Source organism: Castor canadensis, chromosome 10 (assembly GCF_047511655.1).
Source record: "Castor canadensis chromosome 10, mCasCan1.hap1v2, whole genome shotgun sequence".
In the NCBI taxonomy this organism is placed as follows: Eukaryota; Metazoa; Chordata; class Mammalia; order Rodentia; family Castoridae; genus Castor; species Castor canadensis.
The window spans coordinates 79,259,325-79,403,503 of NC_133395.1; the positions used below are offsets into that span (position 1 = coordinate 79,259,325).

At 36.7% G+C, this 144,179-nt stretch overlaps 1 non-coding gene and 1 pseudogene across 1 annotated transcript; one reads left to right on the plus strand and one right to left on the minus strand.

Annotated features, from left to right (window-relative positions):
- The first annotated feature begins 37,652 nt into the window (after nt 1-37,652).
- LOC109680706 (sprouty-related, EVH1 domain-containing protein 2 pseudogene) lies at nt 37,653-88,679 on the plus strand (annotated as a pseudogene).
- Nucleotides 88,680-103,485: 14,806 nt separating this feature from the next.
- On the minus strand, nt 103,486-103,588 carry LOC141413143 (U6 spliceosomal RNA). The gene has a single exon (XR_012437964.1). It is a non-coding gene; the product is annotated as a U6 spliceosomal RNA (small nuclear RNA).
- Nucleotides 103,589-144,179: the final 40,591 nt, after the last annotated feature.

Consider the following 144,179-nt stretch of genomic DNA (forward strand, 5'->3'; position numbering starts at 1 on the left):
AATCAGGAATGAAGCAAAGGTGCCCACTATCTCCATTCCTATTCAACATAGTCCTGGAATTCCTAGCCAGAGCAATTAGGCAAGAAGAAGAAATAAAAGGAATACAGATAGGTCAAAAAACCCTATTTGCAGGTGACATGATCCTATATCTTAAAGACCCAAAACATTCTACCCAAAAACTCAATTGAGATTTTTGATGGCTCACTTTTCAGCTGACTACCAGTTTCTCTGAGATGGTCAAAGATATTACTGATCTTACCAGGTGACAGCTATATTGCTCCACCACACTTAGGCTCTGGCAGCTCAGCATTATGACCTGCCCACACAGCCTAAGACAGCACAGGGTTCTACCCTGCCCTTACTCCAGGAGATTAGCTAAGCATTTTGCCCCAACCCTGCCCAGCAGAGGTGACTTGTACTTTCCATTTACTGCTACCAGTTTTGTCCAGGTGAGTGCAGTCTACCCACCAGCTGCACTGGTTTACGTGGGTCCCTTGAGGGAAGGTGATGTGTCATGCTCACCTGGCATTGCTGCAGATTCATGGCAGTGGAATTGTGTCAGCTCCATCTGAGCCAACTGTGCCAGTCCCAGCCTGCACCAGGACTTCCCTGCTGTTATGTGCAATTAAAAACTGTTTTGAGCGTCATTCATTGAACTTTATGTGCACCCCATGTGTTGAGAGTAGTTTCGTTGGCTAATAAAAAATCAGAATCAGCCAAGTGTAGATACCACAACTCTGGAGTATTTTTCTGATATCCTGGAGCTCAGGGTTTCTGCACCCCTCAGCTATCCACAATCTTAGACTCTCCCCAAAATCAGGTTTTTATGTAAAAGGAGATACTAAGTGATGGAAAAATGTATTTGTGTATGAGCCCAGGCATTAAAGAATAATAGAGTCCAAATGAAATAGAGAAGTGGGATAATAAAAAGCCACAACAATCAGCCAAAAATTATATTTTTGTGTATTTTAGAGAAGCCTTAATCTTTAAAGCGAAATGGCTAGTGGCAAAGTAAAAAAATGAAATTCCTAAGAGAATGCTTATAGATCTCAAAAATGTAATGGAATCAGGTGGAAGTTTACCAAAAATTGTGTTAGAAAAATAATGATTTCAATTAACCCAAAATCTATTGAGCTATTGTCAAAGTGCTTCTAGTGAAGCATTAAAAATTAAGATGTAAATGCAATGTCTCTTTAAATTTTTTCATAACAGTATCTCTAAAATACACTTTCAGAAGTCAAATTATGGACATTTAAATTACAGACATAATAATAAAGAAATATAAATGAATTTCAGTATTTTAAGAAAATTATTTTTGTAATCTGTCATGGGTGACAGTTTTTACAATGTAAATGCATTAATCATGAGCTCATGGAAAATATTATTTTAAAAAGAGTGTGAGTCTCTAGACTTTTAAAAGTAATTCTCTTTTAATTTTTTAAAGTTTGAAGATAAGAAACAATGTAATGATGATGATGAGCTAGAAGAACTACTGAAATATGTTTTGAAGCAAAAAATACAAATCCTAAAATTTGTTTTGAAGGAAGAAAAAAAGGAATGTGGTGTGTAGAAGGAAAAAGATATAGGTGGGTAGTATTTTATACTTCAAATAATTTCAACCATTTGCTGATTGATTATATAGTTAGTAAAACCAAACCAAGTTTGCTGTTTATCCTCATTTTCATAACTAAATCATTTTAATTTTAAAATTTGTTTCACAAATGCACAACTGATTTTGAAACTTTCTTAAATCACAACTATTACATTTACTATGTAAAAATTTCAAGTATAATTACAAGAATGCATTTAGTTTAAAATGTCAACTGGGCTCTTCTTGATCTATCTTGAATGTTTATTTCTGAACATATTTTACTGTTTTCTTCTTCTGTCCTTCCCTGAGCATTCCAACATTTTGATATCTAAAGGCTTATCTGTGTCATTTACCAATGTCACAATGATCCTGAATTAGCTCATGTTGTCTTCTTACCTCTCCATATTTTCACTTATGCATTATATCGTGGTCATGGAATAATTTTCCATGGGTATCTCCTACATTTGAAAAAGTATACACATTTTTAAATTTAGGTTTCTTTTATGAATGACTACCATTCCTCTCTTTCCTTCTTTAATTTACTTCTTAGTTTGTAATACCCTGAAAATATATATGGGTATGTGTGTATATATGCATAAACTTCTTTAGAACAATATTACAGTTTTGTCAGTACTGGGTTTGGATTTTCTTTAAACAATTTTCAAACTATAATTGTATACAGTAGCTAGGCTTTGCCACATTTTCAATGTGTAATGGGAAATTTTATTTACTGTTATGGCATTTTTTACTTTTAAAAAGACAAGACATGTAGAGGTCTTGAGTGAAAGATGAAATACTCAGCATTTACAGACATGATACATGGGAAGATTTGGGGAAACAATTTTCTCTTACAGGTTTAGAGAGAAATAGATTTTAATTTTTTATTGATTCTACAAAAATCAGACATCGCACTTTTTAATGGTATTGAGGTTTGAACTCAGGGCATCATGCTTACAAGGCAGGTACTCTACTATTTGAGCCACTTCACCAGCCCTTTTTTGTGTTGCGTATTTTTGAAATAGGGTCTCAGGAGCTATTTGCCCAGGCAGACTTTGAACCACAATCTTTCTGATCTCTGCTTCCTGGAGGCTTGAAATACCAGCACCTGGCCAACAACTCTTTATTTTATACTTAATCTAGTAAATTCCATGTATGTAGCTGGTATAGTTTCTTTTTGGAACATTTAAGATTGGAATTGATTTGAATTTTGTATTGATTGGGTTATTCTGTGAATTATCAGATTACATGAGTATGAGCATATGTATGATAAACTCAGTGGCAGATGATGTGTTTTGCATGATACAGGACCTGGTTTCAATCCCCAGCACGCCCCCATATACACACAAGAAAGGAATCAAATGCTTTTGCAATTCATATTTAGCAGTTGATATCAGCGTTAAACATTTTGAACTGTAGAATACTGTTCAGATAGCTACCATATTGAAAAATATTAGAATATTGTTTATTTACTGACCAGTAGGTCAAAACTAATGAAATACAAAATAATCATTTGATTTATGACTATTTTGACACATATCCTTCTACTTTAGAAGAAGACGCTCAAGAAAAAATTGAAATTATAAGAAAAAGTCATAGTGCTTCAGTAATGTCATAAGCAATGTAAAGTTAAATTGTGGAATGATCACTTAAAAAGATTCAAAAATAACAGAACCAAGTAAATATGGGCATTTCAGTCTAGAAGAATTAAGAAATAAAATCACATTGCAACATAAGTCAGCAAAACAAAGAATTATTGAAAATAAGGGCAATAATTTGTAAAGCATTTCTTTTGATGAAACAGACTCATGAGAATAGTAGGATGTGAAAGCAAACCAAGTTATAATATATGTTTGGAAGATGATGTTAGTAAGTGAATTTACTTTGAAACTATTAGCCCAACATGGTTTATTTTATTTTTTCCATTGTTTGGTTTGTAACACATTTTCTTACTTTATATAATCATACAATTTACCTGATCTCTTAGTATTTCTGCTAAGCATTTTGAATTTTTCTAATTAACACAGCTTCTGTTATAAAATTTCCTTTCAGCATCCCCATACATAAAAATCCTAAACTATCACTATTTTTGGAAGATTACATCCTAACCCAAGGTGTCTAGTATTACTAATATGAATTTGAGGGGCTTTGTGGCTCTTGGCAAAGTTACTTGATTGTGATCGTTATTGTTACCTCTAGTGGTGGCTGGAGACAGCATGTCTAGAGTTGTTCTGTTCTAATATAAAGGCATACTCACAAGGAAAGATTAACATGAGGATGTAATAAATAGTTTGTGTGTGTGAAAATGCATGCACCCATGAGTGTGTGCATGAGAGAGAGGCTGAGAAAGAGAAAGAGAGAGAGGGAGAGACAGAGAGAGATGGAGAGGGAGAGGGAGAGAAAGAGAGATTCCTTAGCGTAATTATTTGGGGCATTACTGGAATTTGAACTCATGGACTTTGTGTTTGCTGGGCATGTGCCATACCACTTGAACCACACCTCCAGCCCGTTTTGCTCTGGTTGTCTTGGAGTTAATAGGGTCTCACTTTTTGCCCAGAGTGGTCGGAACCATGATCTTCTTATTTAATGTTTCCCACGGTTGCTGAGACAACAAGGTCCATGCCACCCATGCCCCACTTTTTTACTGTAAACATGGGGTCTAATGAATATTTTTGCCTGGACTGGCCTATATATACTTACAAGGTTTTGATATTTTGGACTATTCCTGGTGTGATGTTTCATCTTTGTAGCACTTCTATTCTCCCTCTAGGGAAGATGATGGTAATTAATCATTACTCTGTTATTTCAGTTGCTCTGATTGTTGAAGTAACATTTATCATTTATTGCATATCTTAACAGTATATGAAATTTAGCATTGAGACTTAAATAATAGATCCCTATTTATATATTTTGCATAATTTTTACTTCCAGTTTTCACGTTCTAGTTTAATTTCAGGATGCTTTTTCCTATAAATCACAATTATACACTTTTATTGGTTCCTTATTATTATGACTATTTTAAAATCCAAAAAGATAAAATTGACCTCATCAGATACATAAAGTTAGAATTGTTGCAAACAATTCTGATCCCTGAACAGAAAAGGTAATTAAACCTAGGTCCTTGTGCATTCTAAGTATATGTTATACCACTGAACTACACCCCTGAACTGATAAATGCATTGTTAAAAATTATTCCAGTTTAACAAATGAAAACTCTTTCTTGTTTTTAAAAAGGAGGCTTTGGTTTTCTAGACCTTTAAGTAAGCTTCTAGGGACCTCTTTCCAGAGCATTGCCTTCCTTTCCAGTGCTCTGAGGTTGCCGGTTTTAACTATGAGCTTTTACCTCTTTCTCTTATTACTGTATGTTAATTATATTGTGGTGGGAATCTTAATCTGAGAAATGGGACACTGAGGCACTTTAGCAGGAAGCAACATTTTATTGTGCTGACAGAGACTCAGTGGACTGGTGTCCAAAGGCTGATGCCCCAAAATAAAGAGGTCTCACCTTACATACCCTTGCAAGCAGGTTACAAAAGCAAAAAGCCAAGCTCAACCCACATATGGCTGCATGTGACTTCATTGGCTATTTCATTTCCTCAGTGCTATGTGACCATCTTCATGTTTCAGTTCTTTAAGTTTTATCTCTCTGCTTTGCCATCCTTTCCCCCTGCCTCATTATCAGAACACAGCCTGTCTGTTTCTTCTCTGGTCCTCCTCCCAGCTACAATATAAGGGGGTTTCTCCATGGTGTTGCTACTGCTCTTACTTTCCTCTGTCCTTCCTCCCACACTTTCTAGTGGTTTTCATTATACCACCTTCAAACAAGATACAATGTAATTTGATATATTCACCCCTGATTATTTTCTTTCCCTGCCCCCTCCCTCTCATCCTGCCAAAATGTTCCACATTTACATTAATGTTACACAAACACATGCACACACATATAATATCTAGATTTTGCACGTGAAAGAAAACAAGTGATACTTACCATTCTGACCCTAGCCTATTTCACTTATCTCCAGTTTCATTCACTTTTATACAAATGATATATCATTTTCTTTATGGCTCAGTAATACTGCATTTTGTATATATATACCATTTTTTCCTTATCCATTCATCTGTTCAGGTTAACTTAAGATGATTCCATTGCTCGGCTAATGTAAATATCCTGCAATAAACATGTTGTGCTGGTGTCTCTGTTGTATCTGAACTTACGTGTAATGTATATACGATCAAGAATGGGTATTACATAGTTCTGTTGTGATTTTTTTTGAGGAAACTCCATCACTATCGCCTTAGTGGCCACACTAATTGGCATGCTTTCCAACAATATGTAAGAGTTTCTTTTTACCACATCCTTACCAACATTTGTTGTTGTTTGTGCTCTTTATGATATCCATTCTCACTAGAGAATTTTCTCACTCAGTCACTTTTTATTTGATTTTCCTTTATAGCCAAGGATGTTGAACATCCTGCTACTTTGCTGAAAGTTTTTATGAGAGCTAAGCTTTTTGTGAATTTCTTAGGGTCTTTCATATATAGGATCATATCATTTGCAAGCAGGGATAATTTGATTTTTTCCTTTTCTTGGAAAAGTTTGAGGAGTGTTGGTGTTAGGTGTTCTTTAAATGTCTGATAAAATTTCCAGTGAATCTATCAAAAGTCTTAGTCTCTTCTTTATTGGTAGATACTTTCATTTGGGTTTAATCTCAGCATTCATTATAGATAGGTTTAAGTTGTTTATAACCTCTTAATTCAATGTGGTAGGTTATACATGACTAAAAATTTATCCATTTCTCTAGATTGTCCAGTTTGTTGGAGTAAAAGTTTTCAAAATATTCCATAATAATTTTATGGATGTCATTGGTACCTGTTGTGATAGCCCTTTTTCATCTCTTGTTATTAATTTGGGTCTTCTCCATTCTTTTGGTTAATTTTGCTAAACAATTGTCAATCTTGTTTATCTTCTCAAAGAATCAACTCTGTTTAATTGATTTATTGTAAATTCTTTTTGTTTCCATTTCATTAATTTCTGGTCTAATTTATATTACTACTTTTCATATACTGATATTGGAATCATCTTGTTCTTGTTTTTGTAAGAGCTTGAGATGCATTATTAGGTTGTTTAGTTGAAACCACTCTGATATTCTAATGCACGCACTCATTGCTATGTATGTAACATATAGATCACTATACTGGTTCCCCTTAGCACTTCTTTTGCTCTGTACCAAATGTTCTTGTAGATTGTTTTTTTATTTTCATTTGAATGTAAGATATTTACTATTTCATTCTGAATTCTTCAATGACCAACTGATCTTTCAAAAGTGTGCTTTAAAATCTCCATGTTTTGAATAGTTTTTGTTGTTTTCTTGCTTTTGATTTGAAATTATATTGAATTATTGTCTGGTAGGATACAGGAAATTATTTCAATTGTTTGTAAACATTAAGACTTGTTTGTAAACATTAAGACTTGTTGATGACTTAATAAGTGATCTATTTGGGAGAAAATTCAATGGCTTGCTGAGGAGAATTTACAATTTGCTACTGTTGGTTGAAATTCTCTCTCTCTCTCTCTCTCTCTCTCTCTCTCTCTCTGCCTCCCATCCATTTCATCAGTGGTGTTGCTTAGTTTGAGATAGTTGTATTGATTTTTGCCTGAATGCTGTATTTATTGGTGGGAGTGGAATATTGAGGTCTCCAACTATTATTATATCTGTACCTATCTGTCATTTTATGTACTGTAATGTATGCTTTATAAAATTGATGGCACTGATGTTCAGTTCATATATATCTATAACAAACTTAGTTTTGTTGGTACCTTGTATAGTAGTGGTTTTGTTCTCTGTTTTATTGATTTTGGTTTTATTGATTTTCATTAGCCCTCTCCTGCTGGTTTTGGCCTTAGCTAGCCCTTGTTTTTATGAGTTTGAGATGCAGCATTAGGACATTTATTTAACATCCCTCTGTGTTTTTAATCTAGGGAACCATAGCTATAAACATTCCCTGTAGCACTGCCTTTGCTGTAGTGCACAGGTTCTGGTAGGTTGTTTTTTCAATTTTGTAGATTCTAGGAACTTTTGATTTCTTCTCTTATTGCTCTGAGGACCCATTGGTCATTCAGTAATCTGTTGTTCAGTCTCCATGTGTGTCAATTTTTTTTTGCAGTTGTGTTGTTGAGTTCTAGTTCTATTGTTTTGTGGTCATACAGTACACATGGAGTTATTTCAGTTTTCTTGTATTTGGTAAGACTTTCTTTGTGCCCTAAAATATTGTTTATTTTGGAGAAAGTTCCAAGGGCTGCTGAGAAAATTTGTATCGTGTTGTTGTTAGATGAAATACTGTATAGATATCTGTTAAGTCAATTTGGTCCCAGGAATCATTTAATTCTCAGGGTTCTTTATTGATTTTTTTTGTCTTTTTGTTTGTACTGTGACAGTGGGATATTAAAGTCTCCCACTATCATTTTCCTGGCATGTACCTGTGCTTGTAAGATCAGCAGTGTTTGTTTAGTGAAGTGGTGTGTGCCAATGTTGGGCACATATAAATTAATAATTATTATTTACACTTGATGTATTATTCCTTTTATTAGTATGCAGTGACCTTTTTTGTCTCCTCTGACTAATTTAGGTTCATGTTGCCTATGTGTTTAGCTTTCATGCCCATGATTGGTTAGTTGGGCTGCTCAATGGAGTTGTAGAATTCTTGTATATTCCTTTCCTATTTCTTCATTCTTCTTTCATATTTATTATCTGTTTTTCGTATTATATCTACATTATCTTTAAGTTCTGAAATTCTGTGTTCCTCTTGTTCCAATCTGCTGCCACAGCTTTCAACTGTATTTCTTATTTGACCTAAGGAACTTTTTATTTTCAGAGATTCCATTTTTTTAGACTTTTTATATCTTTATTAAATTTTTCCTTTTACATCTTGTATTGTCTTCCTTATTGCATTCATGTTATCCTCTTGCTTAACTATTGACTGATCAGATGCATCTAGAAATTTATCCATTGCTTCTAGGGTTTTTCAGTTTACTTGAATATAGGATTTCAATGTATTCCATAATGATGACTGGATTTTTTTATTATTTGTTGTGATATTGCCATTTGGTTTGTTTCCTTCTCCTAGTCAGATTGGCTAAAGGTTAATCAATCTTATTTATTTTTTTTGAAGAACCAACTTTTTCTTTCATTGATTCTTTGTATAATTTCTCAGGGTCTCAATTTCATTGACTTCACCCCAAATTTTACTATTTCTCCTCATATCCTACTTTTGGGTTTTCTTCTTGTTGTTTTTCTAAAAGTTTGCTTGAATTATTAGGCTATTTATTTGTAATCTCTCTGTTTTTGGTATAGGTATCAAAGCTGTAAACTTTCATTACAAACTTTATTGTATCTAAAATGTCTAGTTGGTTTTGTTTTCATTTTCATTCACTTCTAGGACATTTTTTGTCCTCTTATTTCTTCGATGATCCCCAGGTCATTCAACAATATCTTGTTCTGTCCCCATTTGTGTGAACAATTTCTTTTGTGATTAAGTTCTACTTTTATTCCATTATGGTCTGATAGAATACAAGGAATTATTCCAACTTTGTTACATTTGTTACAACTGGCTTTGTGTCCTAAGATATGATCTACAGGTTCTTGGGCTTCTGAAAAATAGAGTGCATTTTGCACTAACTGTAAGAAATACTCTTTAGATGTCTGTTAAGTACATTTGTTCTGTAGAGTCAATTAATTTTCATGTTTTTGTTGAGTTTATGAGCTGGATCCAATTTGGTAAGAATGGAATATTACCACACATTAATAGAAGCAAAGACAAAAATCACTTGATCATCTCAGTAGATGCAGAAAAAGCCTTCGATAAGATCCAACACCACTTCATAACTCTAAGATAACTAGGAATAGAAGGGAAGTACCTCAACATTATAAAAGCTATATATGACAACCTACAGCCAGCATTATACTTAATGGAGGAAAACTGAAACCATTTCCCCTAAAATCAGGAATGAGACAAGGGTGCCCACTATCCCCACTCTTATTCAACATGGTACTGGAATTCTTAGCCAGAGCAATTAGACAAGAAGAAGAAATACAAATAGGTAAGGAAACTTTCAAAATATCCCTGTTTGCAGACGATATGATCCTATACCTTAAAGGCCCAAAAAACTCTACCCAAAAACTCCTAGACACCATAAACAGCTATAGCAAGGTGGCAGGATACAAAATCAACTTACAAAAATCATTAGCTTTTCTGTACACCATCAATGAACAAACTGAGAAAGAATATATGGAAACAATTCCATTTATAATAGCCTCAAAAAAATCAAATACCTAGGAGTAAACTTAACAAAAGATGTGAATGACCTCTACAAGGATCACTACAAACCCCTGACGAAAGAGATCTAGGAAGACTACAGAAAGTGGAGAGTTCTCCCATGCTCATGGATTGGTAGAATCAACATAGTAAAAAATGGCTATACTACCAAAAGCAAACTACATGTTTAATGCAATTCCCATTAAAATCCCAATGATATTCATCACAGAGATAGAAAAATCTACCCTAAAGTTCCTCTGGAAACACAAGAGACTGCGAATAGCCAAGGCAATATTCAGCAAAAAGAGCAATACCCGACTTCAAACTATACTACAAAGCAGTAGCAATTAAAACAGCATGCTACTGGCACAAAAACAGACATGAAGACCAGTGGAACAGAATAGAGGGCTCGGATATGGATCCACACAACTGCCCACCTTATTTTGGACAAAGTTGCTAAAAATATACGAAGAGAAAAGACAGCCTCTTCGACAAATGTTGTTGGAAAAGTGGTTATCCACCTGCAAAAAGCTGAAACTAGATCCATGTTTATCACCCTGTACTAGTATCAACTCAAAATAGATCAAGGACCTTAATATCAAATCCAAAACTCTAAAGTTGGTACAGGAAAGAGCAGGAAACACTCTGGAAGTAATAGTTATAGGCAAGTACCTCCCAGTAGAACCCCAGCAGCTCAGCTCAGAAATGGCCCAAACAATGTATACACATATGAATAAATAATAAAAAATGAAATACAGAATAATACATAAAAATATAATATCTGCTAGTTATATGTGTTTCAAATATTTACTTTCAATTATTCTTTGCTTTTAATTCTGTCACTGCTAATTTTAATGTATAAATTTAAATTGTCATTGAGTATAAAAATAAAGAGTATTGGATTTTCCTACTATTACTGTGTTGGAGTCTGTGCTTTTGAATGCAATTGACTGTACCAATACTTAGTATGTCAATATGGTAATTGTTATTTCCTCTTGATGGATTATTTCCTTTGTAATTTGTACAAGCCATCATTTTCTTCTCTAATTTTTGTCTGAATCTTCCTTATCAGATATGAGTTTAGCTACCCCTGCCTGCTTTCAGGTTCATTTTCTTGAAAGACCTTTTGCAACACTTTCACTCTAAGCCTGTATTTGTCTTTGTTAGTGAGGTTCATTTCTTATAAGCAACATATGGTTGTGTCTTGATTTTAATCCAATTCACCATCCTGTGTCTATTGGTTGGGGAAATGAGGCCATTCACATTTAGCCTTAATATTGAAAGACATGTAATAGTTCCAGTCACTGTTTTGCTGATGTTTACTTTTTCCTTCTTTGCTAATCTGTTTATTTAGTGGGGTTTATTCTTCTTTGGATTTTCCTGGTTGCATCTTTCTTCTTCTTCTTCTTCTTCTTCTTCTTCTTCTTCTTCTTCTTCTTCTTCTTCTTCTTCTTCTTCTTCTTCTTCTTCTTTCTTCCTCCTCTTCTTCTTCTTCCTCTTCTTCTTCTTCTTCTTCTTCTTCGTCTTCTTCTTCTTCCTTCTTCTTCTTCTTCTTCTTCTTCTTCTTCTTCTTCTTCTTCTTCTTCTTCTTCTTCTTCTTCTTCTTCTTCTTCTTCTTCCTTCTTCTTCTTCTTCTTCTTCTTCTTCTTCTTCTTCTTCTTCTTCTTCTTCTTCTTCTTCTTCTTCTTTCTTCCTCCTCTTCTTCTTCTTCTTCCTCTTCTTCTTCTTCTTCTTCCTCTTCTTCTTCGTCTTCTTCTTCTTCCTTCTTCTTCTTCTTCTTCTTCTTCTTCTTCTTCTTCTTCTTCTTCTTCTTCTTCTTCTTCCTTCTTCTTCTTCTTCTTCTTCTTCTTCTTCTTCTTCTTCTTCTTCTTCTTCTTCTTCTTCTTCTCTTTCTCCTCCTTCTCCTTCTTCTTTCTTCTCCTTCTCCTTCTCCTTCTCTTCTCCTTCTCCTTCTTCTCCTCCTTCTCCTCCTTCTCCTTCTCCTTCTTCCTCTTCTTCTCTTTTTCTTCTTCTTTCTTCTCCTTCTCCTTCTCCTCCTCCTTCTTCTCCTCCTCTTTCTTTCTTCCTTTCTTTCTTTCTTCCTTCTTTCTTCTTCTATGAGATTCCTTTATATATTTTCTATAGTGATGTTTTGGTTGTAATGAATTGCTTTAATTTTTGCTTACTGTGGAAAGATTTTTCTTCAATCATGAAGGACAGTTTGGGTATATAGACTAGTCTAGGTTGACAGTTGTTTTCTCTCAGGGCTTTAAAGATATCATTCCATCTCTCACATTTAGATTTGGTCTTGAGAAATATGCTGTTATTCTGATGTGTTTGCCTTTTATGTGACCTGTTGGTTCACCTTTGTAGATTTCACAATTTTTTTCTTCATTCTGTATATTTAGTGCTTTAAATACAATATGCCTTGTGGTGTATTAAATGCAATATGCCTGTTTGGTGTTCTGAAAGCCTCCTATACCTGGATGTTGCTTCCTTTCCAAGATTGGGGAAGTTTTCTCCTATTGCATTATTGACCAAATTATTTATGCCTTTAGTATGTGTCTCTTCTTCGTGTATATCCATCATTCACACATTTGGTCATTTGATGGTGTCTCTGAGGTCTTGAATATTTCATTCACATTTTCTTAGTATTTTTTCATTGTCTTTGACTAATTGATGTAATTCTTCTACTTTATCTTCCACTCCTGATATTCTGTTTTCAACGTGCTCCACTCTGTTTTCCAGACTTTCAATTGAGGTTTTTATTTGTAATATTGAGCTTTTCAATTTCAAGAATTCATTTTGAATTTTTCAGGATTTCTATATCGAATCCCTCCTTCATATCCTTCAGTGTCTTCCTGATTCATTCATCTGTTTGTTTAAATTACCTTTGAGTTCAGTTAGTTATTCACTTGTTTTCTCTTTGAATTTATTTAGTTACTCACACATATGCCCTTGGAAATCACTGACCAGTATGGTCACTGTTCTTTTTTAATTTGTTGGATGATTTTTGCTCCTTTTCATTATGGTTTAAGGCTTTTATTTTAGTGTGATTGAGGGAGTGTTGATGCCTTGTTTCTTTATGTTTCTGCATTGGGATTTATGCATGTGTGTCAGTTTTTATTGGAGTTTCCAATTCCGGCTCCCTTTAATTAGGGATACCTCAAATATTATTTATGACTGGGTAGTGGCTAAGTTGTTCTACATTTTATTATCTCTAGACTGCAAATGTGTGGCTGAGTATTCAAACACTCAACTACAATTCTCAAGATGCTTGGTGTCACCCTCTACTCCACACAGGGAGAGGAAGCTTAGATGCTAAAGCTATCACAGATGGTAAACCATAGCCTTGTGATTATGGCAATTCCTACATAAGATTAATAACTGCTGTTGCCTCAGTATCTTCAGAGGTGTACTGGAGCAAAAGTGAATATGCATGATCTATGATGACCCAAGATGATAAAGGTGGTAATGGGGAAGAAATAGGAAAATTCTAATGGATAATACAAGATATGAATATTTTTAAGTCAGAAAGGGATGGCAGCTAAGCTTAAATAGAAGGGTTAATGAGAAAATGAAGTGAGACAGTCAGAAGAAATCTTGTCAATATGGTGTTGTGGGAGAGAGGAGGAAGGGGAAATGAAGTAGACAGACAAACATAAACATAATAAAAAAGAACAAATAATATAATAATCTATTTACCAGCTGAAAATGGAGGTAACAATGAAGTATATGGAATAGGAAGCAAAGATAAAAGAAAATATGACCTAGAAAACACTTCAAGTTGTAGATTGTTAGAAAGTATAAGTGGAACAAGGCAATAGAACAGGGAAGGGGTTTGTGATTGGATATGGAAAGGCATGGTTTATGGTTCTCCCATGAGGTCTGCAGAGGATAGGAGGGAAAGCAGAGATAGAGAGAAAATGGGAGACAGAGAGGGCAAAATTCCCCAACTCAGACATACAGGGGAAAAAAACAATAACAAAAAAACACATGACAAATCCAAACATACAAAATTGAACAACAAAAAGCCCAAATTAGCATATAAGAAATTTTCAGAATTATCTATGCTCTTCTGAATGGCGTTCCCCACATCCCTCATTGTTCAAGCCTTTCAATACATTAATGTCTGTTTATTCAGACACCCTGCTGTGGAATATTATAAGTTTGCCACCTTTTTTTCCTTTTCCAGTGTGGGGGTGGGTGAGGAGACTTTGGATATCTTAATATTATCTCTAGTGAATAGTTCTGGATTTGGGGCACTCAGTTTGCCAGTCTCATACCATCCCCCTTTCATTTTTGCTTTCCCCTCTTCCCAGCCCCCAACTTCTGATTAGTTTCAGACTATTACTGCAATCTGGGTGAATTCTTTCGTTAGTGGAGGCGTTCCTGGGCATTGGGGAATTTTGAGCTGGTTGCATAAGGCCTTGGCATGTATTTTGGCAGGGCACAACAGATAGGGGTTTTCTTATGGTGTTCATGGTCTTTTGGGTGCTAGGGGAGCTTACTGACCCAGCAGGGGATGTGTGCTGGGTGGGTAGGGCCTTGGTATTTCCATGAGTAGGTCACTGTAGGAGTGGTATCTCTGGATCATGTGGTAGATCTATTTTTAGTTTTCTTGAAGACTCTCCATATTTCTTTCCATAGAAGTTGCGCTCATTTACATCCTACCAAGAGTTTGGAAGTGTTCCTTTCTTCCCCCACATTCTGGCCAACATTTGTTGTTGTTTGTGTTATCCATGACAGCCACTGTGACTCGACTGAGGTAGAAACACAATGTGGTTTGATTTGCTTTTCCTTCACGGCCAAGGGTATTGAGCATTTCTTCATAGATTCATTGGCCATGTGTACTTCTTCTTTTGAGAATTGTCTGTTCAGTTCATTTGCCCATTTATTTGGTGGGTTGTTGATTTTTTGGGAATTTAGATTTTTGAGTTCCCTACATCTTCTGATTATTAATCCCTTGTTAAATGTATAGCGGGTTAAGATTTTCTCCCATTCTGTTGGCTGTCTTTTCAGTCTAGTGATTGTTTGCTGTGCAGAAGCATTTTAGTTTCATGCAGTCCCATTTATCAATCCTGTCTCTTAATTGCTGAGCTATTAGAGTTCTATGGCTATATGTTCCATTGTGCTCCCTAATTTCTCCTGGAGTAATTTTGCCACTTCAGATCTTATACTAAGATCTTCAATCTACTTTGAATTTGAATCTAACAAGGTTAGAGACTGGGATCTACTTGTAGTCTTCTGTAGGTGGGTATCCAGTTTTCCCAGCACCATCTGTAAAATAGCATATCTTTTCTCCAATGCATATTTTGAACTCCTTTGTCAAAAATAAAATATCTGTAGCCATGTGGATTTGTGTCAGGGTCTTTCCTATTCTATTCCATCACTATCTCTGGTCTTGCACCAGTACCATGCTGGTTTCATTACTGTGGCTCCTTAGTATGGTTTGAAGTCATGTATTGCCATATCTCTAGTGTTTCTGTTTCTGCTCAGGATTGCTTTGGCTTTCTGAGGTCGTTTTTGCTTCCTTATGAACATTATCACTGAATTTTCTATCTCAGTGAAAAATGTTATTAAAATTTTGATAGGAGTTGCATTAAATATATTGCTTGCTTTCAGTAGTATACCATTTTCACAATATTGATTCTGCCAATCCATAACCATGGAATGACATTCCATTTTCTTTTCTTTTTTACTATATTATTGTTGTACTGGGGTACATTGTGACCTTTACAAAAGTTCTTACAATATATCATAGTTGATTTCATCCCCTTCATCATTCTCCTTTCCCACCTCCCCCCTTTTTTGGGATACTATCAACAGGTCTCATTTTTCCATTTTCCTACATGAGTACATAATATTTCTACCACATTCATACTCCTACAGTTTCCTTATATGCTCCCTGCCCACTGATACCAACATCACAGAGAAGACCTATTTTGCCTTCCTATTCTGACAAAAAAGAAATTTTTATTTGTTTATGATGGGTATACAGGTGTTTCATTTTGATGTTTCCAACTTTATATGTATTATAACCTCAATTAGTTCATTCCCTCTATTTTCCTCCTTTCTTCCTAGGTCCCCTTCTTTTGGGGATTTCAATAGGTTCAAAAATTCTATATTCATTCTTGTATACAAAGTACATCAACCATGTTACCTTCTTATGCCTTCATTGATTTCTTTCTTTAGTGATTTAAAATTTTCATTATGTAGCTCTTTCATCTCCTTCATTAAATTTATTCCTAGGTATTTCAGTTTTTTGAAGCTATTGTGATTGATACTGTTTTCATGATTTCTTTCTCAAACTATACATTGCTTGTATGTAGAAATGTTACTGTTTTTTGTGTGTTGGTTTTGTATTATTTCATGTGCTTATGAGGTCTAAGTTTTTTTGGCAGACTTTTTAGGGACTTTCAGATATAAGATCATAATATCTGCAAATAGGGATAATTTGACTTCTTCCTTTCCTATTTGAATCCCATTTATTTGTTTCTCCTGTCTTTTTGCTCTGGCAAGGCATTCTAGTAGTATGTTGAATAACAGTGGGGAGATTGAACACAGTGGCCTCATTGCTGATTTTAGAGGAAATGGGTTTCAATTTTCTCCATTTATTATGATGTTGGCTATTGTTGTCTCATACATAGCCTTTCTAACATTGACAATTGTTCCTTCTATTTCCAGTTTCTTCAGAACATGTATCACCAAAGGGTGTTGAATTTTGTCAGACTTTCTCTGAATCTTTTAAGATAATGATGGGTTTTTTGTCCTTGATTCTGTTTATGTATTGTATTAAGTTTCATTCATCCCTGGAATGAAACTTATTTAGTCATGGTGCATGAACTTTTTAATGTGTTGTTAGATTCTGCTAGCAAGTACGTTACTGAAGATTTTCACATCTATGTTTGATATGGATAGTGACCTATAACTTTCTCTCTTTTTTTTTTTTTTTGATGTGTCTTTACCTGGTTTGGATAGTAAGGTAAGACTGGCTTCATAGAACGAACTTGACAGTATGCATTCACTTTGTGTGTTATGGAATAGTTTGAGGGGCTTTGGCATTAGTTTTTTTCTGAAAGGTTTGGTAGGACTCAGCATGAATCCATAAGTACATAGACTTTCCTTTTAGTGAGGTTCTTTTTAACTTTCTATTTCATTGTTCTGCTTAAGTTGTTAATGTCCCCTTGGCTAGATATAGTGGACCACATTTGTCAAGAAATTTTCATTTTCCAGTTTGTTGAAGTGTAGGTTTTCAAAATATTCCCACATGATCTCCTGAATTTCATTGGTGTCTGTTTTAATAGCCACTTTTTTCACCACTGATTTTATTAATTTAGGTATTCTCCTTTCTTATTTTAGTTAGTTTGACTAGAGGTTTGTCGATTTTGTTTCTTTTTCCAAAGAGTCAATGTCTTGTTTCATTGATTCACTGTCTCTTTCTTTTGGTTCCAATTCATTGATTTCTACACTGTTTTTATAATCCCTTTCCATCTATTGCTTTTTGGGTTGGCTTGCTCTCATTTTCCTAAGAGTTTTTTGTGTATCACAATATTATTTGTTTGAAATCGCTCTAACTTTCTGATGTGGGCACTCATGGTTATAAACTTCCTTCTTAAGTCTGCCTGTGCTGTATCCTGTAGGTGCTGATAAGTGGTGTGCTCATTTTCATTTGAATCTAGGAATTTGTTAATTTCTTTCCTGTTCCTACCTTCAAAAGTGTGTAATTCCTTCCCCCTTGAGTTTGAATGAATTTGTGGTTTTCCTCGCTATTGATATTTAATTTTATTCCATTATGGTCTGTTAGGATACAGGAGATTATTTCATTTTTGTACTTGCTGTGGTTTGCTTTATGACATAGGATGCGATCTACTTTGAATAAAATTCCATAGGCTGCCAAGAAAAAATGTTAAATCTGCTTCTATAGGATAAAGCACTCTATATACGTCTGGTAAGTTCATTTTGTATATGGTATTGTTTATTTCTAGGGTATCTTTGTTCACTTTTGTCTGGATGTTCTGTCTGTTGAAGGGAATGGAGTGAGATCTCCCACTATTACTGTATCTGGACCTATCTGTTACTTTAAGCTCAGGAGTTCTTCTTTTATGAATTTGTGGTCACCAATATTTGGTGTGTATATATTTAGAATTATTATATCATCTTGCTGGATTATTCCCTTTATTACTACCTAGTGGCTTTATCTCCTCTGACTGATTTTTTGATAACATCTGCTGTTCCTGATATGAGAACAGACACTCCTGTTTGCTTTTGGTTTCCAAATGCCTTTTAAATCTTTTTCTAAGCTTTCTTGTTAGTGAGTGTGTCTTTGGTTGTGAGGTTTTTTTTTTCTTGCACACAAAATATTGTTCAATCCTGCTTTTTGATCCAGTCAGACAATCTCTGCAATTTGTTTGGAGAGGTAAGTCCATTTTACATTTAGTGTTATGACTGTTTCCTGTCTTTCCATTGATTTTTTTCCAGATTGAGTCTCATGTTGATTGTTCTTTTGGCTTTGTTCATCTTTGGATTTTGCTGGTGTACTGAGTTCATCATGCTTGCTACTTTCCTAGGTCTCATGGATTTGTCACTTTCCCATTTTGAGTTTTATTCTTTCCTGGTCTCTTGTATTCATGATTATTTTTCATCCTGTTCCATTTGAATTATTTCCTTGAGTATACTGTGCAATGCAGGCTTGTGGACATGAACCACTTACAGCTTATCCTTGTCTTAGAAAGTCTATTTTACTCCATTGAGGTTAAAGGACAGCTTTACTAAATATATACTATTCTTTGTTGACACTTATTCTCTCTCAGAGCTTGACTTATATTGCTCCATGCTTTCCTGGCTTTTACTGTTTGTGCTAAGAAGTCAGAGGTGATTTTTATGTGTTTACCATTGTTTGAAAGTGGGCATTTTTTTCTGGCAGAATTTGGTATTCTTTCTTGGTTCTCTTAAAACATTTGCTCTCTGAGTTGTTTGGGGTCTATGAGGCCACTTTATTTTATTTTTATTTTTTACTATTACTGTACGGAAGGTACATTGTGACATTTGCAAAAGTTCTTATAATATGTCATAGTTGAACTCATCCCCTTATTAATCCTCCTTTAACCCCTCCCACTATTCCTGGAATTGTTTCAACAGGTCTCATTTTTTTCATTTACATACACGTGCATAATATTTCATCCATATTCATCCTCCTACACCATTTCTTTATATCCCCCCCCCACTGGTACCAACCCCCACTCAGGACATGTTTTACCCTCCTATTCTCTGTTTTTATTTTAAAATGTCATTTTTGGCTTAATATGGCTATACAGGTGTTTCATTATTTCCATGTATGTAGGTATTATAACCCAAACTGGTTCATCTCTGTTTTTCTTCTTTCTATATTAGTCCCCTTTTTATGGTGATTTCAATAGGTTTAAAATTTCTATATTCATTCTTAAAAAGGAATTGCAACAATCATATTCACCTTCTTATTCCCTTCACCCTCCCTCTCTCCTATGTGACCTCCCTAACATGTCCTGTCCTTCATAATACTGCTGTATTTGTATGAGGATATGTAATTCCACACATGAGAGAAAAAATGCCCTTTGAAGTGAACCTGGCAAACTTCACTTAAGATGATATTTTTGAGTTCCATCTATCTACTTGCAAAGGACAATTTTACTCTTCTTTCTGGCTGAATAAAATTTCATTGTATATAAATACTACATTTTCTTAATCCATTCATCAGTACCAGGAAATCTTGGCTATTTCCATAGCTGTTGTGAATAATGCTGCAATAAACATGGATGTTTAGGTGCTTTTACTACAACCCAACTTAATTCTTTGTGGTATATCCCTAGAAATGGTATTGCTGGAGGAGCCTCCATACTGTTGGTCATTTGGACTTCTTCCCTTGAAAAAGCTCTGTTCAGTATTTGTCCATTTCTTCATTGGGTCATTGGTTTTGGCGGAATTCAGTTTTTGAACTCCCTATGTGTTCTGATTATTAATCCCTTGTCAGATGTATAACTGACAAAGATTTTCTCCCATTCTGTGGGCAACCTCTTCAATTTAGAAACCATTTCTTTTGCTGAGCAGAAGCCTTTTAATTTCATGTAGTTTCATTTGTCAATCCTTTCTCTTAGCTGCTGAGTCATTTGATTTCTATTTAGGAAGACATTGCCTATGCCTATTGATTCCAGTGTATTCTCTGCTCTTCCTTAAAATAGCTTCAAAATTTCAGGTCTTATATTCAAGTTCTAAATCCACTTTGAGTTGATACTTGTAAGGGTGAAAGACATGGATGTAGTTTCAGTTTTCTGCATGGAGGTATCCAGTATTCCCAGCAACATTTGTTGAAGAGGTTGTCTTTTCTCCATCATATATTTTTGGGACCTTTGTCAAAAAGTCAGGTGGACAAAGCTTTGTGGATTCATATCTGGGGCTTCTATTCCACTGGTCCTCGTGTCTAATTTTGTATCAGTACCATGCTGTTTTTATTGCTGGTGCTCTATCATATAGGTTGAAGTCAGGTAATGTGATACTTCCAGCATTTCTCTTTTTTGCTGAGTATTGCCTTGACTATTCATGGTCTTTTGTGATTCCAAATGAACTTTAGGGTTGAATTTTCAATCTCTGTGATGAATATCATTGGAATTTTGATGGTGATTTCATTGAACATGTAGTTTGCTTTTGATTGTATAGCCATTTTCACAATATTGATTCTACCACTCCATGAGCATGAGAGATCTTTCCATCTTCTGTAGTCTTCTTCAATTTCTGTCTTCAGTGGCACATAGTTTTCATTGTAGAGGTCTTTCTGTTCCTTTGTTAAGTTTATTCCTAAGTATTTTATTTTTTTGAGGCTATTAGAAATAGAATTGTTTTCCTAAATTCTTTCTCAGTCCATTCTTGGTTGTTATGTGGAAAGGCTACTGTTTTTGTAAACTGCTTTTGTATCCTGCTAATTTGCTAAAATCATTTATGATGTCTAGGAGTTTTTTGGTAGAGTTTTTTAGGTCTTTAAGGTATACGACCATGTCATCTGCAATAGGGATAGTTTGCTTCTTCCTTGGCTATTTGTATTCCATTTATCTCTTCTTGGATGAGATTGCTCTGGCCAGGAATTCCAAAACTATGTTGAATATGAGTGGAGAGAGTGGTCACCCTTGTCTATGAGGACACTTTATATAGGAGTATGAGACTTCTTGCTGAAATGGGAGAGATCTGAGTGAGAGGAGTCACTCATTCCCTAAGTAGGAAGCATGTATCTTGAAACTATGTAGCCACTAGTCTCTGGGCCTTTACCTGTTTTTTCCAGATTGTCCTAGTCAAAGCCGCACTTACCACCACCATGGACGTACTATGCCTTGTTAGCACTCTCCCAAGCCAACTTGGGACTTCTCAGGTTGTCCCCCTTTAGTTCCTCCAGATTTGCTGAGTTTGAAACTTGCTGCTTATCGTTGTTTGCAGTCATGCAGCTGCTCTAAGTTAGTTCTTAGTCAATGGGGGATGGGTGTTTTCTTTTTAAATTCACTTAATTTAATGGAAGTTTTCTGGCAGGATTGGGCAGGGCTACAGACCTCTGATTGGTTTTCTTGTGTTCCTGCCAGGATTGATGGATTGTCCTGTCCAATACTGTCCCTCACTAAGTTGAACTCTGGTGGCATATTTTCACGTGGACACTGTGGGTGGGAGTCCCAGAACTCTAGGATTTTTTTTAAATCTCCTGGATCACTCAGTCTCCAAGCTTGCCTGCTTGAAAGGAGCTTTCATGTATCTGAGGTCTCTGCCAGGGAAGGGTAGGTACTTTGTTTGGGACATTATCCTCAGGCAGTTAGGAAGGTTCACATATTTCTTTCTCCAACTCCCTTTAACTTTTCAGTTTGCTGAAAGTCAAAGCCTCTCTGAGGTCAAGTGTCTCTAGACACCAGACTCAATGATGAGACTGCTTATGATCTTGGCATGCCACAGTTCACTGAGGTATGAGGGGGTGTCTTGTTTGCTGCTGGCCTGTCATGCAGGGGAAATTACTGTCCTATGAAGTCCCCACAATGGGGATAGGATTTGCATGTGATATAGTTATTATCCCAGAGCTAGGTCTGCCAAACTGTTGTGGCAGGTGCCTGACTTAATTTGAAATGGATGTTTCACTCTTGGGGATATACCCAAAAGACTGTTACTCCAGAGGCACCTGCACACCCATGTTTATTGCGGCACTATTCACAATAGCCAAGTTATGTAAACAGCCAAGATGCCCCAGCACTGACGAATGGATTAAGAAAATGTGGTATCTATACACAATGGAATTTTATGCAGCCATGAAGAAGAACGAAATGTTATCATTCGCTGGTAAATGGATGGAATTGGAGAACATCATTCTGAGTGAGGTTAGCCTGGCCCAAAAGACCAAAAATCGTATGTTCTCCCTCATATGTGGACATTAGATCAAGGGCAAACACAACAATGGGATTGGACTATGAGCACATGATAAAAGCGAGAGCACACAAGGGAGGTGTGAGGATAGGGAAGACACCTAAAAAACTAGCTAGCATTTGTTGCCCTTAACGCAGAGAAACTAAAGCAGATACCTTAAAGCAACTGAGGCCAATAGGAAAAGGGGACCAGGTACTAGAGAAAAGGTTAGATGAAAAAGAATTAACCTAGAAGGTAACACCCACGCACAGGAAATCAATGTAAGTCAATGCCCTGTATAGCTATCCTTATCTCAACCAGCAAAAACCCTTGTTCCTTCCTATTATTGCTTATACTCTCTCTACAACAAAATTAGAAATAAGGGCAAAATAGTTTCTGCTGGGTATTGGGGGGGGAGAGGGAGGGGGCGGAGTGGGTGGTAAGGGAGGGGGTGGCGGCAGGGGGTAGAAATGAACCAAGCCTTGTATGCACATATGAATAATAAAAGAAAAATGAAAAAAAAAAAAAAGAAATGGAGGTTTCTTCTATACTCTCCCCAGGGGAAGCTGGAGCTGGCATGCAAAATGTTTCTTTGTTGTCTTTTTGAATTGCTATATTTTTCAGATATCCTGTCACTCTTTTGTGTTTCTCTGTGCTCTTTCTCTCTTTGGCATTTCCACATTAAGTCTCTTCTTTATTTCCAAACTCTTATTCCCGAGGCCTGATTGAAAAAGCTTCTACTCCTCTGCTATCTGACCACCTCACTTCCAGTCTTTTGATTGTACGGTAATGACCTTTTACATTTAAGTTATAATTGAGATTTGTTTACTGTCTCCTGTGGTTTTATTGATATGAGTGTTGCTTGTTTTTTTTTTAACTCTTCCAACACTCATGTTTGTGTTTTTCTGGTTTGCTAACCTGAACATGTGTACATCTCATGTGTACATCTTTTGAATTTTATTCTTCTCTGGGTTCTCATGTTTGTGGCTCTTTTTCTTTTTCTACTGGGTGTGGTATTCCCTTATTGTATTCCGCCATTGTATCTTCTACAATGCAGGCTTAGTGGACATGAAGTGTTTAGCTTATTCTTATCCTGAAAGATCCTCATTTGTCCATCAAATCTGAAAAATACCTATACTTGATATTGTAGTCTTGGTTGGCAGTTATTTTTCAGAGCTTGTAATATATAATTCCATGACTTTTTGGCTTTTAGGATTTGTGCTGAGAAAACTAAGATGATTCTTAAGTTTTTACCACTGTAGGTAGTTGGAGATTTTTCTCTTTTATCCTTTTCTTATTCTTTACCCTTGGCATTTTAAATGTCATATGATATGGTGAGGTTCTTTTCTGTACAGGTCTACTTGGTTTAAAAAATACCTGTATGTGGGTGTCTATATCTTTCTTTCTGGGTTACAAAGACATAATATAGTCAAGTACCTATAGGAGGTTAGTATTTGGTAGAAGAGCTTTTTGGCGGGGGGAAGATAAGATCATTATATTGCTACTTCCTAAATGCAAGACTTCAAAAATGGGATTTACATTTTACAAACTTTTTTTATCGCCCACACTCCAGAAATATTTCTACAATACAGGACTGGGGGGGTATCACAATAGTAGAAGATTCTTTCAAAAATGGCTATAAATTCACCTGCTATTGAGTTGTTAACTTTTACAAGACTTGTCTATAACGCTGTCTTCAGGGAAAACAGTTCTCACAACATTGTCAATTTTGTCAAAATATTGACAAATGTGTAAGCAAAATAAATTTGTCTCACAGTTAAAATTTTCAAAGAAATTGGATAGCAGATTGTTATTAACACAATTTGTTAGTTTCATTATAGAGTGTTGCACCTATTGGTATCATTGGAAAGAGAATGGCTTTTATGCAAAAGACTTAATTAAAAACACTCTAAGTTGGAACATTTGCAATGTTTAAGTAATGTGCAATATTAATTTTATTTGACTCAATATGTTTCTAGAATTTTAATTCTGTAATTCTAACATACTACTTCTTAATAGAGAAGAATATAATGGTCCAAATAATGCATAAAATGTTGTACAATTGAAAAATTCAAAACCACAGACCTAGTGATTACATTGAAAAAGGAAAGTAATAGTCTAGCGTAAAAGAGGAAGGTAAGAAAGAGGTTAGCTAGGTACATTTTGAGTTTGTGATGAAGAAACTAGAGCATATTTACTTCAGATGGCTTCAATATATTTGCATTCAAATCAAAGTATAGATAATTGCAGCTCCGTAGATTATTGGAGGAAGTGGAAGAATTTGACTTAAATACAGACACTCATCTGTATCATTCCATACTCTCAGCCATCTAAGATTCGTGTTGCATGGATGTTAGTTTTTCAGATGAGATTAATTGTAATCTAGAAGCATGAGTTGCTTTGTTTTAAGATAGCTAATTATTTTGAAAGTAGTGGGGTTTGAACTCAGTATTTAATGCTTGCTAAGAGATACTCTCCTACTTGAGCCACACCTCCAGTCCATTTTGCTGTAGTCACTTTGGCAATAGGGTGTTGCTTGTTACCCAGGATGGCCTGGATTGCAAGTCTCCAATTTTATGTTTAGTGCGGTAGCTGTTATGATAGATGCAGACCACCACAGCCAGCATGGAAACACATTCTCAACTTCCCCAGTAGCTAGGATTGTGGGTGTGCATCATCCTCACCCAGTGTGTAATAGCTAATTTCTGGTATGATAACTTCTTCATAGAAATCCTTTGAGTACTAACATGATATCCCAAAGCCATGCACTCTTCAAAATGAAAGACATTATAAAGTTCATTCTCTAAATACCAAAATTGTGGGGTTTAGTAAATGTTGCCCTGATTTAAAGATGGCAAGTAATTAATATAAAATAATTCTGTGAAAATTCAGGTTAATTTTATTTTTGATAAGCATATTTCAATACTGAAAACTTCCTATTGATAATTTCCTAGATGGGGGTTCATAGACATTTGTTCACAAGTCCTGAAGAATAAATGTTCAGTTAAAGAATAAACTTAATTGATACTCTTATTTAGAAAAATAAAAACATTATTTTTGCTAATTTTAAATTTTTTTATCATTTTATCAAGCTCTTAGCAGTTCATTTTTACTACATATATAGTTGTGTCAGAAGAACAAGATTTAGACATAACATCAGAAGCAGCCCAAGATAGGCTGTGAAAATGACTATGACTAACCATGGCTAGTCATCGTCATTACTAACCAATGACTAGTCATTGAAATGGTTGGTAAATATTGGAATGTAAATGTCTCATTAAACAATGTTTTCATTCATTTAATAATGTAGCATAAGACAAATGTATTTACATTTCAGACTACCCTAGAGTCAATAGATCAGTATTTAATATTTAATTTGAAAATTTGTTCACTGGCTGTAAAGCAGAATATGCTTAGAATCTTTAATAATTTATAGCTAAACTTGCTCAGTTTTAAGTCTGGATATTATTTGTGTTTCATTATAAGGTTTATATAACTTCCTTACATAATGAAAAGGTAAGCTCAAATTTCAGGTCTACGAGTAAGCACTTGAAAGTACGAACTGTGTAATACTGATGGCCCTTCAGTGAGATTCGTGTTAAAGGGAGGTCATTAAGGATGGCTCCAAGTTTGAGGTTCCATATTATGGGCTGGTAATGCTAAGGCTCAAGTTTTGATTCTCCCTTGTGGTCTCTTTGATTTCAGTGTCTCCAGAGAGGGTGAAAACAAGATCCTATAATCATCAGCACTGTTATTGAGAGAATTACATCTTCTAGAATGGGGCTTTTGATGTTAACATACAAATAATATCTTTCTTTTTTCCCCTTTATTGTTGTGAAGAGTGGAGGTACATTGTGGCATTTACACAAGTTCTTACAATGTGTCATATATATTATACATGAATTCACCCCTTTCCCTGATTCATAGAATAGTTACAACTGGAATCATTTTTGCATTTACATCCATGTGTACACATTTTTTTCACTGTATTCACCCTCCTACTCCTTTTCCCTGCCACCTCCCCCCCTTGCACTGTCTCCACCCTTCCCCCTGGGCAGGACTTGTTCCACCCTCTTGTTCTCCAATTTGTAGAAGAAAAATGAGAAAAGATAAAGTGAATAATAAGACAGTTTAATTTGTTTGAGATAAAGGTAGAAAAAAATGCCTTTCTAACATATTTTCATTTCCCAGATGGAAATCAGCCACTATTACCAAAAATAGTATTTAATGTCCTTAGTGTACATTAGAGTATATTAGGACTAGACTTAATGCAGATTATTTATATAAATGCATGGCATTATATTGATTTTTGATATGGAAAAAATGTCAATATCCTGTAGGAATATAGGATCTGGTACTTGAGGCTACCTGAGATCTTTTAAATGATTGACCTTGAACAAATTTCTACCTTTGAGTATCTCCTATGTGATAGTCAGTTCAACAGTGAAAATACCAGATGAGAGATTATGGTATTGTGACAGGACAGAAAAACAGGAAAGCAGCAAACTCTTACAGATCCCTGTAAGTACTTCATTTGAAGAAAGCAATGGAATGTTAGGACAGATAATACTGAGTTAAAATTCATGTAGGATGGGGATTGAATTGAAAGCTGAATTCTGTAGCCAGTGTGGGTCTTTTGACACAGGCAATTAAGCTGCCATCTAATGAATATGAAGGCGACAGCTTAGTGAAAGTGTAGGAAGAGGACATCCTACACAGAGAAAACAGTATGCCCTATCTCTTTATCGTTTTACTCTTAGTCCCTGGAATGACTAGGAAGCACAAAGTAAGATAACTATCATAATCATATATGTTTTTGCAATGCATGAAAATAAAATTTTATTTGTACAAGAAAATGTAGGAATAATGCCTGGCACATTGCAGGCACAATATATCAATGTTCTTATGTATCCCATATTATTAAGTCTTGTTTACTGTTTTGAATTTCTCTCTTACTTGGGAAAAAATTTGTGTACTATATCTAATATCTGTTTGCTTTATTTAAGCATAACATCAAGAAAAATTTCCTTACTACTTTGTTCTTTTACTCAGCCATTTTCTCCTTATTAGTTAAATTTTCATTCAAAATATTAAGTGTGTATGCCTCTATGTACCTAATTGAGTTAGCTTCTAAAATGTTCTGTTAACACTCAACATCACATATTATGAATTTTCTTATCATGCTACATACATTCTTTTGACACTAAAGTACTTTTGTGTTATTGGAAGCATTTTCAAATTTTGATTATGAACATGTAAGAATTTGTTTACCTAAGTATTTTAATGTCTTATTTTCAGTAGAGAATGCAAAGTAGAGTTATATATTTTGAAGTTAATTTTTTCTTGACATATGCTCATGAGCTATGATTCTATGAATATATTTTCTCTGGCCTTTTCTGATGAGTTTACATAGTCAGTAGCCACACAATGTTAAAACACAGACTTAATCCCAAGAGCGTATATGCAATTTATTCTATATTTGGAGTTTCAATACATGCTTCACTTGATTTCAAGTCAGATTGGTTTTAAAAGAGGTAATACAAATATCTTCTTGGAAGGTGATTAGAACTTCTTTGTGCAACTCATTGTTTACACTAATATTGACAGAGTATCACTGAGCATCTTCAAGAGGTGTGTTCCACATTTATCTGGGACCATAGATCAAAGATGAGAAAATATGGTATATGAGCAAGTAAAAGGTGAAAACTGTGTTTTATTACAAATCCATTTGAGATAATGCATGTTTTTTTAAAAGGAGGATTTTTATAGTCTACTAAAAAGAAGTTAAATCATAATTGGTTGTATGAGATCAAGTTTCATAAACAAGTTAATTTGCCTGTTAATAAAGGATTGAAATGAGTTCCATTTCAAGATATTGTAAAAAGATGAGAAATTTTAGGAAGTAAGGAAGAGGAGTGAAGAAGATGTAGTGAAGAATAGAGTAAGAAAGGTAGAGAAGCCAGGGAGAAAAAGAAGGAAAAAATACATAGTTGTATATAATATAGGATGAGAAAATTTGTAAATTCTTTGGAATAGAAAGCATAGGTTATTAGATTTGTGGGAAGAATGAAAGGTGAGCTTCTAGTTCAAATGCTCATTCAAGAAATAGAGCAAAATGTTCCTAGTCTTCTTGTCTTCCTGACTGTTCCAATGCATGAAAGAATTGTTTATGGAGCTATGTTTTATTTACCATAGAGAATTATAAACATAGGTGGACAACTGTTGGTATATATAAATTAATGTCATGCAAAGGGTTGGTACTCACAGGATCATGTCATCTAGGATATAAGTAGAGAATTCAATAGAAGACAAACATAGGATTAGTAATGGAGAGATCATGAAAACCATTGCTACATCAAAAGTCTACTAGAAACTCAATGACATCATATGCAGTTTTGATTTGGGGGCTAAAACAGGGATGAATTGCAGGCTAAAATACATATAGCTTCTCGAACATTGATGAATTATCTATTGGAGGCCATGCTAAGGTGCATATTCTGATGCAATAGCTCTAAAATTTTGCATATCTAAGAAGTTCTAAGATGATGTTCCTCTGACACAGGGACATAGACTTCCCTTTAAAGATACCTTTACTAAGAACCATTGGACAGTAGTTGAAGACATAATAGGACCAAAGTAAAGCATAAATTTGCTTTTATTTGTGAGCACATTTCTACCCAGGTTTGGGGGGATATGAGCAAAGAGATGCAGAAAGAAAAATTATGATTCTATGTGGTTCTTAGAAGACCATATGCCATATGGTTCCTGAATTGTAATTCTATAGTTCTAAGACACTACAGCTAAATGGTGAAAGAAGTATTCAGGTTAATCAATCATTAAATTTAAATTGAAATAATCATATCTACAGATTTAGAGATAATTTTAGAAAGAATAGGATTGTTAAGGGGAAAGGAAGTAAAGAAGTTAGGTTATTAAACATTGAGTTCATGATGAAGAAACCTGAATTTACTTAAGATGACATCAGTATATTTGCATTCCAAACAATGAATAGATTATTGCTGCTTCATAGATAAGTGGAAACAAGAGGGAGTGTTAGGATTGGGGTCAAGTATAGACACTAATTTCTCCCTCCATAACTCTTGGGTATCAAAGATGTATGTCTTATTAATATTGATTATTTAGAAGTGATTAATTAGAAGCATGAGCTGTTTTAAAATATAGATGTTTCGATGGGACATTTTTTCATAATTATTATTTAAGGACTATCATGGTATATCAAAACCAATGTAATGTAGAAAATAAAAGCCATTATAGAATCCATTCTGAAATTTGTGAGTTGTAGGTAGTATTATATTGGTGGAATGCAGCCAGTTACTAATATCAAATTATTCTGTGAAAATGTTTTGATAAATAGGTGTCAATACTAAAAACTTATTTTACATTATTTCCTAGATGTATTTCATATACCTTCTCACACATGTGGATCAAGAAACTTTAAGATGTCTAAATTAGAAGAAGAAAGAAATGTAGTCATGCCAATAGCACATCTGTGTATGGGAAAAAAGAATATTTTTATGAACTGGTATTCTAAAATACATGTCCAACTTGACTATTTCAGAAAACTCTCTTTCAAAAGAAATGACTTGTATATTTCTCTGAACTGTTAGCTCCATTTTGTAGTCCCTAAACTACTGGACAATTTAAAGAATATGATAAAGTGTTGTATTGATTCTGTAGTACTTCATTAAAGATGTATGTTGTTACATGCTACCATCAAAACTGACAGTTGAAATGTCCTCTAAGGGTTATGGTTTTGAAATGCTGTTTCTATCAGTCTAGCAATGATCACATGCTTCTATGTGCCTCATATATTTCAGTATATTCATTGTAAACATTATATTCCTTTGAGAAAGCTTCGAGTTTAATCAAAGCTATATCATTTTATTTTGTCATATTGCTATCCTAAGCAGAGAAAAAAACATGAAATCTAAAAACCTACAAAACCTCATACCTAAAGTAATTGTTTCCTAATATATCCAAGAGGATCAATAATAGTATTAATTCTGCATTAATGTATGGTTGATTCTGTTATATAATTGAATGTATCCATGGCTTTTGATAATATTGTAACAAATATCCTCACTTAAAGTTAATAAGTATATTTATTCTAGGTTATTAACTTCCTAATTTATGAAATATGCTATATTTATAAAGTATCTTTTCAAAAGCCATCAGCTGAACATTTAAATAAAAGGTTAAGTCCATATAAACAACATGTATGGTTAAAATTTGCAATACAAATTACTCTGGAAAGAATTACTTTAAAATGTGTGAAATGCTAGCAGTCATCTCATTCCTACTTATTTTACCCCCAAATTTTCTGGAATGTTTTGAGAAAAATGATGAAAATGTTTTATACAGAGTACAATCTCAAGAAATAATTTTGAAATAATATAATCAAATGTTTCTACTTCTTGTATTCATACCTTAATGGTACAAGTTTAGATTCCCTGTGTTTGTTAAGGATTTCCAGAGATTTATTTTGAACATTTATGTTTTACCCAGACCTTCAAAATACTTATGGGAGAGCTGAGCACAGTGTTACATGTCTGTAGTCTTATCAGTTGGGTGACTTGATGTCAAGGGAAGCAAGAGTTTCCCTTCTTTCCAGGAATTTGTGTCTATCTCCAGTAAGCTTCATCCTAAAAACCAAATCATTTTAATTGTATGTGGACAACCAATCTATTGATTATCTGTACCTGTTCTAATTTGTATACCAGTTAATTTAGTGACCTTACTGGGTCATGTAATTGGGTATTTAACAAGATAATACAGCATATAATAAAATATAGTGTATAATATGATGTTATGTAATAAAACATAATGTAACATAAAATGCCATTGCCTCTAGAATTAACATTATAGTTAATAAATTATGAATTATCTCCTAGAATGTTACCTCTAAGCTACAAATACAAAGTTAGTTACCAATAAAAATTGCTACTTATCTCTTATTTCTTTCTCCTTTTCATACTTGTTTTTGTTTGTTTGTTTATTTATGGGTTCTACCAAGGCATTGCACATGCTAACCATATGGTATTCTACCAGTGAGTTATACACCCAGGCCTGCTCTCATTAAAGAAAACACTTAAATGATTTCCCCCAACATTGGAAGATGTGAAGCAGAAAATTCACAATTATATGTGAATACAAAGGGGAGGAAGCAGTGGACACAAGGGAGCAAGGACATAAAATATATCTAGGTTTGGAAGCTGCAACAAACATTCCTACCTGAAATCATCAGTTTGTTGTGCCCATCGTGGGACATGCACGCAGGGAAACGGGACACCAAGGCCTTTCAGGAAGTAATGTTTATCAGCATGTCGGCAGCAGCCCAGCAGATTCGCATCCAGTGGCCAAGCCCCAAGATGCCATTGTAAGCAGGTTACAGAAGCGAAAAGCAAAGTTTAACCCATACATGGTGACTTGTAATTTCATTGGGTACTCTATTCTCAGTGTTACGTGACCGTTTTCAGATTCAGTTTCTGTAAGTTTCTGTTTCTGCCATGTCTTCCCCTCTTCTCCACTACTTAATTCCCCTCTGATGCTCAGACCCATCTAGGGTCGAAGAGCATCATTACATGGGCAGCTGTTTTGTTTTGTTTCATCTTGGTTTTTATAGTGGCCTCTGTAATGGTCCTGATGGACCACAATACTAAGGGAACCAGGCAGGATAGAATTAAACGTGTTTCCAAAACAAGAGCAACCACCCCTATCAGGGTCTTGAATCCGCCCAAGGCAGAGAACCAGCCTCCTAACAGGGCATTGGGATTTCATCCTCTCCAGGTCTGCACAGAAACATGGGCAATCTTTTTTATTTCGTCTGTGATTTTTTTATGATCTTCTTTTAATTATCAGTTGTATCTGCTTTAGTTTCTCTGCGCTAAGGGCAACAAATGCTAGCTAGTTTTTTAGGTGTCTAAAAACACCCCTCCCTTGTGTGCTCTCGCTTTTATCATGTGCTCATAGTCCAATCTCAGGGAGATTTTTTAAGCTTCTCAGAGAGCAGAGAAGTTGGCCAAAGGGTGGGGCTGTGGTCTTGTGTGGTTTGGGGTTTCCCACCATTGGGTCTCTTGGGTGGTGTCATTGTAAAACTGCTGTCCTAAACAAGTTAAATCTCTTACCAGGGTGGAGAACTGGCATACTGGGCCAGAGATAGTTTTTAAGAGCTAGATGCTTTTTCTGTGGTTGGGGAAAGCGGTCTCATTAAAGTGGTTCTATGGGTCTAGCTCCTTAGCTTTCCATGGCCAATGGACTTGTAGATTGGTCCCCCCACAAACATAACATACTGTGACATTTAGCATCTTGGCTATGGACTCGGCTAGTGAGAGGAACAGGTTTTTGGTTTTGATAGAGATAAGAAATTCACTTTGCATCTCCTTATAGAAAGAATAAAAGACTTGGTATGAGGAACTCTCATGGGTGATTGTGATGAGCTTGAAGTGCAGCAGGGTACTCGGGTCTGCATCCTTTTTATTTATCATTATGCTGATCGTATGTTCCTGTTTTTAATCTGAGGGCTTCAGTTTAGTAAAACTTACAGGTGCCAAGGGTACAGTTAGGGATAGTTGTCTACTTCAGCAGGAGGGCTGAGTGTTCTGTCATCTGCCAGGTAGCCCATGAAACACAACTCCACTAAGGGCAATAATGTTAGCTGCATCATCATAGGAACAGCCAACATGGCACATCTAGCTCTTTCCCAGGCTAGGCCTCCCTGCTGTCTTGTCCTATGGCTGTATGTACATCAAAAAACACTGACACGGGCTTATCAGGGTTGAACACCTGAGTATGGTTAATGAGGTCCCTGATTTCCTCCCACAGAGCACCATCAAATCTCTGGAACCCCAACCATTGCTCTTGAGAGTGGTAGGTGGAGTTGATGCAGATACGTTGATTCCCATGGGAGCACAACAAACAGTTGGTATGTCTGTGGGTGCATGATCCAATGATAGCGCCTGCACGAGAGTAGTAAGAATGAAAAAGCAATCTCCTGGTGACAACATTTCCTGCCTGGCTAGTAAGTATGTATAAGTCACAGTTTGGGATTTGGTGATCCCCAAGGAGAAAACTAAGTTTAATAAGAGGAAAGCATGGAAAGGACCCATCCTTCAGGAGAGGCAGGCGATTTTTAGTCTTCTGCCCTGTGTAGCAGCTTCTGGACTGACTAAAGCAAGGCTACCATCTTGCTGCCTGGAGGCAGTCAAAGATTCTGAAAGGTCCTGTTGAGAAAGGGCATCAGTGTTTTGTAGGGTGATCTTGCATGATGAGTTTGGGACAGGGAAGTTCTCCCATTCAAGAGAGGATAGCTTTACCTGGCTGTGATGGATCCAGGGAGCAATTTCTGCTACCTAAACTGCAGTGGGGATGGACAAGATAACAACAAAAGGGCCCTTCCAATTGGATTTTAACAGTTGGACGTTTTATTTTTTTACCTAGCTGGCATCCACTGGTTTGTAAGGGTGTGTAGGTATTGTCAGGCTAAAGGGAAATCCCTCCTGGACCCAGTGATTGATTTTGGAGAAAGTCAACCCAAGAGCCTGTATTTGTTATCTCATGGTGAGGTCACCTATTTCTTTGAGATCCCCTCGTATACCCTTGATTAAGGGGAGTGGATGTCCATAAATGATTTTAAAGGGCAAAAGCCCTGTTCAGTATAGGTAGTAACTGATCCCACAGTAGATGGGCTCTTGACATAGTTTTTCCAGCTGCAATTTTAGGGTCTTATTTATACATTCTTTCATTTTCAGTCTTGAACCAGGCCTGTTCTTGTGGTGTACTGTGGGTTGCATGCAGCTGATGGACATGGGAGCAAGGCAGCCGTCAGGGCAGTTGGGGCCTGTCCCCTCATGAGGGCTGCCTCTTTGGATGCTCTGTTGGCTCTCCAGTTTCCTTGAGCAAATATTGGATCTCCCTTTGGGTGTCCTTGGCAGAGTGTAATTGCCACCTGTTTAAGGGCCCATATAGCATCTAGAAGTCCAAGGACCTCTTGTCCATGCTTGATACTTTTTCCTCCTGACTAATGAGTCCCCTTTCTTTATATAAGGGCCCATGGACATGAATGGGAGTGAAGGCATATTTAGAGTCAGTGTGGAGGTTTATCCATACTCCTGCAGCAAGCTGGAGCACCTGCATGAAGGTGATATGTTTAGCATTTTGTGCAGAAATCCAACCTCAAAGCTTTCAGCCTGCCTGCAGCAGGCGGGCTTTAAAGGCTGAGTCCAGAGTTACCATCCCATTCCTGGTGAAGCTCATGCCATCCTGAACAAAGTTGTTGTTATCTGTGAAATATTTAATGTCCACATGGCTGATGGGCTGATTGGATAGATCTGGCTGGCTTGAGAAAACTTTATCCATAACCTCTAATAATTGTGTTTCGGGGGCCCAAGTCAACTGGCAATAGGGTGGCTGCATTTAGAGTCATATTAACCTACAGCGAAACGTGGATTTTTACACACATACTCTTGTGTTTGACCATCCAAGAGTTGGTTAGCCAATAATTTCCCTTATACTCCATGAGACTCATGAAGTGGTCCTTGAGGTTTTTGCCCTAAGGTAAGCTAGTTTGCTTCTGCCAATAGGACAGTGGTGGCTGCCAGTGCACACAAGAAGGCATCTAGCCTTGGGAAACGACATTGAGTTGTTTTGACAAGTAAGCTACCAGACGATGGCAGGAGCCTAGTAGCTGGGTCAGGACACCAACAGCTGTCCCCTTTTGCTCATGGGCATACAAGAAAAAGGGTTCCATCACATCTAGCAGGCCTAGAGCAGGGGCATTTGTGAGTACCCTCTTGATTTTTTAAGAGCTTTTCTTTTGTTCTTCTCCCCATACCAAGGATTCCTGTTCTTGCCCCTATGTGTCTTTGTAGAGGGGCTTAGCCGAGAGAGTAGCTAGGGATCCAGATTCGGTGGAAATACACAGCTCCCCAAAACTCTCCCACTTGCAGGTGGGCCTCGGGGGCCAGAATAGAACAGACAACTTTCTTCCTCTTGGGTCTGAGCCTTCATTGCCCCTGTGACAGGTGAAAGCCAAGGTATTTGGCAGTGTTTTGGCAACTCTGAGCCTTTTTTTTTTTTTTAGAAACTTTGTACCCTGCCTACCACAAAAGAGAGTAAATGAGATGAGTCCCTTTTATATAGTCCTCCCGACTAGGTCCAGCCAGCAGGAGATAATCCACATACTCAAGGAATGTGTTGCCATGTTGATCAGCTGAGAAAGCTTTGAGGTTGGATTTCAAGGCAGTTCTGAAGATAGTGGGGGAGTTTTGAAACCTTGCAGCCACTGAGTCCAGGTTAGTTGCCCCTTTCCCCCAGTATTGGGATTTTCCCATTGGAAGGCAAAAATACGCTGGCTCTGTGGGGCTAGGAGGATGCAGAAAAATGTGTCCTTAAGATCTAGGCAGGAAAAAAACTTTTTCTCAGCTGGGATTAGGCATAAGAGTGTGTAGGGATTCTGGACCATGGGGTGCAGAAAAACGATTGTTGAATTCACTGCCCTGAAGTCCTGAACCAGCTTAAAATCCTTGGTCCCTGGTTTTTGGATGGGTAATAAGGGGGTGTTCCAGGATGACTGGCACCATTGAACAATCCATACTTTAGGAGTGTGTCAAGGTGTTTTTGAATTCCAACATGAGTCTTGAGGGAAATGAAGTAGGGCTCTTGGCTGACAGGAGTGGCCCCTGGCCTTAATTTCACCACTATTGGAGAGACGTTTTTGTCTTCAGTGCATACACCTGGGATCTTGAGTAGACGCTCAGGAATCTCAGGAAGCCTTAACTTAGGGCCATAGAGCTGCCACTGTGTGACCATAAGAGTTAGATTCTGCCTCAGGTCCTCTCAGTTTTGCTGCTGCCGTGCCATCAGAGTCAATGTTTATTTGTGCCCTCAGTTTGCATAATAGGTCCCTGCCCATCAAGGCCACAGGGCAATTGGGGAGATAGAGAAATCTGTGTCTTACTTATGGCTCCCAAGATTGCATTGTCTAGACACTAAGAAGGGGTGACAGGCCTGGTTCTCTGCAGCCCCGATAATAGTTGTGTGCTTTTGTGAAAGGGGGATCACTGGTTGGCTCACAACTGAGTGTTTTGTGCCCGTGTCCACTATGAGGTCAGTGGGATGGCCCCCTATCCTAATTTGGACCATAAATTCTCAGGGGCCTAGTACAATGGAATGCAGTCTGTCCTGTTTCTCTTCAGAGACTTTCAGGGCTGTCAGTCTGACAGTGTTTTCTCCAAGGCTGGCTTTCCCACAGGTGGGCTGATACTGTCCCTTGACACCTTGGCCTCTGGTCTGAGTGGCCTTCTGAGTCTGTGGCCCTTTGGGGACATTTATTTTTCCCATGCCCAACCTGGCATCTATAGGCACATTGATCTCACCCTAGTTGCTCCCTAGGGTGGGGGCATCTTGGCGACACTGGTCACAGTCCATGGCGATTTCCCCTTCCTCTGCTCAGACCAGCCCATTGTGGCCCACTTGACCATGTAACAAGGCCTGCAGCAAGGATGTCCACTTGTTTTTTAATCTTCCTGTTCACCTCCTGTTTTATCTCCTGATCTTGAGCAACAAAAACCTTTGTGGCCACCTCCAAGAGCTGGCTGGTGTTTATTCCAGTGAATCCCTCAAGTTTTTTCAATTTTTGCTTTATGAGTCCTTGGACATGGTCAAAAAAAAGTGGCATTAATCATCAATTGGTTTTTAGTGGCCTTCAGGTCAAATGGGATGTACAAGGAGGAGAGGCCTCACACAAATGCTCATAAAATTGTCTGGGACTCTCACCTGTTCCTTGGAGGACTTTTGATATTTTACTCATGTTTTTGGTCTTTTTCTCTCCTTCTTTCATGTCCCCCAATAGTGGCTCCTGACATCATTTAAGCTGCTTAATCTTGATCATTATTAGGTTTCCAGTGGGTGTCCTCCTCAAGGAGACTGAACCTGAGCAATGGCTTGGGTGTTGAAGGCGCCTGCACGGGCATGATCTTGCAACCACTTTATACAGCGCTGCTCTTTACTATTAAATAAAGTCAGAAGAAGCTGTCTGCAGTCTATCTAGGTGGGTTTATGAGTTTGGATTATGGACTTTATTAAATTAATCAGAGCTTGAGGTATTTCCGTGAAGGAGGGAGTATGGTATTTTCAGTTTAGGAGGTCTGTGGTAGTAAAGGGCTGGTAGACAAATGTCCATCCTCCTTTTATTTCACTGTGCTGGTCGTAATACACTTAGACATGGACCTCCCTCAGGGGCATCTGCAGGGTGGTGGAAGTCTGAGGAGGCGAGGGGTCCTCATGGAGACTATTTGGATGCCTCCAATTGAATGGGGAATGTGGGGTGAGAACTGGATGACTTGTAGTGGGCATGGGGTTCACAGGACTCAGGGAGGTCAGGGAAGTTGAGGCCCATGAGGCTTCTGGGCCAGACTTTACAACTGTAACTGTTCCTCGAGCTTCCCCATCTGATGTTGAAGGTGAGGGTGTGGAACTGGGTGCCCATGGCAGGGGTAGGTAAAGTGGCACATATGGTGGTGGTGGTTCCTCAGGCTCCTTTGATTTCTACCTACACTTAGAAGTTGTGGCCACCCTAGCTACTGTGATCCTACAAGGTTTCTTTCAGGCAAGGTCTTAGCCATGTGGGCTGACTGATAACTGCATCCTGTCAGCATCCAATGTAAGGAAACTGATCTGGGTGCCCAGGATTTTCTACAATTACCCTATAACCTTTATTGACTAAAATTTTGTCTGTTGACCCTTCTGGGGGCCCCCATACACCAAAAACAGCCAATCTACTTTACAAAGCTTGTTAGGAGTTAACTGCAATAAACATGGGTATGCAGGTGCCTCTGGAGTAACCTGTGTTGCATTCCTTTGGGTATATCCCCAGAGGTTGGATTGCTGGATCATACGGCAAATTGATGTTTAGAATTTTAAGAGGCCTCCATATTGTTTTCCAGAGTGGTTGCACTAGCATGCATTCCCACCAGCAGTGTACGAGGGTTCCTTTTTCCCCACACCCTCACAAACACCTGTTGTTGGTAGTGTTTTTGATGATAGCTATTCTAACAGGGGTGAGGTGGAATCTTAGTGTGGTTTTAATATGCATTTGCTTTATGGCCAGGGATGGTGATCATTTTTTCATGTGTTTTTGGCCATTTGAATTTCTTCTTTTGAGAAAGTTCTCTTTGATTCAGTTGCCCATTTCTTTATTGGTTCATTGATTTTGGGAAAGTTTAGTTTTTTGACTTCCCTGTATATTCTGCTTTTGCTTTTCAGTCCTTTCTCCCACTCTGTGGGTGGTCTCTTCACTTTATAGACTAGTTCTTTTGTTGTGCAGAAGCTTTTTAATTTCATGTAGTCCCATTTGTCCATCCTTAGTTGCTGAGCTGCTGGGATTCTATTGAGGAAGTCCTTGCCTAAACCTATTATTTCCAGAGTATTCCCTGCTCTTTCCTGTACTAACATCAGAGTTTCGGGTCTGATATTAAGGTTCTTGATCCATTTTGAGTTGATACTAGTACAGGGTGATAAACTTGGATCTAGTTTCAGTTTTTTGCAGGCAGATGACCACTTTTTCCAGAAACATTTGTTGAAGAGGCTGTCTTTTCTCCATCGTATGTTTTTGGTGCCTTTGTCAAAAATAAGGTGAGTATAGTTGTGTGGAGTCATATCCAGGTCCTCTATTCTGTTCCACTGGTCATCATGTCTGTTTTTGCGCAAGTACCATGCTGTTTTTATTGCTATTGCTTTGTAATATAGTTTGAAGTCAGGTATTGTGATATCTCCAGCATTGCTCTTTTTGCTGAGTATTGCCTTGATTATTTGTGGTCTCTTGTGTTTCGAGATGAACTTTAGGGTAGATTTTTTCCACCTCTGTGATGATTATCGTAGGAATTTTTATGGGAACTGCATTAAACATGTAGATTGCTTTTGGTAGTATAGCCATTTTTACTATGTTGATTCTACCAATCCATGAGCACGAGAACTCTTTCCACCTTCTGTAGTCTTCCTTGATCTCTTTCTTCAGGAGTTTATAGATCTCCTTGTAGAGGTCATTCACATCTTTTGTTTAGTTTACTCCTAGGTATTTGATTTTTTTTGAGGCTATTGCAAGTGGAACTGTTTCCATATATTCTTTCTCAGTTTGTTTGTTGTTGGTTTATAGAAAAGCTAATGATTTTTGTAAGCTGATTTTGTATCCTACCACGTGGCTGTAGCTGTTTATGGTGTCTAGGAGTTTTGGGGTTGTTTTTTGGGTCCTTAAGATATAGGCTCATGTAATCTGAGAATAGGGATATTTTGACAGTTTCTTTACCTATCTGTATTCCTTTTATTTCTTGTTCTTGCCTAATTGCTCTTGCTAGGAATTCTAGGACTATGTTGAATAGGTGGATTGTGGGCACCTTTGTCTCATTCTGGATTTTAGGGGAAATGGTTTTCATTTTTCACTGTTAAGTATGGTGTTGGCTGTAGGTTTGTCATATATAGTCTTTACAATGTTGAGGTACATTCCTTTTATTCCTAGTTTTCTTAGACCTTTTATCATGAAATGGTGTTGGATCTTGTTGAAGGCTTTTTCTGCATCTATCGACATGATCATGTGGTTTTTGTCTTTGGTTCTATTAATGTGCTGTATTACATTTATAGATTTGCATATGTTGAACTACCCCTGCATCTCTGGGATGAAGCCAACTTGGTTGTGGTGAATGATCTTTCTGATATGTTGTTGGATTCAGTTTGTCATTATTTTATTGAGGATTTTTGCATCGATATTCATTAAGGAAATTGGCCTACAGTTCTTCTTTTTGGAGGTGTCTTTGTCTGGTTTGGGGATGAGTGTAATACTGGCTTCATAAAATGAGTTAGGCAGTGTTCCTTCCGTTTCTATTTTGTGGAAAAGTTTAAGGAGGGTTGGTATTAGTTATTCTTTAAGGGTCTGATAGAATTCAACAGAGAATCCATCAGGTCCCAGACTTTTCTTTTTTGGGAGACTCTTTATTGCTGCTTCAATTTTACTTTGTGTTATAGATCTATTCAGGTGATTAATATCCTCTTGGTTCAATTTTGGATGGTCAGAAGTATATAGAAATTTGTCCATTTCTTCCAGATTTTCAAATTTATTAGAATATAGGTTCTCAAAGTAGTCTCTGATGATTTCCTGGATTTCTGTGGTGTTTGTTGTTATCTCCCCTTTTGCATTTCTGATTTTACTGATTTGGGTTTTTCTATCCTCGTTTTAGTCAGGTTTGTCAGGGATCTGTTAATTTTGTTTATTTTTTCAAAGAACCAGTTTTTTGTTTCATTGATTCTCTGTATTTTTTTGTTATTGTTTCTATTTTATTAATTTTGGCCCTTATTTTTATTATTTCTCTCCTTCTGCTTGTTAGGGGTTTGCTTGTTCTTGTTTTTCTAGGAGTTTGAGATGTAGCATTAGGTCATTTATTTGAGACCCTTCTGTCCTTTTCATATATGCACTCATGGCTATAAACTTTCTTCTTAGGAATGCCTTTGCTGTGCCGCATAGGTTCAGGTAGGTTGTGTTTTCATTTTCATTAACATCCAGGAATCTTAATTTCCTCTTTTATTTTGTCAATGACCCATTGATCATTGAACAATGTGTTGTTCAGCTTCCAATTGTTTACATGTTTTCTACTATTGTTTTTGTTGTTGAGTTCTAGTTTTAATGCATTGTGATCCGATAGAATACATGGGATTATTTCAATTTTCTCATATTTGCTGAAGCTCACTTTTACCCTAAGATATGATCAATTTTGGAGAAGGTTCTGTGACCTACTGAGAAGAATGTATATTGTGCAGATGTTGGATGAAATATTCTGTAGGCATCAGCTAGGTCCATTTGGTATATGGTGGGATTTAGTTCTAGAATTTCTTTATTGATTTTTTGTTTGGATGACTTATCTATTGGTGATGGGGGGTAATAAAGTCTCCCACTACCACTGGGTTGGAGTCTATATGTGCTTTTTGGTCCTTCAGCATATGTTTGATGAAATTGGGTGCACTGATGTTGGGTGCATATGGGTTTATAATTGTTATTTTCTTTTGGTGTGTTTCACCTTTTATTAGTATGGAGTGTCCTTTATCTCATTTGATTAATGTATGTTGAAGTCTACTTTGTCTAAGATAAGTATTTCTACTCCTGCCTGTTTTCAGGGGCCATTGGCTTGGTATGTTTTCTTCCAGACTTTCAACCTAAGCCAGTGCTTATTTCTGTCAATGAGATGGGTCTCCTATAAACAACAGATTGTTGGATTTTCCTTTTTAATCCAATTTGCCAAAGGTGTCTTTTGATGGGGGAATAAAGTCTGTTAATATTCAGTGTTAGTATTGATAGGTATGTGGTGATTCCTGTCATTTAGTTATTTTTGTTGTTTAAGGGTTTGATTGTGTGCAGCTGAGTCAGTGTTACTCTCTGATTACTTGTCTTTTCTTCTACTGTGGTTTGCTACTACCTGTCCTCTCATGGTTTTGTATACTCTCATTTTCTGTGTGGAGAATTCCTTTAAGAATCTTTTGAGGTGGTGGCTTGTTGGTGATACATTATTTTAGTTTCCGCTTATTGTGGGAGACTTTTATTGCTCCATCTATTTTGAGTGATCATTTTGCTGGGTACAGTATCCCAGGGTTGAAGTTATTTTCATTCAGTGCCCAGAATACCTCACTCTATGCCCTTCTTACTTTTAAGGTGTTCAAAAATCTGCTGTGATTTTGATGAGTTTACCTTTGTATGTTATTTGTTTTTTTCTCTCTTACAGCCTTCAATATTCTTTCTCCATTCTCCATACTTGTTGTTTGAATGATAATATGCCATGGGGTAGTTCTATTTTGGTCAAGTCTGTTTGGTGTCCTGGAGGCTTCCTGTACCTGAATGGGCATAACTTTCTCTTTATTTGGGAAATTTTCTGTTATTATTTTCTTGATTATATTACAAATACCTTTTTCTTGCACCTCTTCTCCTTCTTCAATGCCCATGATTCTCAGATTTGGTCTTTTGATGGAGTTGGTGAGTTCTTGCATATTCCTTTCACAGGTCTTGAGTTGTTTCACTAATAGCTCTTCAGTTTCTCCTTTAATTTACATTTTATCTTCAAGTTCTGAAATTCTGTCTTCCACTTTTTCTAGTCTGCTGGTGTGCCCTCCCATTGTGTTTTGTGTTTCTGTTTCATTCTTTTTTCTGAGGTTTTCCATGTCCTGGGTTACTTCCTCTTTAATATTGTCAATTTTCATCTTTAATTCATTTATCTATTTATAGTGTTCTCTGTTTTACTTTGGTGTTTATTGAGGGCTCATATGAGTTCTTTTATTTGTTTCTGTGTCTTCTCGTATTCTTTATTTTTGGTGTCTTGGAATTTCGTGAGTACCTCATGTACATTTTGGTTGACCATGTCTAGTAACATCTCCATGAAATTCTTAGTGATTACTTGCAGGATTTCTTTTTTAAGGTTGTTCTTGTAGGCATCATTGGGTTCCTTGGCATCGTTTATCTTTGTTTTGTTGGAGTCTGGAACTGGGTATCCATTTTCTTCATTTCCCTCTGAATCTTGTATTAAATTATTTTTGGGGGGAGAATGGTTTCCATTCCTTTTTCATCTTCCCATTGCTCCACTTGGTACTGTGCAACTATGTTCTTGATATGCTATTGGTGGTTTCAGTCACCTGTTTTCTTTCCCTCAGTTAAATTTTGTTTTGTGGGTATATTGGGTTTTTAAGTTATTGTATGTATGCTATTACTCTCCCTGGTCTAGGTGTAATTTAACTAGTATTAACTAATTCACAATAGTAAAACTAACAAAACAAAATAAAAAACAAACATCAAAAAACCAAAGAAATCAACAGGGAAAGATGAACAAACAAACAAACAAGAAATAAAACAAGCAAACAAACACACAAAAAAACCTCCAGGTTTAGGAACAATAAAGTTTCAGTCTTAGTAGTTCTGGTGTTACTCTTTCAGCATCCAGTTCTGGTGTTGGTATTTAAGCAGAGGGCTCTGTCTTAGTCTTGCCAGGTGGTTGGGGAGTGTTGCCAGTTTTTCTTCTCTTTCAACAGCAGCTACTTAGTCAGCTCCTCCCTCAGTAAGGTGTGGCTTGTCCTCAGGTTCTGGAGATCAGCGATGTAACCCACCAGCCATCCTGCTTTGGAGTTGGATTTTCACCATGCTTGTTTACTGGGGGCATGTTTTTTGCTGCATCCCATTTCTTTGGGGCAAGGTCAGAGATCCATCAGCTGGCTCCCTGCTGTCAGCATGTTATGATGGTTTGCTGATTGTTTTTCAATTTTACAGTTTTGTTTGACTTTGGATGTTGCTTACTGGCTCAGAAGATGAGTTTTGTCGACTACTATCTGCCCTATTTCAGGCAGTGGATTATCACCTGCCCACTGTCAGCCTTTCTAGCATTTCCAGCCTTTGTTTACTGAAAGTTAGCATGGAGATCAACTCCTTCCCCTCCCCCTTTCTCTGGTGCACTTATAGCACTCCGTCCCCTCTGCTGTGTCTTAGTTTTCAGTTCCTTGTTTATTCAGCTTTTTTTTTTGCAGTGCAGGGGTCAGTCTGCCCAGGGGACCATGCTGGTTTATCCCAGGGGTTAATTCCAGGGGGAATATCGCATGACACTTGGTGCTCACCTGTTGGTCTGTGGAATGTCTCCCAAGCAGGTTTAGAGCCCGCATCTGACAGCACAGGAGCTCTCCTGTTTTCTCAGTGAAACATGGTATAGAGAAACTTTGTACAGGCTAACAGGCTAGGGGTTCAGGGTGTCAAAGTTTTGATTCTTCCTGGTGCTTTATTTCTGCCAACTATGGCTCCAGCATCTCAGCAAGATTTTTGATTTACAGAGCTCACGCTATCTGCTTCTGCACCCTAGTCATCATTCATGGATCCTTCCAGGATTATAATTTGAATTCTGGTTCTTAACAGTCTGATGGGCTGCACTCCCATTTAATTTATGAGCCTTTTCTTGGTTCCTCTGCACAGCTGAGACTCGACCCCTGGTGCACCTGAAGAAGTGACTCCTTCTGTCAGAACAACAGGTCCACTGGTGCCTGGTGGGGACAATCCTTCCACAGGCTGAGGATGCCAATTCCAGGTGACAAGGAGATGAGAGACACCATCTCCGAATCCCAGATGTGCCCCCAGAGATGGTTAACCTATATGTGGTTACTTGTAATTTCGTTGGCTACTTTATTGACAGTGTTACATGACCATTATCTGTTTCAGTTTATTTAAGTTTCTGTTTACTGCAATGTCTTTCCTTCCTCCCCCTACATGCCTTCATGTATGAAAACTGATCTGTTCTACTCAAACAATTGGGACTTATAATTCAATATTCAATATTTTGAGAAGAAGCATATATTCTTCAACATATCATTTATAGTCTCAAGACATCCATTTCTATTTATATTATGTGGGTTAATAATGTTTGGCAAGATTTGGCATGTATGATTTATCACCTTAGTAACAAAAACCCTTGGCCAGAATCTTTGTATCTGTTTCCAAAGTAGAAAGCTTAAGTTCTGAGGTTCACTGCATTTTAAAGATAGACAAATATCTTTAGATATTATTTAAAAGTAAATGTACCCAAGATTTCCCCACCCTCACAACCACATGGAATTACTTTGCCAAAGCCCTACAATTAACTTACCTGGTTAATTTCATGAATTTATCAGGTATTTTACATAATTCACCATGATGGATTTGTATCATCTCTTTGCTGTCACTAAAGAGATAAGTAATATCTCTTAAGACCTTTGAATGAATTATTTAATCTTTCATGGATTTACTCTTATGATAAATAGAGTTAGATTTGAGTCAGGGTCAAAGTCAGGGCTTAAGTTTAAGTGTTAGGGTCAGGTTATGGTTAGAGTTTAGGCTTTAAAGTTGAGGTTTGAGTCATGGTTTAGTGTTAGGGATAGAGTTCATGGATCAGAGGGCTAGGGTTTAGGGCTTTGTTTAAGTTATGAATTAGGATTTGGATTAGGTTTTAGAATGTTGGGGTTAGAAGGTTAGTGTTACTGTAAGGGGTAGGGGTTACATTTCAGTTTAGGAGTTAGGCTTAGGGTTAGGACTAGCACTGATCTATGCCACAAGCCCTGCATTGATTTCTTCATTTCAAATTTCAAGTTTTAAGTGCTTAAAGACAAAGTGCAATTATTTTAGCATATTGACTGTCTATCCTGAAACCTTACTACACACATGCATAATTTTAGTGAATTATTTGATTTGTATGTTTTCCTCATCTTTTAGTTCAAAATATTTACATTTTATTGTGAATTTTTCTTTTACTTATGGTTTAATTACATTATTTTCAAATATTTGAATATCTTCTGAATCTTTTTTTGTTGATGATTGCTTGAAATTCTCTTATGGTTATAACACAATTCGTGTGATATTCTTTTTACATTTGTAGAGTTATTTCATGGAAGTAAATTATGACTTTTGGGGAATGTATGATTAAAAATGTAGTCTGTATGCTGTTATTGGGAAGTGTAATATTCTACAAATGCCAATTATGTGAAATTCTTATGTCTACTCATTTTGGAAATTGTGGCAAAAGTCTACATCTTATAGTAGAGAGAGAAGAGCTGTAGTCCTCAGTTCTGAATCTAGCTTTGTTTATTTCCCCTTTAACTTGTATTAGTATTTGTTTCCTGTACTTGGAATTTCCGTTAGTGGATGCATCAATACATAGGACTACTGTTATGACTTTTTGATGAACTGTATCTTTTTCCATTCTGGATTCTGTTAGGTGATCTTAATGTAGCTACTCCAGCTTTCTTCTGAGTAGTGTTTGCATGGCATATATACTTTTGTGTCTCTCCACTTTTAACCAATTTGTATCCTTATATTAAATGTGTTTGGTGAGCAGTACATAATTGGATTCTGTCATTTTATTTACTCTTACACTACCCTGTCATTTCATTTACAAGTTTAGACCTTTAAATTTTATAGAGTTTGTTATAAATTCATGATTATAATGTTTACTTTTCATTTTCCATCTTCTTTTTCCTTTGCCTGCATTTTTAAATTTTATTATGCTGGGTAGGGGTACATTGTGGCATTTTAAACAATATATCTTTTATTCATACATGCCTACAATATTTGAATTCACCTCTCCACCATTCCCCCATTCAAGAAATAAATTCAAAAGGTATTTTTTCTCCATTTGCTCATTTGCATTGATGTGTACGTAGTATTTATACCATATTCACCCTCTTACACCCTTTTCCTACCTTCTTCCTCCTCTTACTGGTATCAAGCCTCCCAGATAGAACCTGTTCTGGTATACTGTTCTCTGATTTTCCTGCATTTATTTTAATTAGGTGTATTTTAATGGTTATATTTCATCTTTATTTTGGGTTCAGCTATTTATATTTATTTAGTTGATTCTCTCAGGTCTTTATCTTTTCAAAGTCTCTCTTCCAGTGATATAAACCAACTCACATATAGCATAAGACACCTTTTACATTTGTATTAATGTTTGCATGTACTTTTCTTCTACTTATGACACATTCTTGATAAATATTACATTGCTGTATTATCATCTATTAACATCATAAAAGAATGAAAAATAAGAAAAATAACTTTAGCATTTGCTCTTATCATTATCACATCTAGCTTCCATTAACACTGAGTAGATCCAAATTTCTCTATGGCATCATTTTTCTTTTTCTTGAAAGCCTTTTGGGATTTCTTGTAACAGTTCTCTTGGTGATGAGTTCTGTCAGCTCATTTAGTGTGCAAAGTTCATTATTTTGCCTTCACCTTCATTTTTCTGGCAAAATGTTGTTATTAATACTTTTTATTTTAATTTGTAGCTATAAATTATTTTATGACTCACCTAAACTCTGACAAATAAGCACTTGTTATACACACAGAAACACATGCAGAGACACAGAGTCTTCCCTTCTACCTTTTAGATTTTTAATTTTTTGCACAAGCTCTGTTTCAGTGTGTTTAATCCATAAGATTTTAGCTTTCATTCAATTTGATATTGCAGCAGTTTGCTTCTTCATATCACTTTTCCTTTTTCATACTTTTATTTCTTCTGAGCCTTCTCCAGTCACAGTAGGTTAATATTGTACCCTAGAACACTGGCAACTGATGATCTACTCAGCTTTTCTCTGTGAACTTTATTTTGGGTAGCTTTACTGCCACATCTTCAAATTCATTGATTTTTTTTTCTTCTGATATGTTTGATAATCTCATGATTATTTAATTAAAATGTATTTTATCTCTCAAAGTTGCATTGGAATGTTTTTACTAGCTTTCTTTTTGGTTCTTACCCTGTTCATGTTTTTCATATGCACCTTTATGAGACTTATTATATATTTGAAATTCTTAATCTCCATGACTTGTGTGTATTCCTGTTTATGGGTTATAGTTTCCTATCTTCTTTGTTACCTGGTAAGTTTTAATTGATTATGGATTGCATACATTTTGCATTGTTGTGTATTTCAGTTTTCAGTATTCCCTCCAACAATTATGGCCTTGTTTTTCTTCCTGGTACGAAGTGAAGTTACTTAAGGTCACTATTGTCCTTGTGAAGTTGGGTTTTAACTTATTTTAGAGTGGATTTAAAACAACATTTCTTTAGATAAAATTTAGACATATATTTAAGGTGATATCCTTCAGAAGACATAGTAACTGCCCTGTAATTTGATGTATCTCCACCACAGATGATAGGAAGGTTTACAATTACAATTCATATGGGAAGTTCAGGAATTATTTAATGTAATTCATATTTTCTGGCATATACTGCCTGGTTCATAGAATTTGAACCAATGGTTATCCAGATCAGTACTCAACAGAGAGTGCTCTTTCTCTAAGCAATTGTTCCCTTTCCATCATTCTGTCTTACAAGTTGCAGTTGCAATTGTAATTTGAACTCTTTTTATTATTAGTCTTTACAATGTAAGGCCTCTGGGTCCCATTTTGTGCCTCTCCTGATGTTATGCATCACAAAAGCCTCTGGGTAATTAGCTTGGAAAAATAATGTACCTCATTAGTTATCCTCTATCAAGGAATCACAGTCTTCATTAACTGTTTCTTAATGGCCATAACTAGTTTCTTATATTCTGTCCATTAATATATTACAACATACTTAAATTACATGCTTTAACTGAGTTTCCTATGATTTTATTTTGTAAATCTGAAAACTTCATTGGGGGCAAATCAATGTATTTCTGAAAACCAAGAAATTATTTGGATACAATTGATCTTCTTTTTTCCCTCTCTAATCATTTCAGCTCCCATCTTCATCACCATGCTAAGGTCATGTCAGATCTGCTTGTTTAACTTCACCTCTACAATAGATCTCAATATCAAGAACAGAAAAGGCAACCTAGAACATCTAGCATGCTCCATACTTTCTCTGCTGAAAAAGAATCACATATTCTTCTTCATTATGGAAATAAAGTTTAACATCTCTCCCCCTCCACCAGCAGCACAGAGCTCAAGGCCTTTCATGCTTTATGCATTCTGCCGCAACATTCTTAAGTGAATTCTTTAATCCAACCAGGAGTGTTTTCTAAGGTATGTTTTCTCCCATTGACCTATCCAACTCTTAAGACTTCAAGTATCCCATTTTCTGTTAAAATTTCTCACTTAAACAATACAAGGTAACTCCCTCTGAAATAATACAGTAAGACCATATAGACTTGTACTCACTAGACTGTGTGTAATGTTTCAAAATGGCAGTAATTTCTTTCTCAGGAATCACATTGAATTCTTAAAACATTTCAATTACAAATACTATAAGAATTAACATGGAGGTGTGAAGACAAAATGGCAGTAGTGACATGACCTGGCATTGTTCCATATGGACACATCATATTGAACACCTGATTGCCTACAGAATTGCTCAAATGGTTGATGCTGATGGTAAAAGAGCTTTGAATCCTGCAATACCTCATAAGCATGCCAAGAAATGCCGATAATGGGAGCCCATGTTCAGAGGCAAACAAAGCCTGCTAGCCAGAAGGAGAAGCAATGTGGCCTGCAGAGAAGTGGCAGAAGGCAGCCAGAATGGAGACTCCATGGCAGATTGCCCAGGGAAAAGAATCCTGAGAGACCTAAAACAGAAAAGCCACTGTGGCATGGATTGCAGAAACTCTGGAGGCCCAGTGCATAGTCTAATGCAGCAGAGGAACCAGTGGAAGGAGCACAGGCAGCACATCCATCTGATAATAAACCTTGGCCTAGACCAATGTTACAGCCCATAGTACTGACAGGGCACTGATGCAAGTCACATCTAAGAAATCTATAGGGCTTTCATCCTTGTTGGGAGCTGCCAGGCTGCATTTCCCAACCCACTGCAGAGGCATTCTACTGGAGCAGATATCCAACAAAGGACTGCACCTAGATTAGAACATTTTGTGAGTAGTCAGGGGCTTAGATGAAGGGGAAGCTACAAGTTTTGGGTAGACAGTATGAGGCTGGCAAGTTGAGGGATGAAACTCTAGAAACCTTCAGGACTCCAAATTCTCTTTCTCTGCACTGAAAAAGGAACACAAGGCTGTGAAGAGACACCATTCCAGAGACATATTTCTGACTAGAATTCTTCTAGTACATTGAAAGACTCAGACTCTGAGAAGCAAATAGTTTGTCAAAAAAGCATTAGAGGTCTGGTGGAGTAGCCCAAGTGGTAGTGTGTCTGCTTAGCAGGTGTGAGGCCCTGTGTTCAAACCCCAGTGTGATCCCACCCTAAAAAAGAAAAGAAAAGAGAAAAAAGAAACCATTAGAAAATTCTGAATTTTTATGCTAATTTTTTGAGATTGTTAAGTTTTGGATGTTTTTATTTAGTGAAAGGATGTTGATTTTACAAAGGACTTTTATGCATCAAATGGGATCATTATATGATTTTTGTCTTTGATTCTGTTTATGTGATGTACTACATTTATTAATTTATATGTGTTGACCATACTTGCATCCGTGGAGTGAAACCAACTTATTCATGGTGTATGATCTTTTTAATGTGTTGTTGAATTTGGTTTGTGACTATTTTATTAAGAATTTTTGTGTCTATGCTCATTGAAGAGGTTGGTCTATAATTCTCTGTTTCTATCGTGTCCTTGTCTGATTTTAGAATGAGTGTGATGCTCACTTTGTAGAATGAGTTTAATGGTGTTCTTTCCCTTTCTATTTCTTGGCAAAGTTGGAGGAGTATTGCTTTTAGTTCTTCTTTTAAGACCTGGTAGAATTTAGCAATGAATTCATTAGGTCCTGGTCTTTTCTGTGTTGGATGACTTTTTTGTAAATGAATCAAAGTCATTGCTTTTTATAGATCAATTTAAGTGGCTTATATCCTCTTGGTTGAATTTTGATAGGTGAAATGTGTCCAGAAATTTATCTATTTCCTCTATTTTCCAATTTATCAATCTTATTAATCTTTTCATAGAACAAAATACTTGTCTCATTGATTCTATATATAGTTTTGTTTTGTTCTCTACTTCATTAATTTCTAGCCCAATCTTTAGTAATTCTTTCCATCTGCAAATTTTGTATTTGATTTGTTCTTTTTTAAAATCACTTTTCATAGTATTTTTTCCTTTATTGTTGTGATGAGTAGGTACATTGTGGCATTAACACAGATTATTAAAATGTATCCAATATATCACGCATGAATTCACCCCCTCAACCATTCTTCATCCCTCCCTCCCCTGATTCCAGGTGTAGTTTCAATAGGTATCATTTTTACAATCACTTACATATATACAAATTTATTGCATCATATTCACACTCCTACCTCTTTTCTCCAGCACCTTCCCCCTCACACGGGTGCCAGTACTCCTCCCTGGGCAAGGCTTATTCTCCTATTCTCTGATTTTGTAGGAAAGAAAAGAAAAAAGATAAAATTTAAAAAATGACCTTTTAGCTTGAGGTAAAGGGAATTTCCTTGTGATATTTCCAGCTAGGTATATATTATAACCCTACTTGGTTTATCTCCTCTAATTTTCTTCATGCTACCTTAGAACTTTTCTTATGATAGTTTCCGTCAGTTTAAGATTTCTATATTCTTGAATAGTAAGTATATCAACCCTATTTAAGTCTTCAGGCAAATATTTGGCCATTAAATGAGAAGAGAGCTATCCTGTCTCTAGCACTGAGGGAAACAGTTGAGGAGCTGTGCTGCCATGAGTTGAGTTGTTAGAGGAAAGTTAGAAAAGTATAATTATGTTAAAGCCAGCTTAATCATCAGACCTGTGGCTGGTTTTGACTTCCTTGTTTTCTGTATTTCCCTTTTTAGTTCTCAATATTTGCTCAGTGAATGAATAAATGTAGGTTCACAAACACAGAAGTGTCAAAAAATCTTGTTTCTAGGAAAAGTTAGCTGAATTAGGTGCAAATTTACACAGTGGCCTGCCCTGGATCTGTTTTAGCCTTAAGTTTTTTGTTCAAAGTAGCAAGTGGACTGCTTTCCATATGGTAAGGTTGTAAGGCTCACCGTCACATCCAGGGTCCTGTTCTGTGGCCATATCTGACCTATTGTCCTAGGAAGTGTGTTATCCTAGGCAGTTCTCAACCTGGCCATGATGGTCTAGCAGAACCCTCAAATGAGGATTATGATGTCTGACTGGATTCAAACTCTGGTATGCTGGCTTAGATGGAAATTACTTCATATCTTGGTGAGTCCACTTCATCTGTAAAATGGGTACAATGTTTCCTGTCATATAAGATAATTTTTGAAGATTAAGTACAAGAATGCAAGAGAGATTGTTGTATTTAGTAATCAGTAAATGTTAGGTATTACAAGAAATTGGTGCTCAATATATAAAATAAATAAAGTTAATAAAATAATTATAAAGTATAGCTTGTTTGAAAATACCCAATGTGTTTGTTTGTGTGTGTGTGTCTCAGTGTGTGACCATGTGTGTGTGTGTGTTTTTAGAGAGAGACAAACAGAGAGATGGCTTCCTGATAGTGAATGTTTCAGGGTCACCAAAGCCAACTTCCTAAAGAGATCAAAGATGTGCTTCTGAGAGGTGAACTGACTTGTTTAAAGTAAAAGTACTAATAATGGCTAAAGGAAACCTAAATGATTGACTCTCAATCTGGTGTCATTTCTTCTATACCACAAAATCTACATATTGTTTCTTAGTTTTTCAGAAGTCATCACAAATTATGTCCCAATTGAACTGTGTATGACTTGATGCCTGTGATTTAATTGGGGATTTGAGAGGAGAAAGACAATCCTCTTGGCAGTAGATGGCATTGAAGGGCTGCCAGCAAGCTTACTGCAGGCTCCAGGGGGAGGGGCTATGAAGGAAGTGCCTCTCACTAGAACCAAATCACAATACTCTTCATCATGCAGCAGTTGGGGCAACTGCCCCTGGAACTTTGAAAGGGCTGAAAGGCTGCTGCCTTGACAGAGGCTATGAAACAATGAGGAGCAAGGGAGGAGCTTCTGGGAGACAGCACCAGCCCTGTCCTCTGAGAACGTTGTCTCAGTTTATTTGGGGTATCATGCGAGTGTGAGAAAGAGAGATACAGGAACACTAAGACAGAAACAATAGAGACAGAATCTTATGATCCTGGTGGTGAATGATTCAAGGTCACCTAAGCCAATGTCCTGTTGTGTTCTCAGATGTGCTTCTGTGAGAGGTAATGCCTGAAGGATGTTTAAATACCATGCTGTGTTTTAATACTCTCTATTAAGTGTCATTTCCTCTTTACCCCATTTCAGGTTAAGGCTTGGTAGTTTTTGTGGAAATCATCAGAAATTATATCCCATTATAACTTTGTCCATGGTGGTCCCAGAAAGTTGGAAGACAATAGGTATCCTCTGGTCAGCAGATGGCACCCAGGTGCTGATAGGCAGGTTGCAGCCAGCCAGGGGTCAGGGCTGCAGAGGAAGCACCTGGCCATAGGATCCAATCAGAAGTGACTTCCCTGTGACCTCACAGTTGGTCCAACTGTCCTGGAACTTTGAGATGGCTGAGGAGCTGCTGGCTGGGCAGAGGCAAAGGCAATTTAGGCAGCAGAGGAGGAGTAGCCTGGATGAAACTGCATTTACCCTGTGGGGAAAATATTTCTGGTCTCTTGGGGGTCAGGATGTTGGGCAAGAACAGCAGGGTTAGCTGCCTGCTCACAGCATGGCATAATCAGGGGACTGACTCTACTCTCCAACTACCATCTCATCTGTAGTAACCCAGGCAGTATAAGGCTAACTCTAGGGTTCTCTCTGGAATTTCCATCCTTTTTTCTTGACTTCAGATCCTGATCATGAACTCAATCTAGACTGCTGTCCAAGAAACTAGGCAGTTCATCTACTAAAGGCTAGGGCAGTAAGCTTGGGAAGGATTTAGACATAGATAAAATAAGAGGTTTCTTTTGTTTTAGGGGTCTGGGAATGGACCCAAGGGTTTCTGTCTTGCAAACTCTGAAAGAGGGTGTGCCAATGCAACATGGGCTTACTTTGAAATCACTTTCTGGCCAGGCCAGCCTTAAGCTCACTGTGCAGCCCAAACCCACCTTGACCATCCTGTGTGGCTCAGGCTGGACTTTAATGGTCTGTTGTACCTGAGCATGTCTTAAACTTACTGCACAGCCCAGGAATGACTTGAATGTACTGTGTCAACTGGGCCCACCTTAAAATCTCTATTGGGTTATGGTAATCAGGAACATGTTGTATAGCCAAGGATGGCCATAAACTCTCTGGGTGGTTCAGGTCTGCTTTGGACTCACTGTGGTGTGCAGAATGGTAAGAACTCAGTGTAGAGCCCTGACTGGCAAAAAACTCACTTGGCATTCCATCAAAATTGAATTCACTGTGCACACAACCAAGACGTAATATCACTGTGCATACCCACGGAACTTGAACTCACATTTGGCCCAGGCTGGTCTTAAACTCACTGTGAAGCCCAGACTGGCCAATAACACACCACACTCTGTAGCCACTGTTGGCCTTAAACTCACAGTGCTGCCTAGGATGTCCTTGAACTCATGGTGTAGCCCATGGCAACCTTAAACTCACTGTGTGGGTGCATGCTGAACTTGAAATCCTTGCGTGGGCCAGGATGGCCTTTAATTCATTTTGAAGCCCACACAGACCGTGAATTCACTGTGTTGCCCTGGCCATCCTTGAACTCACCGTATTTCTCAGTTTCACATTTAAATCACTGTGTAGTCAAGAGTGGCCTTTAAATCATTGTGGAGCCCAGGCCAGTCTTCAACTCACTTCGCAGCCAGTGACCAGTGAAAGTCTTAAATTCACTGTGCTGCCCAGGGCAGCTTTAAACACTCTCTGTTGCTCGGACCTGCTTTGATCTCACTGCTCTGTCCATGCCTGACTGGATCTACATATATGGCCCATTCCATCCTCTAGCTCCCTGTGCTACCTTAATGATACATCAATTTCTTTGAATTACATGAAGGAAGATGGGTTCCACTTTGTTTTGGTACAGTTTGGTTTGTCTTGGTTTTTATTTTTTTGAGACACGATCTTTCCACAAATCCCAGGCTGCCCTAGAACTAGCCAGGCTCCCACCTCTACTTCCCCAGTGAATGTTGAGATTACAGGTGTTTTTCACTACCTTGCTTGGTTTAAGTGACTGTTTTTTGGGAAAATCTGTAGGGCATCATGTAACTATAGGGGGACTTCCAGTTTTTAGTAGAACATATTTTTGGTGTTTATAGCACAGGTTTTCTATTCTATATTCAATTAGAGAAATAAATGTGGAAGATGACACCATTTTCTGGTGACCTGTGAATTGTCACATACACTTGCAACCAACAGTGGAAAATTGAACATAAGATTTCCACATTTGGCAACTGGATGAAGGAAAGCAAAAGCCATTTTGAACACCGAGCATATCAGATGACAGGACAGAAATGTAGAAAGTGAGAATTATAAGTGTGTGTGGGGAATCAAAGACTTTTATATTACACTACAACTTTATAAGGACTGGGGATGTGGCTCAAGGGGTAGAGGTCCTGCCTGGAAAACAGGAAACACTGAGTTCAAACTTCAGTCTCACCAAAAAAAAAAAAAATGAGGTCTGAGCCTGTTAAGTGTTATAGTGTTTTACCAGGGGCAGACGAAAAATCCTTCCAGATGCATAGATGCATTCCCATAAGAGTGAAATAATTATCAGGCAAAAGATTGGTTTTCAAAAAATAATTCCTTCCTCTTTATATACATATGGATTATATATTTTTTCCATTTCACATATGAAATATTTTAAGTTCCATCTATAAATATATACATAGATATGTATGGCATACATACACACAAAAATGTATAATAGTGGTGTTTGAATTCAGGGCAAGCACTGTACAACTTGAGCCATGCACCATCAACACAAATAACAGAAGTTTGAACTCAAGGCCTTTCAATTTCTAGGCAGGTGTTCTACACTTGAGCCATGCCACCTTCTCCACAAAAGTATATTTTGAAATTATTTTGGTGGGACTGGTGTTTGAATTCTGGGCCTCAAGCTTGCTTGGCAGACACTCTACCACTTGAGTCATTCTCTCTCTCTCTGGATAGATAGACAGATAGATAGATATAGATAAAAATATAGATATATAAATACATATGTTATATCCATATTTTCTTTCCAAAGCTGAGTGGATGCTCTTTCTAACTCTTGTGTCCATTTGTCTGCCATCCTTATCCCTTCCCATGTCTCAACCAACAACCCACCACTCCCCCCACCTGCCACCCACACACACTAGGGCTTTAACTCAGGGCCTCATGCTTATGATATCAGTATTCTCCAACTTGAGCCATGATCCTAGCCATGTTTTTTATCTTTTTGTTTGGTTTTGGTTTTATTTTGTCATGTTGTGTTGTGTTTGTTGTTTTTAGGAGAAAGCAGAGTTTTTAGGACACTGGCAGGGAACAAGACTACAGTCTAGGATAGAAAATGGAGGGCTGCTAGGATAAGTAGCTTAGTGTCCAAGTTTTTAGCCTTTGTGTCAGGACCTCATGCTTACAAAGCAGGCCTTCTACTTCTTGAGGCACACTTCCAGTCCATTTTTCTTTGGTTATTTTGGAGATGGGATTGTTGGAGCCAATGTGGCTATTTTACTGGGATTTACTGTGTGTCTAGATTTTACCTTGAATTCCCTAGTCTAGGGGCTACAAGTAGCTTTCTCCATGCACAAAAGTGTCACAGTCCTCCAGCTAGGCTCTGCAAGGTTTCCTGTAACTGTGACCACATTCTGTAAGGGGGTTGAGGGGAAAGTCTGTAGCCAACTTGTTTCTCTGTAACTGACTTGTCTTTCTGACCACCTGTGAATAATATACTGCAAAAACCCCTGGTTACATAAACCACCTGCGGGGTATATAACTCATCTCCTGACACTGATCAAGGCTCAGGGCTTTGAGAATTTATCTCCCCTGAGTCCATTAGCATAATAAGCTTCCTGCTTCTTGCAAAGTGGTCTTGGTGACTTTGTTTCCCTTGCCATTTCCCACAACATTTCTGGTGTATTGGTAGGGAAACAGAGAGACCAAATTTGCCATTTTTGCCTCCTTGGCTGTCAGGCTGTGGCCCAACTCCTGGGGACTCAACCTAGCCAAGGAGCCACTGGAAACTTAGTCCAGATGGCTAGGGAAGCCTCCCATAGAGAATGAGGCCACAGCTTATCATATTAAACATTTGTACAAGTTAAAGATATACATTTAATGACAAAATACAAAATCATTCAGGTAGTATAATATAGAAAGTATTTTGGTTACTGGGCACCAGTGGCTCACACCTGTAATCTTAGCTTCTCAGATGGCAGAAATCAGGAGTATCAAGTTTTGAAGCCAGCAAATAGTTCATCGGATGCTATCTCAGAAACACCCAACACACACACCAAAAAAAAAAAAAAAAGGGCTAGGGCAATGGCCCAAGTGTTGGAGGACCTGCCTATAGCAAACATAAACCCCCAAGCTCAATTCCCAGTGACACACACACACACACACACACACAATTGTTACAAAGAAGTTAATTTGAAAGAACCAATAAAAATTATGAGAATGTATAAAGGGTTGCTGAAAAATAAACCATTAAAAATTGCATTGAAAAAAGAGGAAATTCGAGAGATGTAAATTAAACCATTACTTCGTCAAAAATAAATACTGAAGATAAATAGATATAATAAACTGGAATTTTAAAATTCAAGGATAAATTTAAAATACAAAAACAAGAGAAAATAGGAAAAATGTACTACATAGAAAAGGAAACAGTCACAGAGACCTACTTTGACTCCTAAACAGGGTATAAATGAAAGTTACTAGGAAATGGAAATTTTTTCAGGAAGATTCTGAACTCACAATGAGAAAATCAACTAAGATAAGTACATATTCCCAGAGGCAACATGGGCTTAGATGGCAATATAAAATATTTACATAAGTAGGAGATATAATTTTTAAAAATAAGCAAAACAGTATACAACAGATATTAACAGCACAGAACATATTATAATTGAAGAGTTAAAAAGGAATATTTTGAGAGAAGAGGTAATAGATTACAAAGTATGTAGGAGAGACTGCTGAATAATATACCATTATAATTAAAGTGTAAAAAGATGGAGAAAAATTCAGATGAAATAAATTAAATAATCACTGCAGTAAATATCACAATATCATAAAAAGATACAATTATTTATTAGGCAAAGTATCTTTCAATAGTCAAGAGTGAAGTAAAAATCCAATACAAATCAAGACAAATTTTAAAGTATATTATGTGGAAAAGATTAATTATAAAATGGGCCTAAGATAGCTCTTAAATTCTGTATAAAGGAAGATAGACTGAATAACTTAAAAATTTCAAGGAGATTCTAACTTCATGATGAAAAATTCAAGCAAGATGGTCACGTTCTCAGGGGAATGGTGAGCCTACTACAGTTACTATGTCAGATGCACATGTGCACCTCCCCATTTGATGTCAGGTGCACTAGTCATGTCCCTACTGGACATCACTCACCATGTGCACATTGCTGTCACATGCCTGTGCACTGTGTTGTTCTGTATCGCATGCCAGCATCTCGTTACTACTCAATGTCATATGTCCATGTGCAGGTTGCACACAGGCTATGCTGGGGCAAGGTCATGTGACACGGGAACATCTGGGCTACATTGGGACCTGCCCTGGGCTGGTCACCCTGACAGTTGATATCAGCCTCTCTGGGCTAAGCTGCCTCCTGGCAGGTGGCAATCAGCTTCTTTCTGCACATGCACTGGACATTTCTCAGGAAGCAGTTGATGCTGTGACCAGGCCACTCTGGCTGGTTTCCTCTAATTTAAAGCTCCATCTCCACTTCCCCCAGGCCTGAGAATAGTGACTGAAAAGCAGAATCTGTTCATACTAGGGAGCACTCACAAAGTTCTTTCGAAGAATGGAAGTTCATACCACATTGTCAACATGTACCTGAGATAGGGACAAGCCTTATGCAGACTTAGCATCACATAGTCCCGACAAGAAGACTTTTTAATTTTTGCTTTAATGAAAGGGTACTACTGATTGCTTTCTTCCTCTAGAAAATCAATTTCACTCTGCAGCACATCTCAGCAAGTTGAGTCATTTGACTGCTTTTCAAAAACAGCACGTTTCTGATATTATTTATCATGAAACTAACACAAGACTGTTAGAATTTGTAAAACAAAAGCCTCCTTGTTTCCTCTACTTACCTCGTAGTGATGCTCTCCAGTCCAGACACTATACCCTCTTCTTGTTTGAAACAAGCAGCTTTGTGTCCTTGAACACCTGCCATACATGAATTTCTAGAGTAAAGGAATTCTCGGTGATTGATGTAGCTGTAATTTTGAAAGCAAAGCAAGAGCTATGTTTCCAGGAATTGCTTAAAACATTCATGCATGGGATTACTTGTAAGCCTAGGTGTCCCTCATCACAAGCTTGAAGCCATGTATGTCCTCTTTAGAGTTGAACCCATTATCAGGTACCATGGGTATAGAGCATCACAGGTTTTTACTACATACTGGGCCTTCTGATATACACATTACAACTCACTTTTTATAGTGGACATACTGAAAATTTTGACATGAAAACAGGTTGGGGAAGAGAGAATTAAATACCTTGTTTTGTGAAATAGTCATTGCAAAGTTTCTTTAAATCACAGCCTTTATCCAAACTTTTGAAAATGGTCATGCTATTTTTTCATCACACAAGCCTATTACAACACTGATTGTATAAAGAAAATGGCAGAATCATGATGGGGTGGCGGTTGCCTCCATGCAGATAGGAGGCTGCAGAGATTTGTGGCCCATTTCTTGTCAGCTGCTGAGTATTCTACACCCACAAACAAGCACCCACCAGGGGCCAACAGACACCACATAGGCCTGTGTTTAGGCGCTTGGACTGTTCTTTCACTGCCCACCCCACTTATGTGTCCTTGGTGAGTACCCAGCCTTCTCCCCTTTGCCTGGACCTATCCTCTTGGCTTCACAAAAGTGGGGCTCTTTGCCATTAAGCCTCAAAAACCCCACTTGTCTTCACTCATTATCTTCTTTTCCACACTTTTTCCCCTACTTCCAAATCAAGATTTTGTTTGTTTGTTTGTTTTTGTTTTTATTGTCCAACCAATCACCCAGCATCATGCCAGGTACACAGTACTAATCATAAGTACAAAAGAATAAGAGACAGACCCTTCTAGCTTATCTCCAACCAGTGACTCATGCTTGTAATCCTAGCTACTTAGGAGGCAGAGATCAGAAGGATCGCAATTTGAATCCAGCATGAGAAAATGGTTCAAGAGACCCAATCTTGGAAAAAAACATCACATGAAAAGGGTTGGTCCAGTGGCTCCATGCATAGGCCCTGAGTTCAAACCCCAGTACCTCAAAAAGAAAAAAAATACTTGGAAGATGACACAGATTATGTTTCCCATAGTACATTTCCTGAGACATTATTGCCATGTAGAGACAGATTCAGTGCCATGGAGAAATACTCTAGAAAAGAGATGTTTTTCATAGCAACATTTAGCACCAACTCAGGGGCAATACCAGAGATTTCCAGGAACTTCCCCCAAACTAATCTCTTGACTTTCAAACTCTCAGAACTCACAGATATGTGGTTCTGAGAATAGAAAGCAACCAAAAGTGTAAGGTGGTCTAAGACAGCTGGAATAAGCCTCCTGCTTCAAGTGCAGAACACTCATCCCAGAGCAGGGAAGTGGGGCAGCATTGGAGGGGCGTGAAGCAACCTGAGAAGATGATGCCAGAACACAGAAGCAACCTTGCCTCACTTGTTTCCTCCTGGTCCTGGTCCCACTGTAGACCTGCAGCTCTAGGAATAAGCCATGGCTTCACTTGGGCCACTGCCCCACAGGGTCTCCATTTGGCAAGTAAGGGAAGGACTTGAAACTATTGTAGTGTTTCAGTACCAACACTCTAATGAAAAAGATAACTGATTTTTTAAACTAAAGTATGTTCAACCAGGAAGTCTGGGTTCAAGTAGAACTTAAGGGGGGAGGTTCCGATCTGAACCTCTGCACATCAGTCATGAGCAAGTAAATTTGCTCCTTGGGGATCATTTGGTTTAACGCACTGAAAAAGTGATCTACTAGCTTTGGCATAATGGGAAAAACGACAATGCATTCCTTTCTTTTTACAATAGGACAACAAACTCTAATGGGATACTAGGTATACAGCAATGCCGGACCCAGGACCACAAAACAACCTGTGCACACTCCTGCTCTCTGCCTTTCCACCCTGAAGATTATGATCATCACAGTTACCAAAATGGAAGGTAGCACAGGAAATGTAACACTGCTTTTCTTATAGTAAGCTTCCCCCACCCTCAGCCAGACACACAATTACCCCCCAGCCCCCACACACCCACACATGCACTCAGAAGAGGCAATCTGGTTTTGTCACAATGTGTGGGAACTGGATTGCTTCCTGTCACTTCTGGGTTTGGACTGGATGGAGAGCCAGACCAGGACTTCCTAAAACCTATCTCTACTGGTGGCACAGGTGGCCTGAATATACCAGTTTCTCTGATGAAGAAAATGCAAGCAGAGTTTATCCATGATCCCTGCTGCATTCACAGACCTGGGAGGATCCTGTTTGTTTACAAACACCAGTAACATTGCCTCTGTGAGCTCATCCGCTAACATTCTGCTTAATTCTTCCAGGCCTCATTGGCTTGCTCTCTGTCATTGCTATCAACCACAGAAATCAGACCTTGGGTATTTTGGAAATAATGTCACCACAAAGGTCTGATTCTGTTCTAGCCAGCAATTTGCAGACTAGGATGTTGATATTTTTATATTTTACAGTCTTCACATTGAAACCTGTTGCCCTACTGAACACTAATATGGACATTGTTGTAGGCACTGCCTATAGGATTTCAGCTCAAATCTGAGCATTCTTTCTGAAAGCCTGAAAGCCTAGTCATCATCCACGAAGGCCAGAGTGCTCTTTTCATCCCAGTCTGAAACACCATTTGTATGTCTTTCATTAGGGACCTAACATTAAGCTTAACCTTTATGTTACCTAGTGTCACTGGTCTTGGTCACAGCTTCATATTAAAAATCCCAAATGATTAAACAGTAACCCATTTTGACCTAGAGCTGTTTAATTTCAGCTAAAAATAAACAAAACAGTAAATACACTTACTGCCTGAAGCACTTGAACTTGTGCTTTGACACATCATGGGATACCCCAGGCTCTCTGTTGACCTCATTTACATTCCACCCACAATTCAAGCACCTAGGTGCATGGTAGTTTTTGCATGCAAAAGTAACAGTGGTTATCTCTAAGACAGAATTATGGATAGACTTTATTTTCTTCTTTGTATTCTTTTTGTACTTCCTAAATTTTTCTGAAGAGTATGTGCCAATTTAATTATCAGGAAAACTATAAAACTAGCCTTTACCAAAAATAATACATCATTTGTTTTAAGCTATTTATTATACCTTTGATCCTGGTGGCACAGTAGCCATTGTCTTATTTCCAGCTAACAGAATGTATGGCCAAAAAGGTATGCCCCACCCCTTACGCCAACACTATGGTACTTACAACCAATCATCATGATGGCCACTTCAAAGAGCTCCTCAATGTCTGTGGATGGAGCAATGGACTCAAAGTGCACCCTGGAGAGACTGATTATGGTGAAATACAATGAGGAAATGTACACAGAGTTCCTGCTGGGACCACCTTCCCCTTCCCTAAAGAGACCCATTTGAGTCTCCCAAAAAAGAAAAGTCCAGGACCTGATGGATTCTCAGCTGAATTCTACCAGACCTTCAAAAAAGAACTAATATCAACACTCCATAAATTATTTCATGAAATAGAAAGGGAAGGAACATTGCCTAACTCATTATATGAAGCAAGCATTATACTCGTCCCAAAACCAGACAAGAAAACATCAAGAACTACAGGCCAATCTCCTCAATGAACATCGATGTAAAAATTCTCAATAAAATAATGGCAAACTGAATATAACAACATATCAGAAAGATAATTCACCATGACCAAGTCAGCTTCATCCCAGGGATGCAGGGATAGTTCAATATATGTGAATCAATAAATATAATAGAGCACATTAATAGAAGCAAAGACAAAACAACTTCATCATCTTAATAAATGAAGAAAAAGCCTTTGATAAGATTCGACACCACTTTGTGATAAAAGCTCTAAGAAAACTAGGAACAGAAGGAATGTACCTCAACATTATAAAGGCTATATATGACAAACCTGAAAAAATGTTCACCAACCCTGACCATAAAGGAAATGCAAATCAAAACCACACTGAGATTCTACCTCACTCTTGTTAGGATAGTTAGCATCAAGAACACCACCAACAACAAATGTTGGTGAGTATGCAGGGAAAAAGGAATCCTCATATACTGCTGGAGGGGAATATAAGTTAGTATAACCAGTTTGTAAAACAATATCAAGGCCTCTTTAAAAACTAAACATAGAGCTGCCATCTAATCCACCAATACCACTCCTAGGGATATACCTGAAGGAATGTGATTCAGGTTATTACAAAGGCATCTGCACACCCATGTTTATTGTAGCACTATTCACAATATCCAAGCTATCTTGGAAACAACCAAGATGCCCTACTATCAATGAATGGATTAAGAAAATGTGGTATTTATACACAATGGAATATTACTCAGCTGTAAAGAAGAATGAAATTTTGTCACTCACAAGTAAATGGATGGAACTAGAGAACATCAACTTAAGCAAAGTTAGCCAGGCTCAGAAGGCCAAAAATCCCATGTTCTCCCTCATATGCAGACTATAGACCTAAAGCAAATGCAGTGATATTATTGGACATGAGTCACACACTAAGGGGAGAATGCATGCAGGAGGAATAGGAAAAAGGAAGGAAACCTAAAACTTGAATGTGGTTGATGTGCTCAACATATAGGAGTGAATATTGTAATCCTACACTGGCAGAGGCCACTGTGGGAAGGGAACCAGGAAGTAGTGAAGAGGTCTGACAGAGATGAACCTCTGTGGGTTGCAATACACAAGTGCATGGAAGCAACTCTAGGAATCTCTTTGTATAGCTATCTTAGCCTCAAAGTAGCAAAAATGCTGTCTTTTGTTGTCTCTTATGTTTCTCTTCAACAAAATTGGAGAACAAGAGGATGGAACAGGTTCTTCCTGGAAGCAGGGAGGTGGAGGGAGGGCAGAGGAGGGGAAGATGGCCCAAACAATGTATACACATGTAAGTAAATGTAAAAACAATAAAAAGAAAGAAAAAGAGCAAAAATATATGTGAGCATATTTACATATCATTATTTATTTTAAAACAACTTTAAAGGGGGTGCAAAATATATCATACTTTCAAATTGTATAATATAAAATCTTTTAAAACTTGCTTCACATTTATTTCATATTGTATAGTACTACACAGTCACATTCCATTGTGCAGAAGCATAAAAATGTATTTTGGGAGTGCAGTACTGAGGTTTGAACTCAGAGCCTTGCACTTGGTATTCTGCCATTTGAGTCATGTCCTCAGCCCTTTTTGCTTTAGGTTCTTTTACAATAAAGTCTAGCATTTCTGCCAAGACTGGCCTGGATTGCAATCTTCCTATTTATGCCTCCTATGTAGCTGAGACCACAAGCATGTGCCACCTGCTCAGCTTTGTATTGGTTGAGTTGGGGTCTCGCTAACTTTTTGCATGGACTGGCTTCAAACCATGATCCTCTTGATCTCTTCCTCCCAAGCATCTGGGATTACAATTGTGAACCACCACGCTCAGCCATATAAGTGTATTATACAATCATCTGATATCGTTGCCTAAACACAATGAACTGAGTACACTGAGTGCTGGAAGGAACCTTCTGGTTTCATCTGGCCAAGTGCCTTTCCTTTCCAGTTTACATTAACCAATCCCTCTAGGAAGGTCTATTCTCCACAGAGCAGTTCACTAAGAAACATCACAGTGGTGGTGGAAAGAACACCAGAGCAGAAATCTGGAAAATGAGGTCCAAGACCCATATATGCCAATAACTTGCTGTGAATCTGGACACTTCAGTTACTTCTCAGTTCTCCTGTTAGACAATCAGAAAGACAGACAAAGAGGATCTTTTCTTCTCATTCAAGCACTAACATAAAGCATCAAAATTTCTCTACTCCTCTCTCTCTCTCTGTCCCCACTTCCATTCTCTTCCCCCTTTTTCTGTTGTTTTTAGAGGTAGTGTCTTTTTTTACCCTTATTATCTTTTTTATTCTTGTGCTAGGTGGGGATACATTGTGGCATTTACAAAATTCTTATAATATGTCATACTTGAAATAACCAACTTCATCATTCTCCTCTATCCCCCCTCCTGCCATTCTTGAAATAGTTTCATTGAGTATCATTTTTCCATTTATACACGTGTACACAATATTTGCAGTATAGTCACCCTCTTACACATCTTCCCTTCCCCTTTCGCCCCTCCCACTGGAACCAACTTCCCCCAGACAGGACCTGTTCCACCATCCTGTTCTCTGATTTTGTTTAAAATAGTTACACAGAGAGTTTCCTTGTGAACCCAAATTGGTTCATTTCCTCTATCTTCTTTCTACTTTAGTCCCCTTCTTATGATGAATTCAACAGATTTAAAAGTTCTACATTCATTCTTGTGTGGGAAGCACATCGACCATATTCACCTTCTTATCTTCCTTCTTTTACCCTCCTCTTTCGTATGTGATCCATGACCCCTTAGCATGACCTGTTTTTCATAATATTACTGTATTTGTGTTAGGTCTGTATTTCACATATGAAAGAAAAGAGGCCAAATTTGACCTTCTGAGCCTGCTAACTGCACTTAAGATGATATTCTCTAGTTCCATCCATTTATCTGTAAGTAAAAAAACATTATTCTTTGTGACTGAATAAAAGTCCATTGTATATAAATACCAAATTTTTTTAATCCATTAATCAGTAGTGGAGTTTCTTTACTGTCTCCATAGTTTAGCTATTGTGAATAATGCTGCAATAACCATGGGTGTTCAGGTGCCTTTATTTGTAACCTGACTTACATTCCTTCAGGTATATCCTAGAAGAGGTATTGCTGGATAATATGGCAGTTCTATTTTTAGTTTTTTGAGGCACCTCCATACTGTTTTCCACAGTGGTTGTACTAACTCACACATTCCCACCAGCTCTGTAGGAGGTTCCCTTTTCCCCACATCCTCACCCAGCCATTCTAACAGGTGTGAGGTGGACTTTTAATGTGGTTTTGATTTCCATTTACTTCATGGCCAGGGATGTTGAGCATTTCTTTATGTGCTTTTTTCTTTTGACCATTTGGACTTTTTCCTTTGAAAAAACTATGTTCAGTTCATTTGCCCATTTTTTCATTGGATCATTGATTTTTGTGCAGTTTAGTTTTTTGTGTTCCCTGTATATTCTGGTTATTTATTCCTTGTCAGAGGTACAGCTGGCAAAGTTTTTCTCCCAGTCTATGGGCAGCCTCTTTGATTTAGTGACCATTTCTTTTGTTGAGCAGAAGCTTTATAATTTCATGTAGTCTCATTTGTCAATCCTTTCTCTTAGTTGCTTAGCCATTTGAGTTCCATTTAGGAAGTCATTACCTGTGTCTATTAATGCCAATGTATTTCCTGCACCAACTTCAAAATTTCAGGTCTTATATTAAGGTCCTTAATCCACTTTGAATTGATACTTATACAGGGTGAAAGACATGGATCTAGTTTCAGTTTTCTGTAGGCAGATATTCAGTTTCCCCAGCAACATTTGTTGAATGGACAATTTCCATAGTGTGTTTTTGGCACCTTTGTCAAAAATCAGGTACGTATAGATGCATAGATTCTCATCTGTGTCTTCTATTCTGTTCCACTGGTCTTCATATCTGTTTTTGTGCCAGTACCATGCTGTTTTATTGCTATGGCTCTGTAGTATATTTTGAAGTTAGGTGTTGTGATACCTCCAGCATTGCTCATTTTTGCTCAGTATTGCCTTGGCTATTTGCTGCCTTGTGTGCTTGCAAATGAAGTTTATGTTTGATTTTTTAGTCTCATTGTGAATGTAATTTGAATTTTGATGGGGATTGCAAAGAACATGTAGATTGTTTTGGGTAATATAGCCATTTTCAGAATATTTATTCTACCAATCCATGAGCATGGGAGATCTTTACATCTTTTGTATTCTTCTTTGACTTCTTTCTTTAGAAGTCTTTCACATCCATTGTTAAGTTTATTCCTAGGTACTTTTTAAAGAATATTAGAAATAGAATGATTTTCCTATATTCTTTCTCAATCTGTTCATTGTTGGTAGATAGAAAGGCTACAGATTTTTGTAAATTGCTTTTGTTCCTGCAAGTTTGCTGAAACTATTTATAGGGTCTAGGAGTTTTTTGCATCTTTTAGGTATAAGATAATGTTGTCTGCAAATAGGGATAGTTTGACTACTTCCTTTCCAATTTGAATTCCTTTTATTTCTTCTTCCTGTATTATTGCTCTGGCTAGGAATTCCAAGATTATGTTGAATAAGAGTGGAAAGACTAGCACCCTTGAGAGACGGGGTCTTGATACATAGTCCAGACTGACCTCGAACTCACTGTGTAGCCCATCCTGTCCTCAATCTTGCAATCCTCCTGTCTCTACCTCCTGAGTGCTGGGATAGCAAACATGGGCCACAATGCTCAGCACTCTCCTCTTAATGATACTCCAGGTTCAAGCTATGTCACAGACAAAGGATATTGTATAGTTGCTTTCTGATGCACCTGCGTAAGAGACTCAACATAGGCATGTGTCCTCTTCGTGGGAAAGTAGCTACATTATATTTCCCAGCTGCCTTCTATCTGCATAGGTTCCTGGGACTAGTGCTTACCAATGGAATGTGAGATGAAATGTATGTCAAGTCCAGTTGAGATATGCTGTCTCTTTCTGAAGACATACCTCCCTGATAATGTTTGTTTAACCTTGAGGCTACTATTGAAGACAGTGTACCTACAGTATAGAAGAAGCCTGGGCCCCTGAAGGACTATATGAACCCTCCCCGCCCTAATCAACATAAACTGTAATGTGATGTAAATGAGGATGAAACCTCTTATTAAGCCACTGAAACAGCACTCACCTTCTCTGCTAAATGCAGAACTCCTGCTATGTCAGCCATATGTAGCACAGTCCTGTTGATACACAATGCCATTCGGGCTTTGGTGAGGTGAGTGTGGGAGAGGTGAGTTTTATTGCTTTTTTGAAAAACAAAACAGAACTGGCATTACAGCTCAGTGGTAGAATGCATGAGACTGTGGGTTTGATCCCCAGCACTGCAAAGTAAATGAATAACCAAGCAAATATACAACAATTTTATAGCTATAAAACTTATAACCATTTCTCATCTATTCACTTTAATAAGATTTGCTATTGATATGTCTAATATTCCTTCCATTGTCTCCCATTCCCTTCACTAGATTTTCTTTTTAAAATCTTCCCAAAAGGGCTGAGAAAATCCCTCATATCAAGGTGCAACAAACAGAGAGGAGGGTAAGGGGACAACCTCTGTCTACATGGCACTTGCATCTTAACAGAGGTGAAACCTTGGGAAAAACTTCTAGCAGTAGAATTAAAAGAACCCACAACTGAGATGGAGACATTTGGGGAGGCAAAGAAGCCTTTTCAATGATGCAGAATTCAAGTACCATATAAAAAGCCACCTACACTCCATCTCCTCCTAAGGAGGTTCCTGAAATCATCTTTCAAAGCAGTTCTACTATGAGGCAGAACTTATCACCCAGGGAAAACTGCCTTGTAATTTTTCCTCACTCATATTCAGCAACATTTCTGTTTTTACAGCACTTTGAAGAAACAGTTATCTAATCTGTCCTTGACATTTTTTCTTAACTATCTCCACTCCCACTCCTTTTCAGAGATCTCATTCTGTGACAGGCCTTGGTGGAGGCAAAAGATGGGCTCCCATCACCTTTCTTATCTCCTTCTGGCCTCATCCCTCCTTTCTGGGTTCCTTCCCAATGGCCACCACAGTACATGAGCATACCCTTGAGGCCACAATATGCTCTATCCTTACACTCTTTACATCTTAAGTATCCACACAGTAGGTACACAAACACACCATGGTGCCAGCAGACTGGCCCTCAACCCATTATGCCTGACTCTCCTGTTAATGAGCTGGTGTACTGGTCATCCTTTAGGCTTGTTACCAACTTCACTCTGAAGCTTTCTATGAAAACCCTGTAACTACAACCAATAACTGACCTCTCTATGTGCCCACAGCATTCTTTTACATACTGCCCTGTGTGGTAATTTCCTGTTTTCATTTCCTCAACTACATCAGGCCCTGCTTTATCCTGAAGGCAGATGTCACCTGTTGTTTATTTTAGAAGCCCTCGTAGTAGGTTAAATAGTGTCACCCTCTCAAAATCCATGTCCTTTCTAGAAACTGAAAATGTGAGTGATTTCATTTGGATATGTGAGTATAGTTAGTTGAGGCCATACTGAAGCAGAGGGACCCTTCAATCTAGTACAACTGTGTTCCTTATAAGAAAAGAAGATATGAATACAGAGTCAGCACCATGTCATAGGTACAGGTACAGAGTCAGAGCAGTGTGTCTTCAGACCAAGGAATGCCAAGGAATTACCTGCAACACCAGAAACTAAGGAAAAGGCATATCACACATTCACTCTAAGGCTTGATGATACCTTGATTTCAGGATTATTGTGGTATGAAGCCCTGGTTTACAGTCATTTGTTTTGGCAGTCCTGTGAAACAAAGATACTCACACAAGGTTTAGAGCACAGAACCTTTTCAGAAAGGATTCAAAACATTTTTAAACTGAATTTAAGAATTTTAACTAGTAGCTATTCTCCTTCTCATTTTAAGGAGGATCTAGAACAATATAAAACAAGACTTCTACATTATTTTATTTATCTCTGAACACTGATATTCTATGGTTGCCTAAGTCCCTTTACTACATTAACAGGTGGAATTCTAAATGTTTAAAAGCACCGAAAGCCATTATTATGACTTCCCACCCCTCCTTACTTTCCTGAAGTTCAGCAGATGAGATACATAAAACAGAACACTCCTGAGGAGAACAGGCTGGGCCTGCTCTGGGTTGTACTATGTTGAATAGCAGCTTTCAGATTTTGCCTATCCTTGAGTTAATTCATTGTATGAAGTAACAGTTGACCTAAGCTACTCCATTTTGAGTATTTGTGCCAAGATTAAATGACTCTGTATCATGTTTATACAAGTAAAAAACCACCACCTGCCAGCACACAATAAGGCATAAGATGATAAATTACTTGTGTCAGTAAATAATTACACCTATGAATATACCAAATAATATAAAAAATCCCAGATGAGCAAGCTTATCAATCACACAGGATGTAACCTCCTTACCTGGGACTATAAAAGGTGGAGCACCCCAAAACTGATATGAGGCAAGCACACTGACCCATCACCAGTTACTCTTAATGAGCTTTGTCCAGGAAGATTTCCACAGTGAAGGACCAAAAGACCACTGCCTTTGTCCATGATTCACAGTTCACTTGAAACTGACAGTCCAAACTGCCTGCTACCTGAATCTACATTTGACATTTCTCCATCCTGAACAGCTCCACACCTCCACTTTGTAAAGCTTCTCCTTTGATCTCTTCAAACTGTAAGGATGGAGCTGCTCAGCTCTCTTCCTTTGCCTTCGGTACACCTCTTCTGAACTCTGCATCCAATTTAGCCCTTTCTTCGCCATTCTCTGTGTATAATCCAAGAATTAATATTAGTAATTAAGATTGTGATCAAAGAACTGGAGCTTCTCATGGTCATGGCTACCAAGCAAACCCAGTAGTACATGGTGAAGTATAAATCCAACTAAATTGACATAGCTTGTGAATTTATTGTTATTCAATAAATTCTGACATTGTAGAAAGATAGAAACATGTCCATCTCAGGTTTTTACATAGTTAGCTCTTGACAACTTCATTTTTTTAACTTTTAGTAAAATATCACAGCACCATATGATAAAGGATCATATTTTCTGAAACTTTTATCAGAAGCACATCCCATTCCAAGTAGTTTGAAAGAGCTCCTTTCATAATCTCGAAATTATGAAAATCCAGAATTTCAAGTAGGGTCAACATGAATGAAGGGACAGCAAGAATAGCTATTGAGCTTTCTCCCTGAAGGCCTACAGTTATTACTGGAGTGAAAGCTTGGGAAATCTTAATAATCTCACTTGTAGTAATACTAATGAAAATCAAATTAAGATGGACACTTGGAAGTTATCAGACTCATTTGTGTGCAAACTAGCAAGTTTTACCTAATCATCCAATCTGAGCAATCATTCACTTAAACTTCTTTTTACCTGGACTTTCCATCCAATCAGATTAACTAATTCTCTGCTTTGATTGTTTTTTCCAGTACTGGGGCTTGAACTCAGGGCCTTCACCTGGAGCCACTTCACCAGCCCTTTTTGTGAAGGGATTTTTGAGATAGGGTTTCATGAACTATTTGCCCGGGCTGGCTTCAAACCACAACCCTCCTAATCTCTGCCATCTGAGTAGCTAGGAATACAGTCGTGAGCCACTGGTGCCCAGCTTCTGCTTGGATTTTTTTTTTTTTGCCACAAACATAGACATTAAAGTCAAAATGATGACAATGTGTTATGAAAAATATTGACTCAGTCTATCAGTTTCCAGATCTGTATAGGGATACAATGGCAGCCATAGAAAATAATTTTTAATTCTCAAAAAAGAAGATTCCAAGATGGTGGCTAGAGGGAGGAAGCAGAAAGCGAGCCTCCTATAGTGAAATCTTGGAGAGAAGCTGGAGACAAACTTTGCAGGCATAATCACTGAGAAGAGGCATAACTTTGACCCCTCCACACCTGCAGCCGGCACAGGGAATCTCCACTTCACATTAAACGGAGAAACAAGGAGGGCCCCTGGGCCGCCAGTTGCCGGCGCACAGACGGATTGGAAAGACACGGACCAGGTGAGCTTTGCCACACCGCGGTACTCCCACAGACAAACCTCGGCCAGAGCAGCATAGCCCCCTGGACAGACCAACCCCCACCCAGGGAGAAAAGAGAAACTGAGTAAAAAGCAATAAGCAATAAAGACATGCAGGAAAGAGGGAGGGGCGCCCTGAGTGCTGAAGATTGGGGGAAGGGAAGCCTTCCCGGGACTGTAAATAAACAAGCCAGGTGGGCCGGAGAGGCTCTGGCAGGAGCGGGGGCATGCGCCCAGCAACCAGGAGCGGGAAAGCTTGTGAGAGTGGTTGAGGGAGGAAAACTCCACAGGAGAGGAGGGAAGACCCACTTCCCACGTGAGCTGTAAACAAACATGGTGGCTGGCAGGAGCAGCAGCACCGCCCAGTAATGAGGAGCAGGAAAGCTTGTGAAAGTGGCAGTGGGAGGAAAACTGCACAGGAGAGGGGAGAAGACCCACCTCCCACATGAACTGTAAATAAACACACAGGGCACACAATGCGGGTGCAGTGTCACCTTTCCCAGTGCTGGGCCTGCAGCAGAGGCTCCCGCACAGGAGAACAATGAACAAACAAAGCCTGCGGGGCCAGGTGAGTGTTAATATCTCCCCTGAGATCTGCATAAACAACACCTCCAGCAACAGCAGGCTGACAGCAGCAGGCAGGCAAGCCACAGCTGCAGAAACCATTCTCAGAACTGTCTCCAGACTCTTTTTTTTTCTCCCTACCTTTGATGAGAGAACAACTGAATTACACCTGCAAGCGGAAAAACTTACTGAAACTGTATTGCATTTGAACTTGGGACACTTGGTGGGGTTTTTTTTGTTTTGTTTTGTTTTGTGTGTGTGTAGTTGTGTTCTACTTTATGCATCCCCTTTGATGACACAACTACAGAACAACATCTGAGGCACCATCTCCAGGACTGGAGACTGACACAGACACCAAAATTATTAAGACTGAAACTTCATTGCATTTAAACTTGGAGGTTTTTTGGTTTTTTGTTTTTTTTCTTAATTTTCTATTTTCCATTTTATTTTAATTCATTTTTATATATAGATGTTTCTTTCATTTACTTATTTTTTATTTTTGATTTTCAATCCTCACTCTCTTTAATGTCTGTTCAGCTTACTGTCAATTGGTACACTAACGCTCCCTATTTATACCTTTGAAACTTTCTTGTCTGAAACCTTGTTTTGCTTTCTCCCTCTTGTCTGTGTATTTGTTTTCCCCTTTTCTTTAACTTCTTGCTTTCCATCTCAGCTCACCCTTCCATTCTAAATATTACCATTGTTATTATTGCAAGCTAGAAAATACTTAATTGCACACAGTACAGGGACAGTAACAACACCAAAGACAATGACGGGAAGACAGAAAAAACAGGGAAAACAGTTTCCCCACAGCAAAAAATTAGTACAGGAACCAGAGGGGAATGAAGAAAACAGAAACTTAGATCCAGACTCCAAAAAAATGAAGATAAACTATGCCAAAGGACTCAATGAAGCCCACAAGAATAATTTAAAAGAAGACATAGTACAAGTACTCAATGAGAATTTTATAGAGATGATACTGCATACGGTCAACCAATATGTACAAGAGACACTCAAGAAATTCCAAGACAATAAAAGTAGAGAATTTGAAAAAGCAAAAGAAGAAATAAAGGAAACCATAGAAGCACTGTACAAACACCAAAGTGAAAGAGAGAACACGATGAATAAACAGATAAATGAACTCAGGACAAAAATAGACAACATTAAAGAAGAAAACAGCCAGGATATGGAAAACCTCAGAAAAAAGAATGAAACAGAACTGCAAAACAAAACGGAAGGCCAATCCAGCAGAATAGAACAAACAGAAGACAGAATCTCAGAACTTGAAGATGAAATGGTAATTAAAGGAAAAACCGAAGAACTATTAATTAAACAACTCAAGACCTGTGAAAAGAAAATGCAAGAACTCACTGACTCCATCAAAATACCAAACTTGAGAATCATGGGCATTGAAGAAGGAGAAGAGGTGCAAGTGAAGGGAATGCGTAATATATTCAACAAAATAATAACAGAAAATTTCCCAAATCTAGAGAAAGATATTCCCATACAGATGTAAAAGGCCTCCAGGACACCAAACAGACCAGATCAAAAAAGAACTACTCCACAACATATCATCATTAAAACAACAAGTTCAGAAACTAAGGAAAGAATACTGAAGGCTGTAAGAGAGAAAAAACAAGTAACATACAAAGGTAAACCCATCAAAATCACAGCAGACTTCTCAACAAAAACATTAAAAGCAAGAAGAGCGTGGGGTGAGATCTTCCGGGCATTGAATGAAAATAACTTCAACCCCAGGATACTCTATCCAGCAAAGCTATCATTCAAAATAGATGGAGCAATAAAAGTCTTCCATGATAAGCAGAAACTAAAACAATATGTGACCACAAAGCCACCATTACAAAAGATTCTGCAAGAGATTCTGCACACAGAAAGTGACACCCAACTTAACCATGAAAAGGCAGGCAGCACCAAGGCACAGGAAAAGAAAAAGCAAGACAGTAGAGAGTAACATCAAGTTAGGTACACACAATCAAACCTTCAAACAACTAAGACAACTAAATGACAGGAATCACCACATACCTATCAGTACTAACGCTTAATGTTAATGGACTTAATTCACCCATCAAAAGACACCATTTGACAAAATGGATTAAAAAAGAAGATCCAATAATTTGTTGCTTACAGGAGACTCATCTCACCGACAGAATAGGCATATGCTTAGGATGAAAGGCTGGAAGAAGATTTACAAAGCCAATGGCCCTGAAAACAGGCAGGAGTAGCAATACTGATCTCTGACAAAGTAGACTTCAAACCTACATTAATCAAATGAGATAAAGAAGGACATTCCATACTAATAAAAGGGAAAATAGACCAAAAGGAAATAATAATCATCAATCTGTATGCACCCAATGTCAATGCACCCAATTTCATCAAACATACCCTGAAAGACCTAAAAGCATATATAAACACCAACACAGTGGTTGTGGGAGACTTTAACACTCCATTATCATCAATAGATAGGTCATCCAAACAAAAACTCAATAAAGAAATCCAAGATCTAAAATATGCAATAGATCAAGTGGACCTAGTAGATGTCTACAGAACATTTCATCCAACTTCTACACAATATACATTCTTCTCAGCAGCCCATGGAACCTTCTCCAAAATAGATCATATCCTAGGGCACAAAGCAAGTTTCAGCAAATACAAGAAAATAGAAATTATACCATGAATACTATCTGATCACAATGCAGTAAAAGTAGAACTCAACAACAAAAGTAAACACAAAAAACCTGCAAACAGCTGGAAACTAAATAACTCATTACTTAATGAAGAATGGATCATCTATGAAATACAAGAGGAAATTAAAAAGTTCCTGGAAGTCAATGAAAATGAAAACACAACCTACCGGAACCTATGGGACACAGCTAAGGCAGTCCTGAGAGGAAAGTTTATAGCCTTGAGTGCATATATTAAAAAGACTGAAAGATCCCAAATCAATGACCCAATGATACATCTCAAACTTCTAGAAAAACAAGAACAAGCAAATCCCAAAACAAATAGAAGGAGAGAAATAATAAAAATAAGAGCTGAAATCAATGAAATAGAAACCAAAAAAACCATACAAAGAATTAATGAAACAAAAAGTTGGTTCTTTGCAAAAATAAACAAGATCGATAGACCCCTGGTAAACCTGACTAAAATGAGGAGAGAACAAAACCCAAATTAGTAGAATTAGGAATGCAAAATGGGAGATAACAACAAAAACCATGGAAGTCCAGGAAATCATCAGAGACTACTTTGAGAACCTATATTCAAATAAATTTGAAAATCTAAAAGAAATGGACAGATTTCTAGATACATATGATCATCCAAAACTGAACCAAGAGGAAATTAATCACCTGAATAGACCTATAACACAGAATGAAATTGAAGCAGCAATCAAGAGTCTCCCCAAAAAGAAAAGTCCAGAACCTGATGGATTCTCTGCTGAATTCTATCAGACCTGTAAAGAAGAACTGATACCAACCCTCCTTAAACTGTTCCATGAAATAGAAAGGGAAGGAAAACTCCCAAACACATTTTATGAAGCCAGTATTACACTTATCCCAAAACCAGGCAAAGACACCTTCAAAAAGGAGAACTATAGGCCAATCTCCTTAATGAACATTGATGCAAAAATCCTCAACAAAATAATGGCAAACCGAATCCAAAAACACATCAAAAAGATTATTCACCACGACCAAGTAGGCTTCATCCCAGGCATGCAAGGGGAGGTTCAACGTACGAAAATCAATAAACGTAATAAACCACCTTAACAGAAGCAAAGACAAAAACCACTTTATCATCTCAATAGATGCAGAAAAAGCCTTTGATAAGATCCAACATCATTTCATGATAAAAGCTCTAAGAAAACTAGGAATACAAGGAAAGTTTCTCAACATTATAAAAGCTATATATGACAAACCTACAGCCAGCATTATACTTAATGGAGAAAAACTGAAACCATATCCTCCAAAATCAGGAACCAGGCAAGGATGCCCACTATCTCCACTCCTATTCAACATAGTACTGGAATTCCTAGCCAGAGCAATTAGGCAAGAAGAAGGAATAAAAGGAATACAAATAGGTAAAGAAACTGTCAAAATATCCCTATTTGCAGACGACATGATCCTATACCTTAAAGACCCAAAAAACTCTACTCAGAAGCTTCTAGACATCATCAATATCTATAGCAAGGTAGTAGGATATAAAATCAACATAGAAAAATCATTAGCATTTCTATACACTAACAATGAGCAAACTGAAAAAGAATGTATGAAAACAATTCCATTTAGCATAGCCTCAAAAAAAATCAAATACCTAGGTGTAAACCTAACAAAAGATGTGAAAGACCTCTACAAGGAAAACTATACACTTCTGAAGAAAGTGATTGAGGAAGACTATAGAAAGTGGAGAGATCTCCCATGCTCATGGATTGGTAGAATCAACATAGTAAAAATGTCAATACTCCCAAAAGTAATCTACATGTTTAATGCAATTCCCATGAAAATTCTAAAGACATTCATTAAAGAGATTGAAAAATCTACTGTGAAATTTATATGGAAACACAAGAGGCCACGAATAGCCAAGGCAATACTCAGTCAAAAGAACAATGCAGGAGGTATCACAATACCTGACTTCAAACTATATTACAAAGCAATAACAATAAAAACAGCATGGTACTGGCACAAAAACAGACATGAAGACCAGTGGAACAGAATAGAGGATCCAGATATGAAGCCACACAACTATGAGCAACTTATCTTTGACAAAGGAGCTAAAAATATACGATGGAGAAATAGCAGCCTCTTCAACAAAAACTGCTGGGAAAACTGGTTAGCAGTCTGCAAAAAACTGAAACTAGATCCATGTATATCACCCTATACCAAGATTAAAAGACACCCAAGGTTTTTAGCTCAACTCCAAGACCAGACCACTGATGCCTGGGGGTGGGGGGAACCAACTCAAGCCAGTTAAACTTGGTCCTCCAACTGTCATGTAGCTCACAGTACTGTTACGAGGCTATAGCAAAATGAATCATAAGGACATTTTTGGAAGATTAAAATGAAGAGTTCTTCAAATGACTACTGGTGGCAGCAGTAGTATTATTTAGAAATGCTTTTTGTAAGTCATGATGCATCCATCAACAGTAATTAATATCCCTTCCTACTTATACTAGGGTATAATCCCATGTTTGTTCAGAACAAAAGTAAACAGAAACCATATAGAGAACTATACACATAGTCATTAAGTAACATATAGACATTATGAAAGAGAGCCTCTTTTAAACTTTAAAAGGGCATATAATAATTGAAATTATATTAATTGATTAATTAATTCAAATCACAGAATTGCTGATATTCTCTATAAACATACTACTCACTATTCATGAACAGCTGGCATCAATCATTTGCAAATGATGATAACACCAATTGATCATTGTTTTAATTAAAATAGAACACACTTTCCAGGCTAATTTTTTCCTCACTATCCTGAATCATGTGATCTTGACTCACTCACCCATTGTTTGCATTATTATGTCAATATTTGAGTGCCTGCTATCTGCCTGAAGCTGTGCACAAACTGCAAAGGAACAAGACACACAATCCCTTTTCTGTGAATTGAGAATGACCATAATTAAAGCTATGTAAGAAGATTATGTAACTGTAACATAAAGATACATGGGTTTGTGTGTGCACAGAGTAGTGCAGCAATGCAGAAATGGAAGTGACCCTGATACCTTGTCATTTGGTCACAACCTTGTCAGACCTTGTCTTCTTCATGGGAAGACAACATCTCTGAAGACCTTAAAGGATGGACCCATTTCCAAGTTCTTACTTAAGAAAACCACAAAATATTTACTATCTGTTCCCTTTACAGAAAAGGCTTACTGATGCCCATGCCACAGATCAAGAACCAATGTTCTCCTCTGAATCCACTCTCTCGCCCAGCATCTCTGGTTTGCCAATAAGTACAAGAAGACTTGAGATAGAAGAAAGGAGAGTGATATCAGGCTACTTACTTCCCCAACTGCTTCCTACAGTTCACCATAGACCACCTGTATAGTTAAAGTGGGTTTCCTCACACTGTCTCTCTGATTCTAAGGAAAAACTCCCCTTCTCCTTCATGTTAGGGGCAGTAAAACCCATAATTCTAATCCTATTCCAGACTCCCACCACTTCCAGCCCCCAAATCTGTGCTATGTCTTGCTATTTCATTATATTTTGCCCAATGCCATTGTAAATGACATCCCTATGCTAATTATCTTTTACCCACATGGTCCTTGACAGAAGGTGGTCATACCGACGTATATCGTAAAATTTATAGAAGGAGGGGGAAAAGACAGAGAAGAAGGAGGAGGAGGAGGAGGACAAGCATGAGAAAAAGTAAGAGAAAGAGAATTTTAGAAGTGGCCACAGAGAACAAAATGATAGAATTCCTACAACAGAATAACAAGGAAACCAAGAACTGAATTCTCAAAAGAAATAAAAGAGGCCAGATGATTTGGGAAAGAATAGCCAAATAATCAAAAGAAAATAATGGTCAATATATAATTTAGTGACCAGTGCAAAGACCTTTCAAGAATTAAACTGAAATAAAGATGTTTTCAGACAAACAAAACAGGAGACAATCCATCAACAGCAGACTCAATAAAAACTAAAGGGTGCTCTCCAAACAGAAAGAAAACTTTATCAGATGCAAGCTAGACAATAGCAGAGGGTTGAGGAACATTCATAAAAGGCAATAGATAAAAATGAATATTGGATGCATAAAACAACAATGAAAAGAAATACACCCACACTGTATTGCAATGGCATATAGGTGAAAAGAAAGGTAATTTTTTAATGTTCTAAAATCCATGCAACATCTGGGAACAGGCACCAGTACAAATTTGAAGCATAAGCTGAAAGGTGAATGAATATTCAGAGCATCCACTAAAAAAAAGAGTAAAAGAAAATAAAAGGGAGATTGAATAATACAAAATAATTTAAAAATAAGACAAATAAAGGTTGGGACCAAAAAACAGGTGAAACAAATAAGAGCAAATATCAAGGCAGAAGATACAAATCAAAATATTACATTAAATGTATTAAAGACAATGAATCAAATTATTCAAATTAAAGGCAAATGTGTTAGATTGATTAAGAGTAGTCTGATTAGAAATGTCTAAAATATAGAATATAGCAAGGTTTATGTTAAAGAATGGCAAAAATATCCCATGTAAACACTGAAAAGAGATGGTATAACTTTAAATGAAAATTATTAGTAGTCAGACACATTTCCTAATTTTAAAAAGTTTAAATCACCAGAAAGATATAAAATTTCCAAAATTCGAATTAAAAAGTTCTTTTTAAAAAAATATTTAGTAATAAAATTGGTAAATTAGTCAGCTTCTAGAATACTGAGATTGTGGAGTAGGGGAAGGAAGAAAAAAAGAATGAAAAAGAGAGTAAGTGAGAAAGAACATTACCAATAGCAGCAATAAAAAATGGCATATCACCACTAAACATCCCATGGGAATTAAAAGATTAACAGACATTACTTATAGGCAATAAATCAATTGCTCTGAAAATGTAAATGCAATAGAAAAATTTATAGAGAAATGCAGCTTGCAAAAACTGACTCCAGAAAACAAAAGAAATTCTGAATGGGTCTTTGATTATTAACTACACCAAGTCCATAATTTTAAATTTCCTCAAAATAGAAGAATCCAAGCCAAATTGTCTTACTGGTAAATTCTACAAAGTATCTAACAAAGCAATCTTAAAACCCATTGGGAAGCTACATTAATCAGTGCAATGTGATATTAATGCCAGAAGAGTCAAACAAGTCAATGAAAACAGAGTGCAGAAAAAGAACAATGCCCATACAGGCACTTAACACGTGAAAGGCTGGACTGCAGGCAAGTGAGGAAATAATAGCATCTGCTATAGTCTTAGAACCGTAAGTTAGGCTGAAGTTGATTTATTTGCTATCAGACAGTTAAAAACTAGGATATACTGGCATACAGAGCACTGTGCTCTGAAGTCAATAAGTATATCTAAATGAGCCAGGTGTGGTGGCTCATGCCTGTAATCCTTGGTACTTGGGAGGCTAAGATCAGGAGGATTGTGGTTTGAGAACAGCCTGGGCAAAAAAGTCTGCAAGACCCATCTCAATCAATAAAAAAGATAGGGGTGTGGTGCACACCTGTCATCCCAGATACACAGGAAGCATAAATAGGAGGATTGCAGTCCAGGCCAGCCAGAGCAAAAACCAAGACCTTGTTTGAAAAACAACAAAAGCAAAAAGGGGTGTCTCCAGTGTACAGCACCTGCCTTAGCAAGCACAAGTTTGAGTTCAAATCCCAACACTGCCCCTCCCCCACGAAGTCTAAATGTACCAGCATTTTAAATACCCTGAGACCTCAGAGGACACAGGACCAGAAAGCATCCATGCAATGCTTTTTATTTCCTCCTATGATACACACTTAAAAATCAAACCTTATCAAATTCAGAATAATAAGCCCAAGTGGATTATTCCCTGCACACCATTCCATCTCTCTGCTTTATCTCAATAATTCACAGAAGCAGAGTTCTCAGATAGAGTTGGAAAATCAAACACAGAGCCAGAGAATCCTGAAATGTGGAAAATCTCTGGTCTCTTGATTATCTTGAGTGCACGCTGTGGGCAAGGGAAGTGAAAGAGGTTCTGTGACAGGCCCTGATCCCAAACCTCTGAGAATAGCGTGTCATGCCATATTTTGTTCATCCCAGTAAGCAGGACCTCTCCAAGGGTATAGTTGCTCCAGAAATCCAGGTATCTTCTCTCCTAGGTCGCTACTATGAGGCATACAATATATGATATGGCTGCAGTCTGTGGTCACAGAACTGATAAACGATCCCTATGGAAATGTTTTTAAGACTCTGACCTCACTAATGCCACGTTCCAAATGAATTACCCAGCTACAGATTTAATTCAATCAACTACACAGGTAGAAATATGGGAACATCTGCTGTAGCAAATGTTGAAGTGCTAGAACTCAGTCAAATCTAAAGAAGTCTGCATGCAAGTGAGACAAATACAGCCATGGATTTCACCATTTGGATGACTGACATTTCTCATGTGAAAACTGAAAAGATTCCGATGATACCAGATTTTCCCAGCTACTTTCTTTTAATAACTGTAAATAGAAAGAGTTAATTTGGTTAATTTTTAAAGGTAAGAAAATGATTATATGCTTTACTAAATAATTTTCTGCCTCTCTTTCTTCCCCCAACACATAAAAGAATGACACATTGCTTTGCCCAACACAAATTAAAGTTTAACCATTACACGAATCATCCTCGATTAGCTGTTTGAAAGCCATTATGTCTCTGAAAGTGCAAAAAAATAAAACCATGTTATCCTGCTTGTTTCAAATTGGAGCAATTTTCATAAAGAATCACAAAAGGAATATTAAAATTGGTCAGTAATTTGCATTTCCATTAGAGGTGTTGGGTATGCACTTAGGCATGGATAGGTACAAACATTAATTCACTTTTAAACGATCTCATTCTTTTAGGTGCCAGTATATTACACCAGTAATTGCTTTTCGAACTAGAATATAACTTTCACAGTGACTACTCAGTGGAGATTTTTCTCTGTTCAAATGATTTTGTATGTAAAGATCCCTTAGTCCTTCTAAAACAATTAGGAAATAGATTGAAAATTCCATCTGAAGAAACTTAGGTAAGAGAACCAAAGGCTTACTTGAAACCACATGAGGGACAGTAAAGAGTACAGACCAAGATGGGCACTGTCAACTACAGCCAACAGACTATGAAGACTCAAATGCCAAAGTCTGTCCATTGTCAAAGGGCCCAGTGTCAAAATTCAGCTTGTGTCCTTCAGAGTTCCTTCACAGGACCATTCCATTAAGACAGCAGACAGGCAAAAACACACACTCACTTATATATACAGGAAAAGTCAGGAAGAAGAGACTGAAATCCTTCCTTCTCACCCAGGTGTTCATTGTGGAAAAACTGAGAAGAGCAAGCATTTGATATCCTCTTTCTATAAAAAAAGGGCACAAAAGGTCAACAATAAACCTCTAAGGAAGACCACAGCATCTGACGATACTCCTGAAGGCAGAGGCTGAGGCTCTGCTTCTGTGAGAAAGACTTCTTTCAGGCTAAGGATGCTCAATGGGAGGGAATCCCAGGTCAGACGCCCCTTCCTGGTCACTCTGATCACCATCCATAACACAGTTCCCATAGGGCATATGTGTATGCATGAACCCTATAACCTAATGTAGCTTTGGCATTCCTCAACCCTGAGATCTAGATAACAAGGCAGCAAGGCACAGGTGTATGAGAGAATTTCTGGCCTCCAGCATTCTTCCTAACCTGCGCTTCCTCTCTATAACCAGCCACATTGGTGAGCTCTTGGGAAGGGCTGAGTGGTACTGGGCCAAACTGATAAAAAGCAATAAAAGGCTGGGAGTGTAAATCAGTGGTAGAGTGTTGGCCTATCATGTGCAAGGAAGGCCCTGTGTTCAATATTCATCCCTGAAAAAATTTTTAAATAGGGAAATATTTTTCAATATGTGTGTGATTTAGGATCAATCTCCATTACATATAAGCAACTCCCTCCACAGAATAAGTGAAAGACAAGTCACTTATTAAAAGGCAAATATGATTGTTTTATCTCTTAGATTTGCTTTCCAACAAGACTTTATCATCCTAAGAGACAGAATCAATTTCTTCAAAACCCCTGAAGCTCAGATCTGGCCCAGTGTTGAGACTACAGCAGGTCATCTATAGGGAGCTGGATAACAGCTTCTCCCAAACTACCAGCCCAGCAGAACCACTGAAAGATGTCTTCCCCAATTGGAAAGCCGATCCAGAGCTCTCTAAGGCTGACCCAGTTATACCACAAGTCACACACTAGGAGTGTTGTCCAGAGGACATACTGCTTCTATAGGAGGTTGAAACTTCTTGATTTTCTTGTATGAAAATTGGAATAACAACTACTTGATCACAGCGTGATCAAGTAAATATTTATTCACTAATGATAACTGTCATTAATGTAAGATCATACAGACTACTGAATATGATGAGGCAAATACCATTAATAAATATAGCACTACAGAAATACCAGGTTATCATGCTGATAATAGATAAAAACATTCCAAATAACCAATCCTTCAAGATTTGTAATAATAGCTCACATACTCACTCCAAACCATACCATTGAAGACTTTCACCAATTACTCCCAACTCCCCAAAAAGTAGGACAAACACTGATGCTTCTCTATATAGGAGCCTCCCAAATATTAAAGAATGAGAACTAGGAAAAAATCAAAACTATCTATTAAAAGCTTATAAAAAGTGGTAAAAAAAAATCACTAAAATTAGATAGACTATGTGGGCCTATGATTTAACAATTAATATTAAAAGGGATAATTTTAAATGGATAATAAAGAATAAAAACAACTCAATCTCAGCATTAAAAACTTATTAAACAAAATATTGTGGGTGATTTGATGCTTTTAAAAGCTACACTACTCGCTGCTGATACCATGAGTTAGACTCATTCTGCCTGTGAACTTCAAAATGGAAGGCTACTTGGCAAAAAAACGTCTCAGGAACCTGTGTCTTTGACACAGCAATTCTCATAAATACCTAGCACTAGAGGAAGCATTAAGGAAATTCTATTTTGTAATGATGAGAAATTTAATGATGTGATAAAAGATTAAATAAATGCATGCTTCTAAATTATGTATTAACTTGTGTCAAAAAATCTCAGACAAAAGCTAACAGGAAACATCAGAAAGTTAACAGTATGACAGTATTTCTGAGTCTTTTGTGCAATTTTCTTTATATTTTTATTCATTATTCTCTAGGGTAAATATACATTTATTTAGAAATTAGGAAACAAAAATAAGCATGCCTTTAGAAGGTGGCAATTACTTTTTAAAAATCACAACCAGGCACTTTCCCTTCATGGGACCATATAGACTTTTAAAGACGAACTTCGTAATTGAGACCAGGGCCAACTCCCCACAGAGGTGAGGACACAGAGAACCTCCCAGTCTTCCAGACCCATTTCTGCTCCCAGTCATTCCTCTCCCAGCACCTCTGGGCAGTGCATCTCTACACTCAGCTCACACCTGGGGCTGATGCCCTCACCCTGAACCACATCATTTTCTTTCACTCACCTATTTTATGGTAACTATCATGATTCTTTCAAAGTTACTCACCAAATTTTCACAAAGCATCTCCTCTATATCTGCTCCTGCTACATACTGGCCTATGTGACCTTAGGCCAGAAGTTGAGTCTTGGCCTGAAGCACAGGGTCCCTACTTCCTGGGCTCTGTGGATACTCCAAACTGTGCTATGATCCTATCATTTGGCAGTTTTGACAGAGTTACTTTCCCCACTTCCGTCCATAGTCCTCTTGGATATCTATCTACTTGAAATGCCTCTTCTACTGAGCAGACCACACTTATCTTGTCACCAGGGTGACTTCTCACAGGACCCTCTATCTCTAGACTGGTTGAGCTCCCTGCCACCCCTACCCTCTAGCTGGAACCATCTTTCTAAAATCAAATCAAATGGTGTGCTTATCTGACCTAAAATTCCTCAAAACCCATAGCCTCTACCACCTTCTTGCCCACCACTGCTGCTCTTAAGAGAGTCTAAATTCTTTAATTTAGCCCATCCTAATGACTCCAGCCTTACTGACTACCCATAATTTACTTATGTATTTTCTTTGCTCTGAATTTTGATGGATCACTTTCTACATGTCAGGCACTTCACTAGGTGCAAGGGATATGGCCATGAGAGACATATCCTATAGTCATGGAAGTCAGTCTTCACCGGAGCAGGTTTCAGTCCTAGCTACTCAGATATGTGGACTGGTATCATCAGCATCACCTGGGAGGAGAACCTCAAGACCGTTGCCCATGCTTACCGCATAGATCTACAAATTTCTAGTCACAGAGGAGATTTGAGAAGCATTACTCTGTGTTTCTTGAACCTCCAGTGTCCTCTCTCCCCTGCTGCCCTCTCCATGTGCAGTCATCAGCTTGTTGCCCTATTCTTTGTTGAATTCCCACCTAGCTCTAAGTTTCCATATGTATTTCATGTCTGGTAGGAAAACTTCCTTCCCTGGCCTCCTAAGTTAGGATTAATTGACCCTCCTATGTCATGTCATCATCAAACACTTACGGCTGTGTACAGTGAATGCTGCCCTCACCCCTACAATACTGTAAGAGCAGATCCTGCATCAGTCTTCATACCTGCATCCCTAGTAGAAGGCCCAGTATTGGAAATAGCTGCTTAATAAAAAGTTATTGAGAGAAACGGAATCCGATGTAACTGTGTAATCACCCAGCTTAACAAGTCATTTACAGTTTCTAAACTCCTCAGAAGAAGGAGAGATTGAGATGAGATTTAGGGGCAGTGATAGTTCCTGGAAGAAATCAACACTATCTGTACCATTTCCCTGATTTCAGGCCCCATGATTTATGTAAATAGTCAGCCTGTACACAGTTGTCTTCTGGACCACTAGATATCTCAGTGTGAAATATAAAGAAAAGTTCTTTCCTAGCATAGATGCAATTCCAGACCTGGGTGCATGGAAGACTCAGCAAGCAAATAACAGCTGTGCCTTGTGTTCACAATCATACTGAAAAAAATGGCCATGGAGCAACTAACTGAACACAAGTTCCTGCTCTTACATGACGTTGGATGAAGAATTTAATTTTCAGCCATGCCTATTTCCCAAGTCTTAGGGAACCAACAATTTTTAATAGAGAAGAACCCAACGCTACATGAAGCATTTTTCTAAAGACAGAAGTAAAATTTGGGTGTGTAGAAGAAAATGGACCTGAGATGTGGCTCAAGCAATAGAGTTCCTGCTTAAAAGCACAAAGCCCTGAGCTCAAACCCCCATCAAAAATGGGGTATAATGGGGTATGACCATGATTATTCTTAAAAAGCTTTAACTTCAATCACAAAGTGCAGCCTTATACCCAGGCAGACGTGCTACTTTGGAGAGTGTCATTAACAAACCACCATACCCTCCAAGGAGGGAAGAGATGCTGGTTCTTTAGTAGCCCAGCAGTTGAACTAAGTGGCTGACATGGATAGTTCATGTCTTCCTAATGTACAGAACTTCCAATACCAGAGTTACTTCCAGTACACTAAGATGCCCACCATACAGGGCTTTCAGGCAAGAGAATGACAGACTCTCTTCCCATGCCTCCTGTTCCCTCTGTTCCTTCCTGCTCAACGAGGGAATTGCAAGTGAAATCACTAACAATTTAAACGGTTCCACTCTTGCTCCCTTTTGTGCCAAACATATACAGATGAATTTGGGCAAACTAAATGAATATTCTAGTGAGTCTTATAAACTGAAGCCAAATATAAATGCAAGGCATTATATATGTGATATTCCTACCCAATTACTGTTCTGTGAAATGGGGAAGTTACACTGCTCAGTACATAAAGCAGCCAGTGGAAAACCACTAACTGACTCAATCAGCTTATGTGCAGCCCATGTCTTCCCCTTGAGAAGGCTGCTGTAGGAGGGTTCCTGGTTAGAGCAGCTGCATGCAGTCGTGTTCCCTGACTGTGGAAGGACTGACATGGAACCCTGAACAGTCTTGAACATCATATTCTGACAGGTGATAGTGAGGTAGGAACAAGACTTACTGGCTGAAGGAGTATGGTAGAAAAAGGCAACATCACCAGTGCGAAATCTGTGGGGATCGTCCTCTTGGATTCATTGTTGGCCAGAACTCACCTTTCAGCTCAATATCTACATAGGCCACCAAGAAAACAATCTTCTTAGTTGCTGCTCCAACATTCTAGATAGACAAAAAATGAGTCCCTACTCCTTCCAGATAAAAGTAACATGTGCTCTCTGCTATCCAGAGCAAAACATATCAAACAGAATGAATGCCACTAAATAAACACCTATAAACAGATGAAGACTTAATTAGTTATGGAAACCTCATCAATTGTTCCTGTGAGGAATCTGGCAGATTGATTCAAGTGGTTCCTGTAAACAGCAGTGAAAGTGATTGATTATATATTTATCCCAATATAAACAATGGCTTCAGATAACTGCAGTTATTTGATGGGAGAGAAGAAAAATCAAGCTTGTTGGCAGTGGTGAGAATCTAATACGGAGTAAACCAGGTGCCCTGTACCCACTCCCAGGCACACCTCTCCTAAGTCCAACAGCTCCTTGGAACCCTGATTGCTCCCCCCACCTGTACCCCATACCCATGGCCTATCCCCCAAGCAGCTGGCCTCCTCCCCTCTTTGCAGCAGTCCCTGCTGCTCAGCCCTGAGAGGCACTTTTTCTCTGCTCTCCCCTAATGTGGTCCCCTGCCCAAATTTTACCTCTCTACCCACTCTGTGCCTGGGAGCCCCAGTGCAGTGCTGCAGCAGTGCACACTCCATGGAGCTTGCTTGTTCACCCCTTTTCCAACCTTGTTCTGAGCTCCAGTTGCTGGGCTTGCCCTTCTGCCTCAGTGCCCCTTTCATCTCTAGCTCACCACCACCACCATATCAGGCCATCTTGGAGATAAGAAGAAGTGGGGGTGACAGGAAGATGTAGGAAGCAAAGCTGCCCACAGTGGGACAGGTGTCTAGGTGAAAAAGAAAGTGGACAAAGAAACACACCCAGATGATGACAGGTATATTGTGGGTGTCAAGGATATGGTTATGACCAGAGATGACTCCAGCAGAGGATGGTTCCCACAAGACGGAGACAGGATCAGTTGTGTCAGGATGTGAAGGTCATGCACCCTAACGCCAGTGGCCACAGTGGCTTTCTTATCCATGGTGAATGGCAGAAAAGCCAATGTACCATTTTGAATGCTGTGAAAGAAAGGACTTGTATAAAGCCAATCCAGAGTTTCATCACTGGAAAGATAATAATAGAAAGTTTAGACTTACTTTCCAAAGTCCTGCTCAAGGCTTTGATAGGGGAGTGAGGAAAGCAATTGAAGACTTTATAGAGGCTCAATAAAACTATATCTTCCACTACATAATAAAGCCGATCTTGGTGATGATGGCATTTTTACAACTGCAACAGACAGTTCTTATTCCTCTCGGCAGAGGGAAAAACCGACTCTGACAATCTCCTCTCCCACATCTTGTGAGCACAGGAGAATTTACACCATGGACCAATACCTCACAGACCATTGTCACCTCCACCAGTGGATACCAAGGCCCTACCCCCAGGTGTGCATCAACCCTGGCAAGAAGATCTGGATGACCAGTTATGAAGACTACCAGTGCTGCACAGGTCAGGGGCAAATACATGGACACCTGGGAGGATGTGCATCCCTACATGCTCATCTCCAAAGGCAAAGTCCCCAGGCATGACTGCAACTACCCCTACATGGACTCCTCAGACTTTAGCCCCTAAGTGGACCCCAAGGGGTTGGGGCTCTCCAGTGTGGAAAAGGAGCAGAGAGCGCTCCCTCTGGATGGATGGAATGGAAGAGAAGTACTTCACTGCCTGAAACACTTCTAGAATACCAAGCTAGCGTCCAAGCTGTGGAGAGACCACCTGCCCCAGCCTGAGGGATCACCTCAAGACCTTTCTCTAAGGCCCCCTCTGCAAAGCACAACGCTAATGTATGTTTCATCAGAACTCAGTTCAATGAGAACACACACTCATGGGTGTTTGGGTGAACAAATGTAGCTATGTTAGAACTCGACCCCTTACCCCTTGAAGGTAACTTACTGGAAACTCTCCACCCACCCCTAAAGAAAAATGAATATCCACATTTAGACATTTACTAGAAACTCCCCACCTGGCATGGAAGAAATGACTTGCCCTTAAGCCATTATTCAGGAGGGTCAGAGGGCCATTGAGGATTTTCCCACCCAGTGACTTTCCTAGGACTTCTCCACCAACTTCATATCTATCCCCAGTCTGTAAGTGGCTGTGGGCTCCAGCTCTCTTGCTAGGGTCCCCCTCTGAAGGACAACTTCTCCAATAAATCCAGTACTGGTGTTGAGCTGTCTTCCTGTCTACCCATTCTGTACCTCTTTCATTCTAACAGATGGTGCCAAAACCTGGGACAGGCATGTAGATATGGCACTCAGCTCTCCACTCTTGCAATCTAAAAGCAGTGGGCAGCAGCAGCTCTTTCCAGGTTCACTCTCAGATCCTGAGCAGAGGCTGGAGTCATCCTCCCCATCCCCTGCTGCCTCTCCCCATCTTTTCACTGCTTGATATCTCCCAGCCTTTCCTTTCTTTCCTTTCTTTGATGGTTCCACCAGGGACTATCTCCTGATCACTGAACTTCCATCCAATACCAGCTTTCAAAAAGTGGTGAGTTTTACCCTCCATCTGGGTTTCTTTCTCACTGTCTATCCTACTGTGGACCTCAGCAAAGCCCCAGCTGGGTGAGAGACTCCCTCCATACACCAACTGAGTTATTTAGGTGCACACACATATCATAGGCTATCAGCTGGCAGTGTGGACACTCCTGCCCTGTGATACATCTGTCCCACAAAGTAGGACCAACGTGGGGCTTACTTACCACCTTTCAATTTCAGATCCTAGGTCTCACATGCTAGGTCTCCATTTCAGTTCCTGGGTCTCAAGGGGGGAAAAACAAGCTCTGCCACAAGCATTCTTTTCAGTAGTCCCACTGTGTCGACAACTGTTGACTGAGTTGAGAAAAAACACATAGATAAATGAAAATTAAAAATAAATTTTAAAAAAGAGAAGTCAGGAGCCCTCCTCTTCCTCTTCAGGGAATGGATATGTGAGAACAGTCCTAAGTAAACCTCCTCCTTGCTCCCACTGCCCTTCACTGGGAAATCATGGAGGATAGTTCCTGAAGATCCTGGTCTTCCCCATGTCCACCCCCCCCCCCGCCCCGCCATTCTCCTTCGATCCTCACTGGGAATTGATGGCTGCAAGTTCCCTGCTGATCTGGAAGCCCTCCACACTCCCCGTCTCTCCCCCAGCAGCTGTCCCTTACTGGGAATTTATGGTTGCAAGAGCCTTCAGCACCGCGAGGCCTGGCCACAGCAGTGCTGCAGTCTGTTGCAGCTATCGCTTCCAAACCCCTTGCAGGCACAATCTCCCCCCCCACACACACACCTTGTCTGCTGCATAGAGTAGGGGACCATGCCAGCCATTCAGTAGAGGGTTCTCTGAGTCAGGCAGCACCGGTGTCCCCCAAACCTCCTCCTTGCTCACCAAACATGGAGCCATGAACATGGCAGCCTATCAGTCCAAAGCGCATCCCCTGCTGGCTACCTCAGGCTGGCGCGAGCACCAAGCAATTGGTTATACTGAACACCCTGGAATCCAGGGCCTTGACCCTGAGGCGCTTGCACCACCCACGCGCATGCGCAAGCAAAAGTCACGCTAACGTCCATTCTGCCAACTGTATCTGCAGTTGACAGGCGATCTCGGAGCTTTCCTGTTGGGACGTGGCAATCGCTTTCAAAGAAAGGAAAGGCCCAGGGGCAGGGAAGGGGCCCAAGGCCTTTGGCAAGCGCCATGAAGAAGATCTTTGGCTTATCGGCCAAGGCAAAAACGCCCCTGGGTTTCTGTGATGGTAGGGTTCCGGCCTCCAAGGGACCCTGCAGTAGAGGCGCTGATCAGCGCAGCTTCGCCTCCAAGCCCAAGTCTGACGCCAAGATCCACAGGGCTGCGAGCAGAGGCGATGTGGAGGAAGTGAAGGCTCTCCTCAGCAGTGGAAGATGGGCCGTGGATGCCAGGGACAAGCAGTACAGGTAACAGGGTCTGCCAGTGAGTGGGTGGGGAGAGAAACATCTGAGAAGTGACCCTTCCTGAGGGTACGGGGGCAACAGAGGAGAGGGTACTGGGCTCCTCAGTACCTGCCACCCAGGGGAGAAGGCGAGGGACTGGGCCATGTCTGACAAGTGACCCTTCCTCGGGGTGGGTAGGGAGAACGTTGGCTCCTCAGTACCTGTCACCTGCACACCTGTGTGGGGTCCAGAGCCCAGGCCATCTTTATGAGCAGCCAAATAAGACCAAAACTTCAACTCTTTCCCCATCCCCTGGTAAATCCCCTTTATTGACAGTTTATAAGAGATTTAATTAGCAAAATTAAGCACACGTTCAAGAAAGCCACATTGTTACATACATTGAAGAAAAGTGAGAGAAATATTTCCACTAATGTATCCACTTCACACCTAAACTTTGAATAAAGTTCAGTATCCTTTTTCCTTCAGTATATACCTATGTATATGTGCTGTTTATTGAAGAACCCTACAAAGAAACTTCTCGTCTTCATCCTTCCCTATTTCTCCTCCTATCACTTCCTCCTCCTCCTACCACCACCTCCTTCTCCTGCTCCTACCACCTCCTCCTCTTCCACCTCTTACTACTACCACCTCCTGCTCCTACCATCACCACCTCCTGCTCCTACCATCACCACCTCCTGCTCCTACCATCACCACCTTCTCCTCCTACCATCACCACCTCCTGCTCCTACCATCACCACCTCCTGCTCCTACCATCACCACCTCCTTCTCCTCCTACCACCTCCTCCTCTTCCACCTCTTATGACCACCTCCTCCTCTTCCTTCTGCCACCAATTCCTCCTCCTCCTTCTCCTCTTCCTCCACCTACCACCACCTGGGAAAGATGTACCTAGTTACATCAAATGACAAAAAGTGAACATAATTGTATAAACATACAAGTAGTCTGATTTGTCCAAAAACATGCACAAGCTGTGATAAAATATGTTATGTTCAGGCATTTGAATTACAAATTTTCTTTTCCTGTTTTTATCACTTTAGAATCTTACTTGTTTCAAATATTTTGGGTTTTATCATTGCTTTTTTATTTGTTTCTAACTTACTTTTATTTATACCAGAACACATACTCAGTATTAATTCAGGATTTTTACATTTTTGAGTCTTGTTTTTTGACTTGGCATATGCCTATGTTTGAGAATAGTTCTCCATGCACTTCTGCTCTTTATTTTCCTTACCTGTGCTTGCTACAATACAGATGTACAGAAATTGCAGTAAATTTTTAGTTTCAATTTAACAATCCTTGGGAAAAGCAAGATTGTGTCTTTTGCACAGATAACAATTTCTCACTTTCTAATAATTTTGTGTGTGTATCTGTGTATTGGTATTTTCTGCCAATTTTTATCTTCTTCATTAGTAAAGAGAATCTTTTTATCTATGCATGTAGACTTTATTATGTATAAATTTTATTATATGTGTATATCTTTACTGGTTATAGCTTTATTATGCATTTACAAATAATTATAATCATTTTATCTTAGCTGCATCCTTATGAAAAAAGAGAGCAAATACACATGTCTACAACTGTGAAAATATTGCTTTATTTTATAAAACATCTCTTTAAATGTATGGAACTCCCCTAATACATCTACCCATTTTGTTCAATGCATTTATTCAGCAAATGTAATGTAGATAACTGAGTGTGAAGCACACATATTCTTCTATCTCTCAGGACCTTTCCATCCTTAAAAACACTAGTATTTCTTTTTCCATTATAGCAAGGTTAGAGATTTCAAATTGAAAGAATAGGACTCGATTCAGTGGAAACTTTTCTTCCCCCTTCAAACCAAAACATTTAAGAAATTAGGAAATTATAAAAGATAAGCTCTAAGTGTTCCTTTAATATTTATAACAGTAGCAAAGACTGATATTTTCCACTGGGAATATTTGATTTCCAAACATTCTGTAAATCTGAATGTTTTGTACAACAATCCATACTTACTCATTTGAATCCTTAGTTTCCTTTGGCTTAATTTTCTTGAAAATCAAAGGCTGTATTGCTCCGTTTACATTTTTCTTGTTGCTACTATACAATCCTCTTTACTCATAGTACTTTTAAGACCTAAAATTTATTTAAATGTCAATGACATGACAAAGAATACCAAAGACCTGCTGCATTTATTATAGTTCACTTACCGGGAGCCACCATGGATTATGTAATGACCCTTTATTTTGTGTATTAAGGAAAAAGAGGTTAGGGGCTAAGTGGCTCAGGTGGTAGAGCACTTGCCTAGCAAGTGTGAGGCCCTGAGTTCAAACCCTAGCACTGTGAAGTAAAAAAGAATAGAAAAATTAAAAAAAATTTGAAGTGCTACTAACTATAGTTGTAATACATCATGAATTACAAGTGGCATTCAAATATCAAAAATGTTAAAGTATGAGGAAAAGAGTATCATAAGCTAGGCTCGGTGGTGCGTACCTACAGTCTCAGCTACTTGGAAGCTGAGGTGGGAGGATCCTGAGTTTGAAGGTAGCCTAATCAAAAAGGACACATTTTTTCAATAAAAAAGCATATTTTATTCTTTGAAGTTCATAATTCTTAAAACATCTGCAAAATATGAATACTTTTATTATTTCACTTACTTGAAATATTGTATTTGTTAAGTAACAGTTATAGTAATTATTATATATAATGTGTATTGAGCTGTTATGTACAAGGAATTGCTTTAAATTCTTTGCAGTTTATTGCTGAAGTATCAAAGCTATGTCCTGTGTTATTGCTACTCTTTTAAGTTTTGCTACTTGGGTTTGAACTCAGAGCCTCATGCTTGCTAGGCAATCTCTATGAGATTACTGTTTTGATCCACATTTTATTGACAAGGAAATTGAGGCATAGACAGACTAAGAGATAGCAAGAAGGTAAGAGAGATTAGAGTAGGAATCAAACCCTAGGTGACTTAAATCCAAAGATTATGTTCTTCTATTTAAAAGGCTTCTTTAGCCTCAGCATATAGTTCAATGTTAGAACACTTGTCTAGAATACAAGAGGTCATTTTGTCTATCCACAGCACCATATGCATATACAAAATTCAATAAAATAGGCTAGTTTTTCTTTAATATTGTAACAACTGTTAATAAGTATTGACATTCCTTCAGAAATATATATATACAGACATATATACATATATATATCCAAACATATATATATATATACAAACATATATATATATATATATATATATATATATACAAACATATACATATATAAAATCTTTAGAAGGTTGAGGAATTAAAAATGTCATATAATGGTTACAATTGCATGAAAACTTGTATTTTGTGGAATGGTGACTTATAATTTCATAAAATCTCCCTAATGTATACAGAACTGCTCTGCATTTTGCCTGTGCCCATGGGCATCTAGAAGTGGCGACTATCCTTGTGGAGAATAAGTGTGAGATTGACACCTATGACAGAGACAACCGCACATCTTTGCTTAAGGTAGATTGTAATTATCAATTTCAGAAGAATTGGATTTGATTTAAATACTTAGAAAAAAAATGACTTTATCTCATTGAATATAAATTGCTGATGAAACCTGTGGAAAGTTTAACGTGAATTCAATGAAATGACAGTCGGTTTCTTGGTACAATACCCTCAGGCTGTGCAGTGTGAGCAAGAAGAATGTGCAACATTTCATCTAAAACATGGTGCTGATCCGAACACTAAGGACAACAGTGGCAATACAGCTCTCCATTACGCTGTCTGTAATGGGAACACATCAATGGCTAACAAACTGCTTGCATATGGTGCAAATATTGAAGAACAAACCCAGGTATGGATTACCCAACGTTAATTTCAAAGCATTTAAAATACACGTTTTAACTGTGTCAAGTTTTGGGTTAGTTTTTAATGCTTAGGAGCTCAATCATTTCCTGAATAAAAATATTTTAAAATAACTTAATTGCTGAACATGTCACTGTAAGTACTGATACATTGAATAAGTATGAGAGGGCTAGGCTTTCTTCTATGCATTCATGACAAATACATGTGAAAATACTGAATTTGTTAAGGGTAAATCCATTTTTCAAGTATTTTTTCACCAAAGATTTTTTTCTAGCTTGTGTAAAACCACACAGAAAATGAAAATTGCCTTGGAAAAGAACTTTTTTTGTAAGAACTTTTTGTTGTTGTGCTGGGTTGGGGTACATGGAAATGAACTTTTAAAAAATAAAACAGAAGCATTATTTTTTTTGGCAGAACATGATTGATTCTCTTTTTTTTAATTTTTATTGTGCTGGGTGGGAATACATTTATATTTTGTAAATTTTGCATTTACAAGGTCTTACAATATATCAAATATATCATATTTGAATTCACCCCAGAAACATTTTATGATAAACAGAAGTGTGGATGCTGTTGTCAGCATTTGTGGTGATACTAAAGAAGGAAAATGGAATGAGAAATTAATTAGAAAAATGCAGGCCAATTTGGAAATTATGTACTTGAGGGAATGTTATAAGAACCATTTTAAAAGATGTTTTTGAAAACAATGCAGCTCATGCGCTTTGATATGGTGCTATTCAATTTGAGGAAAAATGATTCTTTGTTTGAGAAAGAAAGCCCTTGACTTACAAACATGCCTTTTAGGAGGACTCTGAGGAAACCAGTCTAAAGTAAGTAGGTGGTAATTATGTAGAAAACCAGAGCTAAAATCAAATAATTCACTGGCATATTATCCTTTTCTGGCAGAAATAGTCACTTAGGTAAGAGCCTGAACTCTGCTCTCAAATCTACTATGCCTTGCTGGGAGATGGGAGATATTATATTTTGCATTTTTGCATAAATAAATCAATTTGCAATATGAATTTCCTGGTGTCCTGCCCAAACCAGGGAAAGTAAGTGGAATTTTCCCTAAATGTCTCTTGACTTCTTCCTTCTTTTGACCAAATCCCCAAATGCTAAAGGGAATTGGCCTTAAGGATCAGAAAATGAAGTGATACTTGTCTGCTTCTCTAGTTCTCAACTAAAATTTGTACATTGTAATGACCTCAAGCGAATTTCAAAAATGTAGAATTCTAGGCTTCCCTGCAGACGTGGATTCATAAATCTAGTAAGTCTGGGACATGGATATCTAAACATATTTCCTCAAAATTCTGATATAACTCCTGGATATGAACCATTGAATAGGTAAGAGTCTCATGAATTCCAGGTAGTCACAGTTATATTCAAACAAGTTGTTATGCATACTACAAATAAAAATCTGTGTTTTTCTTTAGCATCATCCATTAGTAGCTTTAATTATGGTAAAACTAATAACATGTAGATCAGCATACACTTTGCCTAAAATAAAAATGTAACTTTAAGCATTAATTAAAATACAGCCAGAATAAAAGTGAATTAAAAACACTAGATGAGCTTTTTATGGTTGTAAATGTCTGTACTCCAGCACCTGCGAGTCTGAAACAAGATTTTTGTGAATTCCAGGCCAGCTTGGTCTACATAGTGAAACATGGTTTCAACAAATAAACAGTAGATGTGTATCAGTGTCACAGGATTATTATCATAATTGAGAATAAAATTTTATATTGAGTTTTTTAACAGTGAAGGTAAGAATCTTTCATCTTATAGTAGGAAAATCCCTGTAGACTATGTAGTAATAAGCCACTAAAGTTGTTTTGAAGCCCATCTCATTTACTTTAGAATCCATTTCTTTACACACCATGTTGGAGCAGCAGTCTGGTATTGTTAGCTAGAATCTTGATATCATACATAGAAGACAGTAAAGAAATCAAGTTTTTGCCGTGACTTACAGGAAATAACTGTGTCATCAGAAAGCTCTCAAGACAGTGTTCTTGAAACTCTGATTCAAATGCTAATGTTTGTCACAAAACATTGTAAAGTAGAAATTAAACAAAATTAATTTCTTTAATATAGTGCATAGCTTTGTCATATTTCTCAAACAAATGATCATTGACTCATTCTGTTGGGGCACAGTGCATGCAGAAAAGTAAATATTCTTTAGAATACAGACCCTGATCTAGATATGATAATTTAGTCATTTATTCAATAACATACTAGAAATATTTACTATTGGACTTGGGGCTGTGTAGATAAAGGCACAGTGCTGGTTATCAAAAAGGTCTTGGTTTAGATGGGAAAAATCACATGGTACAATTTTTGGTATCTTTACATTGATAGAAGCAAAAATTGGTGGCAGCAGTAAATGAAGTGAGTTTTGTAGAGAAATGGGGTTATTATGACAACTCTAGGCAGGAGAAGGTCATTTCAAAGAAAAGGATCAGCACATGAAATACAGTGGGTGAGAAGGAAGAGACTGCTGATCATTGACTCTGTGTCTTATGTTCATAGGGTCTTTCATAAGAGTTTTCATTCATTTGAGAAATACTTATGTGAAGTATAAATTAGATTTTTTTTGTTTTACAGGATCACCTCACACCACTTTTACTTGCTGTAAAGGAAAACAAATGTAATATAACACTATTACTCATATCGAAGGGTGCAAATATACAGGCATATGATGCTCATAAAAGGTATTGTCCTTTCACTTAAATAAAACACCTAAGTCCCATTCTAGAGGTGACAATCAGTCAAGTCAGAAGTACTTAATTGATGAGAAGAAGATTAACTCATTGGGACACAGTGAAAATATCAACATAAACCATCAGTTAGTTAGAAAAGCAATTATTTGTTGTAAGCAGCACAAAGAACTGTATATAATAGAGTTCATATTCCCTTAAGATGTTGACTTATGTTTGTTATTTATAAATTAGTTTAATTTTTGGTTCACTCACTGTGAAATTTGTAATTTTATAGTTTTTTAACTTCTGCTTCTTATATATTTTTGCTGAGAATGATTTGATAAGCATAAATAGGAGTACAGGAGTCTCTTGAATTATTCTGCTTTACATTGTTTTTGTTGAAGAATATTGAGGTTAGGTTATCCCTCAGTGAATATTCATTGCTATTAATGTGTACTGTTGTGTTTTGTTCATTTCTCCCACCGAGTTTATGTTAATGTTTTAAGTTTTATTTGGCATGGGCAAAGGAAATGAAAATATACTTAATTGGCTAAAGTTTAATGAAGATAAGTCCTAGGTGGGTAGTAAAGAGAAGCCCTTAGAGTCACACAAAATTGTGTTTAATTCCAATCTTTTCCATTTGATAGGTGTGTGAATTTGACATGACTTATCACTGAATATGTCCCCTGGTGTGAAAAAGAGAATAACACCCTTGAAGGGAGGTTGTGCAATTATTTATACAGCCTTTAGTTTAGTGCCTAGCATATGGTTGTCAGAATCATTAACTGAAACTACATTGGCTAATATTACCATTATCATTATTATAATTTTCACATTACAGTTATTGTTTTAATCAGGCAAACAGCTTCTACGTACTTGAACTTTAGTGACTACAAGTGACAACTTACTATATTGGAATAGGAAATAAATGGAGAAATCTTCATGTGAACCTTTCCGTACTTCAGATATATAGTTATTGTTCATCCAGCTATTCATCAGAGTTATTGTTCATCCAAGGACATTAAATTAGAAATTCTTGTATATGATACCACAGTGGGCCAAAAGAATTCCTGTTTAATGTCTACTTTTAGGCTTGGAGATAATTTACAAAGGCAAACATTGAGTTCACAATATGCTTTTATCTGTTACTAAATGGCAAATTGTACACTGACAGGCAAGATATTAAATTGGAAATATATCCCATTATCTGTATAAATAACTTTTTGAAAATACTCAAGGGTGATGTTATCTCTGTTGTTTTAGAAATGCCCTGATGTATGCTGTAAGATGGGACTCAAGAGAGATAGTCCAGTTGCTTCTTCAGCACTGCATTGATGTCTATTTTAAAGATGAGTTTGGATGGAGTGCACTTAGATATGCTTCTGTACATCATCATAAGGTGTAAGTGTTTACATTAAAATATTAGTTGCTGTAACCCTGAGGTTGAAAATAGTTACAACTATTGCATATTATACATCAGATTATATTTCCTTTAGTTCAGGAAGTGTTGGAATAATAGGGAGTTAATTCACTTCATCAGTCAGAAGTGAAGCAAAAGGATAAACTCATTAGAAGTAGCCACAATTGCAGAATTCTTTGTCTCAGGAATTTTTTTTGGAGGTGCTGGGGACTGAATCCAGGGCCTCACAAGGGACAGGCAAGTATTCTATCACTGAGCTAATTCACAACCCTTATCTCAGGTATTTTGGAAAAGTCCTTAAGGATCCCAGAAGTGTCCATTTTATTCCAAGTATAATCCCTACCATGGGAAAAAATAGTGTTACATCTTTGACTTTTATAATAAACTGTGTCTTTAAATGTCCAGTTGAGCAGAAAAAATCAGGTTACTTTCCCCTGAATGTCATTTTTACATACTATTTCTTTAATTTCCAAGGAAGATTCAAAAATTCTAAGGAGTTACTTTAAAACAAGGCTGTCAACCCTTCTTCACACATTACAGGGAGTGGAGTATGGGGACAATATAATCATGCTTTTGTTTCTTTTGATTCTCTTTCTGCTGCATTCTGTTAACATTAGTCTTGCAGTGCGGTAATGATTAATCTTTACTTAAGATCATATTGCCTTTTTTGATTCAGATCCTTGGGTTTTTATGATAATTCAAATTTATATTTAAAGTTATACCTTCTTTTTATATGTTCATATGTACATTGTTTTTAGTTCAGGTATTACTTCCAAGGTAGAAGCTCTCTACTTTATCAGCTGGACCTCCTAGCTTTAGCCAAACACATTGGTAGCACAATAACCATTCTTCAATATTCAAAATTTTACACGGAACCCACATGTTAGCCTATACTTTTATGGTGAATTACCTTTGAGGACTGTTTTATGTTTCAGCAAATATGAGTTTGGATTACCTTCAACTATCAGAAAGGTCCTAATAATGTTTCAGGAAGAGACAAAGGAGTTTCCTTTCTTCTTTGATACCAGATCTTTACCCAAAGGCCTCTATATATATTCTGCAACAAGTTTTCTTAGGTTGTAGGAGATCCCATCTACCCTTGCATGATCACTAAGTGATCTTTTTACCATTGCCATAATAACAAAAATTATTTGAATCTGTGCCTCAAGTTCTTAAGATATTTTCTTATTTCTCCCAAGGAAGCCATGAGGCAGAACTCTCTAATGACAGAGTTCAGTTGGGTTTATGAGAGATTAGCTTCATTATGTTTCATCAAAATTCATGCATAAAAGAGTACTTTTTTCTTCTCAGTTAGTTGGAGATAAACATGGAGATTGAACATCATTTTAACAAAGATCTTATTATTCAGAGTGTGATTACATTGAGGGGGAATAGTAACCAGGTCTTGGAATTTATTAATTTTGTGCCATTGTTGTGATTAAATCAGTAATAGTAAAAAATCATTTATCTAATTTAAGGTGGTTATGTATTAATAAAAATTTACTTACACACTATTAAACAGATGATTTGCTCTGAATTACAGACTGCAATAACCAAATTTAGTGGTCAACCTTTCCTGATAGCTAAAATATTTGAATACTGCACTCAACAAAGAAACACACATTGGATTTTAGTTAGGATTGTAAAAAGAGTTCAGCATTAAAGAACAAATTATTTCATTGCTCTACTCATTCTCTGTGCATCTTTTTACATTCTCTCATTAAGTATTCACAGCAACCTGGCAAACTAAAACCATAAAATCCTTAGATTTAGAAGAAGACTTTGAGCCCAAGAAAAACAACTTTCCCAAGAGCAAAAAGCTGTTGGTTATAGAACTATGACTTTTTCTGAGATTGGGACAATTTCCACATGTCAAGCTAATCTAGACCATGTACTTAATTGCATTACTGTCAAGTCATTGACTTTTCACTTTATTTTCCCTCTTTATTATAGTCTTCATAAAAGTTTTATAGCCTACAAATTTGAAGGATATATTATAGAATTCTGATGGTACCTTTGAGATTGTCTGAAATACTCTTAGGAATTAATGTATTTGGCAAATGTTTTCATGTAGCTATTACAATAGTAATTTTCTTTATTATTTTTTACATGGAAGTGGAAGACTAATTATAGATCATGAAGAAAAGATAGCTAACAGTATCCAAAACAGTCATCCAGGTAAGATTTCTGATCATGAATGACTCTTGGTAGTCCTAGTTTAAATAAAGTAAGTCAAAGTAAGAAATTTTGGAGTCCAAAACACTTGTATAATATTTAAGGTGTGAATTGCATTTATATTTTTATTAATATCTTCCTTAGTAGTCTAGAGTTCAAAATAATTTTTAAAATTAATCTAGGACATTTACAACATGAGAGTGTTGCCTGAAAAAGTGTTCAATTTATTTTGACCTTGAAATCTTAAGTCTTATCTATTCTTGTATAAATAAGAAAAATACTTTTAAATTTAGCAGAAGGTGTGCTTCCTCCATAGCCACATTATAGAAAATTGGTCCTGCTATAAAGATGAATTATTTAATTTTTAAAGTGAACACATTGTATTTAGTTGTTGAATATATCACATAGTTACATGTGTCAGTAAAATATGATTTGTGTAACTAAAAGATCAAATATCCAGCCATTTATTACTTACATTCTTTCCTAATTAAGTAATTAAAATAATTTGCTTTATGTATCTTTGAGTTGTTCAATTTAGGCACTCCTGATCTGTTACTGTGAGTTTTATTTATCTCCCATGTTAAGGTGACCATCTCTTGTTAACATACCGGGTAGTGAAAGGTTCATATTATACATTTTTAAAAATTAATAAAATTTTTGACAGTGCTGAGTATTGAACCAAGTACATCATAAATTCTAGGTAATTGTTCTTCCACTAGGTACACCTCCTGCCTTTTTTACCTTTTGTTTCTTTTCATCAGTATACGAGATGCTCACAAATGCATTGCATGGTGAAGAAGCATTATTTCTGCAGAAAAATTCCACATATTGTAAAGGATTGAAAGAAATGACATTGTGTTGTACTAAACAGGATTAACTGGATTATAATTCTCTACTCAGTCCAAAAACAATCTCCAGAGGCTGTGCTTTTCAATACTGTCATAGGAAATAAGACTGGAGTGTGAATACCATAGAAAAATGAAAATGATCCCCTTGGTCTTTTTGAAGGAGTATGACAACAGTCTATTATAACATGGCTGATTTTCTCACTTTTGTATTATTATTATCAATTATTATTTGTGGTGCTGAGTACTGAACTCATGGCCTTCCAGATGCTAAGCAAACAGTCAAACACTAAGGCACAAACTGAGCCAGTTTTTCCCTTTTTGCAGAAAAATGGCTTACCACTGAACTCCAGCTCCAGTCAGTCCTCATCTTCTATGAATATGTCCAGGGAAATGACTCTAGGATCACACCATTTTTTTCACTTGAAGTGTAAAATCATATGTTCTCTGATTAAGAAAATTATATATATATATATATAATCTCTGTATCTACAGCCATAGATGTATATGCATATAGGTGTATATGTATTCACATGTAAACACACAATTGCATGTATGTATGCACATGTGTATGTGTTTATATGTAACATATGACAGAATCTTTCTGATAACTTGCTCCACAGGCCTTCTATTAAGGTTTCTCTCTTACTATTAGCTGTGGTTCAAAGTAGATAACCTCTGATAATCCCAATGAATTTTTGCCATGGTAGGAAAAATGACAGGTGCATTTGAGCCTTGTTTGTAACACAGATATGAATGAGATAATAGCTGGACGTAAGCTTCTTAGCTTCTTCCCCAAAAGGATTAGCAAATGTGAACAGCACATTCACTTTCCCCTGAACTTTGCTTGCTCTACTATCAGTTGGAAAGATTTGAAAGGAGTCTTGTTTCTGCTCCATAGTTTTCTGTGCAGTACAGTGCGTATAGGTTGAAATTCGTTGTGATCGAGTGTTTCATTCTAAACTGAACAGTTTTTACTGAACACTTGACAAAGCTGTGATGTGTCTTAACAAAATAAGTGTACTCCATTAGAATTGTTCTTAATACCATTACTCCAGAAAAATCAAGCTCTTTGCTTGACACTGTCAGCTTATGGTACAGATTCTACCAATGACACTATTTTCTTTGATTCTGATAGCACTCAGATGGTTTATGGACATTGGATATAGCAGTTTACTTTTAGGAGTCAAATTTTGATAAATCCTTGCATTCAATAAACACAAAGAAATGAAAGAGTTCTGAATGCATTAATAGCTTATCAGTAGTTTACTGAATATTCATTCTACAATACTCTCCAGGTATGGTCCTAAAATATTTTCTAACAAGACACAAGAGTTATATGCTTTCAGTATTTTATATTTTTGGAATGTTTATTTAAATCTCTTTTCCTCAACAGCACAAAAGAGTGTTAAAGAAAGTGCTTTACCCAGGTAGGATTTTATGGGTTTTTTTAAATGTATATGTATATATATATATATATATATATAATTTATATAACTTATATATTTTATGGAACACTTCACAAATTTACATGTCATCCTTACAGGCCATGCTAGTTTTCTCTGTATCATTCCAATTTTAGCATATGTGTTGTTGAAACAAGCACTTAAAAATGTATATTAACTAATTATAGACACAGAGATAAAAAACTAATGTTTGTAGATTGCTGACCCTGTGCTAGACATCCCTTTATGTGCATAATATTTGTGATTTCCTATTGTTATTACACCATATTTGCAAAGCATCTGTACTATTATAACCGAGTTTTATTTATTAGGCAACTATAACTCAGAGTGGTTGATTAATTGCTTTATGATCCATTAATTAACAAGTAACCAGTTGACTGTCATACTACCTGGATCACCAAAGGATTCTCTTGCCCCTCTCCGTACATTGACAGGGATCTGTGTACCAATGGAATCAAGATGCATATCCATACCAGATCAATTCAGAAAATCAAAGCTGAACAATGGAATATTCTGTACATGTCTGTTAAGTCCATTTGCTCCCTGGTGCAATTTATTATCTCTGAGTTGTATCTGTTGATTTTTTGTCTTGAGATCTATCTATTGGTTAGAGTGGGGTATTGAATAATCACTATTATTAAATCTGGATTTTTCTGTCCTTTTTATATAATAGTGTATGTTTTATAAAATTGACTACATCAATATTTGGTGCATGTACATTTATAATTGTTATATTTTCTTGATAGATTATTCCCTTTTTTATTTGTTGTATCCTTTTTTATCTCTTGTGAATGATTTTAGATTGAAATCCACTTTGCCAGATATCAGTATAGCTTCTCCTTTCTTTCTGTTTCCACTTGCTTGGTCTATCCCTTTTCATTCTTTCACTTTTAATCCATGTGTGTTGTTGTAGGTGCCATGTGGTTGTATTTTTTTTTTAACTCAATTGGCAAGTTAGTGTCTTTGATTGGATAGTGAAGACCATTTACTTTTAAGCTTCTGATTTGGAGGGTTTTCTTGTTTCCTGTGGCTCTGTTTTATTTTTCCTGGGTTGTTTTGAGTGTTATTGTCTTTCATCTTTATTCATCTTTGGGCTTTGCTTCTTTATTGCATTGAATATGCTTGATTCTTTCCTAATTTTCCTGTGTTCATATATTCCTCTTTCAAAATTCATTCTGTCCTGGGTCTGGTGTTTGTGACTATCTTCTTTCCTCTTCTGTGTGTATTATTCCCTTAATTATCTTCTGTAATAAAGGATTGATGGATAAAACTGCTTTAGTTTATGCTTATCCTTGAAGGTCTTTATTTTTCCATCAAATCTGAAGAGTATCTTTGCTGGATTTAGTAATATTGATTGGCAATTATTTTCTTAAGGAGCTTAAAATATATCATTCCATGTTTTCCTGGCTCTTAGGGTTTCTCTAAAAGATCTGATGAACTACTGACATATTTCCCTTTGTAAGTAGGAATTTTTCTCTTGCAGCCTTCAATATCAATCTTTGGCCACTTGTCTGGGAATTTTGATTATGATGTGGGATGTAGATGATCTTTTCTGGTCATGTCTATTTGGGGTTAGAGAAGGAGAAAGGAAGAAGGAAGTTGAAGACTGTGAGGTGAAGAAAATGGAATGAAGATATAAGAAATAATAGTGTGCAAGAACACTATAATTAATGAAGAAAAAGATAATATAGAAGGGAATGAAAAAGTTTAAGAATATTGTTAATACAAAAAGAGAAAAGAAAAACACATGCATATACATTTATGGCTCAAGTGATAGAGCACTTGCCTAGCAAGTTACAGTCCCTGAATTGAAATCCAGTACTGCCAAATAACATAACTTAAAAATAAGTATATAAAAATGAATTCATGTCAGTAGTTTATCATTGCTGAGGAAGAAAGTGTATACTAGCTGGGCTCTGCCAGTGCAGCAGGTATTTTCTCTGAATCTCTGAACCTCTGGGTACAGCCTGGTATGGTGGTCAATGGTCAGTAAGGTTCTGAGCCATGGGCATCAGCTGGAAGGGAGCAAGGGGCTTGTGCTTCCACAAAGCAGCCACTCCAGGGGGCAGAGAAGGCCTGGGGGTAGCCCAGGCCCACAGCAGTATTTATGATGGGGATGAGGTGACTCTAGACATACATGGCAGCAGCAACTGTGGGATACGCAGTAGAGGAATATCCATGTGCAGCTAGCTCTCTCTATACATGTATGTGGAGTGGTGGGACCAGGTATGGAGAATGCCAGGACAAGCTCTGCTGAGTTTGCCTGCTCCTGTGGCTTGCAACTGGGTGGGGGACTCTGGGTATGGGGTAGGTCTGGCTTCTACTGACTGTGGATTACCATCGCACCCCTAGTCTAAGCTTGTGTTCCATTTGCTAATTGGTATCTTGCATGTGCGCTCACACCCACCCACACACAAGCACAAACAGGTGGGGTGATAGGTCTCGGTTGGAGGTGTGGGTCAGGGCACACTCTACAGAGTATTCTCTCTCTCTTGTGGCTTCTGCTATGCAATGACTCAGGGCATGGGGTTGCTCTGCTTTGTTCAGAGTCAAGTTTGCCTTCTCTCACCTAGTTCACTGGACTGATGTGCCATTAGCAAAGTGGTGTCCAATGTGTAACTAGCTCTTGCCACACAAATCCCACAAAAACATGTAGGGTGGAGTGTCTAGGAATGAAACTGGAGAGGGATCATTTTACTATAAGAATATCTCCATGTAGATCATGTTGTATTTATTATATTTAACATCTAAGGGATGTTTTTAGTTTGTTTCTCTACTTACTGATTTTTTTCAGTTTAGTTTCCCCTTTAAGCAACTATGGCTGGTTCGTTCCATGATGTTTTTCCATTTCATGTAGTCTTTACTTTTTTTTACTGTCTTTTCTGCTTTTATTTCTTTTTTCCCCTATATTTTCATTTCTGTCATGTATGCATTTCTTATTTGTGTAAATAGTATCAGAAGCACAAAGAACTTAAGTGTTTTAAAAGGTCATAGATACTAATCAAAATGCACTATATACATCAACCTGCATTTAACATCCTTGGAAAATGGTTATTCTGATAGAGAACCTGAAACTCAAAGATATTAAAGTGGCTTCCTCAGAATAAAAATGTAAAAAATGAAATTTAATCTCATTTTCCTTAATCCCAAGGCCAGTTGTCTCCTTATTTATCACTGTGTAGATAGGTCTTTTAATAATATTGTGGGAGTTGAGTCTAGTGTTCCCAACGGAAGACTCTAAGAATGAAATTACCAAGTAAACCAAATGGTAAAATATAAGAATGGATTTAACAGGGGAAGGGGAAATTTGAACTGGAAAGACATTGGGTTGGGTAAGAATAAGGGTTTTACAGGAGAGATCATACTACTGGGGTTTTTGACAAGTTTGATAAAGATATTATAGGAATCAAGGGCATAGCATATTCAAAGTTATCTAGAAAAATTGTTGATCCAAGAGATTCTTGCAAAAAAGTGTTGCTCTTTTTTTTGTTTAATTGTAGGGACTTATCATCATTTAGATTGCTATTGAGAGATATTAAAATAATTTGAGCCACTGAGAATAGTGTCTACATCAAATAGGAATGTGATATCATCCACTTCACCTCAATTTACAGAGAGTGCTTTGAGCCCCTCAAGTACCTGGAGACTAGATGTTGTTGAATGGCATGTATCATTCAACAACAGGGAATGATGCCGCCTTCACCTTCCATTCTATGTAAATGTGGTGTAGGAAAGAGTTAGGATTGTCTGGCAAAGTGAACATGGAGATATTATTGAGTAGTTGGTACCATGTCTATGCTGAGGGCAGGTGGTTGAGCCTTCATCCAGCTTACTTTCCAAAAACAAAGACATGCAGACATCCTGCTGTTGGTCTTTGAATGCATCCTTTCTTCAGTTATCTGCATCTTCCTAGACTGAAGACTTAAAGGATGCAGATTGCCATTGAGCCCTGCAGAAGAAGGAGCCCATAGTAGGAAGGTATTTTGAGAGTGCTTAGGAGAAGAGAGGTACAACTTCCAGGACCTTCCTTTTCTAACAGTCTTCCCCCTTGAGTGTCTGAGTACCTATGAAGCTTGAGAGTTACTAGTTAATGTGGACCTGAATAAGTCAGGATCAAACTAGAAAAATAATTGGATTTCATAATTTTAGTGTTTCATTCTCTCTGGGTAGAGATGTCAAATAAATACATGTTTTCTTTGACTTTTTTGAATATAGCTTTCAAACATTTTTGATGTTTCATGGGACTCCCATTATTTTTTTAAGGTGAAGGCAAGAGCTGAATTCTCTTTAATAAGTGATTTCCATGCTGAAGAACCAAGAATGTCATTTTCTGTTCCCACAGCTTAGTCATTAAGGAATGGAAAGTGTGCCTTTCTGCTTTGTGTCAGGCTATCAGGTTTGTTTCAGTGCAGATAGCAAAAGTTTTGTGAGTCATTAATTAGTCAGGATAGACAGTTTGTGAAGGCCATTTAACCTCAAGCTTTGCCAATATATTGGATGTCACTATTTGATATGTAACAGAGTGAGACTGTATTGAGAAGTATGGGCAGAAAGAGATAATTAAGCACTATTTTAAAACAGCAGTAAAATCATATCAATGAGGAGATACTATTTAATATGAAGTTAAATTTTCAACAGATTTATTTTTGGAGAAAGAGAGAAAGACTACATTTATTCTCTTTTGCACATGAGGAAATAGAGAAAGACCATACTTATTTATCTCTTTTAGACACGAGGATACAGGCATATAGAGAAATGAAATAACCAGGCAGTAGCAAACTGTTACCTTTACCTATGTCCCCAACACTAGCTCTGCTGCTTTTCTTAGTCATGTCTGGTACACACATCAAGAGAATCAGTCTGAAAACTGCAAGCACGAAGAGGTTTGCAGTTACATAAAGTGAGATTTATATAAAGTTGACAGAATGTGCTGATGCTCCTCCATATTTGTAAAGGAGAATTTTATTTTATTGTTTTATTTTTTGCTCTAAAGGCTTTCCAATGAACCTAGTACTGGGGCTCCCTCACCTATAATAAAGGATGGTGGTCAAAATGTTGATACCAAGGTAAAGTGCTCCTTTGTGAAATTAATTTTCTTGCTCCAAATTTTGTTTTCTGTAGTTTCTACTCTTAAAATTCATCAGCAGTCTAACTATCTCATTTTATATGAATGTATGAATGTTGGCAATAGAAAAGGTTTTCTAGCATTATGACTAGTTGATTTTTTTACTTGATAAAGAATTTATAAATAATTTGAAATAGTGGGGGCTTAAAATTGGGTGAATAATGCATAATGACAGGAAAATTATATTTGAAATAATTTTCCCACAATAGAGGAAATTTAAAAATTGCTTAATGATTATTTGAATAAATGTTTTTTAGTATGATTTTATCATTTATTTATTCTACCATGGCTTTTCTAAAACTCATGCTTTACTAAATCTGTTATTGATTCCATTAGTTGTAATAATCATTAAGAAATTACTCTAGTGCTACTACTTTCAAAACTATATAAGATTCAGCATGCAAAACTTCCGTGGATACTTTTTTTAGTAGAGTAGAGTTTTTTAGGGGAGTTTTAAATCACTTTCTGTCCCTGGTTCTGGGTTTAGACTAAGATAATATTAGAAACTGTTGAAATTTGGAAATTCAATATCCATATCTCAAAACTAGTATTACAAAATGATTTCTGTATGTTCCTGAAACATTACATTAAGAGTATATTTAAAAATGTTCATATAACTAGATGATGATGACCTATTTAAAGTAGGTGAAGAGGGAAGCCAAGGGCTTATGCTTTTATTTATATAGAGCTACTACGAAGTGATGTCACCACATTGGTTGAAGGTCAAGACCTACTAGAATCCTCATTCTGTCATCCTGTGCTTACAGAATCTGAATTAAATTATTTAACTTTTTGAGTTCCAGTATTCATAAGTTTTTTTCCTCTAAGAAACTACCAGTCATAATATTATCATAAAAAATGAAAGAGAGATATGAACTTAATTCTGGGGGAGTTTTAAATTTTTAAAATAATTTCAGCAATAAAGTCATTTCCTATCCTTTCCTGAAAACTTTATTAATGCTAGAATTCACCACAGTTTGTGGTTTAGTAGATTTTTATTCTTTTCTCTGATAATAAGCATTGAACTCAGGGCATAATATATTCAAGACAAGTACTCCATCACTCAGTTAAACCCCCACCCCCAATGTTTACAGTTGTTAAATATAACAGATAAACAATTTGGTCTTTGAAACGCAGGAATTTTGTTGATTAGACAAAATTTGTTGGCTTGACATGCAGAGCATATGTGAAGTACTTGACTGAAATGTTCTTGTTTCTAACAGAGTCCTGTCTTCTTTTTAAGTCTATTTGCTTTCAAAATAGAAAATTCAGGTATTTGCTTAGAATATGAACATAGAAAATTTAGGCAAGTTATTCTTAACAGAAAATCTCTGGGGGTCCTCCAAGGTAATAACTTGCACATTTTATCTCAAATTGTGAAATACATGGTATGTGGATTGTACAATATTTGTAAAGTATATCATTTCAAATTCTATCTAGCCTACAGGCAACATGAAAGATTCTACTGTGAATAAAGCAGCAGAAATGATAGAGGCACAACCATCCAAGTCAGGTAATTTTTACAGTATACATTACTCTGAATATCTGGATGTAAGTCCAGTAAATTTTTTGAAATGCTCCAGTTTTCCCACTCTTATGTTTCCCCCAATGCATAGAGTACAAATTGACATAAATAATGCCAATATCAGTGTTAGCGTTTATATTTAAAAAAAAAGATATTTACAAGCACAAAAAACTTCTAAGTGTAAGTTCAGCCTAGATAATCCCTGCTTTTATCTTTCAGTACCCTGAATTCCAAGTTTGTAGTCACCTATACCTGTTAGGTGTTTACAGAGGTATATTGTGAGATTTGTGATATTTTGTCAAGGTTTAAAAATGCTTGTTGGAAAGCTGGGTTTTATTATTCACCTGTGTAATCCCTGCAGCCTGTGAGGCTGAGGCAAAATGTGCCTTTATTCCAGGAATTTTCATTTTTTAAAAAGTGCTTCTCAAATTGAAAGAATTTTGGGATGATGTAAAAAATGCACATCATTACTCCCTTGGTCAGGGACTCTGCATTACTCAGAATTTCTCAGTCAAGTCCAAAGATTCAGCCCACCCTTTGAGTAGCATTATAATACTTCCTTTTAGAGAAATCCAGACAAAAAGCCATAGGATAATAGTTCAAGACAGAAGAGTACCAAGAGAAAAATTAAATTTTGAATTAACTCTATCAAGAGGCAAAAAGGAAAACGGAATACAAGTTACAAGCTTAAGATTCTACTTTTAAATTATGTAGTGGGAGTAATGTATAAAATAATTTAAATGGACACAATCAATACTTCAGATCTAGAAATTACATTAGAAAATAGGAGAAACTTTTAGTGGGTAGGGGGAAGAAAAGAGAACACTTACTGGGTAACTTTGTACTCAAGGATGAGAAAACTTGTGCACATTTAGTTCAGTTGGCTTCAGAGTGTTTGCATTAAAACCAAAGCAAAGACTATTGCTGCTCCAGAGATTATTGGCAGGTGGACGGAATGCTTGAATTGGGATAAGCTATTGCTGTTCATTTCTCTCTCCAAGGGTAAAAAACATCAAGGATGTATATTGTAGACATTGGTTAATTACATTAGATTAATATGAACAAAAACATTACCTTCTTTGTTAAAGATAGCTAGATTTTTGATAAAAGGCTTTTTAAAATTTTTATAAAAATACCATATATGAAAACTAATTTAGGGAATAAAACAATATTATATAATTCAATATTTTAATGCCAAATTTGTTATTTTAATAAAATATTGTACAATTTTTAAAATAAGAGCTATTGATATCCAATAATCCCTTACAAATTAGGTCATATGCATTTTGGATAAAATATTTCAATAAGACAGTAGGTTACACATAATTTCTTCAATTTGAATCATATCATTTTATGGATTATGGGAAATCTAGATGACTCACAAACAGTGTGCAATATATATCAGATTAACATCTCAAATGCTTATGAAAAATGGAATATTTTATATACTCTAATTCTGATGTATATCTCCAAGTTTTACCAATTCATAAAACTTTTCTTTGTTAAGATATGAGTTATACTTTCCCTTATAAAGATATTGTAACTGTGTACTTACTATATCACTTGACAAAGTGAAGAACATGATGCATTCTTGTATTATAAAGGTATAAAAGATTCTGGTGTGTTACACTAAGGATATATGCTCTTACATTTTAACATCGACGTAGACATTTATCTTCACATGAGTCACAACTGTTACTTTGATTAAAGATCACTTGGTCTCCATGATTCAACATATTTACATTGGTATATTCACACTTTCCTACCTTAATCACAGTTATTTGGAATGTAATATTGCATTTGAAATCATGTTTTGTTAAGTCTCTAGTATGAATTTTCTTAAGTATATTCCTGAAATGTTGTCATAGCCTGAAAAAGAAAAGCAACCCCAAATCCAAAACCTAAAGTAGGCCTTACATAGAGTAAGCATGAGAAGTTACTTCTTTCCTAATTACTAAGGGACTGTATGATGGGTATTATACAGGACTGATTATATTATTCCCTTTTCTTTTTAGTATGGGCAGATAAATTTCATTCACAGGTAATAACTTTCATATTTTTATTCTTGAATTATTAAGCACATATTATATGAGATAAATTTATTAACTGTTTTGTTTTAAAATCCATCCAGCTTAACAGTGATAACATGAATTCTACTATGAATAAAGGAGTATGGACGATAAGGGGAAAAGCTTACAATCCAGGTAAATTTTATAATACACCTTATTCTGAACATCTGAATACATAATTCATTAAATTATTTGAAATTCTCCCAGTCTTCAAATTCATGTTTGATGGTATGAGAAAAAGGTGATGACATGAATCAACATAAATAATGCCAATATCATTGTTGGCACCTCTATTTAAAAAGGTATTTGTAGAAACAACCAAAAGATTTTCAAGCACAGTGGTCAACTTAGGTGTTCCTGATTTTATGTTTTAGTACCTCAACTTCCTTGTGTGAATTCCCATACTTGTAAGAGATGTACTCAATTACAAGATTTTTAGGAGTTTTGTCAAAATATAAAAATGCCTGTTGGAGATCTGGGTGTTGTGTCATGTGCACACCTGTGGTCCCCATTATTTGGGAGTCTTAGACAAGAGGGACCTTGTCCTCAAGAGTTATGGATTAGAATGGGCCCATGAGCACTTCCAATCTTTCAGAAGTTAATCTGAAAGATTAACTTTAATTTTTATTAATTATTTATTATTAATTATTTATTATTATTAATTTAATTAATTTTTATTCTACTGAGTAATAGAGATAATGTCTCTATTAGCTGTATACAAAGAGTGTTCTTATTCATGTACTAGTTAATTCAGATCTGTTTATCTATCATGTATGTCACGTGTACAAATTACAGAATGTAACATGCAATTACTATAAACCTTACATCCAAAATTACCTAAACATGCAAGAGTCTGTTTGGTTTGACTTCTTTTTATTTCTCCTTCTGTGTTTTCTTTTTACTGACTTACTTTCTTTCTTTCTTTTTTTGATTTGAGTATTTAACCAAGTTCCCTTCATTCTCAGCCCTCACGTTACCTCTGAGATTCTCCCCCAGTTCTTCCCTTATTTCCTGATGAACTCAATAGAACAAAAGTCCAAACATTTAAAATATATAAATGATTTACATCTAAAATGAGGATGTTAAACGATAAATCACAAACAATCACAAGAAGCTAAGAGTTAGATATTTCTTTTCACATAATATTTCAATCTTTGGTAATTGGATAACCAGAGTCTAATTCTCCATGAATCCAGTGCTCTGCACATTACATTGAAAAACAGTTGACTATATACAGTCCACTGATAATTTTATGCCCTAAACATTTCTGAAAACATTTCCTCAGTTCTGTGCTGACTCATCTTTAGTTTGTATTGTTGCCTTTTACTAATTCCATCTCCTTCCATTTAGTTATATGCCACTCATATTCACTCTATCTCTCAGTTAGACTGATCTATTGCCATTGCAAATGTAAACATGAGCAACTATTTTAACTATTAATGTCCAAGCATCTTAAAGTGCATATCATGCTTTCATAATTTGACTTTTGCCAAACTCTCCATCATTATCCCTTTTTCTGCAAGTTACTGTGGCTCTACAAACTACCCGCCATACATTTGTAGAGGAAATTAAAACATTTAATACTTCTCTACCTCTGTTTCTGCTGTCTTTCATGCACTTGCCATTTCCTGCTATCAGGCTAACCTCCCTCTGTAAGTGTCACACAGTAGACAGAGTCTTACATAAAGAATTTTTTCAGAAAGATGGACAGAAGTATATCAGGTATAAGAAATTTGGTGTTACAAATAAAGATGTGGAAATGTTAACAGTAATTATTTTTAGGTGGTTCTGGTGTTTTAACTCAGGGACTTGCACATGTTAGGTACAATTAGCTATACCTCCAGCCCTTTTTGTTTTAGTTTATTTTTCAGGTATGGTCTCACATTTTTGTACAAGGCCAGCTTGGCACTGTGATGTTCTTATGCTTCCTGTGAAGGTGGGATACAGGTGATTCCCAACAAACTCAGCTTGTTTGTTGAGGGAGGGACTCAACCTGCAGGGGGTGGGGCAGGACTTGAATGACAGACATCCAGATTTCTACCTCTCAAAAATCTTGGATTACAGTCATCGTCCATTGTACTTGCCTCTATAGTAACACAAATTTTAATGGTAAGCATATTGTTTAAATGTTACTATTTTGAGGTAGAACATTATATTTAGTATGAACTTGTTTGTATAGGTCTATAAAATTTTGTATATGAGTGCTTTTACATTTCTTTTGATGTCAAGAACATTTGGATGAATCATTGAGAGTTTTGTATGTCTTAAACCTACTGACATGTACTGACATCATATGGAGAGACTGCATATGAACTTTTGGGTAGGTTGTTGTATTTTGCAAAGAATTAAATGTTCTTTAAAAGATTAAGTTTCTTTGAATTTCTTCTTTGGGAAAATAAACTGCATTTTATGTAATATGACTAATATTTTATTAGTGTCCATAGTTTAAAAGAGTATCATTTTATCTCACTATTCCTCATATGTCATTTTAACTTAATGCATGGATTTTACAACAGAACCAGACTTAGAGATGGTAGCACTGGATGAAGATGAAATTCCTGATGTGAGCAAAAATGACCTTCCACTGGTACATAAAGTTTTATATTTAAATTTCTTGCTGAATAGTATTTTCTCTTTTATAACATTATGTATTGCAAGTGAAGTTTTCCTTATTGCCACCTGAAATCAATAAATAATTGTTGCTATAAAATTAACTGTATGTATTTAAATCTTGGAATACTGCTAGAATCTTCAATAACCTGTAGCTAATATTTTTCCTTGCATTTGTGGCAAAAAAAACATGTGAATATTGTTTGTGTCTCTATTTGTAATCCTTACTACCTGATGAAAAGCTAAGATCAAATTTGAATGTTCTGAACAATCCATTGAAATTGTGGTTATCCCTAAATTGAATTCATGTTTAAATGTGATCATTTCCACCAACTTACAACTTCTAGCTTCACATTCACAGTTAGTAATGTTATGGTTGAAGTTTTAATTCTTCCTTGTCTTCTCTTCTTGAATTCTATTTTCTGTGAAGTGAGAGAATAGAATTTTATTATCAATCTCATTCCCTATAAAAGAACGATTGCCTACAGAATGAAGCCTTGGTTTTAGGGTACAAAAGTAATATTTTAAAATTGAATTTCCTTTAGGTCTTCCATCAAGATGCGCAACACTACCATGTTAATTATTTTAAAGTGCAATTTTGCCTTCTGATTGGGGCAATTCAATTGGCATTGTCTTTATTTTTCCTTCCTGCAATAGATTCCAAATATGAACTATGTATCTTCTAAGTGTTTCCTTGAAGAAAACATTTCATAAGTGTCTGCTTGTTCAGTCCATCTCTGTCTATATATGGATAACCTAGTTGCATATTTCTATTTAGTCATGGTGTGTGACTTCTGTTCCTCGATCTTTGCCACAGAAGATATATGATTGTTTTCTTTCCAGGGTTTTCATGGAAGCATTTGAACTTGCATAATCATTTGTGCTTAGCAATTTGACACAGACCGCTGATGCCAGTTATACTGTTTCTAATTCCAGCATATCTAATTAAGATACTAAATAAAATCTCACATTATTCATCTCAAGAAGTAATTTGTGCCAAATCATGCACACCTGATGTGAATATCTTATTATTTTCAAAATAGTCTTTATTACAGAAGGATATATTTTGCTCCATACTGTCATCTAATTGGTAGCATTGTATTTGTATAATAATCGAGTTTTGGGGTTCTGGACCCAGGGCCTTGTGTATTCTGAGCAACCACTCTACCAAGGAGCCCCATCTCCAGTACTTTTACAAACAATTTTAAAGATAGTGGGTTATGAATTCAAGGCTTCACACTTGCTAGGCAGGTACTTCTACCAGTTTGAGCCATACCCTCAGACTTGTGGTAATCATTTTGAAGTACAGGCATAACTTTATGTGAATATCTCTGTCATTTCTTATTATCCTGAACCCATCAGAAAAGATGAATGTAAAGCCAGAAATGGAATTTGAATTTATATCTATGAGTCAGAAATTCATATCCTCTGGTAGAACATATAATAATGGTGACTCTTACAGTCATTTTTCCAATGAAAAAATGAAACTTGAAACTTGTGATTTTTCAAGGTATTTTCAAAAAGAATTTGTTATGCAAGTGTGGTTCAGGGAAAGGAAAATCAGAAGTAATTATAAATATCTGAGACCACAATAACATTTTGGTTTCATTGTAATTTAATAAGTGGAATTCATTTTCAAAATGAATTATTTGAGTACCTCTATGAGAAGACATGTTTTTGGTAATATTAGTAAAATAAGTTCCCATTTAAGCCAGATCAAAGTGGAAAGGGAAGGGGAGAGTCAGACCGTTACACTTAAGGAGCTCCTGGACAGTAATATGAGCACATTAGTTGAAGATGAAGCACCGATTTAAATTCTGGTTCTTTTATTTAGTGCTTATGGAGTCTTGGAACAAACTGAAGCTATTTGAATATCAGGGATTTTACTGGGCCTTCAGGATAGTATAATATCTACCTCTGAAATGGGTCTAATGATGAAATGGAGTAAAAATTGTAAAACCATTGTGTGAACTATAAAATACCTGTACTGTGTATTTTATCATTTTTACATTTACTTACATGTATATACGTTGTATGTTTGGGCCACCTCCCCCCACTCCCACCACCACTTCCAGGCAGTACCTGTTTAGCTCTCTTGTTCTCTGATTTTGTAGAAGAGAAAACATAAGAGATAATGAGAAAGAAATAGTGTTATTGTTAGTTTGAGATAAAGATAGCTATACAGAGAGATTCCTAGCATTGTTTCCATGCACTTGTGTATTGCAACCCACAGTGGTTCATCTCTGCCAGTCCTCTTCACTAGGTCCCCTTTGCACAGTGACCTCTGCCAGTTTAAGATTATTTGATCGTCTACAGTGAGCACATCAACCACATTCAAGTTTTAGGTTTCTATCCCTTTCCCTATTCCTCCCTTGTGCATTCTCCCCTTAGTGTGTGACACATGTCCAATAATATTACTCCATTTGTTTTGGGTCTATAATTCCAGCCCCAGACATTTTTGATGACTTAATAGAGACAGAAGACATTTTGTTGAACTCAAGAATCATAACATGGCAGTAGTGTCAAGAAAATAATACAAAAGTTGGTAGGCACACATATACTTCTAATTTGAAGTGTGGCAAGTTTCAACGACCTATTTCTGGAAATACCCTCCAGAAATACAATACTTTGGTGCTTGAGGAGTTGTGGATGAAATTTTAAGTATTTTGAGTTTCAGTGTGTTTATTTTGTATCCATTGTTTGTTAGACAATTGCATACTGAATAAACAAATAAGGGTTTATGCTATAGTTTGAGAACCCAAAAACAAGTAAGCACCAAAAATGTATATGTCTCTATTGGTGCCTCATATATGTGAATAGAGGAAGTTCAGTTCTCTTTATTGAGGAAGTTTGTAGTTAGGGGGATGGATGTGCAAAGGGAGTTCTTTAACCAGAGAAAATCTTTTTGATTAGCTTCCAACTAAGGGATGAAAATGCATGATCCACGTGAAAGTCTAGAAACAACACATTTAGGCCAGAGAGAACAGTGGGTCACAACTGTTCATCGCTTTACCCTTAACATCCCGGAATTACTAGGAAGTGGGAAGTATGGTAACCATCATCATGTCATTTTTAATCTTGCAAAGCACAGACTGGAATATGTGCAAGTAAGTTCCTGGCACATTTCAGAATTTAATACGTAAATGTACTTGTGCTTCTCTTCTTATTTAGGGTGTGCTACTCATTCATAGAAGGAGAAAAATCCTTTATCATTTCAGACAGTTCCAAACCATATCCCATATTTTATGCACTTATTTAAACATAGCTGAAAGAATGGAGTTTTATTTATTTCTTTGTCATGTTTTTAAACATTTTCTAGACATTAAATATTATAAAAATAAGCTTTTGTTAGTCCTTCTTTACCTAAATGATGTAGCTTCTAAATTATTCTATATACACACAGGATGATGTATCTGTATTTTCTTCTCAAGTGAAGTGTATGATTTCCACACTAACATGATGTCTGTCATTATATGTATTTGAGATACATAATAATTTATTATAGAAAGTTTATGAGTAATTATTTGCTTAAATATGTAGTTAAAGTAATTTATTTTGTGTGGAATACAAGCATGAGTAATGAGCAGTTATTTTTGTTGTTGTTATTGTTGTTGATATACACACATAAGTAAGCACTCTGTCCATGAATTCTTGAATATGCTTCCTGTCAACTTGCATGGTTTCCTTAGTCAGTAGCCAAATGAAGGTAAAAGATGGGCTTGTTGTTGTATGAGGTTCTCTTTTGAAGTTATCTGATTTTAAAAACATCGTTCCCTTAGTTTTTACTCTAATGGATTTCAATATAGCAAATTCAGATGTATTCTTCGGAAATGATTCATGAAATTTATACAAATTATTATCAATACTAATCTTAACAGAGAATCTCAGAGAGTTTTCCTCAGAAGTACACACATCAATTACCTGGGACTGCAGATGAGTCAGGTGAGTATACAGTAAATTGACACATGGAAGGTAAGAATCACACCTTTAAAACATCATTTGAAATGATGTCTATTTGAAACATGGGCATTGATATAAATAGCAAGAAATTGCATGTTATGTGCATAGTAATTAAAAACACCAGTGAAATGTAAATAAGATGTATACCATATCAATATTAAGCAACAAATTTGTCTGAGAATGTCTCTAATGGAGTTGAATTATGAATGCCATTTCTAGACATGCTCATACCTGAAGAAAGTTAGGAAATAAGGAAGAAGAAATGAGTAGAGGATACAAATTAGTAGAGAGTCAGAAAGAATAGGATGAAATGAAAACACATTTCATACTATGCATTATGTATAGTATACATGCATTGTATAGTGCAGAGTGCAAAAACAAAGTATATTCCTTAAAAATGGGAAGAAAATAGCACTAGAATTACGGAAAGAATATAAAGTAGTATTTCAGTAACAACACCATTTTGAGAATTCCGACAATATGTTCCCAGTCTTCTTGCCTTTCCCACTGTTGGGAGGGCAGTGCTATGTTTTATTTACTATAGACAAGTAAAAACATATTTGGTCAGCCATATGTGTACAAAATTAAAATACAAGTGGAATGTTGCCCCTCCAAGGATGGTATCGTATAGAGCAGTCAGTTCCAAAGATTCAGACCACACTCTCAGTAGCATTATAATACTTCCTTTTAGAGAAATCCAGACAAAAAGCCATAGGGTAATGGCTCAACAAGAGTATCAAGAGAAAAAATAAATTTATGTAAATTCTATCAGGAGGCAAAAAAAGAAAAAAGAATAGAAATTACAAATCTAAGCTCCTACTGTTAAAGTATATAGTAGGAGTAATCCATAAAACAATTTAAGTGGAAACAATCAATACTTCAGATCTAGAAATTACATTAGAAAAGAGAAACTTTTAGTGGGTAGGAGGAAGAAAAGAGTGCACTTTACTGGGTAACTCAAGATTAGAAAACTTGCACACATTCAGTTCAGTTGGTTTCAGAATGTTTGGATTAAGACCAAAGCAAAGACTACTGCTGCTCCAGTGATTTTTGGCAGGTGGAAAGAATGCTTGAATAAGGGTGAGGTATAGCTATTCATTTCTCCTCTCCACAGGTAACAGACATCAAGGATTACGTTGCTTAGACATTGGTTAATCACATTAGATTAATCTGAATAAAGAAACATTACTTTCTTTGGTAAAGATATCTAGATTTTTGATAAGATGCTTTCTTAAAAACTATTCACAAAAACACCATAAATGAAACCTAATTTTGGCAGCAAAACTATATTATAGAATTTATTTTAATGCCTAATTTGTTATTTTAATAAAATGTTGTATAATTTTTTTAAATAAGGGCAATAACTCCCTGACAAGTTAGGTTGTTTGCATTTTGGATATCATATTTCAGTAATGCATGTGTGTTACACATTATTTCTTCAATTTTGAATCATAACATTGTATGGATCAAGAAAAACCTAAGATGGCTCATCAACAGTATGCAAGATGTATTCAAATCCACACCTCAAATGCTTCTGAAAAATGGAACATTTTATATGCTATTATTCTAAAAGTACACATTCATCATTATCAAATCATCAAACTTTTCTTTGGTATTACATGAATTATACACTCTACTTTAAAGATATTATAACTTTGTATTTAATATATTACTTGACAAAGTGAAGAACATGATGCATTCTTGTAGTATAATAGTATAAAAGATTTTGGTGTGTTACACTAAAGCTATTCGCTCTTACATTTTAACATCGACGTAGACATTTATCTTCACATGAGTCACAACTGTTACCTTGATTAAAGACCACTTTGGTCTCCATAATTCAACATATTTACATTAGTATATTCATACTTTTCTACCTTAGTCACAGTTACATCTCCTTCCATTTATGTATATGCCCCTCATATTCACTCAGTCTCACAATTAAATTGATCTATTGCCTTTGCAATTAAGAACATGAGCCACTGTTTTAACTATTAATTTCCAAGCATCTTAAAATACATATCATGCTCTGATAATATGACTATTGGTGAACTCTCCATCATTAGCCCTTTCTCTGCATGTTCCTGTGACTCTGCACACTACTAATGATGCCCTCCTAACCAGTCATTATATATTTTTAGAGGAAAATAAACCATTTAATACTTCTCTGCCTCTGTTTCTACTGTCTTACATGCACTTGCCATTTCCTGCTATCAGCCTAGCCTCCCTCTGTAAGTGTCAGTTCAGGCATTAGCTCTAGAAAAGCCATCCCTATGGCTTTTTTTTCATTTATTCATATGTGCCTACATTGTTTGGGCCATTTCTCCCCCTTACTGCCCATCCTTCCCTCCCCCCTACAGTTTTACTGACATTCTTTTAACCACAGTCCCAGCACATCAAGAATACAATAAATACTTTTGAGAAAAATATACACTACTTATACAAAAATAATTTAAAGATTGTAACCATCATTCAGTAGAAAAGGGGGAAACATTTAATGTCAAAGTATAGTTCATGTTCTAAAAGTGGTGTTCAAATATAAATCAAAAGAAAGTTCAAAATATAACCAAAGAAATCAAGATCTGTTTATCTAGGGAAAGAGAGGTATAATCTCGGAGGAATAAACGTAGTAGACAGAGTCTTACCATAAATAATTTTTCCAGAAAGATGGATAGAAGTATATCAAGTGTAAGAAAATTTGTGTTACAAATAAAGATGGGAAAATGTTAACAGTAATTATTTTTAGGTGGTTCTGGTGTTTTAACTCAGGGACTTGCACATGCTAGGTGCTCTCCCAATTTAGCCATAACTCCAGCCCTTTTTGTTTTAGTTTATTTTTCAGGTAGGGTCTCACATTTTTGTACAAGGCAAGCTTGGCACTGTGATGTTCTTATGCTTCCTGTGAAGCTGGGATACAGGTGTTTCCCAAAAAACTCAGCTTATTTTTTGAGGGTGGGACTTACTGTGTTTGGGAGGGGGCTGGACTCGAACCACAGACATCCAGATTTCTACCTCTTGAAAATCTTGGATTACAGTCATCATTCATTGCACTTGCCTCTAAAGTAACACAAATTTTGATGAAGGAAATGGTGAGCATATTGTTTCAACGTTAGCACTTTTAAGTACAGCCTAGTGCTTATTATGAATTTTTTTTGTATAGGTCTAATTTTGTACCTGAGTGCTTTTTCATTTCTGTTGACTTGAAGAATATTTTAATGAATCTTTGCCATTTTAACTTAATGCATGGATTTTACAACAGAACCAGACTTAGAGGTGGTATCACTGGATGAAGATGAAATTCCTGATGTGAGCGAAAATGACCTTCCATTGGCTCATAAGGTTTTATATTTAAATTTCTTACTTAATAATACTTTCTCTTTTATAGCATTATGTATTGCAAATGAATTTTTTCTTACTGCCATTTGAAATCATGAATAATTATTTGCTAGATAATTTTATAAATAACATATATTTTAATCTTAGGCTGCTGCTAGAATCTTCAGTAACATATGGCTAATATTTTTCCTTGTATTTGTGGCAAAAAATGTGGGAATATTGTTTGTGTTTCTATTTGCAACCCTTGTTATATGATAAAAAGTTAAGATCAAATTTGAGTGTTCTGAACAATCCGTTGAAATTGTGAACAATGTAGCAGTGATTATCCCTGAATTGATTCATGTTCAAATGTGATTATTTTCCAGTCTATGTTCATCAAAGATATTGGCCTGTAACTTTCTTTTTTATGATGTGTCTTTACCTGGCTTTCATATTAAAGTAATACTGGCTTTGAAGAAAGTTTTTGGTAGTATTCCTTCTGTACTTTATGGAGAAATTTGAGGAGCACTGGTGTTAGTTCTTTCAAAGTCTGGTAGAATTCAGCAGTGGCCTTGACTTTCCTTGTTGGTAGGTTCTTTGTAACTGTCTCAATCTTATTACTTAGTATAGATTTCTTTAAGTTTTTAATAACATCTTGGTTCAATTTTGCAAGTCACAAATGTCAAAAAACTTACCTATTTCTTCTTCATTTTCTAGTTTGGAAGAGTATAGATTTTAAAAGTATTCCCATATGATTGTCTGAATTCCATTGGTGTCTGTTGTAATATTCCCTTTTTCTTCTCTGATTTTATTAACTTGGGTCTTTTCTTCTTTTAGTTAATTTGGCTAGAGGTTTGTCTCTGTTGTTTATTTTTTCAAGGAACCACCTTTTTCATTGATTCATTGTATTGTTTGGTTTTTTTTTTTTTTTGGTCTCCAATTCATTGACTTCTGCTCTGATTTTTATAATCCCTTACTGTATATTAATCCTTGGGTTCGATTGCTCTTGTTTTTTTAAGAGTTTGAGATGTATCGTTGGATTATTTATCTGAGATCGCTGTAGCTTTCTGATATGGTGCTCATGGCTAGAACCTTCCTTTTAAGACTGCCTTGGCTGTATCTCACAGGTTCTAGTAACTTGTGTCCTCATTTTCACTTGATTGTAGGAATTTCTTAATTTCTTTCCTAACATCTTCAATGACCCATTGATTGTTCAAAATTGTGTTGTTCAATCGCCATAAGTTTAAGTGTTATTTTGTGGTTTTCCTTGATATTAACTTCTAATTTTATTCCATTATGGTCTATTAGGATACAGGGGATTATTTCAGTTTTTTGTATCTGTCGAGGTTTGTTTTATGACCTAGGAAGTGGTCTATTTTGGAAAAAGTTCCATTCCATGGGCTGCTGACAAGAATGTGTAATCTGCTGTTGTAGGATGAAATACTTTTTTTTTTTTTTGCTAGTTGCCAAACATGATTTTTAGTTCTTTTTTTTTCTTTTATTATTCATATGTGCATACAAGGCTTGGTTCATTTCTCCCCCCTGCCCTCACCCCCTCCCTTACCACCCACTCCGCCCCCTCCCTCTCCCCCCCACCCCCTCATACTTTATAAATGTCTTTTAAATCCATTTTGTCCATGCTATTGTTTAGTTCTAGGATATCTTTGTTGATATTTTGTCTGGATGTGCTGTCTCCTAAAGAGAGTGGGGTGTTGTATCTGACCTATCTGTTCCTAAGTTCAGATGTATTTGTTTTATGAATGTGGGACCCCGATGTTTGGTGCATATATTTAGATATGTTAAATCTTCTTGCTGGATTGTTCCCTTTATTAGTATGTAGTGACCTTCTTTATCTCCTGACTGATTTTTGCATACAATATATTTTGTCTCATATGAGAATACCTATTCCTGCATTCTTTTAGCTTACACATGCCTGGCAAATCTTTTTCCAACTTTTATTTTTAATTTGTGTGTGTCTTTGGTTGTGAGGTATATTTCTTGTAAGACCAGAGATTGTTGGATCTTGCTTTTTGATCCAATCTGACAATTTGTGTCTTTTGATGGGAGAGTTAAGTCCATTTACATTAGGGTTATGATTAAGAGGAGTCTTCTCATTCCTGTGTTTTATTGCTTTTTTTTTTCCAGTTGGAGTCTCCTGCTGATTTTTCTTTATTTTGGCTTTGTTCAACTTTGGGCTTTACTGATTTTCTGATTTGATCATCCTTGCTGTTTTCTGAGCTCTCATATTTCCATCCATTCCTCTTCAGTTTTCTTCTTCCTTAGCTACTCATCCTAGTGATTGAGTGTTCTCTTCCATTTTATTTTTCTTTTGAGTGTTCTTGGTAATGCAGGCCTGGTGGACATGAACTGATTTTAAAAGCATTCTTATTGTTAACTCTAGTGGATTTCAATATAGAAAATTCAGATATCTTTCTAGATTATGATATAGAAATCTTTCATAAATTATTATTGATATTAATTTTAGCAGAGAATCTGTGAGCCTTTTCCACAGGAGTATGCACATCAATTACTTGTGGCTGCTGGTGGATCAGATGAACATACAGTAAATAAGCACATGGAAGGTAAGATTTCGATATTTAACAGAGTGGTTGTTTAAAGGTGAGCATTGATATGTCCTAATAGCAAAAAGTTGTATATTAAATGCATAATAATTAAAAACATGAGTGCAGTGCTAGTAAGTTGTTTACCATATCAAAATTAAGCAACTAGATTAACTGAGAATGTCACTAATGTAATTGAACTAAGCATACCTGAAGAAAGAAATGAAAGACATGCTGATACCTGAAGAAAGGAAGGAAAAGAGAAAGAGAAAATGAATAGATGAAACAAAGAATTTGAAAGACAGCAAGAAAAGGGAGCAAATAAGGACTTGCTCCAGTTGTGTATGTTGGAATGTGGTAGAATAAATTCTTAGAAAAAGGAAAGACAGGGAATTTAATTAATAACAAAACTAGAAAAAGTATGAAATTAACTTTCAATAAGAAATGTTGTATAGCAAAACTTCCAACAATGAAACCTACAAAAGAATCACAGTCTTCTTGTCTTCCTCACTTTGGAATGGTATTAAGAATTCAAGTTCTTGATAATACAAAGCTATTTTATATTATCATGGATGAATGCAAACATATATGGTCAGTAGTGCATGCTTATAATGTTATGTCATATAAAATGTTACTTCTTCACATGGCAAGCTTATATAGGGTAAAATAAAAGAGCTGGATGGAGGGAAAAGTAGAATTTGTTATGCAGATAACAGAAAACACCTCATCAGAAGTTTGTTAGAAATTTTATGGCTTCCCATGCATTTTCATTCCAGGGGACATGGTAGGGAGAAACTTGAGGATAGACTTAAAGGAGATAAGTTAAGGCAATGGAATTTACTAGTAGACTACAGAAATCAGAGGTTCTCAGATTAAAAACTTGGCTCAGCTGGTCAGAGACTCTACATTTATATCCAGTTATCTGGCATGTCTATAGCTACAGAAAACTTCTTCTTTATGAAGAAATCCACACAAAAGCCTTTGAATCTAGACAAATATGAAAACTGGTTTTTATGGGCATGTTGCAAATAAGAGGGGAAGCAACAGATAGGAATAAACAGAAATATTATTTCTAAGGTCCTACTGTTAATTAATGAAGAATTATATAGTGGAGAAAATCCACAAAAATAATGTAAAAAAGGATAAATTTTGAAAAGAAGAGGGACATTTTGGCAGAAAGGAAGAAGGAAAGAGAACAGTTCACTAATTTTGGATGTTAATGATGAGAAAACTCTCTTCAAGGTGGTGTCAGAATATTTGCTGATCCAGACACTGTTGTCAGTGGAAGGAATGCTACAATTGGGGTAAACTGCAGCTGTAGTTTCTCTTCTCCATAACTAATAAATACCACAGATGTATATTTCATGGATATTAGTTATTTGGATGAGGCAACCTTGAATGTACAGGCACTAGCTGATTTTATAAAGATAGCCAGATTTTTCAAAGACATTTGTTCCATAAAAACACATTAGAAAAATAGATTACTGTTTCTTCATTTTTGATGCTGTATTTCAGTACTTTTTACTCACATCTGTAAAATTTACTAAAGTGAGGTCTTAAATCTACCAAAACCTGTTTTCATAGGTAATGCAAATTGAAACCACTTAGACCTTATCAGATTAATCATTAATTTCTAACTTTTTGGCAGTGAAAACTGCATCTGCTAATTCTTTCTGAAAACATTGCCTCAGACCTGGCCTATGTCATTTTTATTGTGCTCTTGTTGCTTCTCCACATTTAAAGTAACCTATCTCCAATGCAAATATGAATATTAATGGATATTTAAAACATTAATGTCAAAGCATCTGAAATCTACATATAAGGTTTCATAAGTTGACTTCTCCCCATCATTCCATTTTTAGACCTTTTCTCTGACTGCCTTTTTCTCTGGTGCTACTAAACTGCCTGTGATGCCCTCATCACCATTCACTAATCAATAGATTCATACTATTTAGGACTTCTGTTCCTCTCTTGCTACTGCTTTTCATGCTCTTGCTCTTTTTTTAAACTTCTATTTACATAAAATAACTATTTAAATGTCAGCTCAGACATTGATAATTAATAATAAATGTCAGCTCATTCAAATACCTATGCCTATATCTAGCAGGACAACAATAAAGAATTATTGAGTAAAATAGATAAAGGTGCTTTGAAAGATTGTTATATACATTCCAGGAGAAAGAATATACATTTAATGAAACAATTTATGGCTCAAGTGGTAGAGTTGGAGGTGTAAATAAATAAGGCAGTACAGTAGCCCCAAAGCAAGCCAGACCTTCTTTATCTACAAAAAGAGTGCCATAATCAAGAAAGGATTCACAAAGTAAACTTAGCCTTAACAATGAGAATAAATTGTCATAATATCTGAAGATACTATATCACATGTAAGAAACACAGTTTTCACAGAAAAGGTATAAACAGAAGCAGAAATTTTAATGAACAAAGTGCTTTTCTGAATGTTTAAAAATTAATATTTTAAGGTAGAGAATATGGTTCAGTATGAACTTTTCATTTCTATGGTATTTCAAAATTTTGTTTCTATGTTTATTAATTTTGACTCAATGAATTTGTGGAGAAATTTTGAGATGCTTATATGTATTAAATCTGATTAAATTCATCTGTCCAAGTGACATATTGAAGTTTGGAATAATTAAAAGTCTTTTCTAAATAGGTAGTTGGTCAGCCACAGATTGATTTAATTGGAATTAATAATTGGGATAATGGAAATAAAATTTATCATATCAATAATTTATAAAAATTAATCCTTAGTTATAAGACTACTGTTTATCTAAACATTCTTAGTATTTTATTTTAACTAAAATATATGACTTTTTCAGCATCGCCACACTTAGAAGTGACATCAGAGAAAAAGCTAAAAAGTCTCAATGGCTGTGAACAAAATGGACCAAGGGTATCTACAAATTTAAATTTAAATTTCTCCTTAATGCACTTTTATTTTGTTTGCTAATGTAGCATAGGATAAATTAAATTACTTTACCCCTCCTCTATGGAATCAATATATCATAATTTACTATTACATTTTAGAAACACTTTTACTCATTGAAATTGCTAAATTCTATTACTACAGTACTTGGATTTGTGGCACAAATATTTCTGATTAATATTTGTGTTTCCATTTGTATACCTTTCTTATATGATAAGAAGATTTCATCAGATCTGAGTCTTATGACTAGTCAGTTGGATTTATGCACACTATAATAGTAATGGCCCAGAATTCATCTTAATTAGTCACCATTCACAAGGGCTCCAAATTTGTGTTTTCATATTATCAGTCAGTAATGTCTAGGTTAAAGTTTTAATTCTTCATGTGTTCTCTCCTTGACTTCAGTGTCTTAATGAAGAAAGTATGCAACTATCAAAAATGTTATCTGGGGGTTTTGATGACCATTAGGATATACTCAGGCCAAATATAATGCAAGCAGTACATATGGATGAATGACACTTCTATTTTATATAATTTGAATTGAAATTTTTCTGATAGACTTTTTTTAATGTTTTTTGCTTTTTCCTTCTCCCATATGTTCTAAAAATGATTTACCCATATCATAATGTTTTCTGGAAGAAAATTTATGTAATCCTTTGTGCTTATCTGTTTGACATACATAAGAAAAACAACTTATTCTATTTCCAATCCTAACCCAACTGAATAAGACACTGGTAAAGTTACACTCCCAATATATTCAACTCGAAATATAGTTTTGACAAATACAAACCATTCAAATATATTCGAATACCAGGTAAGTAATTTGGATTTCTTAAAACATTAACATTTTGAAAAGTACTCTTAATTAGAGAAGGATAAATTTTTGGTCTAGGCTGTCACCTAATGGATAGCATAGTGTTTGTGTAATAATCAATTTGAAGTATGGGACACAACAATCTTGGGAGATTTCTATCATTTTTCATAGTCCCATCCCATCAGAAGATGTAAATCAGTAAATAGCAGAATTGGCGCTGGAAGTAAAATCTGAATTAGACAGAGACCCCTGCTCTGTGTTAGATCATATAATAAAGGTGAATATTAAAATTATTTTTATCAAATTTGATTCTTAATATCCTTAAAGCTACTTTATTTTTTAGACTATAAATCTAATAACTCAAGACCAATGGAATGCTATGCAACAATCCAAGAAAAATGGTAAGCAACTTTAATTATGCTTATTTTTGGGCTGTTTATTGATTTGAAATTATAGATATTTCAATGTACCATTTACTTTGATTTATTGTCATAGAAAGAAGCTGTTTCTCTGAAAAATCAGAAAATACATACTTTTTAGGTGACAAAAACCCTGATATTAGAAATGAAGCTGTTGCTGGAACCATTTGTGAAACATTAGTGAAAACTAGGAATATTACTCACCCTTCTTTTTCATCACCTCATCCAAAGGTAATATTTTTAAAAAATTCTTATCATTTTTTCATATACCATATCACCAATCCGTATAATGATGACAAAAATATACAGAATATAAGAGTCACACAATCATAAGGGAAATTATGATTGTCATAATTGTCTTTTCATAATTGTCATTATGAAAAGAAGGAATCAGAAAACAACTCAAAAGCACACTTAGTGGTATAGGAAACTGAGGAGGAGGATGAATGGAAAGAATTAATTTAAGAGTACAAGGTGAATATTAAGATAGAATAACAGAGACAAGTTGAAACCTATTTAAAAGACCACAAAATAGTGGGGATAAGTGAGAGCAGGAAATACCTATTTTTTTTCACCTTTTTCACTGGTACTGGGGTTAGAACTCAGGACCATGTGTTTACTAGGCAAGTCCTCTATGACTTGAGCCATGCCTCCAATCCAAGAGCAGGACATATGTATATTAAAAATATGTAATAGATATTAGATTCTTCTAACTGGCTTACAGTTGAATTCTTTTTTGTTAGACATCATGAACAAAGCTTCAATAACTTTATTACATTTGATGGAATTGCTTCTATGTGTTGGCTTCTTCTTACCATTGAGCCTTTCTTTTACCAAAAATTATGAGTTGGTTGTGAATGGTGGATTATAATGGGAATCATCCCATCTAAAATGAATCTTAATGAGTTCTCTTCATTGTCTTCATTCCATTTTTTTGTTCCATCTGGTTGATCAGAGTAGGTTTGTTGAGTATGCCAAGGAAAGACAAGTTTCCATTGTTCTCCAGCATCTATCACATCTCTTTAGAGCTCTCTCTGTGATGGGTTCAGCAATTCCCACTCCTCCTTAGTGAAATCCATAGAACACATCCTCAGAGATTACTGAATTGTGTAACAGAGTGGAAATTTTCCTTCTCTGTGATCTTTTATTGTTGAAAAGCAGGGTCTTCAACTGCAATTTTGCCCGTCTGCAAATAAATACATTCAGTCACGAAGAGAATCTGGATTTTTCTTTTCTTGATTCTGTGGTTCACTTGAGGAATGGATCAAGACATACAAAAATTAATAGGTCATCAAATAAGGGTTTGGCTCAGGCTGCTGTTCCAACACTTTACAGCATGGTTTCCTCTTGATCATATAGTGGATTTCAGTGGAGAACTGAAAGAAATTTTATCCCTCACATCTGTCAAATGTAGTAAAATGATGACATATTAAATCTATCAAACCCATAGTTACGCAAATTGAAATCTCTTTGGGCCTTATTGGATTAATCATTAATTATTTAACTTTTGACTCTTAATTTAGTGCTTATATAGCCTTTGCTTACATAACCAATTTGTCTACAAATTTTAGTGTAGTCTTGGAAACTGTATTAATCTTTTTGAGAGTAAAGAAAAAACAAAGGAGTTAACATTTTGCGGCTGGGCGCTGGTGGCTCTCGCCTGTATTCCTATACCTACTCAGGAATCCTATAGCTATTTAGGTGGCAGAGACAAGGAGGATCTCAGTTGGAAGCAAGTCCAGGCAAATAGCTCTGTGAGACTCTATCTTAAAAAACCAGTCACAAAAATAAGGCTGGTGGAGTGGCTCAAGGTGAAGGCCCTCAGTTTAAGCTCCAGTACCACAAAAAAAAAAAAAACCACTTTTTCTGTAATCTGTTAGTTAAAACTCAGGCTTATGTAAATTATCTTGCTCTTTCTTATTTTTCAGTGATGGGGATTGAACCTAGGGTCTTATATGCATTTTAGGCAAGTGCTCTACTGTTGTGCTGTGCTACCAGCCCTAAACAAGATTCTTAATCTCTGTTCATTAGAGGAGATAATAAGGTATTAGGTGTAATATCTTAAAGAGAAAAGAAATTGTTTTTCTTTGGAATAAATCTGGTTTATCTTTTTTGCTCATAATATCTGCATGAAATGGACACACATATGTGCACATTCAATTAATGAAATATGACTTGTAGAATTATACCTTTTACCAAAAGAAAGTTCCTCTTATCATAGAATCATGAGGATGAATTTTCAACACAATATGCAGTTGTCTCTAGTGGAGCTTATTGTAGTATGTAAAAAATTTCCAGCACTGGGAAATTATGAGACATTGCATGTTATTCTCAGGAAATTTATTAACTTTAGCAATCATGCATGTTTTCTACTATTTTGCATTGCTAGATACTTAACCTAGGGCCCAGTGTGTGCTAAACAAGCACTGTACTAATCATACTTAAATATTCATACTTGTAAATCTTACAGATAAATTATTTCATCTTTAAAACTCAGCAACATTCGAGTAGATATTTTCATCTGTTTCTTCATTCCTCATCTGAATATTGTGTCCTGATTGTCAAGCTTTCGAACAACATTTAAATAGAAAGTGAAGACTTATATATTCCAACTTGGGTAATGATCGCTATATTGTTATCTGACATCCATCCTCCATTTTAAAATTAGCATCCCATGTGTTGGAAATAAGAAATGCTAGTATGCTGCTTTGCATAGTGAAACCATGTGAATTTTTCAATTGGGTTTTATATTTCTTTTTTATGTCAAAATAGTCTTTAAAAATCCCTTGTTCTTTAGTCACTTAAACATTTCTCTTCTTCAATTTGAATCTTTTATTTTCTGCACATTCACATAACTTTTTTGTAGTATATTGCTACAGTTGTCTCATTTTGTTATTCATTATTGTTATTCTCTTAACTACAACTAATTTATAACTCAAGCTTTATCATGGGTATGGAAAAATAACATAGTAGATACAGGATTTAGTCCTACCCATGGTTTCAGGCTTCTACTGTGTGTCTTGAATTACATTCCTCATGGAATAATGGGATATTCTATTATAGAGTTGTCTAATTACCAACCTCACTCATACAAAAAATAATCTTGTTAGTCTTTATTTTTATTAGGTTTAAATGACTGGTGACTGAGGAAGAACTGATTTCATGATGTTTCATCTTATTTTTCAAGAGCATAGTAGTAATTCTTTACTTCTAGTTTCTTTTGTGCCCTTTGATAACATTTAATGTTTTTCTTCTTACTATCTATTTTTACAGATAAGGTACTTATCTATATTTTCATGCATATATAATATACTTCTATATTATTCACCACCATCACCTTCTTCTTTCCCCCCTCTTCCACCTTCTGGTTCCTTTGACAAACAGTCCCCTTTTTACAATCATTGTATTATTTTTTGTATTGTTTACCACATATGAGTGAAAACATGCAATATTTGTCTGAGTTGGCTTATCTTACTATGATACAAATGACATAATTTCATAGTTCTTAATAGATGAATAATACTCCATGATATACATGTACCATAAATGATTGGTGGTTGGACACCAAGCCTGGGTCCATATCTTATAAATAGTGGTGCTATAAACATAGGAGAGGAAGTAGCTCTCTTGTTTGTTGATATGCCACCAAAAGTGGTATAGCAGGATCACATGGAAGTTCTATTTTTTTTTTCTTGAGGACCCTCCCTACTGATTTCCATAGTGACCAGACTAATTTCCATTCCCACAAACAGTACATAAGAGTTCCTTTACACCACATCCTCTCCAGTAGCTGATGTTTGTTTCTTGATAATATCCATTCTGCCTAGGTTGAGATGGATTGGCATTTTCTTTATGGCTAGGCATGCTGAACATTTCTACATGAATTTAGTACCCCTTTTAACCTCTTTTATGGGAATTATCTGTTCAATTAATTTGCCCTTCTACAAATTGAATTATTTGGGGTTTTTTGGTGTTCAAGTTTAAGCTCTTTATATATTCTGCATGTTTATACTTTTTTTCCAATGAGTAACTTGCACAAATATTCTACCATTCTGTAGGTTGTCTCTTGATTCTGGAAGTGGTTTCTTTGGAAATGGTTTACTTTGGTGTGCACAATTTTTTTTTTTTTAGTTTTATTCAATCCCCTTTGTCAATTGTTGATCTGATAGCCTGAGCATTTGGAGTCCTATTTAGAAAGTAAGTGCCCAAGTCTATATGTTCCAGTGTTTTCCTTACGTTTTTCCATAGTAGTTTCAAATCTTACATTTAGAGCTTTGATCCATATTGAATTTATTTTTGTACAGGGTCAGAGACAGGAATCTAGTTAATTCTTCTATAGGTGAATATCCAGTATTCCCGACACTATTTGTTGAATAGACTCTCTTTTTTTAGCATATGTTTTTGACTCCTTTGTCAAAAGTCAGATGGCTGTACCTGTGTGGGTTCATTCCTGGACCTTCAATTCTATTCCATCTGTCTGTCAGTTTTTGTTCAAGTGTCATGCTATTTTGTTACTATAGCTCTGTAATATAATTTGAACTCAGGTATTGTAATACCTCTAGCATTGCTCATTATGGTCAGTATTTCTTTGACTATTTGGAATCTTTTGTGCTTCCATATGCATTTTAGGATTGAGTTTTCTATTTCTATGAATAAAGTCATTGGAATTTTGATGGAGTTGCATTGCATCTGTAGTTTACTTTTGGCATTATAGGCCTTTTCATGATATTAATTTTGCTAATACATGAACATGAGAGGTCTTTCCATCTTGTAATGTGTTCTACAATTTCCTTCTTCAGTGTTATAGTTTTGATTATAGAGGTCTTTCATGCTCATAGTTAAGTTTTTCCTATGGCTATTGTGAATGAGGTAGTGTTTCTGATTTCTTTCTCTGTTTGTTTGTTGTTGGTATATAGAAAGTCCACTGATTTTTTTCTATGCTGATTTTGTATCCTGCTACATTGCCAAAATTGTTCATCAGATTTATTGTTTTTTGGTGGCATCTTTAGAATTTTTAAAGTATAGGATCACATCATTTAAAGTAGGGATAATTTGACTTCATCCTTCCCTATTTTTATCCTTCTCATTTCTTCTATTGCCTTATTCTTCTAGATAGGAATTTCAGCATTGGATTGAATAAGAGTGGACTGGGAGCATGCCTTTGTCTCATTCTTGATTTTAGAGGAAATCATATCAATTATCTCCATTTCATTCCATGTTCCCAGCAGATTTTTAAATCTTTTGATATGTTGAGGAGCATTGCTGTTTCTATTCCTATTTTCTTCAGAATTTTAGCCATGATGTGATGTTGAATTTTGTCCAAGGCTTTTTTCTCATCTATTCAGATGATACTGTGTTTTTTCCTTGGTTCTCTTCATGTGCTATAGCACACTTACTGATTTGTGTACGTTGAACAATCCTTGCATCCCTGGAATGAAACCAACTTAACCCTGCTGTATAATGTTTTTAATGTTCTGTTAAAATCAGTCTCCATGAGTTTTCTTGAGAATATTTGCAACAATGTTCATCAATGGTATTGGCCTGTAATTTTCTTTTGTGTGTGTGTGTATGTGTGTGTCCTTAAACAGTTTGGATATGAGTAATGTTGGCTTCATAGAGTGAGTTTGACAGAGTTCCTTCCTTTTCGATTTTATGACATATTTTGAGGAACACTGGTGTTAGTTCTTCTCTGATGGTCTGGTAGAATTCAGCAATGAACCCAATGGGTCCTGAGCTTTTCTTTGTTGAGAGACTCTTTATTACTCTTTATTCAATCTCATTGTTCACTATAGATCTATTTAAGTGGTTGAAATCCCCTTGAGTCAATTTAAGCAGTTTATATGTAAATTTAAAAGTAAGTTTGTTTCTTGTAGATTTCCTAGTTTCAAAGTATTCCCCAATGTTACACTGTATTTCACTTGTATTTACTGTGACACCCCCCTTTTCATCTCTAATTTTATTAATTTTAGTTTTCTCCATTGTTCATCTGTTTAGTATGCCTAAGAGGTATATCAATCTTCTTTTTTAAAAAACCAACTTTTAGTTTTATTGATTCTTTGTATTGTATTTAATCTCCATTTCATTAATTGCTGCTGTCATCTTCATAATTTCTTTCTGCTTACTAATTTGTGGTTTGACTTGTTCTTTTTCTAAGAGTATGAAGTACCTCATCTATTTGAGAACTCTTTGAGGTCATAATTAGGTTCTCATAGCTATAAACTTTTCCTCTTAGCACTGCCTTTCCTGTGGCCCAAAGATTCTGGTAAATTGTCCTTTCATTTTCATTTTATTGTAGGAATTTTTTTATTCTGTCCACTATTTCTTTGGAGACCCACAGATTGTGAAGTAGTGTATTGTTCTGTTTGCATGTGTTTGAATATGTTCTGTAATTTTTTGCTGTTGAGTTCTAGTTTTATTCCATTGCTGTTGTTTCTATTTTCGTAAATTTGTTAAGACTTGTTAATGACTTAAAATATGATCTATTTTAGAGAAACTGATGGGTTGCTGAGTATATTATCACATGTATTGTACAACTGTTGGGTGTAATATTCTGTGGATGCAAGTTAAGTCCATTTTATCTAAAGAGTCATTTAATTCTGAAGTTTCTTTGTTGATACTATTGGTCTAGATGACTTAACAGTGTATGGGTTATTGAAGTTACCTACTGTTGTGTTACAGTTTATTTGGGCTTTCTTATCTCATAGTGTTTTTCTTATGAAATTGGATGCATCGACAGTGCCGATATGTTTACAATTCTTATCTCCTCTGTGAGATAGCCTACTTTATTAGTATGGAGTGACCTTTGTCTCTTCTGGGTAAATTTGTTTTGAATTCTACTTTGTCACATATGACAATTTCCATGTATATATGTATTATATAATTTGAATTGGTTCATTCCCTCTATTTTTCTCCTTTGTGCCTTAGTCCCCTTCTCATGGTGATTTCAATGGGTTTAATAATTCTATATTCATTCTTATATAGAATGTACATCAACCATATTCACTTTTTAAACTTCCTTCTTTGACGCTCCCTCTCCCATTAGTGGCCTCCCCTGAGTGTAACCCATTTTGTTATTTGTATTGTGTTTATTTCTCACATAGGAGAGAAAACATGCAGCGTTTGTCTTTCTGAGCCTGACCTACTTCACTTAATATGATTTCCTCCAATTGAATCCACTTACCTTCAAATCACATGGTTTCATTCTTCCTTATCAGCCTGTGTCTTTTGATTGATGTGTTGAGAATATCATCATTTAGGGTTATTATCGAAAAGTATGTCATAATGCCTGTCGTCACATTTTCTGTAATGTTTGGTTCTTTCCTAATCCCTATTTGGTTTCCACTCATATAGAAAGATTTAGTCTTAACCATGTTTTCCTTGTTGCATTTATCTTCTTATTTTCATGTATTATTGCTTTAAGTATCTCCTGCAGTACTGGCTTACTAATTCTGAATTCCTGACATTTTTTGTTTTTCATGGAAGATTTTTGTTTTTCCTTCACTTTGAAACTTAGCTTTGCTAGATAAGTTGATCTAGCCTTTTCAAGCCTTGAAATACTCTATCCCATATATCTAGCTTTGCTAGATAAGTTGATCTAGCCTTTTCAAGCCTTGAAATACTCTATCCCATACCTTCCTTGCTTTTAGTGTTTCTGTTGAAAAATTAGATGTTATTCTGATTGGTTTGCCTATCTGTGATTTTTTGCTTCTACTCTGAGGCTTTCAGTATTTTTCCTTGTTCTGTACATTTAGTATTTTAAGTATAATATGTCTTAGAGTGTTATTTTCTGGTCTTTTCTATCAGATGTTCCAAAAACCTCTTAGGCCTATATGGCTGTCTCTTTTTAATGTTTTGGGAAATTTTCTCCTATTACTTTTTGAATATATTTTCTATCACTGAGTTGGCATTTCTTCTCATTCTATGCCTATGATTCATAGGTTTTTTTTTTTCCTTTTAAAAGTATCCTAGAAGTTCTGCATGTTCCATTTGTACTTCGTTTTATCTTTTTCTTTATCTGACTCATTTAATACATCTACCTTCTGTTAGAACACTGACATTCTGTCTTTCATTTGGTCTACGCCACTGAACATCCTTTATACACAGTTTTCTATTTGATTTATTGGGCTTAGCATTTTCCAGCATTGCAATTTGATTCTTTGTCAGGATTTCAGATTTCAGTATTTTTATTGAATTCCTCTGTCATAGTCTATACTTTCCTTATTTTGTTCAGCTATTTATTTGTATTCCTTTGGATTTTATTCAGTTGTGTATTTGTATCCTTCTTTATTTCATTCAGGTTTTTATTCATTCTCTTTAACTTCACTGATCATTCTCACAATCATGCTTTTGAGTTCTTTGGGCTTTCTTTCTTGTCATCATCTTTAATATCAATTATTGTGGGTTTATTGACCTCGGGTAGTGTCATGTTGCCTTGTTTTTTAATATTTCTTGTGGTTTTTTGTTGAGGTTTGTGCATTTGAGGCCATGTTGTTTGAAAGTTTTAATTGCCTGAAGTCTTGCAGTTGAAATATTGTCAGTGTTCAGGAAGAACTGTGTAGTGGGAGGATTGAAGATGAGTTTCTCTCTACTAGATGGGGGGTAACTCTCATGCTGAAGGCCCCAGGCCAAACATGTATCACAAACCAGCAACATTCAGGTAGAGGAAAACTAGTTGGACTCTCTTGTTTCCTTGTATATAGGTTTGTGTCATACATGGGTTGACAGCAAGCCTGGTGAAGGTTCAGTTGGCCTCTTATATGTTGTTTCCACCTTAGACAATTCCTTAGTTTTTGTTCTGGAGGGGACTTCTGGCTGTACCGAACATTTTAGTCTATGGGATTCCACTCGCTGTGCAGACCCTCCATTTGTGTAACTGGTGGCAGAGCACATGAAATCCTCATGGTGACATCCAAATGTATCTTATAGTGGAGGAGACAGAGCATGAGTTATTCAGTGGTGGTGGGAACTGAATGATTCAGGTGCTTTCCTCACAGGTCTCAGTTCTTTCAGACTTCAACCAGCAGTTTCTCACTCTGTGGAATGGAATGTGCTAAAGGGATATCACATGATCCCTGGGTCTTATGCTCAGATTTCTCAGCCCTTCTTGGCCTCAGGTCCCCACAGGCAGTGGATTCATACTAGATGCTGAGCATTCTGCCAGAATAGGTCACTCTTTTTTTAAAATTTCTTTTATTCATATGTGCGTACAATGTTTGGGTCATTTCTCACCCCTTCCCTTGCCCCCTCCCTTTCCCCCAGCACTCCCTCTCTCCTCCTACGCCTGCACTACCAGGCAGAAACTATTTTGCCTTTATCTCTAATTTTGTTGAAGAGAGAGTATATGCAATAATAGGGAAGACCAAGGGGTTTTGCTAGTTGAGATAAGGATAGCTATACAGGGAGTTTATTTGCATTGCTTTCCTGTACATATGTGTTACATTCTAAATTAATTCTTCTCGAACTAACCTTTACTCTAGTTCCTGGTCCCTTTTTCCTATTGGCCTCTGTCACTTTAAAGTTTCTTCATTCGTTCTTTTGCATTGAGGACATCAAATGCTATCTTGTTTTATTTTGGGGGTGGTTTCTTGCCTATCCTCATACATCCATTCTGTGCTCTCACCTCATCATGTGATCAAAGTCCAATTCCCTTGTTGTGTTTGCCCTTGATCTAAAGTCTGCATATAAGGGAAAACATATGATTTTTGGTCTCCTGGACCTGGCTAACCTTGCTCAGGATAATGTTCTCCAGTTCCATCCATTTACCTGCCAATGATAGAATTTCATGGCTGAGTAGTATTCAATTGTGAATAAATACCACATTTTCTTAATCCATTCATTAATAGTGGGGCATCTTGGCTATTTACATAACTTAGCTATTGTAAATAGTGCTGAAACAAACATGGGTGTGCAGGTGCCTTTGGAGTAGCCTGTGTCACATTCCTATGGGTATATCCCCAAGAGTGATATTGCTGGATCATATGGCAGATCTATGTTTAGATTTTTAAGAAGCCTCCAAATTTTTTTTCCAGAGTGGTCGAACTAGTTTGCATTCCCAACGGTAGTGTATAAGAGTTCCTTTTCCCCCATATCCTTGCCAACACCTGTTGTTGGTGGTGTTTCTAATGATGGCTATTCTAACGGGTGAGGTGGAATCTTAGTGTGGTTTTGATTTGCATTTCCTTCATGGCCAGAGATGGTGAGCATTTTTTCATGTGTTTTTAGGCCATTTGAATTTCTTCTCTGGAGAAAGTTCTGTTTAGTTCACTTCCCATTTCTTTATTGGTTCATTAATTTTGGATGAGTTTAGTTTTTTGAGTCCCCTATATATTCTGGTTATCTGTCCTTTGTCTGATGTGTACCTGGCAAATATTTTCTCCCACTCTGTGGGTGATCTCTTCAGTTTGGAGATCATTTCTTTTGTTGAGCAGAAGCTTTTTAATTTTATGAAGTCCCATTTGTCCATGCTATCTCTTATTGCTGAGCTGCTGGGGTTCCACTGAGAAAGTCCTTGACTATATCTAGTTGTTCCAAAGTATTTCCTCAGAGTAGGTCATTCTTAAACCTTGCTTGGCAGCAAATGCCTGTGGGTGGCAGGAAATTCCAGGAGCCATTCTCTCCACCTTCCTTAGGCTTGGTGCTCTTGTTATACCATGATCATAAGGTAATCAGACTTACTCCAGTCAGGGTGGACAAGGCTACCAATAACTGTGCCCTGCCCTGCCCAAGATCCTAGCTCTATGGGCCATAGCAGACTTTCCCCCTCTCTAACTTCATGTCCTATGATTCTAACCATCTCAGACACTGTGCTCTGGTGTCCCAAGACTCCTGAACTGTTTCTAAATTACAGAATAGTACAATGAAACCAAAACTAGTGGTAAACCCCAGCTGTTTGTACAGTGATTCTCAGGCCTGGAACTTGCTGTAGTCAGGAAGAGCTCTGGTTGTTCAAAGTGCTCTATGGGTCCATGCCTGATGTGCTCCATCTCCTGGAATCTCAGCAATCAGCTTGTAGTATGGCCAAAACTCTATCTGAAATGATCCAATGTGGGGGTTTGATTTCTGTTCCTTTGCTCTCTTCTCTGAACATACTGTGCCTATGATAGCTCTGATTCTTATGCTTAATTTTTTATTTGAGTTCCTGAACAGCCAAGGAGGTTAAAATTTCCTCAGAGATTTATTGGCCTTTCCATACCCTCTTTTAAGAATTGTCTGTGCAGTTTATTTGGCCATTTGTTAAAGAGGATATTGTTATTTGGGGGACTGTTTGTACTCAAAGGGGAAAATAGGAAGATCTCTGATCATGCACTCATCTTTGTATGCCCCTCTAGCAATTAGTAATTGATTACCTAAGCATTCCTTTACCAGGTTCTCTCAAATGTATGGGCAATGCAATGTAGGTTTATGTATAGGGAAGTTAATTCCAAATCCTTGATGAAAAGTGCCCAGGACCTATGCCTCTGCCAATGCGTAAGTTTCCAGTGGACATCCATTACCAGTTACATGGCTATTGGCCACATGATGTTAAAAGGTACGCTTGATAGAGAGAGCATGTATGGAGTTCTCTACTCCAATGCTTTGGTTTTCCATTCGTTCATGCTTCTGTTACTTCAAGTTTGTTTGCTTAGAAAAGAGTAAAGTTCGATGTCTTACAATGTGGACAGGACATCCCTACTCACCTCATTATTTATATACATTTTAACAGAGCAAACCTAAGCAACTTCCAAGGAGTGGTTTTGGAAATTTATCTGGGACTTCAGATCAAACAGGAAGAGATGTGTCAAATGCACAAGTGAAAGGTAAGAGCTATGATGTTATTCTCAGAGAGTCCTTTGAAAGAAAGTTTGCTTAAGAATTGAGGACTGGTTTGCTCCACTTTTCAAAGAAAAGCATATACTAAGTGTATATTACCAGAAAAAGTGAGCTGAATGTGTGGTAACTTGTGTATCTGATGGAGTTTCTGCAACATCTAATGGAGAGGTATCGAAGAAAGGGTTTCATTTCATGGGATTTCAACCCCTGGCTATTATTAGAAAACGAATAAGAAGAGGGAAAGGACAGAAGGCAGGAAAGAAAAGTAGAGAGTCCTAGAAAGCATAAGAAGGAAAATGAGGCTTGTGATGTTTAAACTGCCATGGGAAAATAAGGAGTGCCTTCATTAAAGGAAGAGTAGGGCATTAAAATTCTGAGAAGTCTACAAAGCAGTATTTCAGAACTACAACTCTTATTCCCAGGCTTCTCATCTTTATGAATTATGAATTGAAGTACTTCATGAGGCAGAGCTGCATTTTACTTTCGAGAAATCAATATGAATGTGTATGTTCAGCCTTCCATCTCTATACATTAATGTTCCCCTTCATAGCAGAGTATTATATAGGCCAGAATTGGCAAGAATAAAAAATAGGATTAGTGTGCAGAGACCAGAAAAGAAAAGTCAAATTAAATGACCATTAGAAAGCTTGTGACATTTAGGTCCTTTCCATTTGGGTGCCATGGTAGGGAGGAATTACTGACTTGGTGCCACCAATGTAAGATAAGGTAAAGAGATGTGAAAACAGACTTTCTACTGAAGGGCGCTTCTCAATTCTTGAACCACGTACTGGAGACTATGTGAAAACACACATTCTGATGCCGAATCTCTCAAGACTCTGCGTGCTTATTTAGTTCTATGGGGACACAGAATCTGCTGGTCCCCTGACGCACACTTAGTAGCCTGGGTATAGGTTTTCCTTTACAGAAATATATACAAGGTGACATTGGACAATCACACTTATTTTCCTGTATTTCTGCCATGTGGCTGTCCTACACCCACAAATGAACAAAAAATAAGAAGTTAAACATCCACCCTAAACAATAACAACAAAACAACATAAATAAATAAACCAGTCAAGTCCATGGTTTGTCTTGGGGATAATGACCACCTACTGTGCAAGAAAGTGTGGTCAACCTCACCACATTCCTGTAATCAAATGTATATCTCTGTGTTTTCAGAACGTCCTGAGATGCATCCTCCCTCACAGGTAATAACTTGATTGTGTTGACCTTATCTTTAAGATGTTTCACATTCTTAATGTAGTACAGTATGTAATATCATCCAATAACCACTACATATCTTGTTTCATACCCCATCTAGCCTATCACTGTAAAGAAACACTGTGTATCAACTAAGGCATCAGTGAGGAAGGTTTTGCACACATTCCAATCAGGTAAACTTTCCATTAAAAATTACTGGTAACAGAAGCAGAGTCACATAGAAGACAGGCTCAAAGTCTTCTCAGAGCTAGCTCTTTTTATCCCTAACTTGCTGTAAGCAATTGCAATAAGCAATGCATATCTGAAGGCAGTCATTGTTGTTTAAGGAAAAGACTTGCACAGTTTAGATAAAAGTATTTTGTTGGTGGTGGTGAGACTGGGATTTGAACCAATGATTTTGTGTTGCAAAGCAGACATCTTCCACTTGACCCCGTGTGCAGTCCAGTTTGCTCCCATCGCTGGGATATGGTGTATCACAAATAATTTGTGACAGCTCACCTGGAAAGGTGTCCTCCTGATCTCAGGCTCCCAGGTAGTGAGGTGTTCTGGTGTGAGTCACCTTCGCTCAAGTAGACAAAAGTTTGCAAAATGCAAATTTAAACTGAACATTGTCTTGTTTTGTCCCTGAGTACACAAAAAGTTCTCAGCTTGGAACCACTAGGGAGCACCAGGATTTAGTTAAGAAAGTATAAGTGTTTTCCAAGTTCAGGAATGTAACTGGATGACTGACAGGATGAATCCTGTGGTAGGACACTTGGCTAGTGAGTGCGAGGCCCTGAGGTCAATCTCCATTTCCATAAAACACATTTATTCAGTTGTATGGCACACTGGTGTTGTCCTGAGATCTCAGCTAGTCAGGAGGTGGAAGCAACACACAAGGCTAGCTACTTCAAGGCAGAAGAAAAGACTATCCATTTCAATTCCATGTGGATACCCAGCCTTTTGATCACTTGAATCTAATGTGTGTTTGAGTTGATTCAGTTCTCTTAGTTAGACAGGGAGTCAGATGTGAAATAATAAGTTACACAATATAGTGTAATATGTGTCATTTGTTCCATAACTCCTAAGTTGGGCATTGTATTTTCAGAGGGTTTTCTGTTTCAGCTAGAGAAATAGTGTTAGCTCTCAATACAAATGCCCATCATTGACGAGCCTCCCCTGGAGTTTTTCCTGTTCGTATTCTTCCTCTTGACTGTTCCTGTCTTCTTTTCCTTTTTTAAGTTGGTGTTGGTGATTTACTCACACTCACGTAAATGCCATGCTCTAGTATCCATATACATCCCAGCCACTGTCATCATTTTTGACATCCTTTGTGGGTATCAGAGGTGGACTTTGCAAACATTACACCCAGATGAGTTGCTGCAATAGAGAAGGACGTTCCACACTAAGAGAACAAAGCAAACACCAGCTACATCAACATGTTGTGTAGTTCAGTTCACCTTTCATTGTATACCTTTTTCATGTAATAAGGAGTGTGTCGTTCTCCAGAGATCCAAACTCGCGCAGTTATTTATTTAACAAAAATTGTTCTGTATCGAGTACTGAAAACTTCATGCCTTAAATCTTTCTGGATTCATTCCCCAAGCTCTTACATCCACCATTTTTGTTCTACTCTCTCTCTCTTTTTTTTTTTTTAACTAAAGAATATCTCTCTCTTAATACCCTTTCTTTTTACATTCATCATCCTAACACATGTAGAGTACTCTATCTCTCTTGGAAAGGTGAACATGGATGATCCTTTTCTTTTTAGGAGAACATTTAGAGCTCAAACACTTGAGTGATAGAAGAGGGAATGTGAATGTCATTGTGATAGTTCAATGTCATCTGGGCATGGTGCTGCTTGCTTACACTCCCAACCACTTGGGAAGTGCAGATTAGAAGAATTGTAGTTGAAGGTCAGCCCAGGGAAATCGTCCTTGAGACCTCCTTTTTGCAAAAAAGGCAGGTGTGTGAGCTGCTGCACACCAGTTATTCTGCCCATGATGGAGGCATAGGTAGGGCCTTCAATGTCAGAAGAGGGTCCCAGGCAAAAGTGGAGAAACTGCCTGAAAAATCACAAGCCCAAAAGGGTCCATGGTACGGCTCATGTGGTAGAATGTCCTGCCAGGAAGCCTGAGGCCCTGAGTTCAAACCTCGGTACCACCAAAAGGAAAAAAAAATTAGCTCCATATCCAAGCATTTTGCAATTGTGTAAAGGGCTTTGATAAACTGACAATTCACAACTCTCCACCACTGGTCCTTTCCCCTGTGTTTCTCTGGCATTGTGGAACTGCTCGTGTTTTCCAACCCAGCCACATACCTATGTTTTGAGATATTTAGTATTTCTCTTCTCCTCATGTTAGAGCCTTTTTACTCTCACC